This window comes from Thermobia domestica, chromosome 17 (assembly GCF_964235325.1).
Source record: "Thermobia domestica chromosome 17, izTheDome1.hap1.1, whole genome shotgun sequence".
NCBI classification, from domain to species: domain Eukaryota; kingdom Metazoa; phylum Arthropoda; class Insecta; order Zygentoma; family Lepismatidae; genus Thermobia; species Thermobia domestica.
The window spans coordinates 77,923,857-78,068,035 of record NC_137470.1 but is presented as its reverse complement, the minus strand read 5'-3'; the positions used below and the strand labels follow the sequence as shown (position 1 = coordinate 78,068,035).

The following is a 144,179-nucleotide window of genomic DNA, read 5'->3' as shown; positions in this document are numbered from 1 at the left end:
ATTCGGGCTTTATTTCTAAGAAATGACCCATTCGTACACCTCACATCCTATACTTTTCTACTATCTATTTTTACTATTTTACTATGTAATACGCTTTTATTACTTTATTATAAGCTTAATTCACTTAATAACTGGCAACGATGTTTCATGCTTGGGGCATTAAATTGTAAAGAAGAAGAGGAAAAAGAAATGAAGTTTTTATTCGTAACACTGTATATAAATCAACAAATAAGAGTTAGTACAAAGGAAAACTGCAATTATAAAAGGAGCTTGATAGAAATCATGTCTCTTCCATCATTAATTAATATTTATCTGAAAAAAATGTGAAGAAGAATCTACATAAGAAAAACGATATCTCTATAGCAGGTAGATCGATTAAGAATGTACAATTTGCAAATTATATACGTTCGTTGTGGAATCTAATTAGAAAATTAGTATGAGAAATAACAAAAGAAAACTCTGAAAAGAATATTGGAGAAAAGTAAACTTTAAAAAGACAAAATTAGTTACTATTGGAACGAAAACATACCAGGTAAATACCTTGTATAAACATCGGTAGTATTATTAATGTAGACAAGAATTAAATACGTTGAGTCAAAGCAATTATATCAATGAAGAAGAAGCAATGTCGATTTTGTGTAGTGCTGTAACAAATCTCCTCGGGGCCGGTTTAGAAGAGTATTTGTGGAGCCCCAGTTAAAAGATTATTTTGAAAATATGAAGCTTGACAGAAGTAATAAGAATGGGTCACATTAAAGTGATTCACACACTAATATGTATAGTACTTCGGTTGGTTGTAGAGACCTTTTCTCCTTGCACTCCTTGCTGCAATAATACATATTCCTTTCCTTCTATTAACACTATTAAATTAAATAATTTTACTAATCTTCCGATTTCAAGACATGTTACACAAACATTTTTGATACTGATGATCGGGTAGCTGGCGCAGCCTACCTGCAAGAGTAGGGTTGCCAGACGTCCTGGTTTTCCGGGACAGTCCCGGTTTTCAATGAAGGATTTAACTGTCCCGAAAAAGGCTTTCGGGACGTCTGTTTGTCCCGGTTTTCGTTCCTCAGGTTGAAATAGCATGTCTCTCCGAAAACCTGAAGGTTTTCAGATTTGTGTAGCCAAATGATTTTACCATTTGAAAAATAATTAAAAAATAAAAGAAATATAATTTGAAAATCACATCCATTCTTTCGTCCTATGGTTTTTTTTTAGCTTCCAGAGGGAAAAAAACGATTTAAAAAGAAAAATACAGTAATAGGGGGGTCTATCACTTGAATATCACTTTAAATAGAAAAGAACGTATTTTTCCCGTTGATGGGTTTTAAATACTATAGTTATTTTATACTTGAATCGGTAGCGCAGAGCTGCTCCATTGCAGGCCCGTAGAAAGCACAAAAATGTAGGGGAGTCCGGTAGAAGTTAGGGAGGCCTGATCATTTGCAAGCCTAGAGCCTTTCTATTTGATCTGTGTCCCTTCTGGCGCTGCAGTCGATGTGTGCTTTTCCGTACCTTCCTCAAAAGAGGAGGGGGAAGTTGTTGGGGCCGAGATCTTTCAATTGTTAGATGCGCAAGCGTAGCCAAAATGAATTGTTTCACAGACTTCGCTGTCCTCTATCTTGTTAGTCATTCTAAGTAGTCTACGATCTTCACTCGTCAAGACCAAACGATCGAATGACAAATTGGCAACACAGCTGAGGTCATTCACTTCTTTTCCCTAAGCAAAGGGAGAATTTCTCCGTCAGAGGATGGCGGGGGTGGGGCCGAAGTATAGTTCGAATACTTTCCGAGGGCATAGATGAGATAGACAGGCTCTAGCGTTAAAATTTTAGAGGGCCGCTCCCCGTGCTTCTTCCGTGGATACGGGTCTGCTTCATTGTTGGAAGTTTAATCAACAATAACGATGCTGCTCTCAGTCAATGCATGTTAACCGCATTTAAACTATTCCGTCCTGTCTGCTGTCTTTTGAGGTACAATTTTACAATCAAGCGTTTCATCCATTGCAAGTGAAGTACATATCGTTGCAAGTGAAGTAAAGTGAATTGAATTTATTTATTGGCGTTTTCACATTGCTCTAGCCTGGTGTGTAAAGTGTTTACATCATGTTCAAGATCAAGCGTTCTTTTCAGGAGAAATATTCAGTGGAATGGTCATTTATAAAACGAGAAAGAAATGACCATGAATTGAAAAGTAAAATGTGTTACATTAATATAGTGCATGGGGAAAGAGTGGATATCAAAAACCACATAGCGTGCGAAAAACAAACATGCATTCTGCTAGCACTTCAAAGAGCGATTTGTCCTCTTTATTTGACAAAAATGTCAATAATTTTCAGGTTTATACCTTAACAACTTCATCTAGTGCAAGGAATGGCAGTTAAACACATAAAGGTATATGTCTTGTTTTCTGATGCTACATTTTTTTTCCTGTGAAAGTTTTGAAGAGCCTATGTAAGTCTTTAGAGAGATTTACTATTTGTTTATCGTTCTGAATTTAGCGTAAATGTACTTTCTCTTGCTAAATGCTAAATTTGTTATTCTTTTACAGCAGTGGTTCTCAAACTTTCCGATAACACGGATCCCCTATTCATTCGGCAAGCGATTTGTGGATCCCTTTGCAATGCTATGAAAAAGATGAAGAAAAATAATGTAATAAGTAATTTATTCTAAAGATACATAATTGTTTTCTAGTGAACGAAATTTCAATTGAAAATACCGTAACTTTCGAGACTACAAAAATTTTTTTAAAGAAAATTAACTTACACAATATTCTCAAATGTTGGGTCACTAATGTAAGGAATGAAATTCTTTGTTTTTCCATAATTGCATTGAAATCTGGAATAATTTTTGTCCCATCAATCTTAGGTCCAATTCTACATAAAGACGATTTCGTTTTAAGGTTTTAATACTGCCAACTTGTAAGAGCAGGAACGGTCTGCTCTCATAACTAAGTAGTAAGGAAAGGCATCAAATGTTGCAATGCTTTTTTAGACAACTCTTCGTACTTACAGCTCACATGCAAACCAATTTGAGTCAAGATCTAGGAACATAGGCGGATCTAGAAACACATTTTGGGAGGGTCTCTCACCTTTTTTTTTTTTTTTAGATAATTCCAGAATTGGGGGGAGGCTTGATGTTCATAAGCACAGGAATGACTATCATTTACTTTAAAAAATCTGGAATTGGTGGTAGTGATGGAGGGCGGCGGTAATTTTGTCACCGGAAGTTTCGTCACAGTAATTTCGTCACCGGTAATTTCGTCACCAAAATATTAGCATGTAGGTAATTTCGTCACGGGAAATTTTGTCACGATAATTTCATCACCAATATCTTTTAGAATATAATACAAGTACAATGACTGAACTCGAAAAAGTTTTTGAAATTGTTTACTTTAATCTTCAACTGAAACAAAATTATGCAGCATAATCGAAATATATTATTATTAGTAGTAGTATTTAAAATAAAGAGTTACATATTTTAGATATCGTATTTGAGATAAGAGATAAAAGTTTCCAGTAATTCTGTCACAGAAATATTATGATATAAGAAATTTAGTCACGGTAATTTTTTCACCTTTCTTGAAATAAATAGAGGCAAATAAATGACTGAAACAGCTTACGTTATTTTAATCAAACTAGAAAAACAATTCAGTTGATGCTGAACTCTACAAAATTGAAGTTTCGGGTACCGTACTCAACGTAGGAGCAAGCAAAATAATGCCGGCTTCAGCAAATGTTAAAAGCACAGGCAACATGGGGAACTAATGGGTTTATGTATCACTATTTACAAATATTAAGTTTCGCCAATATCAAAATTTTAGAACAGAAAATAGCAAACAAATTTAGGAAGAGATGCCAATCCGTTCCCGCAAACTCGACGAAAATTTGCATCGTACTTGTACCGTTCTCTGAGCCCAAACTCTTGGACCTTCCTCCACGTTAACTGAGTCATGTGAAAAGAGTGAACGTTTTTAGGAGCTATTGAAAGGAGAATATTATATTTCAACTTTGAGTAAACATTGGCAATTTGTTATTGCATATATGTGAAGAAAACAAATTTAAAGGAAGAAAAACGTATAAATATGTCTGGAAGTTTCCTTTAAATAGCCTTATGAAGTTATTGAGAAGTGAAACATGGATGGTAGACGAAAACTTTTCAGTGGCACAAAAAAAAAAAAAAAAAAAAAGTAGCCCTACATGTTACGGTATTTGTGCAGTACGGTAAGCCCTAATGCAGAGCAAGACACAAAATTCATATGAAGAACTGTTTCGTGCGGTGATGCATCAGTGCAGTGAATTTAGTGAATATCCGGACCCTGTAACTGTGGTTATGGATTTCGAGATAACGGAAATGCAGGCTGTAAAAGCAACTTTTGGAAACACAAATCGTGTACAGCGTTGCTTTTTTTCACCTGACTCGCTCAACGTGGAGGAAGGTCTAAGAGCTTGGATTCACAGAACGGCACAAGAGCAATGAAAATTTTCGTCAATTTTGCGAGAAAATGAACGGATTTGCATTTCTTCCCGTAGCAGATGTGCATCAGTAATACAAGAGGTTTCGGAGGAAAAGCTGGATCTTCTAAACTATTTTGATAGTACTTAACGGTTGAAGCAACGGTTTCAACTGCGCTATATCAAGATAGAACCAACAAAGAAAACTAGAAGAGTGTTTCAGATTTTGTAGAAACGGTTCCAGTCTTTGCGCATAATGTATAACACTCGAACTAAACGTTTCAAAAAATGTTTGCTTGTTGTTTCCTATAATGTTATGAATAGTGGAAAATGAACATGTAAAACACTTATTGCGTTATAACAAGTTATATTTTGTTTTCTATTTTCTGATCTGAAATTTTGATATTGGCAAAACTTAATATTTGTAAATAGTGATATATAAATCCATTAGCGGTCCATTTTGCCTCTGCTTTTAACATTTGCTGAAGCTGACATTATGTTCTTTTACTGCTGTTTGTTCTTACGTCTAGTATCCGAAACTTCGATTTTCCCGAGTCGAGCACCAACTGAATTGTTTTCCAAGTTTAAGATAAGGTTAGCTGTTTTGGTCGTTCACTTTGTCCCTACTTAGTTCAACAAACGTCAAAAAATGACCATGACAAAATTTCCTATATCCTAATATTTTGGTGACAAATTATAGGTGACGAAATTACTATGTCAAAATTTCCGGTGACGAAATAACCTACATGCTAATATTTTGGTGACGAAATTACCGGTGACGAAAATACCGTGACGAAAATTCCGGTGGCGAAATTTCTGGTGACGAAATTACCTAAGTTCAGTGATGGAAGCTTTCCGCCACTCGAAGATGAAATGCATGAAATTATGAGGCGTCGTAGAGTTAATGTACAACTGTTTTTGAAAAAGTGTCCTAACAAAGAAGAAATTTCTCTCACTTGAAGTATTCTTATATAACAGTTGACCAATTTCAGGGCAGAAATTTAGTAAAGTAGGAAAATATTTAAATTTACAAACGTAGGTATGATTTCTAATTGCTTTATTTTTAGTAACTGATAAAATAGTTCTTCCGTAACAGCTGTGAGTTCCATTTTATTACAACAATCTCACTTTTTAAGCGCCGCTGACACCCTGGCTAGGTCCCATGGACCCCACTTTGAGAATTACTGTTTTAGAGTAATGTTTCTGATTCAGATGTTGACGCAACAAGAAAAGAAAAAATATACCTTCAATCATAAATGCGTGGATGTGTTGTACACCTGTGTACACCTGTTAAACACAAAAAGTCTGAATTCGGAATATGGGACGCCAGGCAGCTCTCCTTATGTTACCTTTTCACATTCTTTATACATCCCTTGTACATCACTTGTGGGACTTCATTTGTGTTAACTGTGTATAGAAAAAAACTGGAAAATTGTGAGTAGTAACCTGCAAAAGATAGGTAATTAATTGATTTTGACTAAATGAGGGGTACCGTATCCTGACTCTATAGCCTGAGATTGGAGTTCCGGTTTTCTGTGTTCAGAATCTGGCACCTCTGTGCTAGATACGTGTATTATATTGTGTGATGTGTTTTAATATTCAAATATTTTTCACTTTTGGATCACTCCTTGCATTTAACAAGAAGAAGATTAAAACAAGTTCTACTAATTTTAAATCTTATAATGTACACATTTTACATGCACATAATGAATAGCGTTACATTTAGTAATAAGTAATAAGTGCTTGAAACTTCGTTGCGATAAGAACTGTTGTGCGAAAGATACTAACCAACTTGTGTTAGGTGGCCAATATAAAGCACAAACCTTATCTAACCGAGTAAGTGCAGGAGCGAAGCAGGGGACCGAAGCGATTGTGAGGGGGTGTTCGTATGGATCAGGCGCGTGTGCGACGGTGAATATGCGCGTGTATGAAATGTATTTCCAATGTTAATTTCTACATGCATGGAAATTTCATATCCTTGTATTATGTGTATTCTTGATTCCTTATTATTGGAAGGGGTTAATTTGGTACATTGTTGATTGCCAACATCTCATGTTTCCATTTTTCATAATAAGTTACCGATAGTGCATTTCAAACAACGATACGGAATCCCCACGTATGCTCGAATAGCAACACCAGCGTTGTTAAGTATTACTTCCCTCTATACCACGGATGTGATGTGTCGCGCCCACAAACGGTCTCAAGGGGAACTAGACCTTCAAGGTCGACTGGTAGGATTTTCAGTGTTTGGAATTTGTAAGAACATCGCTTCTATCATTTGCATTCAAAGAATAGCGAATAGTTTATTCACGCTCCCAAGTAAGCCTTGGTAGAATCCAAAAATATTGATTTAACATACACGAGCGCTTAACTAATTTATGGCGAACTAACAGGGTGTGAAGACACCGACAGCGAATGATAGCCAAGAGCAACAAGTATTTATATACCGCCAGATCACAAATATCGCACAACAAGAACAATGCACAACGATCTACCACTAGAGAGTCATATGTTAAATCAGGGCCCATCGGGCGCAATCGCATGAGAATGAGCAGTCTCGGGTGACTGTCGGTCACCAAAATTATATGCAGCGGTAAAGGAAAGGGTTGAATCTTACCGCTTGCCACCACTTTTATGTCGGTGGTAGGGTTATTATCAACACAGTAATAGTACTAAAGAGCAAGAGGTAGCCTTGAAAAAGACTGTTTATATTGGGACTTTAAATTAGTCCGTATCAAAGACGAGCTATGCAGCTCGGGTGGTACGCGATTTATTAGCATACAACTTCAACAGCAATCGGGTCAGGACGCAAAGGCGCGGATGTCCATTTCAAGCAAGTAGGCTATCGAATGACCACTCGTCAAGGTGACAATACAGGAGTCCCGCAGTATTACATATAACTATAGTGAGGCGCTCTCGTCAGAATGAGGACAAGTGGAGTTAGTACGCAAGAGAATGAATGATTATGAGTAGTATAAATTAACGTTTAAACAATAAGTCCAATTAGATCTCAAAACACAGTTAATATTAGTGTGTGGGCTTCAGCGAGTTGGAATACCACTGCTCTCAGCCAGTTTAGAATACTTAAGAACTATCACATCAAAATACAGTATCTCGCTACAATTAAACAAGGATGTTATCGCTCGGATTAAAAGAGATCTTCGTAATCAAATGTAATTAACAATTCGCCAAAAAAGAGGAGCGGTTAGGATTCGCTCTGTCAACATTCACATAAGCGATATCAAAGCAATTAAAAGGTTTGAAAGTAATTTTGAAACTACTTGGGAGGTGATCCCCTTTACAGTTAAGCGACTTGATGGAAAAAGAAATGCAAATGATAGGAACATGAAAATATTAAAGGAACAGTGGTAACCCACATGAGGTCCGTGGTCCTACCTCCAGGCACTCCAAGTCGAGATGGGAAGACTCTGGGTTACCTCGCCGTTGTTATAGCCATTTCGTACACACCAGGTAACACAATCACTTAAAACACTCAAGAACACTATTGTTATAATTTACTCACTTGTACTTCGAGCGGCTGAAATACAAGAGCAGGATAGACGGACGATGGTCAGGAGTTCGTGTAAGACGATGTCGCCACTGAGCTTCGTACAGGACTAGAAGTCTTCAGCAAGTTAGAACTTCGCACAGGCTGGTCTTCTCCTGGATCGATGATGGAATAGAGGTGATACGAATGGTAGAATTCAGCTCCCAAATAGAATTATATCCAACGGGATTTCATTCCATAAGTCGTTTGCTTTCTCCAGTAGACTACAACATTGGCATGTCGATGTATGAGGCGTTAATAGAGATCTCAAGAAAGGATGGGATTTTCGAAAAGAAAGTATTGAGAATTTTTAAATGACGTAAACGACACAAGTTCGAGATAGAAAGAGTTTTATTTGTTGGCTCGAGAAAGTCCGTGGACTTGATACAACACAAATGACTTCCTACATGAGGTCTTCTAAAGTTGTGTAAATCAGCATTAGCACAGGCTAACTATTATTGCACTAGGAAGCGTTCTGGAACGCAAGCAGTCAAAGTTAACGAGGGATCTTTAAGAGATCCGTGCAGAGCCAGTTCTCAGATTTGATAGACGGAATCTGATTAGTAGTAAATAAGTTTTAGATTAACTGCATACCCACAATTAGACAAGTGGTACTGTCCAGTTTAAGTGAGCACTAATGAATGGATTGGCGATAACACACGCACTGCTCGTTTAAGATTCAGAGATGGTAAGTCTTAATGAAGCTACCGTGGTTGAAGAGTACTGTTTCATACGCCGTATGATGGAATTAACTGTCATTACCGACACAACAAAGTAGCACAGGTCGGTGAAGGATGGAAGTAACGGGAGATGCACGATATCCTTCGGAGTAGGAATTCAAACGACTCTCTGAGAGACGTCGGTGCTGTGATGGACAATGAATCCCAGTCAACAACTTAAAAGTTTCTCCCGACAGAAGAACGTACTTGAAGTCGGTGTGTCAACGTTCCGGCGTAAGTTCTCCGTTAGACTGCGGACAGTATGTCCACGTCTTGAAGTTCGATGGAGTTCCCCGGAGGGGGCAACGAGCACGGAGCTCGTGCCTCTTCGACAACTAGATGGTAATCCCCATTCTCTTCCCTTCTAAGTAAACAAAGAGAGGATGTCTCCGGGTTTTGTTTACCCATATCAATTTCGCACGGCACGATTGTAGGGACGTGTGAATACAAGGGTCAGCCAGGGTGTTACCTGATTGGATTTTAGTTATCTGTAAAACGAATTTGAGGTTTTGATTCTGCGTCAGGCGAGAGGGGGCGTTTCCCAAAAGCTTCCTTTACATGAGATATTTTTTTATACAGAACCTGATAACTTTTAGGAAGTTGACATTCGACCTCATGGGTACAAAGAGTCACGTCTGGTTACAGAAAGTACAATTTAGTAAGACAGTTTTAATTACACCATTACTCGGCAGACACATTATGATTCTAATAAAATGTTAGAAAGTTTAAAAGTTCAAACTTTACAATGCGCTGTAAAAATAATAACTTAAGAACTATGACAATTTGTATTATGAAAATGTCAAAAACAGAGTGAAAATCAAATTTATAATAGAACATTTGTGGTTGTGTTGCGAGGAAACGGGACTTTGTGTCAGTGTTATAGAATATATTGCTGGCTAGTAAAAATAACCTTTTAACCTTTGAGTAAACTAAATGAAATTCAGAGTATTCCAGTCTCTTCTATTTATTTAAAGTTGTGATAACCAAAGTGAGAGTCTGCTACTTTTCTGCTAAAAAGAAAAATGAAAATGTTATATTCTCAGACGAGCCCCGACTAGCTCACAGAAAAATAGCAACAACGGAATATTTTAGTTTTAAATGGGTCTAAAGGGGGCATGCAGAAATTGCCATCTTATTTAAAAGGTGCTTTCTTGGGATACAAAGGAATAGTTGAAATAGTAAAAGAAACTTTGAAATTCGGTAGATTTGTGTGCTTGAGAGGTGCGATGAGGAGTCTGGGAGAAAAGCCCCAGTTAACTAAATTGAGGAAGTCTTAAGAGCAAATGTACGAAATTTACTGTTGATGCAAATTGCTGATACATAAGAGTCGTAGACCAGCAAATTCAAGCGAGCAATGCAAGGAAATCAAGAATAACAAGCAACTATTCAAAAATAAGGAAAAGAAAAAAAGAAAAAAAACTTGAACTTGCCGACAAAATTGACCCTCTCCCACGGTGATGTATCTAGATTTTGTATCGATGTAAATTCTTAAGGAAAATTGTTCGCCAAAGGACGGTGAACTTGTTCCACATTCTTGGTGCAAACGTAGAGTAAAGTAAAGTAAAGTGAAAAGTAAAGTTGGCCCCAATAGACAGTACTTAAATATAAAATGCTTTTATTTCCCACTGTCAGGACGCCAAGGAGCACCAATTTCATCATGTTTCGTTACCCCACCAAAATGTTACCCGAATTCAACCCACCCTAATATATATATATATATATATATATATATATATATATATATATGTGTGTGTGTGTGTGTGTGTGTGTGTGTGTGTATGTATGTATGTATATACAGGATGGTCGTGCATCAATGACGGAAAATTTGGGAGGTGAATCTACAGGTAAAAACAAGCAAAAAATGTCATATGAACATTGAGTGAATGCGGCTTCGTTTCGACGCTAGAGGCATCTGAAATGTCACCTTCCGAGGCGGCAATTTGCAATATCGCAAGAACGGAGAGAAATACGAATGTCGGGTCAAAAGATATCAAAGACAGCCCTATCCGAAGAATCCAATTATTCATAAATGGTGGCGAAACAATGGCAGCGCAAGGGGGCACAAAAAGTGAATGGAACCCGGAACAAAAAAGTTCTAACACAGGTGTTGTTCTCGCATGAGGCATTCATACGGGATAGCATCACAAATGTCCACAATGACCATCGATGGACACCCAACAAGCCGCATGCAATTGTAGAGACGAAGCATCATTAGCGTTTCCAATTGCATGTGTGGGCTGGTATTATTGATGACTATATTGTGGGACAACACTTCTTGCCACAGCGATTAAACGCAAGCAATATCGTATCTCCAGTTTCTGACCCAGAGCCTACCTATTCTGCTAGAAGACGTGACACTGAGGACTTCAACAGTGTATGTGGTTTATGCATGATGTCGTCCCTTCTCATGCATGCCACACTATTCATGAATATCTGAATGAAACATTTCCACGCAGGTGAATAGATCGTGGTAGCAGACGAGCATAACCCCCACGTTCACCCGACCGAATACCTTAGATTTTTTCCTGTGGGGTTACTTGAAGAGTCTCGTGTACACACGGCCCGTGCATGACATTGAAGATCTTCGCCAGCGTGTATGAGCTACATTTGTTACACTATGGCAAACGCCAGCGTTATTGCCACCATTCAGAGAATCCTTACGCCATCGCATAACTGTCTCGAAGAAGAAGGAGGACATATTGAACATCTTCTGTAGGACGGCATTGTGTTGACTACGGTAAGCACAATACCTCTTGTTTCCACAGTACACTGGGTTTCATCTTCCATAGGTGTTTTGTACGATCTGCACGTTTCATCACTAAGAATGTTTAACAGTTCCTTTGTAGCTCCCATGCGCTGCCACTGTTCTTCAGTACGTGTGCATATCTGGACTCTTCGGGTGGGATTTCCTTTGATATCTTTTGACCCGACATTCGTATTTCTCTCCGTTCTTGCGTTCTCCACCCCTCATTGTCGAAAATACTGCATATTAAAACCTAAATTAGGTCAAGGTACACTGATGTAACAAAGATAATTTAAATCGGCGCAGTTAGAAGATCGTGGGCTAGTATCCATACATTAATTTTATATAAATATTAAAGAAGAAACACTGGGCACGAATCCCATTATTTTAAATGAACATTGTATGTACAAAGTTTCATCTTCCTAAGTTCAGAGTATGGTGACATCACCAATTTTTTGCATAAATTTGAACCCCCATTCCCCACTTAGGATACGCATTTTAACAAAAGTCAAGTGCCAACAATCATCAAAATCAATCCATCGGTCTAAGTCGGGATGAACTTGAACCTGAACCCACAAAGTGGGGGAAATGTATATGTTTCCTTAAAGCTTGTTATTTCCAAAAAGCTTGGGTCAAGGTAAGATCAAAACCAGTTACCTAAATTGGGGAAGTCTCATGCATTCCGCTTGGGGGCAACGCTTTACTCATTTTTATTAAAATCTCTAAGCGAGTCCATAAAATCCGTTGCAACCCCGAAAAATCTGAAACGGTGAGACAGATATGAAAACGGAAAAATATATCTTTCATAATTTCAAAGATACAACGTATAAAAGTAAAATACATTGTTCCAGGGTCCTTCGCAGGGCCCAAGACATGTCCAACTCAAAATTTTAAATGGAAATTGGGGGTCAACTTGCATATCACATGAAAGTTGGTGTTACATGAAAGAAGATAAATCAAGTCTCGTCTTCTTACGATAAGTCTGTGCAAAATAGCGGTGGGTAAAAATATCAACACAATCTTCATTACAAAGTCTATGGCCACTCGTATGAATCTGAAACGGTGGAATAGGTGTAAAAACAAAAACACGGATATCTCATTATTACAAAAGTATAATGATTCAAAGTAAAACATATTTCAGGGTCCCTCGCAAGTTTCCAGATGAAGCCCAACTCAAAATGTTGAAATAGGAAAGTGGTTCAAGTTCAGTATCGTTTGAGAGCTGATGTTAAGTGAAAGAAGATAAAACAAGTCTCGATTCTTGATGATTCTTGATTGTGTGCAAAATGCGATGGGTCAAAATGTCAACACAAGTTAACTCACACTAAATAGTGTACACTTCGTCAAATTGGCTTATAATCTGCACTTCGTTACAGCGCCTCATTGTGGTGGAATATGGAACATTTTCGCGTACTAGAAAAAATAAACATGCTTTTTTTTTTTTAGATCAATGACTTTCCAGGTATATTAAAGATAAATATATCCTGCAGATTGACAATATGGGATAACCATAAAATGCCTTAAGAGTTTATTTCATGTATGCCAACAGTTTCAGCTTACCATATATATATATATATATATATATATATATATATATATATATATATATATATATATATATATATATATATATATATATATATATGTGTGTGTGTGTGTGTGTGTGTGTGTGTGTGTGTGTTGTTTTATGTGCACAATAAACTCGTAACAGCATAATAACCACTAAACTATTGGCGATGTTCTATTTTATTAGGCATGCTTGAGCGAGAGAATATTGGTGGTTAGGGCACTGTAAAAAGAGTAAAATTGGTGGTTAGGTCACTGACGACACTGTTGCGAAGTAGCTCAGATATTTTGTTGCAAGTAAACGTAGGCAACTTGCAAGAACGTTATGACACCAAAGGTACCGGAGGAATCGCTGTTTACAACAATGTGGCTCAAAACTACTTTGGGAGTTCATATTTGGTACATTTTTTTCTGTACGGTAGATACAAAACAATGACACTATAGTTGTTGTAGTTCTCCTGTATTGCTTCATATTTTCCATAAGTAGAAGCTTTGCTTTGTATATACTTAAACACAAACAAACTATTTGCTGAGTAAAACAATATATTCACATACAAAACTACATACGTGTTACAGTTTCGCCAATTAACACTTAGGCTTCATCAGACACTATGAGATACATGAGAAATGTGCGATACATGTGTAACGTAATTATTTATTTTAATTATTTCTTAGATTAGATTAGTTGTGCTAAGATTGTCCTTTTTATGTGTGTGTGTAATTTACAACAGACAAAAAGCCTCGGTATAGGAAAATATAAATCAGGACACTTGAAGGGGATTGGCTGTTGCCAAGAGCCAATCGAAAGCAAGATGTCTCAGCTCTTGTTTGTATATAAGACTGCACATTTCTCATAGTGTCTGATGAAGCCAAAGTGTTAGTTGGCGAAACTGTAACACGTATGTAGTTTTGTATGTGAGTATATTGTTTTGCTCAGCAAATAGTTTGTTTGTGTTTATCTATTGCTTCAGTTACAGGCATACTGATTGGACTATATCTACCATATTGCGCTAATATTGAAGTTCCTTAGATGTTACTCTTCATTTATGAATCTATAGATTTTACCCGTAAATCATCGAAACACTTACAAGGACAAGGAAAGAAGTGGTGGAGTTGAACAACATGAGGACGAAAATTTACAGGAAAAAGTTATTATGTCACTATGAAATACCAATTTATAAGGATTACATATACTCAAGGTGGATAACCCTAATTAAAGTAATATGGTAAAAATAAAAAAAATGTATGATTACTATCCTATAAGCCGGCTTAAATGGAGTTCTGTAAACTTACTTCCGCTTGAATGTTGTTCTGTACACAGCCTGCTTAAATACATTCCAATATTCGCGTGCACTTAACTACGCTTTCTGCGCCCTACATCTCTCTTGTAATACACCCGCTGTCTATCCTACATGGTTCCCACTGCGAAAATGGTTACTCAGTAACGAAACAAATCCGCTTGTTCAAGTAAAACATTACTACTAATATAATAAGAATTTTATGAAAATTAAAAGACGGTTTTATGAAAAAATACACTATGTAATGTAATGGCTCCCACTGTCCAACTATACGAAAGGAATTATTTATTCATAATCGTTCATAGTGGGTACAGTAACGGGATTATATGAATTAAGAGGAAGTCAAGTCTTTACTTTGCCCATTTCATTCAATGAATCTTTCAATAAACCGATTCGTAACGAAGACAGGAAAGAATGGCCCTGCACAGGGGTGTAGCCAGAAGGTTCGTGTTGGGGGGCCCGTCGTTTTTGAGGGGGGGGCCAGCTACAATGTACAATGTGTTGCTGCTAGTGTTTTTGAGGCCTGAATGAAAGGAAAATTTTGGTTTCCTACTGGAAAACTAAAAACACTATTTTAGCTTCTTCTTCTTCTTCTTCTTCTTCTTATTATTATTATTATTATTATTATTATTATTATTATTATTATTTTCTCCATAAATTATATTCAAGATAGTTTTTATTATGCTTAACCAAGAACTACTGTCCGGGACCAAACGCTATACTTTTGTGCATAACTTTAAAGGTAACCAAGAAAGTTCTGTCCCTTTTCGTGGAGGTCTGTGTTCAATTGGACCTCACACCGTGAGTTGAATGCGAGTGGAGATAAGACAAAGGTCAGTTGTTGGTGTGGGTATATCCAACATACTATCTGGTTGTGGCAATTCAGATACACCGTGAACTTACATAAAGACAGAGGGAACATGGGACATCCACAGAGCGTCATAAGAGCATGTATGCTGAACGAGTTCAAATGGAGGTCAAACACCGCTGTAGCGGGACAGAAGATATGCAGGGCCTTTGGTGAGGGTGTCGTGACGACGCGGACAGTGCAGCGATGGTTTAACAAGTTTATGGACGATGACGAAATACCCGAAAACACCACGTGCCGGAAGACCAACACATTTACAAAGAGGAACTGGCGCTACAATTCAGTGTGTGGAGAAACCATTCGGCAGCACATCCATCAACTTGGGAAGCACTACAAGTTGGGTCGATGGGTCTCACATGGTTTGACTCCGGGCCAGAAGGCAACGCGACAGTCGCCTGTGTTTATTTACTATTTCGGAGCGATTTCTGGACAGGGTGTTGACATGTGATAAAAAGTGGGTCCCATACGAAGCTCCACGGCGCCGTCATCATTGTTTAGCATCCCATGAAGCGATTTCAAAACACCCGAAACCAGCACAGTACCAGAAGAAGGTCCTTCTTTGTGTTTGGTGCATCATGCATCGGGAACTGCTACCAGCTGGTCAGAGTATCAATGCAACTGTGTAGTGTCAGCAGTTAAGCTGTGCTCAACAAAAACTCAAAACTCTGGAGCCATCACTTCTGATTGCAAATGGGTCCTCCTTTACGGAACAACGCTAAGTCCCACGTGGCTAGGATGACTTAGGACACCATTCTCCGCCTTGGATGGGAAACAATATTGCAACCACTATATTCCCCGGGTATTGAACCGTCCGATTATCACCTGTTTCATTCTTTGGACAATCACCTTAGAGGACGCCAGTTCAAATCCCTAGTAAAAGTCCAAAATGCACCTGATACCTTCTTGGTTTCACGGCCCACCAAGTTCTACCGCGATGGATTCCATGGCCTCCTAGAACGTTTTCAGAAGGTCGTCGATGCTGATGGGGACTATTTTTGATCTTCCAGGTTAGGTGACATATCGATGTTCGAAGGTGGTGGGTGAAAAGCAACAAAAGTTTTCTTGGTTACCTTTATATTTAAATTTAAGACCTTGTATATAGAACCTATCTACACAAGATTGATTTTCTTTGAAATTTCACTTAATGTCTTTACGGTTTCCTGACAAAAATATTTATTTATCATTCGTGACTAAATGAAAAACATAATTATTTTATTACATTGAGCAGAAATAAAAGAGAGAGCGAATGAAATCCAAATTGAATAAAAACATTGTTTCTCACCAAATTTTCCATCCTCTATGTCTTTTAAAACACTTGTTAAAGCATATAAAAATATACCGTACTTACAAATCAGTTTAGTACCTTTGTTTTATGGCTGTATTTATAGTATCTTGTTAAAATGTTTGTCTTCAAACTGTCAAATATAAATCGCAGTAAATTGTGTAATCTGCTGTCACAAAAAAAGTATCCTATTTTTCGATCGGTATAAGGAAGAGATACCATACTATTTTTCGATCGGTATGGAAAAACAATATTTCTCCATACTATTTTACCGTAAATTATTAATTGTCAATAAACTTTGTTACTTTTAAATGAATGAAGCGAGTTAATTTTACTATGATGTTTTAAAAGCTGGTCATTTGGGGGGGCCAGGAAACCATTTGGGGGGGCCCGGCCCCGATGGGCCCCCCCTTGGCTACACCCCAGGACTCTAATTCGCCTTTACTCGCTGACGCTAGCTCGGCAACATTATGTGAATTAAATAGTAAACTTAGGTACAGAAAGAAACTAACCTAACTCTGTTCGGCCGAAGCTCTAAACTGCGATAAACAAAACCACGTGAAACTAAATCTCGCTGATTTGCTGTTGGTCTACCGACGCTTGTACTCCTCCGCAGAATAGTTCATATGATTTGATTATTACTTTTACTATGAAGCTCCGTATAAAACTTCTACATTATTATAAATGGCAAAAATATAATACGAATTATCTAATAATGCTGAAATTGAGTATGGCTAGTGAAACAATATAAATAAACACTAAGCATACGCAGTAATTATGGCGCCAATTCAACTGTAGACGCGTGTTCTGCTTTCAAGCCTGAAAGACGGCTGGCATGAATGCCGGTTCCGCGAGTGTTGTGGTGGAACACCAACAAGGTAAATCTTTACTCACTAAGCAACAATTGTTTACCAGCGAAATTCAAATATATATATATTTTAATCTTTCGAGTTTTCCCCCTTCTTTTCTTCTGCTGCTGTAAGTAACTGGACAACACGAGACAGTATTATAAAAAGCACTTGTAAAATTAGCTCCTCCCCGTGGGGAGTGGAAGTGGCGATACATCACTATCCAATCGTATTTATGACAAGCGGAGGGATACAAATATTTTGTTTAAGGGAGTTTAGAGGTTACGCTGAACAGGGAATAGCTACTAAATTATTTACATTGGCTAACAGGCAAATTCTCAAAACCGGAACCGAAAGATCAAACAACTGAATCGAAGAATAAAAATGAATGAAGTGGCCAAATTAAAGACTTACTAAGAGGAATTTGTGAAATCTTTGATAAATGTGGAGAAAGGAATTTTTGAACTGTATTTTTACTTTTGGGCAGCTGTCAAAAATGCAAAATGTACCGTAAATGGCATATTACAGTCTCTCTCAAGTGCAAGAAAATATGCTAGCTTTGAAATGAATTTGTTTAGAATCGAAACTAGAAAATTAGGCCCATCTACTTAATTATTTCAATTAAGCTTTATAAACCATGTAATATTTAAGCACAAATGTCTTTATAGCATTATTAAAGAAACTATTTGGTTGCTCTCCCTACACTATTTTAAATTTCATTTCATACTCAAAGAATATAACGTAAATAAATTTGTTATTTGCGTAACATTTTTATGTTGCACTTGTAAAATCACTAACTTGTATATTTATCAAGCAGATTATTATTAGATCAGTCCGCAAATATATTCATCTCAACAAAAATATTAAGAGTATGCCTTTTAAAATTTTATTAGGTCATTTGATGAGAAACCACCATATTAAGCACACAAGTATACTAATGTAGTATACATCCTCGCACACTACGCAGTATGCACTCGCAGACTTGTGCACTCTGACCTTTTGCCGCACACTGGGTGGCGTCAGTTCGGGAAGTAAGCGTACTTCGAATGTGCACTTGTATCTTTTGGACACGGCCTATGACCATGCCTATAATCTGAAACGCTGAGACAAGTGTAAAAAAAAAAAAAAAAAAAAAGTGGAATGTATCAAAGTAAAAAAGAATTGTCCCAGGGTCACCCGCAGGATCCCAGACTGGGTCCAAGTGAAAAGGGGGGCAAAAAACACATCATGTGAAAGCTCTTGTTAAATGATACATAACTGGACATTGGATAGGTCTCGACTGTCGATGAGCATTGCAAAATGGCAGCGGGTGAAAATATATTCATCGAAACCACGTCTATAGCCACCCCTTTAAATCTGAAACGGTGAGAGAGACGTGAAAACAGCAAACACGTGTTCCATTATCTCATAACTACAACACAATGATAGATTTTGTTTTGTCAGAGACCCAAATGAGATCCATTTCAAAATGTGTAAGTAGGAAGGGGCTTTATCTGGCATATCGTTTAAGATGCGTTACACAAGAGAAGAAAACAATAGACTTTTCAATGACGCTTGTATTAACATTTTGATCCACCGCCATTTTGCAGAGGCTTATTATCAAGAGTCGAGACTTGTTTCATCTTTCACTTAACATCAGTTTTCATACGGTACTCAACTTGAACTAGTTTTCCATTTCAACATTTTGAGTTGGACCCCGTCTGGGAACTGTGAGGGACCCTGAAACACTTTTTTTTTATTTGAATCATTATACTTTTGAAATAATGAGATATACGTGTTTTTGTTTTAACACCTATCCCACCGTTTCAGATTCATACGAGTGGCCATAGACTTTGTAATGAAGATTGTGTTGATATTTTTACCCACCGTTATTTTGCACAGGCTTATCGTAGAAAGGAGACATGATTTATCTTCTTTCATGTAACACCAACTCTAATACCATATGCAAGTTGACCCCCAATTTCCATTTAAAATTTTGAGTTGGACACGTCTTGGACCCTGGGACAATTTATTTTGTTTTGATACGTTGCACTTTTGAAATTATGAAAGACATGTTTTTCTGTTTTCATATTTGGCGAGGTTGCAATGGACTTTATGGATACGCATGTGGATTTTAATAAAAATGAGTAAAGTGTTGTCCCCAAGCTAAATGCATGAGACCTCCCCAATTTAAGTAACTGGTTTTGATCTTAACTTGACCCAATCTTTCAGGAAATATATACGTAATCCCCACTTTGTGGGTTCAGATTCCAGTACATCCTGGTTTTCTATATACTGTATAGATATTACTGATTTAGTACTTATCCAAGTTTTTAATCAGTGCAACTTCGGTGTACGTGGTCCTTATTTTATTTTGATGGGGACATTAATATCATATGTTGTTGCTTTAGCATATTGAGGAAATTGATAACCTAAATGAATTAGCAAGTAGCGACTCTGGGCCTGTAAATGAGAAATAATAGGGAATAGAAGTGTGGGCACTGTTGATAATGCACCATCCAGCTGGCCATAATCCTTCTTGGGTTGCGGCGACAGGGTATTTTGCTTAACATTTCCCTCTATAGCCTAACTTTATTAGCACTTCAATATTGTATAAGCAAGGAGAACAGAGTAGAATGTAATTCCTTGTATGATTTGTCTTTCCGGCAATTCATCTGGATGTTCAAATGAAATACTAATCTTCGTGATGAAAGAGCTTATGAAGAACTCTGAACGACTACATGGTGTCCATTTATACGGTAAAGCATCGGCTTATGTATCCATGCTTATTTAATATATATACAGCGTGATCCAAAATGATGTGAGCGATTACAACTCTTTATAACTTTTTTTTTATTAATCATCCAAATAGCTTCAAATCTTACAGTTAAATGCTAAAACTCTCCAAGTTTTTATGCTAAAAAAATGAAAATAGTAAATCACAAATGTTCTATGTGGGCCCCTTTTCTTACCCTGCATACATCCATTCGGTATTCCAATTCCGCTCAGACCCGTTTCAACATGTTAGCATCAACAGTTTGCACTGCAGCAATGATGCGCTCTTTCAGTTCATTCACATCTTGGGATAGAGGGGGTTTGTAGACAATGTCTTTTAGATGTCCCCATAGAAAAAATCGCAGGGAGTTAAGTCGGGTGATCTCGGTGGCCAACGTAGGAGCTGATGATCATTTTTACCTGCCCGCCCAATCCAGCGGGGTGGCAGTCTGTTGTTGAGGAAATTTCTGGCATTGTGATAAAAGTGACACGGAGCTCCATCCAATTGATAGATGAAGTTTGCACTGCCATGTTCGATCTGTGGCATAAGCCACGTAGTAAGCATTTGTAGAAATGCTTCTCCAGTCACAGTTCCTTCATTAAAAAAGTACGGAGCATAAACTTTTGAAGATGAAATTGCGGAAAACGCATTCGTCTTCGGTGAATCACGCACAATTTCACAGATTTGGTGAGGCTTCTCAGTTCCCCAAATTCACATTTTGTTTATTCACTCTTCCTGTCACATACAACGTAGCCTCATCACTGAGTTTTCTCACAAAGTTTGCCCCAAAAATCGTCATAAACATAGCACAACTCTTGAAATGACTCACAAAAGGTCTTGCGACACGTGTGATCGTTAAGTGTTAAGTGTTGTAACAACTGCACTCGATACGAATACATCTTTAAATGTTTACGCACTACACGCCAAACAGTTGTTTGAGGCACTTGAAGCTATTTGCCAACTCTCCTTGTTGACTTTTGTGAGCTGCGTTGAAAACTGGTTCGAGCCCATTTCGACATCTGTCTCAGAAGTGGATGGCCTACCGGGCGATTTTTCTTTACAAATGCATCCCGTTCTGTTGAATTTGTCATACCACTTACGTATGGAGTTCTTTGGTGGTGGATCTTTATGAAATTTTGTGTGGAGTTCTTGTTGGACACTAACAACAGACCGATAAACGTGAAACTGTAAAGTGCAAAATGCTCTCTGCAACACAGGCAGCCATCTTGGAACTAATCACTATGTCACCTAGCGGATAAATTTTAAACTACTACGCTCGTTCTAAACAAAACTTGAGGATATTATTGAAAGTATTTCCATAGAGATTTCATTGTTGATAGAGTATTATCACTTACGGAACGTTTTCTTATCGTTCAAATCATTTTGAATCGCTCTCTCTCTCTCTCTCTCTCTCTCTCTCTCTCTATATATATATATATATATATATATATATATAAAGTCCTTGTGTCCATCTTAAACACAAATTAAACATAACTTTCTTACAAGGCTGCCTATATTCTTTATTCGTTATTCACATTTCTCGTTAATTTATAATAAAGAATATAGACAGCCTTGTAAGAAAATTATGTTTAATTTGTATATATATATATATATATATATATATATATATATATATATATATATATATATATATATGTGTGTGTGTGTGTGTGTGTGTGTGTGTGTTAGGGAGAGAGAGAGAGAGAGGGCCCTCGTAGAATACGACACCTCGTGTCTCGAAGACGCCCGACAATTTTCTTTTTCTGTGTTAGCCTTGTCGCGGGGTAATGAATTCCCATTTATTACAATGGATCTGGGGCGGGACCTTTGCACACTACGTGAAAAGCGTGACACTGTCGCAGGCTTGTCGCGGAAACCTGCTACCTGACACAAGCTAAAACCTTCGCATACTATGCGACTTCGTGTGTCGAAGACGCGCCACAATTTATTTTTTCAGCAACTAGATACTCATTCTGAAAGATGAGCTCAATGGGCTTTCAATACCGATGGTTTTATTGCAAAAATTCAGGCACAACCTTGTATACGGAACTCCAGCAGTGGTTCCTATAGCAACAGAACTGAAAAGACGAAAGCATTGTAAAAAGTGTGTTGTGCATTCATGGATTTGCTATCGAAAGATAAGAATCGTATCGGGAAGTACAATGGATATTGCCATTTTGTTCTTCCTTACGTTTTCCAAAATTTGGGTGGGGGCCGCGGTGGCTCAGTGGTAGAGCGTTCACCTCTGGTGCTTGGGGTCCAGGGTTCGATCCCAGCCCCCGCCACGTGAACTTTGTGGTGGACAAACACCGTGTGCGTGGGTTTTCTCGGGGTTCTCCCGTTTCCTTTCACTTTCTTCATTCCACCATTTCATTCATTACTCATCATCACCGTCTCCCTTAGCCTAACCGGCATAACCGTGGGACGTAAAACTCAAAGATTTCATTTCATTTTTTTCCAAAATTTGGTACTAAGCCAATGAACTGTTTGGTGGAATTTGCAACATAAAGCTACATTGTTTACCACTTCACTTTACTATTTCAAAATAGACTTTAAAAAATAGCAGAAATGACCAGATATTTCGAACTATATTTTATGCATTCACAAACTGCCATCACCAGACCAATATGTAATTTTATAACATTTCGTTATTTTTATATGTTCTGTGTATTTAATATGTATACTGTATACGAAAATATGAAAAATAATGCTTATAAGCACTTAGGCATAACGCTGATGCCTCGTCGTACTCCATAATGAAATTTATAAAGAGAGGCCGCGAGATATAAAGGTAATACCTCATGTAGTAAGTGGCGGATTTAGTAATATACTGACTAGTCCCCGGATTTAGTCCGCGTCTCCTGGGGGACTCCAGGCTACACATGTACTCCTATGGATGTGCTTACACTTTCTCGTTAAAGAATACAACAGATTGTTTAGTATTACGGCAATTTAAAAATTGCATATTTCAAACTATATAAAGTGCATTCTCCCCTTGTTCTGGCTAAAATAGTGCCACATTTCCGCGATTCGTGAAGTAATATCTAGCGTCTGTCCCATCACGGATGTGTGTCGAATATCAGTGACGTGACGACAGCCTATCGCGCGTCTTCAACACAGGAACTGTCGTAGTCTGCGATGGGCCATATAGTGATTCATGACAGTTGACTCGTACTTATAGTAAGATTCAGTGAGGCAGAAGAATAAAGAACCCTAAGTGGTGTAACTGTCGGGGATACTTACATAATGCATTGTTATGATGTGTATCCTGCTGAAAATGTGCATAAGATAAAATATGCCAAACAAGCGTACCTAAATAAAAGTAAAGTTTAGGATTGTCTTGAATAAAAAATCATAGTATGAAAGAAAGAAAGCTATGTTAAACATTGAACTTCGAGTGTAACATAAAATGAACTGCATATTAGCAAATTAGCTTAATATCATAATACTGACTTTAGAGTAAAAATATTGTATTGTTTACAAGTGATATACATATTCAACTTGGATGTTTCAACGAAAATAACAATGGAATGGGTTCAACAAGTCAAAACATACATTTCATCAAAAATATAAACAACTACAGTATTTTCACACTCTTTTCAATACAAAGGTTTGTTTAGAATGCAAGACTGTTGTTGATAAAAGCTCAGTTACCACATAGAAGATACGTGTCATTTAACGTGATTTTCAGATCGCGTTGAGCTACAAGTAGTGATGAATTTCATGTATTGTTTGTTAATATTTGCTCTTGCATTTCTAGCACATGTAAGTAAAATTAATTAATTAATATAATGTACTAGTTCATTACTTCAATATTTAGAGTTACTTGAACTTCCATATTGATATCGGAAATTAAAGCAAAACGTAGACGGAAACAGGTGCTATAAACATCCTGACTATCATCAAGAACGCATATGTTCCATCAATTCAAAGTATTTAAATATAGAAGAATAGTATTTATTAGTTAGATAATACATATGAAAATGAAGGACATAAATTTACTTGAAGAAAAGTTCGTAAGGGTACGAACATGCCGAAGAGACCTCGCGATCAAGGTCGAGGTTTAAGTCGCGGTCGCTACCTCGAAGTCTAGGTCGCGGTGGATGAAGGGCGCACATAGCGAGGAGGTCACACCTTCGCTGTAAGTTCTCAATTTGAGGAGAAACATTATTGCGACGCGTGTGAAATTATTCCGTCAGTGCATAAAAATTACTGCGAAATCACATTTTGAAATTGAAAGGACCAAACAGTTTATAAATAGAGATGGATGCGAGACGAGATATGAGAAATGCTAATGTCTCGTCTCTTGTTTCGAAAAAAATATTCGAGTCTCATCTCTTGTCCATCCCTATCAATAAATCAAAGACTTTTACATTTTTTTCAATTTTCTGTGAAGAATTGCACTCTTTCAGCACTCAGACGAGAATTCATTCCCAGTAAAATTACAAATAAAAAAGTATGTCTTCAGGTTTCGAAGTGGAGGGGTTTTAACTTCAGCAAATGAAGTTTCGTTACTGCACTTCCATTATTCGATATTCCCTCCCTATGGATACGTGTCTGTCTTTACAAGTATTTCTTTACCTTATACCAGGAACGAATTTAGAAGAAACCCTTCTTATCTTAATCTCGGAATTGGGGGGTGCGTAGAGTTTTTAAGCATAGATATGATTAACAGTAGCTTCTTTGTTTCTTTAGAAATCCCACAATTTACGGACTCAGCCCGAAAGTCCTCTCTCTGTAACCGCCACTGCCTTATATAAGCTACAATATAATTCTCAAATAAATATGAATAACTTATCTGACATTCGCATTTCACTATTTTCATCTATTCTCTATTTAAAATGTATCTATTATGATGTTGTTTGTGTTTTTTGTATCCCATATTGCTGGAAAATTCATCACTAATTCTATTAATATGTCTTTCATAATAAAATTTAATTGTGTAGGAAAACCTCTTGAGCATAGACACACACAATCCCCTGCAGACGAAATTCGAATCAAATGAAGACTTTATTCCGTGCAGTGCTTCAGGAATTACCAATGAGAACACGAGCCACAGCGATGCTTCCGCTGAACATCGTTGTAAAAACAAACTCGGTTATTTGTCATCGTGACCACTAATTCACCCTTGCGGTCGACCTCTAGGTCGCGATGTAGCGTACATCTTCGGCATGCGGTTACTCATTTGAATCAATGGGTTCGTGCAAGTATCGAGGGTGCGACCGCGACTTAAACCTCGACCTCGATCGCGAGATCTCTTCGGCATGTTCGTACCCTAAGAAAGAAATATGTTAAATTACTGTTATTTGCTCAATTCGCATAACTTCGACTAGACTTAATCATCCACATCTGTTTAAGGTCTCCTATCCCAATATTGTTAAAAGTTATAGCTTTATTCAGCTAGCAAGAGGAAAAAAATGAAATGAAATCTTTGAGTTTTACGTCCCATGCTTATGCCGATTAGGCTAAAGGAGACGGTGATGATGAATAGTGAATGAAATGGTGGAATGAAGAAAGTAGGAGGAAACGGGAGAACCCTGAGGAAACCCACGCACACGGTGTTTGTCCACCACAAAGTTTACATGGCCGGGGCTGGGATCGAACCCGGGACCCCAAGCACCAGAGGTGAACGCTCTACCACTGAGCCATCGCGACCCCAAGGTAGCAAGAGGGCTAGACACTATTTTAGAAGAGTGAGTTGAGAGGAGCATTATGGGAATAATAAGGTATTTTTGGTTCGGTATGAGTTATTTACTTATTTACTTATTAAACTGGATTATTTACTTATTAAACTTGGTTAATTAACATATCAGTGGAAAGGATATTATGATTTTTACGATCATAAACATACTTGTGGTCGAACTGGACCATAAATCGTATAGAGACGTGAGCACAAAATACTACATGCAGTAGCGTACGTAGGAATTTATTTTGGGAGGGGTCCAAAGTGAATATGAGGGTATTTTATATTAAATTTTCTGACATTTCGCCTAAAATTGGGCTAAATTTACACAAAAGTCGAAATTTCGGAGGGGGTCCGGACCCTCAGGACCCACCCCTTGCGTACGTCCTTGACTACATGATATATAACATAGAAAGAAGGGCAAAGAACATATAACATACAATATAAGAAGTGTGAGTAATCAGACAACAAAACGTATAGATAAGCAGAAATCGTGAGTCATGATGAAAATAGGAGATTATTTGAAGTGCACCTGACGCACAACACGACGGAAGAATTGCTAGAAAGACGAATGTGGTTATTTTCTGTCTATGGGCTGCTCTAAACCAATGGAAACGTTGTGAAGCGTATGATGGAATGGGATAGGATGGGAAGATATGCGGAAGATTGATATGCAAACGATAGTCTTGGAGAGTCTCTAGATCGAGATGGTCTGAAGGGACTGTGTAGCAATATAATGTAAAGAGAAGGTGAAGTGGAGTATAAGAATGCTAGTTGTAAACATGGCATTCATAAATCGTCTGTTTGATACGTTACGCATGAATGTTTATAACAAATATTGCTAGTTAGGATAAAATAAAGAGTATTTCAAACAACTGGTATGTTCATGTTTTAAACAAAAATACTGTACATAAAGTAAAATTAACCTTTTTCGATAACAGTAAATTTCTATTTCATTTTAAATTACTCCCTTTCATTCAGGCCCGTACTGGCTCCAAAATTGTAATCGGTCAAATTGCATTCAAGGGTGCGTACCACCAGAAAGATATTTAGAATGACATAATTTTCGGCAACAACGAATGTGTTGAGAGCATCGTCTGACTTCAACTAACTTTAATTATCCTCTCTTTTCATTATTCCTTAAAAAAATCATCAAATTCCAAAAAATATTTATCAGATATTTCAAAAAAATACACATTACGTAACATTAAAAACTTTTAGCAAACAATGTATGGATTCAGAAAAAAAACTTATAGATATTATTATAGCAAAATCTTATATATTTTCATTCTTATAGAGTAGAATATGGCAAAAACCTCAGAAATCATAGTTTCTACATTATCACATAACAAATAGGCAATACACATCTGATACAGAACTAATACAAACTTGTACAGAACTGGTATTTTTATACGGTTTATTACATATTAGATTATAACTAAAATAAATGACAAAACTGATATATTTCTGCATTTGCAATTACCTGGTAGAATACAAAATGACAAGCAAAAGGCAGCAGGCTTCTAAATATTTTTCTTCCTAACAGAGGAAATAGTCACGGATCTCTTTACTTGTAGAACACAAATAGTCTATCACCTTCTCTGGTTCGATTTTATTGGTGAACTCTCTCTCGAAACTCATTAGTAACAGCGTTTCCAAATAGACCTGTATCAATGAACTACTCAAACGGTTCTCTATTATTTTCAGTTTCGAAACGCACTTCTGCATCAAACCTGTGTGATAGGAATGGTTAAAATGAATTTGTACATTCTGAACAAATTGCCAAATTGTGCATCAAACTGTCCATACTTTAAGAGAACAAGAAAAGCTCAATAAATGCATTTGGTACAGAATTTCTTTTGTCACATGTTTGATCTCTTTGAACTTTCCCTTGTTCTGAATATCTTACCCCAGAACCCCTCAAAGAGATCATCAATCACATCATACTCATCATCTTGAAGTTCTTGATTGCCTTTATATGCGTAAGTTACAACGTCCAACAGACTTGTACTTAAGTGTTCCCACTGGTTGGAAAACTTAAGAGTTGCTCTCGTACTGTAATGACATTCGTTTGGTAAAGTTCAGTGACTTTATACAGTACTCCATCTGATAATCCCTTGGGAAGGTCTTCAAAATTGGCTGGATCTATATAGGACAAGTCAGCATAAAGTTCTTTGTGTGCTGCGAAACGGGTCTCAATATTCGTACTGGCAGTATCCATGATTGTTTTGAACACATTTATTCTCTAGCGGTCGGTCGCAGTTCCAATTTGTGTTGATTTGTCTCTTGTCTTTTTACCAGGTAAAATTTTCACAATTCAAACTTATTTGTCTATAAATTCACTGTTTACTTTCATGTTTACGTTCTACGTTTGCATGTACCTGTGTGATACTTCATTGTAGGTAACCCAATTCATTTGAATTTCTCCCAATTCATTTGTATTTCTTCTTTCCCGCCATCTGTCTTTCTACAGAAAATTAGCTCTGGATTAAGTGTTCCTTTCACATCCGATTTCTGCTTTCGTTGAATTGGATAATTTTTCATAAATGTGTCTGCTACCTAATTGTTACCACTAAACCAAATCACATGTTCATTTGTCATTTTATTTAATGATTTTTCTAGCACACTTTTAAGTGCTCCAGATACAGCTGATGTTACAGATACCCCGGCATTTGCTTTGACATTACGAGTTACAATACTAGTATAAGCAGCTGAGTTGCGGCTTATAATCTGAGCTGCTCATGTTAATTCAACCCAATCAATTGTACACGTTACACCTTTGTCTGATGATGGTAAAACAGGACCTGATTTTTCGGTTGAGAAATAGTGTGATATTTTGTGCACCTCTTTGAACTCTCTCCTAATTCATTTCGCCTTTTTTTCTTTCGATACTGAGATCCGATTTTTCGTTTCCTTTTGGTTGGAGGTGACAGCTACTCAGTAGACGTACTCTAAAATATAACACAAAAATACGAAATTTATAGGCTATATATTTCTTTTTCGTGGATAGGGGGAGGACAAGGTGCGGCCAAAAGTTAGCGGTGGGTACGAGATAGGTATACTTTTTTTTTTAATAAGGACCATGTGCATGCTCTAAAAATAACAAATTGAAATATTTTCATGAATTCAAGCTTAAAACATTGTATTCAAGAACGTTTTCTTAAAAACACCCACAGATTTTCTAACAAAACAGATCACTCAACACCCTTCTCCCTCCAGCACAATTACATTTTCTCTAAACACCCGGGAACACTGTTATTTAGATTTAATACCACAAGTTTCAATTTAAATTCCTTATCCAGTGTGCGAATTGACTGGATCGCATATCTTAAGTAAGGTAAAAAAGACGCTTCCAAACAAGAGTCAGTTTTCTACGCCTTTTGCAAGCCGAGAAATCATCTTTAAAGAAACGTACAAACAATAACATCGTGGCTGCCAAGAAATTCAACCGCTTTAACATTGCCTCAAAATTATTGTGAAAGCATCTTATTTCATAAACACAAGAAACAACTTAAACTAAAGTCGACAGTTTTTGATAAGATAAAGGCTTTTTTAAAAATCGGAGAAAACTAGCCTACTTGTCCCTAGGCGTTAATTATTGCACTATCAACCCAACTACGCTGTTCAGAGTGCGCCCAATAACACACTTCTATCCTCTTCTTCAGAGTCCAGTTCTCTCGTTTGAAGCCAAATATATATATATATATATATATATATATATGCACCAAACCTTTAAATAAGATAGACCGACCAATGGTGCTGATGTCGTGACCAAAGGAAAATACTGTACCTACGCCACTATCAGGGTATTTCTAGAATTCTCCATATAAGCACGGAAAACAACATTTGATATTTTGAAAGCATATTTGAATTTTGTGGAATTTTGTGGGTGTAGAAAATCTCACCCGAAGCCTGGTTCGCCCATCCTCTTTTGAGCAGATTATGCGACCAATGGGTGTACGAGGTATCTTACCACCTGCTCTTTCATATTTTCTTTTCTCCTCTTGTTCTTTCCTTTTCTCTTTGTTTTGGTGGGGGCACACCGGGCATCTGCCCAGTTGCCCGATAGGCCAGTACGGGCTTGCTTTCATGGTGAATAAATGTTATCTTTCTAGCCTTTGATGTGAGCAATGATGGTATATCTACTGATTGTAGTATTTGTAATTTCGATTCAGGATATAACTTGCATCGGTGCTTTAAATAGATATTAAATTTCAAATAAGCCATCATTTCATATTTACCTACGTAAATAATTATTTGCTAACTGAATGTTTTTCTCTTATTTTTGTATATTCATTTTTTTGAACATCGTACAAATACTGATAGATTTTATCTTTTGTTAATACATCTAATTTATTTTTGCTACATTTATTTTCAAATTTGTTGGGCTGAACTTTAGGAACATTTTCAATACTAAGATTATATCAGACGTGGTCCTTCAATATAACGTGGGTATCGAATCGCTTCCTCAAGGACTCAATCCTGAATCCCACGTTCCAAATAAGTGTACACTAAACTTATAGCCACCAGGGAGTTCATCTCAATTTCTAAATATAATAGACTAACCAATCCAAGTCAAATAACTGCAGATTTTTCCCTCTACAAATTAGAGCAATAGCACATATACTTACAATTTAACCGGATTTTATGTTAAATAAGTTAATACATTTTCTAATTATATTTGTTTAATTGCATATATATGTACTAATACTGTTGCATCAGCCGAAATAAAGGGAAAATATATTAAAAAAAACTAATTATAATAATAATAATACATAACAAACATCAGTAAATCATAAAGTACATCCGTGTGTGTGGGTTTTCTCGGGGTTCTCCAGTTTCCTCACACTTTCTTCATTCCACCATTTAATTCATCTCTTATAACAGTCTTCTTTAGCCTAACCGACATAACCGTGGGACGTAAAACTAAAAAATTTCATTTCATTTTCATTAAGTGCATGTGGCAAATTGAAGTTGTCGAGTTGTGCTTTCGCGCCTTTTTTATTTTCTATATGAATTACATTTGATGGGGTGTAAGTCTCTCATTTAATTTAAAGAGAGTCACCTATATCTGTTGCTAATACTTAAGTTTATAATTCTTTGGTCTTCTTTCCTCGCTCCAACTACGTACCTAAAGTAAACAAAACAAATCATTACCATATTAATACAGTTTTGTAAATAAAGTAAGAAAACATAAGAATTTCAAATTTCTTTACGGAATGTGCAACTTTGATGAACTATATATCTATATACTCTATGTCTGTTTAATTGAGTTTCGCATCAAAGTTCTACTACACTGTATATACTGTACATATCTACTCTTTTGTCGTAATAATTTGTATAAGTTTATCATTCTTTCATTTCATTTTTGGGCATAGTCATGTAAAAAAGAAATCATTATTAATCGTACCACAAAATATGCGTCAATAGCATATATATATATATATATATATATATATATATATATATATATATATATATATATATATATATATATATAGGGTAAACCTGAAAAATGTGCACAAACTCTGGAAGGTGATTCGCGACATCGAAAGAAGACAAAAAATCCTCTTACATGTTCTCGAATTGCGCATCGTGTACGTGTGACAGGGGTGTCAACTTGGAATCGAAACTCGAACCCTGACAATTGGAATGGAACAGAAAGATGTGCACAACCTACACGACGCGGAATTCTACAATATGCAAGAGGAGTTTTTGTCTTATTTCGATGTCACGAATCACTTCAGTGAATGCTTACGTTACAGTAACTTCTTGTTCATAAGTTGAAAACAATTTCTGTGATCCGATTGTCATCTGGTTTGCTTTCAGGCTGATAAGTACAAACCATTCTTACCAGTATTAAAGCGATACGCTGAGCAATGCAAGAAGCAACATCCTATTGATGAAGGTAAGATAGGTTAAGAAAAATTCAGAGTATATATGAAATGTTTCGTTGTAAGTGACAGAAAATTAAGATATCAAGACACTTGTACCGTCAAGGTTTAGCGTCAACAATATACTATATATGTTGTAGTGTATTATGTAACGTTATTCAGAGGAATACACTGAGAAAAAAAATTGTAGGTGGCATACTTAAAAAGATAGGTTACATGCGTAATTCCTGTAGTTTTTGGACTTAACGTACACCAGACGTATAACTGAAAACGCATGTTTTATAATACTTTCTGTATAAGTGTTCCATCTATACGTACTTTCTGTATGAAACAATGTAGGCGGTCAGGATCTCACATACAAATGGACGTATATAGCATATAGCTGACGAAGGTAACATAAGTATATACATGTGATATACGGAAAACTGTTAGATGTCATACATCCTGCAACGGCATGATGTAACATCAAACGGCAGTGCCTATGTATCATACGGATAACGTATGCTCCGTATTGATTTCTATAGTAAGCAAGAGGATACCGTATATTTGTACAATATACCGCTGTCCGGAGAACGGATTTTTCTCAGTGTAATTATTAATGTGGAGCGAAAGAGTAAAAGTAGTCCAATGACATCGCCTTAGGTGTCGAAAGTTATATATTAACTAGTTGTAACACAACTTATTTTTATCATGTTTTCCAAGTTTCATGTTCATTCCTCAAGAAGTTTAAAGTTTGCATTTTTATGACAAATTTGAAAATTAATAGCAAACACTGACCATTTTCAAAGACTATTCTTTTGACAAATGAAATCAGACCACGTGCTAGAAGTTATGTATTGACTTGTAAGACATCCGTGAATTCTATCTTTAATAATTTTTGCACTTGATATTTATTCCTTGCATTTTCAAAAAGGAACGCTGCCATCTCCATTTCTTTGTTAAGTTGGCACTTAATGGTTTCTGAATGAATGAGCTGAACTCTTCCGGGTTAAGAAAGAAGGTTTATGCATACGGAAAGTTTTTAGATAGAAATCACAGTGTAAAGTTAGTCGTCTCCATATAAAGCAAGTGTATTGACCTCATTTAGTGACTTATACTGTAAAGTTAGGAATATTTCATCCCAAAGACTAATAAACCGTTAGAGATCAATTCAAAAATAAATAAATACATAAATAATAAAATGAATAATAAGAAATGGAAATTAGTGCTGTCGTTTTTTGGGATATTTTTTGTTTTCGGTTTTTGAAAAAATGGTTTCTGAAAACCGAAAACCGAAAATACGGTTTTCGAAACCGAAACCGGAAAAACGGCTTCAAAAACCGAAACCGCAAATGCTGTTTTCGAAACCGAACTTGCAAAAGTGGATTTCTAAACGGAAACTGGAAAAGTTCTTTTCGAAAGCGAAAGCCGCCCAAAACCGTGTTTGTGGTTTTATAAGCGAAGCAATGTTTGTCCTTTTCAAAGCAGAAACAATGTTTCCTGTTTTTAATTACACCTTTTAACAATTGTGTAAGCATCTATCAATCGATATAATTGTATTGATTTATTATATGTGTTTTAACTTTTTTTTATTTGCTCCAAGACTATTATGGTAATATGTGCAGGAGTTTGCGAAAGGGATAGTTCGTTGGTTGTACAATTAGAGCTAAATAGAAAATAAGGTATATCCCTATTTAAGATCACTACACATGCAACTCATGAAATTCAATTTGACTGATTTGACTGATTTGACTGACTTAGACTGAGATCTTTTATATTTGTATCACTACCTGTATGAATCAGCGTCTTATAAACTTGTTGTTGGCATCTCAACGAAGAAATGATACCAAATGACTTAGTTGACGGTTATACCTGTACCAATGTCCATGTGAGGCACTGAACAGAATGAGGCTCCCGTGATAAATCTAGTTTACGACGGTAGCAGTGCCAGCGGGCTGCAGTCTGCAAATTCGACAAATCTGTTAATATACAATTCACGTTCAATCGCGTGCCTGACTTTCTAGCCTTTTTTGGTTCATTAGCCTTTGTGAAACGTTTGTGTTAAAATGAAACTTAATGTTTAATTCTGGAAAATACATCTTAGACTTCGTCCATGTTCTATGCTCTATGTTCTACTTTTCTCTGAATGTCAAGTTAACCCTACATTTGCTCGGCAGAAATAAAATATATGTTAGATTGTGTAGAGAAGCAGCAGACTGTATATTGCACTGCAAAGCATTGTGATGATTACATCTGACACAAGTTTTTCAATCACAAAGAACAATATCCTGTTACTAAAGTGTAAGGCTAATCATTATATCTCCGGAATGGTTTAAAATATCAAATCTCTGTAAACGGCATTATGATCCTCACGAATTTTGAAAATAATCTATGTGATTAGATGTTATACTTATCTCAACACTTTTTCGAAAGAAAGACCTTTGAAAAAAGTCAATTTTTTACATCCCTGTAACTTTGTTTTGTTTATTAGAAATACGTCATATCTTAATCGTAATATTTTACACTAACGTACTACCGATGTGTATTGCCCCATCCGTTTCACATGCGTAGTTACTGTTGTAGAGGCTTCCAAAATTGCTATTTTTTGGATATTTGTGATGCTGTAGCATCCTTAGTTTGTAACACTGAACAATAAATGCGGTATTGTTTGTTTTCGTTTTGTGTGTTGATTTGAAATGTGTAGTAACCTGACATAGTGCTATTTGAAAAAAATATAACTTTATTCTGGGTTGGCAACACTGTTAGTCTGGTGGTATTAGCTAGTATATACAGCTATGTACCCCTTCTGATATTAAAAGGGTGCTAAATTTCAGTTTTTTGTCTATTAAAGTTGGAAGAGCGTAACAAGATAAATGGACCATTCTGTATATTAGGGCGCGGTGGCTCAGTGGTAGAGCGTTAACCTCCGGTCCTTGGAGTCCCTGGTTCGATCCCAGCTCGCGCCGTGTGGACTTTGTGGTGGACAAACACCGTGCTCATGGGTTTTCCCGCGGTTCTCCCATTTCCTCCTACTTTCTTCATTCTACCATTTCATTCATTTCTCATCATCACCGTCTCCTTTAGCCTAACCGCCATAAAGGTGGGACGTAAAACTGAGAGATTTAATTTTTAAAAAATATTTCATTTCCTTAAGCTTTCTTTCTTACGAGATTACTCTGTATAAAGACACAAAAATCATTCAATAAACTGAAGCTCCTAATGATACCAGTCAACCCCCAACTCACAATTTGCTGTTGAAGAGAGAAAATACTTTCATTTCTTTGGATGAGGCGCTGTCATCTGTCCTCTAATTTGGAAAGAATGCGAGGTTAAGAAGGGTGATGGGTTCAAATTTCTGTATTTTCTTCTGTCATTCCAGATGAATCCTGGAATTGCACCTTGAATGAAGGCAACGGACGCATTCTTCCATTTCACTGTACAGTTCATTTCTTCCGGATTTATCCTTTCGTTTTTCTCTACATGGTTAACCTAACGGTATAAATACGCGATGTAATTAAAACACAAGCAATGTTCAGAATCGTCTTTTCTCTCTCTCTACCATTTAAAACAAAACTCATTAATGCATGCAGAGGAATCTACATACGTTTTATAATTCGTGTTTTAAAACACGGAAAAGTCTTGACATAAATCGCGTTACCAGACGTTTTCGCAAGGTATTGTATGTTCAGTTGACTATCGATAATAATTTCCTCCACCTTACATATCACCTGTGCAAGTGACCATTTGTTTGCAATTTTCGTCTTGTAAATACAATTTTTAGGATGTTCTTGAAAAATTAGACGAATAAGGCATTTTAAAAAAAATCGATAGTAAATGAAGACTAAAATGCAACTTTGAAATGCAAAAACACCTCTTAATAGCTAAACAGCAAACACACTCTGAAAACCGAACGCGGCAAAGCATGTTCGAAGATCATAATGTGGTTTTGAAGTACGAAAACCCAATAGCTGTTTTCCAAACCGACGCAAAATCGGTTTCTGACCAAACAGCAAAAGCAATCTTGCGGATTTGGGAAACCGAAGTAGCAGAAGTTGAAAACGAAACCGCGAAAGCTCTTTTGCGGTGTTTGAAAACAGAAACCGCAAAAGCAGTTTTCGAAACCGAAACCGCAAAAGCGGTTTTTGAAAACCGAAACCGTAAAAGTAGTTTTCAAAACCGAAACCACAAAAGCGGTTTTCGGTTTTAAACCGACATTTCAGTTTTATGAAATTTCACTTTTTCCAAAAACCGGTTTCCGATTCTTTTAAAACCGATTTCGACAGCACTATTAGAAAAAAGGTCCTCACAGATTCGTTTTTCGCTGATGACTAAGGACGGCAGTACTACGAATTACAATGTGAAATAGTAATAATGTTTGGCCTTGGTATTTAGTGATAAAGGTTTTTTTCTTCTTCTGCAAAAAAAAAAAAAAAAAAAAAATCTCTTTACATAAATATGGGTTTCAGACATAACTGATAAGTAAACAGTTTGCTCATTGTTCTGTAAGTTTACTTCCTTCCACTTAATTCAGTATTTTTCGTTATTGCTTTTTGAAATTGTATTAATGAAAATGAAACTCACGAACACGTTAAATTTTGATCCGTGATTGTTCTTTCAAGTTCGCCATTCCTTTTGAAAATGTAAATACTACGAACTTTGTCGTATGTTTCTGTACGGAGTTTTTTTTTTTTTTTTTTTGTGAAAGATTAATATTTTTAACCTATCAGAGATTTACCAAGCTAATAGTTTTGGCATTATTCGTATTAAACTCCAATGTAAAAATGCATTTTTCAAACGTTAAACTGTTCAACAGGAAGAAAGCACTACGAAATATCTCCAGACATCAATAAAGAAATACTTTGCATGCAGATATGACATTTAGTAGAGAAAAGTCATTTCATCTAGAAATAACTATTCACATATTTGCATTATATATATTACAGGGTGTATTTTAAGGTCGTTTATGTGGGTCGCAGTGGCTCAGTGGTAGAGCGTTCACCTCTGGTGCATGGGGTCCCGGGTTCGATCCCAGCTCCCGCCAAGTGAAATTTGTGGTGGACAAACACCGTGTGTGTGGGTTTTCTCGGGGTTCTCCCGTTTCCTCCCACTTTCCTCATTCCACCATTTCATTCATTGCTTATCATCACCGTCTCCTTTAGCCTAACTGGCATAAACGTGGATCGTAAAACTCAAAGATTTCATTTCATTTTTTTAAGGTCGTTTATGTGTCTATCACAGAGTTTTTTTTTTCAACTACAGTAAATGTTTCCACGGAATCATTTAGCATTAGGGTTACTGGCTGCCGAAAGTGTAGAAAAATAATTTTAGAGGTGAATATCGTCAAAACTATTAGCCGTTGAGTTTGATTCAGAATGTCTTAGAGTTATAATGCAGTCTATCTAAAAAATTCATGATTCATGTTTTACCGGTGACGCATGTGATTCTCCAAGAGTATGCTAGCAGGGAATTTCCGCATATTGCACATTAAGAAATGGGGATCCAACTCATGACGTTGGAATAACGTCCAAGCAGCTAACACATATTTGTTGATAGATCACCAATATATTGGAGAGATTCAAGACGAAAAAGGATTGTTAGTGTGTTTTGCATAGTTTAATAACTACAACAGCGAATGAGTGGAATGGAAAAAGTAAATTAAATCAGATATTTAGTTTATTTATTCACAATAATGTCCTTTTGCTAAATGAGACAGGTGGTTATTATCATTATTAAATATTCTGCATCTTGGCAGGTCTTAGGACTAACCAGTTTTTTCTTTCTTTTCTTCTTAATTTTCAGTTTGTGCCTGGAAATGTTTCTTCCACGTTTCTCGATTTTCAGCTTCTTTTAACTCCCAATTATGTTCTATTTTTCAAGTCATCGATCATTTGTGTTCTTCTCCCCACTCCTCGCTTTCCTTCCATCTTTGTTCTATGGCAGTATCAAGAAGACAATTCCTTTTGTTCTATGGCAGTATCAAGAAGACGATTTCTTCGCAAGATGTGTTTAATCCAATTGGCCTTTCTACGAAGGATGGTGACTAGAAGCGTCCTCTTCTCTCCTATCCGTTTAACACTTCTTCGTTTGTTACTCTTTTTGTCCATTTTATCTTCTACATCTTCCTCCAACACCACATTTCGAAACTCTCTGAATATTTCTTCTCTAACTTCCGTAATATCCAAGTCTCTGAACCACAAAATTCAATGCTACATATATAGCACTTCATCAATTTCTTCCTTAGTCCAATATTAAGGCTGCTAGTTAAGAGTGACATTTTCATGTTGAATGCTTCTTTCGCTATGACAATTCTCGATCTTATTTCTGTGGTCCAGTACACGTATTTCGTCAAAATACTTCCCAGATACTTGAAATGTTCGACCTCTTCAAGCACTCTTTGTTCTACTCTGATCCGTAATGGCGCAGTCCCACGGGATATTCTCATGAATTTCGATATTTCGATGTTGATTTCCATTCCATATAGCTTCCCAGTGTCAACTATTTTGTCAATCATCTCCTGTAGTCCTTCTTCGCTTCTGTCCGTGCCATCTGCTTACCTGATCTTGTTAATGATCTGCCCTCCAATCTTGAAATCTCCAATTCCCATTAATGGTTCCTTCATTAGCATTCACTGTAAGTGTTGAATAATTGGGACGACATACTACATACTTGCCTAACTCGTCCCTCCAATCTCCACACTGTTGGTTTCCCCCTCATTCAAGCGCATCTTGACTCGTTGTAATATGTATAGGTTGCGAATGAGCCATTGATCTCTCGAGTGTATCCCAATTTCTTTAAGTATTTGCAAAAGTTTTGTCCAATTGACCCTATCGAAAGCGTTTAGCCAGTCTATGAAGCACAAACACAACTCATCCTTTACGTCCAGGACTCGTTCTGATATAATTCTCATCAACTCAATGGCATCTCCGGTACCTTTTCCTTTCCGGAATCCGAATTGGTCTTCTTCCAGCATGTCTTCTATCTTATTTTCCAGTCATCTGTTCACCATGCGCGCAATTATCTTTCCATTGTGGGAAACAAGGCTAATGGTTATGTGATCGCTGCACTTCTTTGCTTCCTTTTACTTCGGTAATGCAATCATTGTAACATCAAGAAAGCCCTTTGTCCATTATCCATTCAGGTACATCTTGTTAATAGGTGAAGTCAGTATTTTCACTGCATTGTCTCCTAATTCCTTGAGCAAATCTGCTGGTATGTCGTCGCCTCCAGTGGCCTTCCTCCTTCGCATGTCCTTGATGGTTTGTACTATTTCACTTTTCAATATACTGAGTCCTTTTTCTTCATCATCTACGATCTGCTTCGATCGTAGTATCTTTGGAGCGGTTCTTCTGTCCATATAGAACTTCTATGTATTCCTCCCAAGCTCTAAGGATTCTTTGATCGTCAGTGACAATATGACCTTGTTAATCATAGTTTCCAAATGTGCGTATGCATTTGTTAGCTTTCTCTCCTAATTCTTGTGCTTCTGATACATCAGATCATATCTGCCGCGCCGTTGAAGTCCCATTCTTTCTTCACATATCTGTTCCATTTATTTTTCTTTGGCTTTTTCCGTCTCTCTTCTCAATTCATTATTCAGCCTTCTGTATTCTTTGATGTCCGTGCTTTTTGTCCCCCTGCGTTCTTCCATCTTCTTAAGCATCGCTTCACTTACCCATGGTTTTCTCGATGCTCTTTCCATTTTGGCAATGTTATTATGGAGTGTGTCAAGTAGAATCTTTTTAACTTTTCCCCAACTATTTTCTACATTGTCTACCATATCGCCAATAACAGAATTTTTCTTCAATCTCTTCTTTTGCATCACTGTCCATACTTCTTAGTGGCTCTCAGTTTCATTTTCGATTTGTCCTTCCATCTTTCTTGATTGCCTTCGCCAGGTTTGCACTTCCGCCCAAGAAGGTAATGATCAGAATCGATATCCGCTCCAGGTGGTGTCTTCACGTCTCGTATACTATTCCTGAAACGCTGCTTCACAAGAATGTAATCGATTTGGTAGCGTTTCTTATCTCCTGGACTTTTCCATGTGTACGGCTTAGTTGTTCTTTTCTTAAACCACGTGTTCTTCACCACCAAATCATTTTGCCTACAGAAGTCGATAAGCATTTGGCCGCGTTCGTATTTCCCTCTACCTAGTCCAAATGGTAGCATCATTTTATTTGCAGCTCCTTCTCCTACTACACTGCTTAAGTCTCCCATTACTATGGTATTGACCTTGTCTCTTCCTTCTGATGCAATATGTCGCTAATCTCATCATACAGTACTTCTACTTCATTGCCATTATGATCGCTTGTTGGCATACATACCTGTATTACAACAATATCCACTGGTTTTGCACTTAGTTTTACGAACATCATACGATCGCTGCAGCGTTTCACTTTGGTTACACTTCTTGCTACTTCGTTCTTCATTGCTATCGCGACACCATTCTCAGCCTTAACGCCAACCGAATAGAATATTGTGAAATTTCCCGATATTATCCGACCTTTTCCTGGCCATCTCACATCACTTAAGCCCATTATGTTCAATTTACAATTGTCCATTTCCACTTTTAAATTTTCAAATCTCTCCAATTGTCGTAAAGTCCTACGTTGCACGTTCCTATGCTGAAATGAAAGTTATTATTGTTTTATCCTCTAATGATTACTACCGGAATAGTCCCCACCCGAAGATCCAAACGGGGGGACTATTTTACCTCCAGAATGTTTTACCTCAGGAAGAACCATCATTATATTTGTTCTCCTTCGTTCCTCCTAGGAGAAAGATAGTGTGGTAGTATTCCTATTTCCTTTCAGCATCTCCATGCCTTTGACCATCTGATGGTTCATCTGCCTTTCAGGACAGCTTCCCCTCCTAAGCGAAAGAAGTTTCCCTGACCTCCACCCCTAATCCGCCTTAGGAAAAGGCCTTCGACACTTGGTAGAGACTGGCTCCTTATCCCGGGATTCAGTCGGTCCCCACCTACGTAACCCGGCTATTACACTTAATGATTTGAAACACTTTGTTTTCAGAAGATAGAGGATAAAAAGGAGTACTCCTGCAAAGGAAATTCAGAAAAGAAGAACAATAACCTAAAGCAATGACAGAACCTTTTCGAGCAAAGTCCACTGGGACTGTGATCGAAAGTAGAACACCATACATTAGAGGTGAATGTTCTATCATTAAATCACCATGTGGAGCTTCCTCTTCCTTCCACCGTAGCCGACAAAATAGTGCTGATGACGAATAGTGGATGGTACATGGAAGCACCGAAAGTGGTTATGTAAAAAAATGTTGAAATAATTGTGTTAAGGGTAAATGGTTAAATAAACCCATTTAGCATACAGATAATAGCAAAAATGGCAATACTACAGAAGTGTGGTGACGTGGGTCCCAAATGAAGGTATCATGGACTGTTCAAATATGCAAACATAATATGTGTAAATAAAATGAGTCCACCCTTGGGATACATTAAAGGCTGGGAGATCCCTCTTTTTACGTATCTGATTTGTATTATGGAATTAAAAGAATTGATTGAATAAGAGCGTAAGAGACAAAGAAGAACTCCAAGAAAACCCATGGACACGATCTTTCCACCACAAACCACCAGAAATCTGAAATTGGCTACATTTGTTATATGGGGATATGGAAGTAGGCACTACACTGCTAACAATTGTAAACATCGAACGTGCAGGACAATGTTAAGAATTTATTAAAGAGAATGTATGAATATCCAAAGGAAATTAATTATTTACAGCATTCGTGTTAACCTCTTATTGTGAAAATGCCATAAGGAGTAGAGGAAAAATTACTATTGCTTTCGCTTTCCCGCTATACTTATGACAGTCGAGGTACATATATTGCATATTCCATCCTCTAGGACAGATTGTTCATTGTAAGTTGCTATTAGCAGCAAAAGACACTTAAGTGTGACTAGGTTTTTCCGTTCGAAGGTCGTGTTTTCCCAGAAAATGTTTCTTGCAGTGGTGTTGTTTAATTGCATCGAAGGTCCTTAACAAGTTACAGTGGGAACTCGGTAAAGTCATTTTGAAAAAAAAAAGCATTGGCCAGAGATTTCCCGTTAATTGTGGAAATGTCGCGCACTTCTGGATCTCCTGTTAATCAGAATACTGGATTACTCTACATCTGAAGTGGTAGAAATGCACCCCATTAATGAAGAGTCGAGATGTAATAGGCGGGAAGCAGAATACCTGTATAGTGAATGATTTTCGAATCGGGGGTTACTGTCACACGTAAATTTTCAATAACTTGATGGTTGCCATCTTGAAAGAAGATCTGGTTTAACATCCACACAAAATAATTATCGAACGTATGGTTGAGTTTGACTGAACGTACTTGTTACGAAATCAAGATGCCCTAGTACCTACACATGCACTAAATGTCAGAAGTTGGAAAATTGTCGTGACGATATGTGGAAGATCCTCAACGAGGAAGAAAAGCACCCTTACGTTGTATATGGTGCAGTATTTATTACAGGAGCACTTTCAATGCCATCTGGCATTTTGTCAATGGTTTTAGCAGCAATTTAATGCTACCTAATTTTCCAACTGTGTTTTTGTAGATTTTCGAGGCAACATTTACAAGAACAGATATGTTCAGCAGCCACAAAAGTTATGTGCGGAATACTACAAATTAGTATGCTTCTCTTTTGCAACACTATAACCTCAGGTTTTCATTTAATTTTTGTGCAATGCAAGGCCCTTATTTGGACCCAATCCGTTTTTGGGTGCGTGTTGTTGTTCTTTATAGTTGATATCAGCCCGAAACTTACAAAAAAAATGTGTCATTAGCAATTAGGTAGGGAATATGATTCCAACATGACACACCTATATATTCTTATTTGGATGTCAAAAACTTCCGGGACAAAATATTCAGTCTTGGATTAGCTGTGGTGATCCTGCGCTAGACCACCTCGCTTGCCTGGCATGAGTCTGTTGGATTTATTTAATTTGTCTGTGTCATTTGCATAACAAAATGAATGGTGCACAGGTCCAACACTGTCACTGAGGCATTCCTCATTTTGCCTCTATTGTACAGGTAAGGAATTTTATAGTATGGTTCATGATCTTACAAGGAGAGATATCCAAAGGGGATCGAAGATTGCGTAGAGGGATGCCTAACTTTTGCGTAGTATAATGTTGTACGTATGTTCCTATTATATTTGAAGAGTCTGTAATATTTTTTTTTTCTTTGTGGGCAGACTACATTGTCATCATTTTTCATTATTAATCCGAAGGTTTTTAAATTGCCTCCCTCCTCTACACAGCCCTTCCCTGCTTTTTCCTACGTAACCAGTTCTGTTTCTATTGTGTGTCATCTACTCTAATGCGTTATCAACAAAAATCTGGCTGATATGGTGGATGCGGTTAAAGAGTGCATGATGACTCAATGTTAGAGCACTCTCACTTTCGATCCCAGACGAAGTAATTTGTGCTGGATAACATAGTGTCATTGTTTTTTCTTGTTTGTTTTTCTGCGGGTATACTGTCATTTGCTTCCACGTCTTCACTGCAGCAATTCTTCCAAAATCATTAACTGACACTCACCACCTTTAGCCCAAAGAGCGTTATTGTTGGTCATTAAACTGAAATTTCAATCGCCATCCTTGGCCATCTTGATTATATTCAATATATTAGGGTCAAGTTGGGTAATGGCGCTCACTTAAGGAAAATTCCGTCTTATGAATAAACTGAGTTTATTTAATACCTCATTTTAATAAATGAAATATGGCACGTAATTTGAGAAAATAACAAAGTTTCAAATTACAAGAATCACAGGAAGTTATTCAAATACTAGAAAAATGAAAACAATATGTTGAGCGGTATTACCCGAAAGGGTAGGATAATAATACTCAAAGAGAATTATGTTAACTGTAGCCTACAGACGAAAAAATATTTTGACCATTTACCCATAGACCATTACAAAAGAATAAGAAAACTATTTCACTTCTTGCAGTGATCACAAAGATACGTTTCTGAGAATTATGCACCACTACATAGATTATGGACTGGCTGGAAACCATGCACCGAACCCATAATTTATAATCTCGTCCAGATTCTACACAGACCAAACAAATTACTTTTTGTAAAATTTCTCCTGAAGGTACCATATCTAAATCTAAGAAATCGTCTGTATAAAGTAACACATCAATTTCTTCTTCATCTTCTGAGCTGTTATCAAAATTGGTACTAACCTTCCTTGCTACTTCAGGTTTCTTCAAGTACGTGTTAGCTGAACGCAGAAAAAATTTACGCTTGTTCTCTCAGCATTTCTCTGATCTTCTAACTTCTCCTGTACCTGTTAAAATCTCTTCTTTTTGTCCTCGAGAGTTTCTTTGATTTTTCGTTCTTTGCTGGGAAGGATCTGGTATGGGAGGAATTTCTGTGAGAAAGGAAGATTGCTGTGCTTGTAATTGTTGATTGAAGGGTTCTTCATCTGTGGTCCCTCTCTGTGACGTCTCTCTTACACCATCGGTAGTCCTTGTTTGGTGTTCATATGTAGACCTTTTGTTACTGCCTTCATCTAGTGCAAAATTCCCCTGATCTTGCACCCCAGGGTTTCGTGGCTGAAGATTACCTGAAGCTAAAAAATCTTCATCGGAGAAATTGTCTGGATTTAGTGGCCAGATTCCTGTTGTTTGAAACCTTTTTTTTTTTTTAGGTTTTTCTATAGTTTCCACTCGTCTGTATGCTTTGTTGAACAGTTCAGGAAGGTCGTAGGGTGTAACTTTTTCCGAACCATGACACTTTTTATAAAAGTTTTGCACTCTTCATTGAAACCTGCTTTCAATGGAGAGAAGAATTTCACATCCACAGGTTGAAGCTTGTGTAACGTGTGTGGGGGTAACGATACGATATGAATTTCCTTTTCTTTACAGAAAAGATACGACTGTAGGCATGTATGGGTTGAATGGTTATCCATTATTAACAAAATAGGATTTTCCATCGAGGCACTTGGGATGGCAGCAAACCTTCCAACCAAATACAGAACAACTCAACATGAGCTCCATTATCTGCCTTCGATATTTTGGACTTAAAATGCTATATTCAGGCACGTAGCGAAGGAGGGATCCGGAGGTCCAGACCCCTTCCCTTCGAGACCAGAAATGAAAAAAAAAATAAGGAAAGATGAAACAAAATTAAATGAGAGAAAGTAGGATCAGCGTTAAAAATAAAAAGTTACAGCAACCTTTCAGTTACACTTTCTTATGAGGAGAATTGTAATACTTGCAATACATGGTGGCAAGGTGAGCGAAATATCCTGGAAAGTCAAGGAATTTAAAATTTCTAGAAAAGTTACGGGATTTTCAGAATTTCTGCTACTAATCAGGGAGATTTCAAGCTTCCGAAAGCGCAGTGCTGTTGTGTACCAGCGTGGACATATTTATCGTAATTTTTTGTCATCGCATCCTTGCAGTATCAAACACGTTATTCAAAAAAAAAAAAAAAAACTATTCTCTGCTACTCGTTTAACCTGTCACTTGGAACAGACAGTAGTTGATGGAATAATGAAAACCAAAACTTATGTGGAGAGAAAGTTCTGTTTAACATTTGATTCAGCAGAGAAAGGAACGCACATGTTGTAAAATATTTTACAAGACATTATTCAGTAGGTACTTTTCATAATAGTGAATATGTACTTTTTATAATAGTTGAGGTCATAATGAAAGAAAAATTGTTAAATTTGAATGAACGTAGGAAGGACGTAAATATTGTAAAATCGTTTTCAATATGATTTTTTTTTATTATTTTACTCGAGCTTTATTCATAGTTTGTTATTAAAATACTTACTAAGATATCCTCATTTTATTGTCCTAACAAACCAATACCGTATATGTAAATAGTATAGTTCAGATTGATCGAGCTCCTCAACCTTCAGAATTTCATGTCATGTCTCCCCCCCTCCCCGTTACGGAATCCTGGCTAAACGAACCAATATATGTTCCACTAAAATAGTTTAGAATGATCGAGTCCCTGGTGTGATGACCACAATATTTCAAGTCACGGACCACCACCCCTTCACGAAATCCTGGGTACGTGCCTGGCTGTATTCCTTTCCGATTTTAACATAATCTCATTGTTGCTTCACGGAATAAACAGGAAGAAACCTTCAAATTTGTGCATTAAAATTAAAAAATGTTTACCAAAAATACTGCTACAACTTACCTCGCACAAGGAGTAACAATTCCTATAAGAAAATTATTGATAAAACTGTTTTCTGCTACCTCTTCTTAATCAAAAACGCTGTCACTATCGTTGACCGTAAAGTTGTTTCCAGAGTTCAAAGGTAGGTTTCAGAACTGCTTTAGTCAGTCTGTGGACAATGGTTTTTCAGATATAAGGGTGGCCGCCATTTACTGCCCGAGCGCCAATATCCGATTTGCCCATAATGATCTTTCAACGAGTATTCCCTAGTTTCTGAGACGTTGTTTCATACGTCATAAATTGGACCCGTCTTTCCTAACAGAATATCCAAAAGTCACTTACGTAGTGTGGGAATCCCTTCCGGCGTCAACAAAACTTCTTAGTAATGTATTTTTTCATAGAGTAAATTATTAGTCAAAGACGAAATCATGCCCCCTTAGCTCATTGACTAATAGTTTTATAGATATTCACTTCCAGAGTTCTTTTACTCACAACTTTAGCAGCCTGTAAAAGTAAAACTAAGCTATCACGAGGAATCGTTTACTCCATTTGTATCTTGTTTCCAAGAGTAGATTCACGTACGGAGCATTGTGAACGATCTTATGACACATTGTGTGTACAGGGTGTTCATTTGTCTTCAAACGCCATTAAAACTTTTAAATTATTAAAACAAAACTGTTAAAATTTTGCAGGACCTAATTATCGACTGTGGGACATTATTGGACGTGTTACGTAATACTTCCAGATCAACAACTCAGCAAAAGTTAAAGTTACAAGTCATTTTTAAATGGTGCTGCGTCAGATTATTACACACTTCAAATTTTTATGAAAAACGAAAACATACAACATCAAGCTTATGATCCAATATTAAGGATGCTAGAGCATGATAAACATCCCTAAGCATCAAGTTACATCTAGAACAACAAAAGCGCAATTGAGACGGATGGGGAAATGTATACAAAGTACCTTAGTGTAGAATGAAATTATCATAGTACGTATTAAAAATTTACATTTAAAAGAAAATAGAAACAAATTAGAGAGTATTTGAAAGACGAGGTTTTACAGCACGTTTTATTTCAAGGAAATCCTGATTATCTTTGAAATTGATCGCATTGATTTACATGGAAAGTTTTCCATATAACTAAAAATAATAATAATAATAATAATAATAATAATAATAATAATGCTTATAACATTTTGATATCTAAGACGCTTCCTGAGATACGATGAGCATTGTGGAATTCGCAGTACTGCTTAGAGTAACGTATCAGGATAACTGATTGTAATTAAAATAATAATAGAATACAAACTATTGCTATAAACTTTATAATGTTATAGTAACCAACGAAAACCAGCATTTTAAATAGTTTCTACAAATACGATATTTTAAACAGTATAGCAACATATGTCCATGTTCGTAATACTTCCGAAACGATTATAAATATATCGAAATAATATATTTTGATGAAAGTATAAAATTCAATATCTTATCACTTTGACCTTCCTTGTTAGAAATAAAATGCTATCATTGTCATAGCATTTGATATTAAGGTATTTTAAATGTACATTGTCTCATTGTCTTTATTTGCGTTGTTACTGTTCTACAAGTACCCTAAGCGTTCCTAGTTTGTAACACTAAATAATACCTATAGGATTATAAGTTTCCCTTTAACATGTATATTTGATTTTTTTTTTTATAATCTGAGGTAGTGATATTTTAAGAAATACTACTTTATGATTAATAGAGAACCTGCTAGCCTCCCTGGTGACATTGCAGAATATGTCAAACAACTTTCCCATATTTTTATCCTGCAAATTTGCAACATTTTCTAGGTATTTTTATGAGATACAAAGGCATAAAACTATTCCCAATTGGTGAATATATATAAGAAAAGGGTCGTATGATTCAAAATAGAACAATGAAAAGAATATGATGTATTACGAATGAATGTTTTGATGTATTTACTGTGTAAAAATTTTCTATGTTTCCTCTTGTAAATTATCATTAGAGCCGAACCCTTTCTACGTACGCTTTAAACGATATTAGTTCACTCGATACAAAAAGTATTACAATTTATCCAGATATTTCAGTAAGGAATACATTTTTCTCTTAACGTTCATTTTTGTAGTTGTCATATTCTAAATAAAAAGTTCGCTGATTTTTTGGCAAAAAATGGGTAATAAGATCGAGAACCCAAAATGGTTATAACAACCGAAATTAAAGATATATAGGATGATTCAGGAGGAAAGTCAGATAATTTGTGAAGTGATTTTACGTGTGGAAGTAAAGTGAAAATGTCCTATGAATATGTGTCCGATTTTCGATCGTTACGGAACTGGAGAGGGTTGAAGACTACACACATCCATTAATGATTATGAAGGCAAGAATTAATATTACTTACCGAAATGCAGTGTACGCGCAGTGGTGGACAGAATAATGGTGAGACAGATGATTGATCTATCCTACAAGATGTGTTCAAACAGTCCCCCACCCATCACAATGCCCTTGTCAACGCGTTGGAGAGTATGTTGTGTTGCACTCTGAACACCAACTCGATGGCCTTTAATGCGGGCAACAGCGTCAGTGATGCGAGCGAGAAATTTTTCACGTGTATCCCCTTTCGTAGCATACACATCACCCATTAACCAGCCTAACAAACTTAAGTCTAATAGGGTTAGATCAGGATATCTGGAAGGACAGGTAATATATCCGCTCCAGTCAATTCAACATTGAGGAAATTTATAATCAAATACCAGGATACTTTTCTGGTACTGTGAATCGGTGCTCCATCATGTTTTAGGTACATTTGCTGTCGTTGCTCTAATGCCACGTGTTCTGAAACTGCAGTTAGGTCTTTTATCAGGAAATGTGCATATGCTGCGGCTGTCTTGCGATTTGGCAGGAACACAGGCCTATCACTAGGCCATCAAACCCCCACACCTCTTGTAGGATGGACGAGTCATCTGTCCCGCTATTATTCTGTCCACCACAGCGCCTACACAACATTTCGGCCAGTAATATTCACACTTGTCTTCATAATCATTCGTGGACGTAGGTAGTCCTCAACCCGCTCCAGTTTCGTAACGATTAAAAATCGGACTCGCTCATAGGATATTTTCAGTTCATTTTCACATGTAGAATCACCTCAAAAATTATATGACATCCCTCCTGAATCACCCTGTATTTACAACTGAGATGTGGCCCATTGTAAAAGATTTAACGGATTCATAAAAATGAAAAACAAAATTACAGCGTTTGAATATAATGCTTTCAAGGAAGGAAAAAGATCAAATCTGAATATTGGAGAATAAACATATCCCAATTAATAACTAGAATTGAAAAAGGAAAATGATTACATGTTTCGTGATATTAGAATGTACAAACTAAATGGTCTCACTTTAAAACATAGCAAATTTTCCCTACTTTCGCGATACAACACCAGTCTGCCAAATTTTTACCAGTACTACTTTATATTATGAACAACATTTCAATAATTACGTACCACAAATTTTTTTCTGCAAGATATCCTGTATAAGGAGCGTTCTCTCTCTTTTTTTCATAACTAGATAAAAGGCATTGGCGTAACTATCTCAGAAAATGTGTTTTCAAAGTATCGTATTAAAACATTAGATGTATAAGTATGAAAATTATGCTATTTGAACACTAATGTGATTATCTGTTTGAAGGTTGAAAATTTGGGTATCATTTTCAATAACACTGTAATCGCCTGGTTGCTGTTCGTGGCTCTGTTCTCCGTTGTCCTACCAGTGAGTATTTTCCGTAGACCTGGATTTACCTGGGTAAGACGTTGAAGGACATCTCCAAAAAGGGATTACAGAATTGTTCCCAAATTGGTGAGATGAGAATTAGGCACCGAAACGTTCGAAGGTATCGTCTCGAAAACCTCACGGACGATCAGACGGTCATCCATACCATAACGCATACAAACATCACTCAGACACAGAGCGAAAAAACACTGGGTTATATGACACTATACTTATTTATTAGAATACTATTAAAAAGCAAAATAACGAAGAGAAACGATCACGACACTTAACACTGCACATGTATAATTATTTCCAGTAATATAATTATTTGCTTTGTTAAAATCACACTTTACTTTTCACTATACTGTTGCTCTTATCACTTTGACATATATATATATATATATATATATATATATATATATATATAAGATTATAATTTAGATTTCACTATAAAAGTTTTTCTCACACCATTGACGCACTTGGGGGATTAGCACTGGGGGAAGTGTCGCAGGGATAATCCCACGCAGTAATCTAGTTGCTGCTCCAAACAGTCCTGAAGGGTCGACATGAGTCTTCAGCAAAATTAGTCTTCAAAGTGGAATGCTAATGTTGGAGGGAGCGTTTATAACTTTTTAGCGCACTAGGTATATGAAGCTGGAACTTATTGATTGGGGCTAGTCGTAAGAAAACGTCCTTTCCGTCTAATAGCTTATGCTCTTTAGCCCTTACTTGAAGCTCGACGCGACGTGCGTGGTTGCTACCTCGAAAGTGGAGTAACACTTTCCGAGCCAAGAGATTCCAGATATGAACTGCAATGGTCCATTAACCAATGTTGGCAGTTCATTATTAAAAACACTCAGGTTAAATCATCTGTAGATACATTCAAATTAAATACGGAGAAGAATTGATGTTAATTTTAGTCCACTGGCCACGACGCACGAGACATTGCGATAATTCGGGCGTGTGAAATACAGATAACGAACTGGTAAAGCGATGTGGCTGGCGACGATCTGACGCTTGAACACCTGGTCTACTCTGATCTGCTCTATTCTACTGCAATGTTTCCATAAACGATTAAAGAAAGCATTTAGTTCAATTCCAAATAACCGTAGAATATATACTGTGCATATTAATAAGTCAGGGAGGAACAGTGAGAAGCTTCGTCGCTTACTGAAATGCTCTTACCACAAAGATATGTTTTAAATCTATATATGAGAAACAATGAAAGACTTCTTTGTTCAATTGCATGGGAAACAAGCAATTCCCACCGAAGAAAGAACTTATTTGCGTCGCAGAATAAAGTATAAATCGAAAAAAATAATCAGTGTCTTTAAAAAAATATACAGAGCATCCACAAAAAATACTTTTATAGCCTGGTGGCGGTTATAGATTGGCGTCTGGATTGCGTCTGCGGACCTGTCAAGTGTATTCGTAGAGAGGTTGAGAACTCCTGTCCGTTTAATGAGATTTGAAGAAAATTAGGTTTCTGATCAAAATTTTAAAATCAGTTAGTTGGCAACAGTGCGATATTGTGTGAGACTTAATTGCGTAAACGTTCAATGGGTTTTTCACCTGTAAAAGGGGTATTTTAAATAGTTAGATAACTTGTTGTTCACTGTAAGAAAATATGCTGAGTTTCCTGCGTGAGCAATATCCAATCTAAGTGTTCCTTGAAGTATAAGATCCTCTTGAACGATTGGTGCCATTGAGTTTCCTTATCTCCTGTCTCCTCGTATATAGAAGTCTATGTTGTCTTCCTATGACTAACGTTCCACGTTGTATTCCGACGTTGAGTTGATTGGAGAAGGGAAGACTTTTTTAATAAACTGATGTGAAAAATGAGGTATGGGTTAAACACGTATATGATAACTTCGCTGAAAATGCGGAGAAAGCGTTCATAGAGCTATTTAAATTGCTGTTTACCTTTTTCTTAAACATTTATAAATGCTTTTCGTAAAATGTTTTTAAGTGTTCCGTTTCGATCACTTTATATTATATAATAGGAAGTAAAATACACACACAATAACTATTCATGAAAATATATACTCCAATAAGTATCAAACATCTCAATAAAAGTTAGTAAATGTCTCCTTTAGATTATACTTATACCTGTATTTAAAACATTAAAATATGAATGGATATGCAAATAGCAAACATGTTAAACGTATTAAAGTATTAAAATTATTGTCGAAGTTTCAATATTAATGTAATATATTTGAAAAAAAAATATGAAGATCGTTGAAAAAGTAAAATGAATAAAAATGTAAACACATTATAAACTGACAATATAGAAACAAAATAAGGTTTTCACCTGTATGTTCCTACCTTTTTTAGTAGTACCTTGTGTTGTTTAAAGAAAAGGAACGAAAAATCGTTTTTCCAAAAATAAAAAAATAATAAACTAGTGTCAAAACTGACGTTCATAGTAATTCCAACAAATAAGCATGACTTTTAGTATCAAGAAAAAGATTGTGATTTCGTTGACATGTATGAAGAATGTTCGGTACGCCATAAGATCAAAGTGACATCTGCTCGCCATGTGAAAATCTAGACCTTAGTTCCATAATGCTTAATATAACAAATGATTTTATTCTGAAACAAAGTTATTATTAGCTTATGCCTAGAATAATAGTTGTTATTCACTTCCAAAAGACGTAAATATTGTAGGGTTACATGAACATGTGGGTATTATCTGCAAAAAATATTAATAAAGCGTTGAAAACTATACAGTGTTGATCCAAATTTACAAGGGTCTGAATCAAGGAAGTTGACTCACTAGTCCAAATATTCCTGAAAATAAACGGTCATTACGTCATGAATTGACCAAACCCATAGGTGGGAAAAAATATGTAATACCATACATACTTACACACAAAATACGCGATCGTATCCTACGATGCAAAACTAGAAACGTGAAAAAGCCTGCAACCATAGGCACTTAGAAAAATATTTCTATACATAACTGAAATATCAACACCTTAATATTCAGTAAAATGCATGTATGTTCCCTGGAACATAAGGTACGTCTTCCACCTAGAAAAATATGTTTAAACACACAAAATACAAATGCTCTCGTAGCATCGTAAAGATATATCTCTGCAGTACAAGATACATGAGACCTATTAAAAGAAAGACATGGGATGCAAACGCGAAAATATAATCAACGACATTAGAACTTTCTGGTCCGCCTGAAACATCAAAATTAAATTCCGTACAAAATAGTTATGTCATTCTACGATAGTTAAAATTTCTTAGGCACCTTCGCTACAAAATATTCAAAACGGTCTTATTAACACATTAAAATTCAATCATCGAAATAATTGAAATAATATAATATAATATGAAATAATTCACAGAAAGTAATTGTCATAAATCGTTATGGGTTCATGCTGTAGGAAAGAAAGAAAACAAGTCTATTTTTCGGGATCTATATCGATATCTCTTAGATGGCTGAAACCTCATAAATAATTAATGGGACTTGTCGACTTTTTGAAAAAATTCATCCGTGACTGATGGTATGGCTGAAACCTAAAAATTTGTATTCCAAATCTTTGGCCATGTTGATTTCTGAAAGAAATCCTCCATAGCATTTGCTATGGCTGAAACCTAAAGATTTGTATTCAAAATTTTTGGCCATGTTGATTTCTAAAAATCCTCCTTAGTGTTAGCAATTTTGCTAATAAATTTCAAATAGTTTTGGGACATACTGTAACTAAAATACAATTTTCTCGAAATTAATATGAAAAGCATTACAACGTATTATCACATAAGTGCAGATAAAGTGCAGCTAATATAATTACAGCTCATAAACACTAAAATATTCACTGGCGTATTGCTAGACGATAAAATATACTGAAAAATAATCTAAGAATACACATGCTTAGTTACGGGTTACTATAAAGGAAGAATAAAAAGAAAAACTATATTTTGAGATTGATGGCAGAAATACAGTTAGCTACGGAATATCCAATGGATTAGCCAAGTCCATTTTGCAATTGAACTGCAATTCCAGGAAATATTGCCTCCCTGAAAAAATATATTTGTCCCTATGAAATATCCCACCCGAAGAAGTTTCCCTACGGTCGTTCAGTGGTCTACAGAAGACAAGAAGAACGTTAATTAGAAATTAAAAGAAAATATACAAGTTAAACATATTTCCACATACATATTAATATGGTTGAAAAACCACCGTTCACCATCATGATACTTTTCCGTTAGTTTCTTCTAAAATAAAAAGATTACTGCTTTCGTTCAGGAGATATAATATACGTAAAACATTCCTGCACATACTACAAACCAACAAGGAAATCCACTTATTTAAGGCTTAGCCTACTTTCCTTTCTAAGCTTTTCTCTTCGAACGGAATGTATCATGTCATCCTGGAACTTCAAGTAAATCAAAATCGGGTAAATGACGTAATTGAGATTCAACAAAATTGTGATAAATACTTCAAAATGAAAACCAAAATCTAAGATTAACATTAAATAAGAAATTTAAAATTAATTATAATTGTAAAATTTCATATACTACGTATGAGATTACATACTAGATTTCAATTACAGACAGAAAATATATATAATAAACAATTAAAAATTTTCTTATCCTGAGAATCTTGATACATTTTTTAAAGGATTCTAAAAAGAAAATCAAACAAATTGTGAATCATATGTAACAAATATTTAAGAATTTGGAAAGTGGGAAGGGATTCAAAAAATTAAATTTAAAACACTTAATAAAATATATTATAAGGCCAAAATATCTTCCCACAAGCCAGAGATATGGAGCTGCGCTACTAGCTCAAATTGCTTTTCGATAAATGCAATTTCCCTACGTATGTAAGAAACGTTATTTTTTCTAAAAATCCTAAATTCAAACATCTGAAATGAAAAATCAATGACATTAAACTAAAAGTAAGTTATTAATAGGGCTTGCAAAACTAATATTCATCTCTATGAGGTGCAACACTGAGTAAAGCAAATGGAAGAAGAAGAGGATCGATCAGCTGTGCTATGTAAGGTATGGACACAGGTGGTTCTGAAGTCTGTCTACTACCTTATCAAAACAAAAAACGTAATAGCTGCTCTTCACGGAACAGTTACAAGCTAAAAGCAAGAAAAAAGAAAAATAAATACATGTTTATCACAATAACATTTTAAAACATTTTTCTGACCAGAACAAAATGAATTATTTAATAACTATACGAGTTTTGTTACAGTTTCAAGGACCTAACGTCCTCTTCATCAGACATTGAGAAAAGACAGATGACAGCAAATCTTATAACTTCCTCAGCCGGTAGTTATAATTGTGTGTGTTGTGGAGGAAGATATAAAATTTGCTGTCATCTGTCTTTTCTCAATGTCTGATGAAGAGGACGTTAGGTCCTTGAAACTGTAACAAAATTCGTATAGTTATTAAATAATTCATTTTGTTCTGGTCAGAAAAATGTTTTAAAATGTTATTGTGATTATCCAGAACTATGGAGTATATATATTATGTTTATCACCTAACAGTTGAAAGAAATATTAAAAGAAATGCGTAGTTTGCTTTTTTTTCGTTGGTGGCTGGAAACAAATGAAAGTTGCCTATTGTTTGTTTTCTTTTCTCCTGTGGTTACGATTTCTGTTTTGATTATTACGGTTATTGTTCTTCCGTTCAGTGATTACAAGGGTCGATTCCTGCTGTTTCTACTATTTTCATGTCGCGTACGATCTTGGTTCTGATTCCTGTCAATTGTCATATTGTTTATACGCTGATCCTGGTACCTGTGGTTATTACTCTTATTATACGAAAAATTTCGTTGGTTACCTTGGAAATTGGAATATTGATTACCATTGTAATTATTACCCTGATTGTATCTTTCCTCTCTACGAAGTTGTTGAGCATGTGTAGTTTCTAAATTTTGAAAAAAATGAAATGAAATCTTTGAGTTCTACGTCTCACGGTTATGCCGGTTAGGCTAAAGGAGACGGTGATTATGAGAAATGAATGAAATGGTGGAATGAAGAAAGTGGGAGGAAACGGGAAAACCCCGAGAAAACCCACGCACACTGTGTTTGGCCACCACAAAGTTCACTTGGCGGAAGCAGGTTTTGAACCCGGGACCCTATGCACCAGAGGTAAACGCTCTACCACTGAGCCAACGCGGCCCCACTTTCTAACTTTTGTATTGCGGTCAAAAGTTCCCTGATATTGTTACATGAATGTAATAAAAGTTCAGTTTTGATTCTATTAGGCAAAATTTGTATCACGTCTGTAAGTATGAGAAATTCAGGCAACTGCGGTGTCAATTCACGAAGTTTATTGAATTGATCTAGCGAAAAATCATGTACGGAACTATATACCTTCGGATCGAACCTAGTACTCTTACAGGTTAATAGCCGGTGTTATACTGTAGCTTTTCCAGCAAAAACTTCAATAAGTGCTTGTTTAATTTGCTCATAAATAGTAAATTGGTCTTTCCTAATGTTATACCAGCTCAATTGAATTCCTTGCAACAAAAGTGGAATGAGCTTAAACAGAGATTTATCAGAAAGGTTAGCTAACTGAGCACTAGCCTTTGTAAATAATTGTGAATTGATTCACTGGAAGGATCACCACGAAACTTAGGAAAACACTGAATTTCCTTAACCATGACGTCATCTTTTGATTTCGCACTCTTTCTTTGATGATTTGTGAAAGTAACGTTTTTACTACGCTTACGCCTTGTTTCGTAAACAACCTTGATTTCTGAATCATCACTAGCACTGTCACTACTACTGGTGTTTTTACATTCCGAATAAGCAGAATCACTTTAGTTCCTATTTATAAATTGTCTAAAAATATCTGTCTCTACATGGGGTTCAGATTCCTGCGCCCTATTTTCGGTACTTTCTATTCTCTGAGCGAGCTCTACCATATCGTGCCTAATTTCTTTTATATTCTTATCTATTGCCCGTATTTCAGCACGATATTCTGCATTAGACTCAGTTTTTACTTTCATATTATAATCTATTAGTTTCGCTTTTTCGTATACCATTTTAATGTCTTTTCCTTGCCTTTCTACTCGTTCGAAAATTTCTTCGATACGGTCGTGCATCTTATCTAATTTATCAAATGTGTCTATATGTAAACTAATGCAGCATTCCTTATTAGCCTGGCATACATCTCGAGCGGATTCCAACTGACCTTGGAGGGATTGTGTGCATTCGTACAAACCTCCTAAATGGTTCTGAATTTTACAACCTTTTGTCTCTATATGTTCTACGAGATGACATGTTTTTTAAGTTTGTTGCCTGACTTCGTCGATGGTCTGTGTGGCGAGGTCGATTGCCTGTTTCGTACTATGACTAACTTCGTGAAGTTTGTCATGAATCCTATGTGTTAGGCCGTCATATTTCTGTTCAAGCATTTCGTTCTTACATTTACTCTCGGATTCTACAGTCCTAATACTTTGTTCTAGTCTTTAGTTATTTTCGCGACATTCTTTTTGTACAAGGTCTAACCTCTGACCTAACTCACTCTTTAACTCTTTTCTTTAATCTATCAATATTATCTTTATTTCCTTGTTTTAATCTATCGGATGTCTCTTCGCTTTTATCTACTTATTGCTCTTACGTGGCAAAATTCTCTCTAAACACAGCGTAGCTCTCTTTATTTTTTAATCTTCAATATTCTCTTTTAAAATTAAACTTATCCTAGTAACCATATCTACTTCCTGCTGTGCCATCTTGGACAAAAATAAACTTAAAGCGTACGATTAGAAAAAATAAACTATCACAAAAGCATATGATTAGAATCACCTGAAAGAGATTTTTTTTCAGATTATTGGCTCTAAGCTGGAAAAGAAGTGATGTATTAAAATATTGATCTTATAAGTATTCGACCACCAACGGTCTCGATTCGGGTCGGTAGTTCGGGCGTCATTTATTTGTAATCGTCAAGTCGTGTCGCTGTTCGGGCTGGCATTAATTTCTAATCGTCTGGTTGCTTTTCGTGGCACTGTCCTCCGTTGCCCTACCAGTGAGTATTTTCCGTAAACCTGGACTTACCTGGGTAAGACGTTGAAGGACATCTCTAAAGAGGGATTGCAGAATTGTTCTCAAATTGCTCGTCGGTCTCAATGATGAGATGAACATTAGGCACCGAGACGTTAGGATGTCTCGTCTCGAAATTCTCACGGACGATCAGACGGTCATCCAGACCATAACGCACACAAACATCACTCATACACACAACAAAAACACGCTGTGTTAAATGACACTATACTTATTTATTAGAATACTATTAAAAAGAAAAATAAAGAAGAGAAAGGATCATAACACTTAACACTGCACATGTATAATTCCGTTAATAAAATCCGTTAATAGAATCACACTTTACTTTCTCACCGTATTATAGCCCTTGGTCAATTTGTATATTAGAATTGAAGATTATGATAATAATTTCACTAAATATGCTTTTCTCACACCATTAATACACTTGGAGAATTAGCACTGGGGAATTAGCACTGGATAATCCCACGAAGTAAGATACTTGCTGCTCCAAACAATCCTGAAGAGTCGACACGAGTCTTCAGCAAAATTACGTAGTGTTCAAAGTGGAATGATAATGTTGGAGGGCGCGTTATAACTGGTACGCACAAGGTGTGTGAACCTGGGATTTACAGATTGGAGCTAGCAATGCGAAGAGTTCCTTTACCGGCTAATAGCTTGTGCCCCTTAGCACAACATCGTACTTGATTCCCGACGCGACGTGCGTAGTTGCTTCTCACAATTCCGGAGCAAGACTCCTCGAACTTAGAGGTTCGGGATACGAGCTTCATTGGTAGAAGAATCAATGTTGGTAGTTCACTCTCAAAAGCACTCAGGTTAAATCACCTGTATGTACATGCAAATCGAATATGGAAAAGAATTAATGTTTAGTTCACTGGCCACGAAGCGAAGTAGCTGGCGTCGTTCAGGCTGTGGAACATCTGCTTAACTAGTATTTCCATAAATGATTGAAAGATTCACTTAATTAAGTTCCAAATAGCCATAGAATATATACTGTGCGTATTAATAAGTCAGGTAGAAACACTGAGAAGGTTCGTCGCTCACTGAAACGTTCTATATATGAAAAAAAAGATAACACTTCTTTGTTCAATTGCGTGGGAAGAAAACAACTCCCACCGAAGAAAGAACTTATTTCTGTCGCAGAATAAAGAATAAATCGAAAAATAATTACTGTCTTTCCACAAGATACAGAGCGTCCACAAAACATACTTCTATAGCCTGGTGACGGTTATAACACTACGTTACAAAAATTATATTTGTGGGATAAAAATCAGCAATCCTAAAAGATTGCATACTGATCTCACATACAGTACAGTACAGGCTACATACAAATCTGAGAACAGTCACAGTTTTTCTGCGTTTTTCAGTTATTACAGTAATTATGTTGTAATTTGAATATGTAGATGAAAAATGAAATAAAATATTGAAGTTAACGTCCCACGATTATCTCTGTTAGACTAAGGGAGATGGATGATTAAGACAGCAGAATAATGACGGACAAGTTGTTGAAATCAGAATGTGTGAGGAAACGGGAGTACAGCGAAGAAATCCAAGGAAACGATGTTTTCTACCGCATATTTACTTGGCAGGGGAACGAACCGGGTACACCACGCAACTGAGCTAAATGCTTTACGACTAGGTTGCAGTCTCCCTAAACATATAGGTAATACAAATTGATATAATGAATTCACAGGGACGAATTCAAATCTGAAATAAACACTTCTCTCTCGGGTATAGTTTTCCAGCAATTTCCAGTGTTTTTCAAAAGCTCCAGTAACCCAGCAATTATAGTTTAAAGATAAGAATCGCCTGAATGGATAATAAGTCATTTACAGTAGTAAATTCAAATTTGATATTTAAATTTGATCATGGAGCATAAGTCTTCAAAAACATTCCAGTAACTCAAGTAACTTATAATTTCAACGTATTGATAATAATAATTCTCAGTGATATTCGATGTATAAGAATAGTCGGCAATATTAATTCTGCATTTCTGATTTTTTCTTAGTTGTTGATGTTACTGTTCATGTAGTATTGGATGTTAACGGTACAATGAGAAATCATCGATCTGCAGGAACTTAAAATTGGGTTATTTGGATTCTTAGGAGATGCAATGTCAGCGTAAATTTATATCTATAATAATTCAATGAATTCTTCTTTCCGTGTTTTATTTCTACTATGTTTGTAACTAAATGGCATCAGTAAAGTAGTTTATAAATGCAGCGGATCAATCAGATTTTCCGTGAAAATATACTTTTTCTATACTTCAAAGGGAACTCATTCAAATTAAGTAACATTTGTAAAGGTTATCAGTCTTACTGCCAGAGGGCTTGTATTTCCTTCTGATAAAATTCCTCGTCCATCACAATATAAAATTAAAGATAGTATATTTTTGGCTCATGGATTATTCGACAACTTCGATAGTATCAATGGTTTAAAGCGAAACTAACAGACAAGAAAAAGTAAGCATTCGAATGAGGGGAAGTCAAAAAGTAAAAGGACTTGCAATTTCTCGCACTAGGGTTTGGTAACACTGCTAATATCCAGCGCTGAACTAGTGTCATCTGCAATACTTCTATGCAACGTGTCACTCTTATTCCCATTGGTAACACTGCTAATATCCAGTGCTGAACTAGTGTCGTCTGCAATACTTCTATGCAACGTGTCACTCTTATTCCCACCTTAGTCGTTGTGGTGTAACAGACAGTTAAGCATGGCGGGCCTCATGCACAGTCGTTCTGACGCGTGATTAATGTCATACTAAAGATTACGACTAACATATGTTTCCTGCAGTAATCAGGCTTTTAGTACTACACTAATCATACGTCAAAACGACTCTGCAAACTCCATTGTCGATCTGCATCAAAGAGGAAATGAGAGCAATGAATCGTTTCTTGTTTGCGTCAGGGGTTAAACCTGCGGAAATTATACGTCGAATGCAAGCGCAGTTTGGTGACAGCTATTTATCTTACATTGAGATAACCGCTCAGAAAAAGAAGATTTGGATCCGATGCAAAAGTCACTGATGCGGTGCAAAATTGCAACAGGTGCAGCAGGTGCAACCGAAAAACTTTTTTTTTTTCGATGGAATCAAAGAGCCTGTGAAACGTTGGGGAAAGTGCGTTGAAGTACAGGGAGATTATGCCTATGTAGAAAAATAATGTATGCTTCAGTTTTCTATCATTATAATAAATGTATCTTTTCTGTAAGTCCCTTTACTTTTTGACTTCCCCTTGTATGTTGCAATAAAGTATCACAGATCTTCTTTATAAGTAGAATAGATGCTAAGTACAAGGAATTTGCAAGTCCGCGTTCGAAGCTTACCAAGATTGCTGCTGCATTTCGGTGATTCGATTCTTGATTTCTATCCAAGAACTTGCAGTGATGTGTTGGACGATTACGGGGTGAAGTATTAATTTTCATATAGATACGTTTACCATGAAGAAAATCTGTGAACGGAAACTGATGACCATATTATTACTAGAGTATTACTACAGTTGTCTCTGTAAAAGCCTTGTTATCCATTGATATGTTAAATATGCCTAAATTATAATTGCTAGAGTTAATGAAATTACTAAGAATCGCTGGAAAACTATACTTGAGAAGAAAATTGTGATTGCAGATTCGAAATACTGCTCAAAATTTCTTATTATCTATTTGGACATTGATAGAGTCTATATGTCCAAATTACAGTATCATTACTGAAATTACTAGAAAATTCTCAATGATACAGAAAACTAAACTTATATGTGAATTCAGCTCCGAAATTCTATAAAAATAGAAACTTTTTTTTTCAGAACTACAAAATAAACTTCTTGTGTTTGTGACAATGAAATTAAGGCTAAAACCGGTTTTATCCTCTTCCTCTTCTTTATTCTTTTGAAAAGGCGATTATCGAGTTTTGGAAAAGAAGAGCCCTTTTATATAATTATCAATAAAATCTAAAAAAAAAAAAAAAAAAAAAAAACTAAAACATTTGCAAAAGTGTGAAAATCATACCTGGTATGGTGTGGGACCTCCTTTTGCGTCCGAAACAGCTTTTTTTTTTTCGACGTGGATTGGATGTATACAGCTCCTGAATCGTGGTGTGAGGAATTTTGTACCATTGTTCCTCCAAACCATGCTCCAGTTCCTTTAGGGATGCTGGTGGGGGGTAATGAGACCGAACACGCCTTTCTAACTCAGACCACAATGGCTCAATGATGTTCAGATCTGGTGATTGTGGGACCCAAGGGAGGTGTGATAGCTCCTGGTCATGCTCCGCAAACCATGATTTCACCGTTTTTGCAGCGTGACAGGGTGCCAAATCATCTTGGTAGATGCCATTACCATCAGAGAACAAGATTTGTGGCATGGTTGAACATGGTCCCCCAAAATGCCTTACCATTCATCATTCCATGCAGGGCTATGATGGAACCTGCAGAAAACCACGATATCACTGCCCATACTGTAACAGAACCATCCCCATGCTTTACAGTTGAGAGCAGACAGTCTGTATCTGCGACGGTGTTCTTCATATGTAAACACGACCGGTTGTTGGAAACAAGGTGAAGGTCGATTCATCGGACCACATTACCTGTTTCCACTGCTTATGAGTCCACGCCTTGTGGTCCTTGCAGCACTGGATACGCCTCTTCGAATTTACTGCTGTGACCATGGGTTTGACGATAGCAGCCCTGCCATGAATTTTCATATTATGAAGTTCTCGCCGCACTATTTTCGATGAAACCGGGTTCTGTAGGCCGGAATTGAGTTCAGACGTAATTTTCATTGCAGTGGTCTTGTTTTTATCTGCTACAATTCGTTTTAATACCCTCCGGTCCCTATCTGACAGGATTGTGTTTCGACCACTTTTGTGCTTTGCAGACGCCGTTTGCCCATGAATTGTGTATGTCCTCGTGACATTGGACACACTGCCTTTTGATACCCCCACAATGTTCGCCACTGTTGCCACTGAAGCTCCAACCAGACGGGCACCAACGATCATGCCTCTTTGGAAGTCTGTCAGGTTGCCCATTTTACCGCACCACTTTCACACCACGACACTCACAGGTGAACTGGTTACTGCTGACGGAAGAGGAAGGTCCACATGATACAGTGAAAAAACGATCGGCAACGGGAACACGTGTTGTACAGTGGAGGGCCAAACTTACGTGTCCTGTATGAAGTGATTTTAGATTTTATTGTCTATCCCCTGTATAATGCCTAATGAATAAAATTATACCATACATATTACCTTCACTACTTTTAGAAATGGGTGTTTAGTTCTCATATTTACTACAGCTGTGGCCATCCTTACATTTTATGTGTGACTAATTTTCATCATCAGATTAAAACATTGTTTTATTTAATTTCAGAGCTCAAGCAAGAATACTTGGAATCGAGAACTAAATCAGATAAGAAATTTCAGGAAATAAGAGTAAGTTAGTTCCTATAACAGTATTTTTTAATTTTCCCGCTGAAATGTTTATTACTTGTTTGATGAAGTTTCTAATAAATGTACATTAATTTTGTAAATCCTAAAATTCTTCGACTTTTTCATAATAAACTAATTTTTAAAGAAATAAGTTTTGTTTCACAGCTGTAAAGCTAAAATTGGAGTCAACATTTCAATAATATAATGTAGAAACAAGTTTTCAGGCTGCTATAGAAACAGTCTTCGGGCTTTAGAACGAGAACAAGTCTTTCGCGCTTACTTCTTAGTAGAGAAATACTAAAGATTCCCTTCTTTCTTAAGACTTCAAAATGGTTCTAAAATTCATTTGTCGTTGTTTCTTACAGTTTTTATTCTATGACGATCAACGTTAAAACCACAAGCGCTTTATACCTACAACTTCCGGTTTAAATAGAGAGTTACCAGAGGAGATTGAACCTATTTTGAATGGGTGGCAAAGCACTTGTTACCATACGCTACCGTTTTACTTGTCTTGGCGATTAACGTTAAAAGAGAACACGGTTTATTTCTATCATCTCTGGTATAATCAATGGGTTAACGCACAATATGAAACGTACTCTTGCGACGCTGAATTGATTGTAGAAAAAAAAAAAGAAATTGAAAGAATATCTTATCGTTTTTGCTCTAGGTAAATCAAACTTGAGACTGTAAGCACTGGTAAATTTTCACCACCTTTCTACTTAGTAAAAGTATACAGGAAACGCTTTCTTAAGAAGCTAACTCGATCCAAGAAACCCACTTGTCGTTACCAATTACCCTTTTCGATCTACGGCAATCCACGTTAACATAGAAAAAGGTTAATTTCTCAGAACTTTCTCTTTTAATAGAGGGTTAACGTAGAATATGGAATTTATTCTTGGGACGCTGAATCGATTGCAAAAGAGAAATAAAAAGCTTCTAGATATATGTTACAGGTTTTGCTCTGATGATTATGTCTGGTTTGCCACGGTGTTGTTTGTTACAATTCAATCTTTGTATTGTTTGACTCTGCATTGTTATTATTGACTTATTTTATCTCGTGATAATGAAGATTGAATCAAAATCGACGCTTAAACTAGGCGTTGTTACATGACTATGGTACAATAATCAAATTCATAAACCCATTTCAGTCGGCGAAAAGCACGCTATCAGATCCCTGTGCTATCGGTTGTTAACACCAAAGTCAAATTTATTTAATTCAGTTCAACATTAAATGAAAAAAAATGAAATGAAATCTTTGAGTTTTACGTCCCACGGTTATGCCGGTTAGGCTAAAGGAGACGGTGATTATGAGAAATGAATGAAATGGTGAAATGAAGAAAGTGGGAGGAAACGGAAGAACCCCGAGAAAACCCACGCACACGGTGTTTGTCCACCACAAAGTGCACTTGGCAGGGTCTGAGATCGAACCCGGAACCCCAAACACCAGAGGTGAACGCTCTACCACTGAGCCACCGCGGCCCCCTCAACATTAAATGTAATCCATTGTGTACTTAGAATTCCGTAAAATGCAGTCTCAAATTAATATGACACAAAGTTTATGTGTGTTTCAATGTGTATCGATGTGAATGTTGAGCCTAGGTATATAATCATGACTACTCATAAGCGGCCTACACCATTTTAAAGGAGGTGTGAAAAAAAATTATCTTTTCTTTTAATTTTTTATAACTTTTCTAGAAATTAAATTAAACAAAATTAGAGTTACATTGTAAGATTTACCAATCATTTAATCAATATTTCGCAAAAAGAATAAAGAAGAGTGACTTTTGTATTGTAACTTGGCTATTTTAATGTCTACATAGCATATTAAAACACACTGGTGGGTGACCCCTTCATAGCCCTTCTGAAACAAGATATATGCACGAATTAAGGCAGTGAACCTTATGGCACAAAACAATATCACAACTAATGAAAGCTTTAACAAATACTCAAAGCCAATACAGTTTGTCTTGTGATAGCAGAAGTAAATGGGCTGACCATTGTAATCTGCACCGTAGAGGCATCTAATTATAAATAAATGTATAACGTTTAACTGCCGTTTTCGAAGAAAATATTACCATAGAAATGACATAATTTTCCCCTAAATGCAAACTGAGTTGCTCTTTGACCAGAAAACGGAATTTTAGCCATGATATATTACATCTCTAAAATAGAGATAAGTTTTACACCAAGGATTACAACTACGCTTATAAAACACCATTTTTGAGCGTACTGAGAGTCTGTTTTCTCCAAAAGATGAAATTTATGTAATGATTTTGTATTAGTATAAGTATTCTTAATCTGCACCGTAAAGACATCTAGTTTGAGAGATACGCATAACGTTGCATGAGTTTGATCAAAGAATATAATTAATTCATGTTTTAAAGCAGGCAGTATTGAGTAAAATGCAAATAAAAGCTCTCATTTCTCTTTGTTGTAAATCATGTATAAAAACCGATCGTGTCTAAACCGATCGTGTCTAAATTAATTATGTTTCAAAGTATTGATTTTCATGAATGTTTGCTGGAAATTATCCCTTTCCCTATCTCGGTCTGTTCTTCAATTGTTAAAAACTAAACCGAAGTACAAAAGTGTATATGAGGAAGCAAACGGTGCAATTTTCTAAAATAGTGACGACTCGGAAATAGCTGTGTTGAGTGATTTTAGTAGGAACTGTCGGCAGTAAATAATAACATTCACGCCGTATACTAATTTGCAGGCATTCCGTATGCTAATGATTTTAGGGGAATATGGGGGATATTATAGGGCTGCAGCGTGAGTAAACGCTGAGAATGGCAAAGCTATTTCTTACAATCTGCGGAAATTAGCAACACGATTGCGGCAGACAGGAAATGTTCGTCAAAGCTATGGTGTCTGGAGAGGAGTCATAGAAAATGAAAACATCGTCGTTGATGTACTTGCAACTGCTGCAGTAAATGCACATATACAAATTATCTCCACGAGAAATCGCACGAGGACGTGGTATCGGACAAGATAGTGTATTGTGTATTCTGTGAAAATACAATTTTCGTCCGTACAATCTTTCTCTGTATCATAAACTAAGTGATGCTGACTGCAATTTACGGCTTCTATTATGCAGCTAGGTAGTCAACAAATTGTGAAAAAATCCGAATTTTGCAGTGTTCACTATATGGACTAACGAAGCACACTCTGCAGTGATCACAACGTGAATCTCTACAATGCACATTATTGGTCAGCAAAGAATCTGCACCTGATGTGAGAAGTCAATCGACTACGATGATGGAGCATTAATGTGTTGGGTGCAATTCTAGGGACTCAGGTTATTGTGCTATTGTTTTTTGAGGTCATTTAAGAGGTGCAATGTTTCTTGATTTCTTGCGGGACCATCTATTGCTGCTATTAGAAAACGTACTTGTCCATATACGTCAGACTATATGCTTTCAACACATGACTATCCAATACATAATGTTGGCATCTGTAAGGAAGAGTTAAATGTTCTATCTCCGCAACGCTGGATCGGGAGAGGTTCCAATTCACAATTTTCTCCAAAGTCTCCCGATCTGCTTGTATAGACTATTTTTTCTGAGGCCGAATTAAGGACCTTGTTTATGTGAATAAGACAACTACAATTCGCAGCACTAAACAGCACTTCACAACCACATTCCGTCACATCAACGAGGCCAAACTCCATCGTTCATCGAAAATAATTTCTAAATTAAATCAAAACCTGTACAGGGTATAACTACCTGACACTTCGAACTAGAATCCAAGATATTTAAGACGATCGCATAAAAAATTTTTTTTATTAATAGAGAAAAAGGGAGAAATAAAATAAGGTAGTTACTACTAGTATATACTGAATGTGACTTCTCGTTCACTACTTGACACATTCATGATTATATTTCATTATCAACAATTTACAAATTCATCATTTTCTTTTTAGAGGAAAAATAATATCACCTTAGATCTGTATACACCAGCATTCATTGTTCTGCTTACTCTCTTCACTGGATTACATGAAACTGAACTTATTTTCAAACAATTAACACTTTCGATCGCAAAATTTAAACCCATTATAAATCATTAAAACATTGTATTTTTTCCCTTTTCACATACACCTAGACTTTAGAGCTATAAAATTAAAGAAAAGAATCTTGCTTTGCTTACGAACGATTAAAACAGATTTTCAGTGCTTAAAATGACGTCAATCAGATTAGATGACGGGATGGAACAAATATGACAACTTTGAGCAGTAATTTTGCCAGAACTCTAAAGAGCATCTCTACTCCTGACATTCTTGCACCATTTTTTGCGTGAAAAATCTAAAGAAAGAGAAAGAGAGTGAGAAAGGGATAGTGAGGACTAATATGCAAATGTTTTACTCCCCCACTATTATCAGCCTAACAGAAATAATATTTATAAAATAGTATTCAATGCATATTGTTTTCCGTTGTATTCCATTCAACTATATGGACATTTTAAATATTGTTAATCATCACAATATTCAGTAAATAATTACCAGTACATAACACAAATCCAGTGAACAGAAAAATATTTTGTGCAGCCGATTCACTGTTGTTGAACCAGCCTATAGACTTCTGCCGTCAAACTATTTGTTGAGCAATAGTGATTACAAAGTGGTGGAAAAAGCAGAGGCAGTACGCTTTCTTCAGATTTTGCTTAAGCATATCGGCAATCTAAATGTGGAAGAACACGGATGGTACGTTTACTTAAACCTCGCATTTACAATAACATAGTGATCCAATGCGGCCTTTAAGTGGATATGCCCATATTCTTTTTCGTCTCGTTTTCCAGGCTTTGTAGACACTCTCGTCTCGTCTCTGGTATCTAGTATTCAATGATTCTTTAGAATCTCGCTTCCATTTTCAAAAGCTTCCTCTGGTTTCGTATCGTTTCGCAGTCAACACAAATTTTCCTATAATTTGTCAACACAGAAGTCCAGACAATGAAAATAATTATTTTTATTTTATTTTATTTTATTTTTTTTCTTTTTAAGAAAAGAGTCCTGTCAATTCCAAGGGCGGATTCCAGGTTAAACGTTTTAGGCGGGTGGTACACTATTAGAATTCTTTTGAGGGGATGGAATTGCTCGCTAAATGTTGAAATAAAACAAGAGCACAAATTCTACCACTGAATAGGATGATAGAGAACTGTTATTTACATTCGAAGCAGCAGCAACGAAATTTTTGACAGTATAAACATATTTGTTGACTCAATACTTATTTTTGTGTAAAATATCAGTTTTTTTTTCTACACGCAAATTACAATTTAAATCAGATATTTTTACCAATATGCCATACCGGCCGATTTTTTAACTTTCGGTTGCATAACCGACTCATTTTAGGCACTGCAGATTTTCCAGGAAAAGAATGGCCAATTTAAACAATATAACTTATTTAAAGAATTGCAAAAAATAATCCGAACGTACAGGGTTCTCATATTGAAAAAGATTTATATTTCTTTAATCAATGTTGTCGATCATATTTGGTGACCTTTGATCCAACCAGCTCCAACTTAGATAATATCGTTCAGATACCAGTGATACAAAACAAAAATTACCATCTTTTAAATAAAATACACAACAGCGGATTTCCCACCAGGACGGCATACCTCAAAATGACATGCCATACTGCTTTGATACTTGTCCACCTGCGGACAGACAGACAGATGGACATAGCTGTTCCATAAAACTTCCGATACTTACACACAGGGTAGTTTAAAAATCTAATTATATATTATCACCAGATTTTATAAGATTCTTTCCATCTCTGCAACGCATAAGCAGACCATATAAACGGTGTGACACAATATACTAATTTTAATTGAACAAAATGTTTGTACAAAGCAATTAATCAAGTGTTTCTTTCATTTTCAGTGCAGAATTTTATGCATGTTAGAAAACCTTGGATTCGTAAGTTACTGTTAATTATAAATTTAATAGTATCAAAAATTATGAAAGGTTATGTAAAGTTTACGTTAATAAACAAGAACGGAAAACGTTAAAAGCAAGCAAAAAGAGAAGAGAAGAGATTAAAAGAGAAAAGAAAAATTGACCTGAATGAAATTATACTACACATAGGAGAGACTAATGTTGTTTATGTTTTCGTTGGGTTAGGTGAAATTAGTAGCTTGTTTTTTTGTTTTCGGATTGATGCTAAAGGAATGTCAATATGAAACCACAAATTTAAATTTCTTACAAATATGTATAAGAATAGTAAACTGTAACAAAAATAATTTATATTGGTTTGTATTTATATTTTTAAAAAAATTCCAATCAGTTATAAATGGACAGCTTGAATGCTAATTACTGTAACTCTAGAAGGGAAGTTATTCTGGATAGACCTCTGAAGTTCAGTATCTCATAGTAAGTTATTATTTCTGTTGTGGTTGCAACCAAAACCATAATTATGAAAATTATTTCTTAGTACTGATAGAAATAACACTCTTTTGATGTCATTTACATAAAACCTTGAGTTTATACTTCTCTTCCGGAAAATTTCAGTTTTGAAATTACATCACTTGGCATTCAAGCGGTCCAATTTTTTATCGTAATCACTTAATATACTTTAGATTATCTACTATTCAAATTTTGTGTATGTTTAAAATGTGTATACATTTAAAGTTTATACGCCTGTAGTAAAGTGCATTTACCTTTTGCATAGAATAAAATATTTTCTTCATTTTAGGCTGAAAAAAGTGGAGAGACTAATCATAGGGTCATGCATAACTTTGTTTCGAAATATATATTGAACAAAAGGAACAAGATGTTGGCGAGGAAGGCTATTGACTCATGTGTTAAGGAAAGTGAGTTAAGTAAATTTTACGTGTTATCATCATGATTAAGTTTATGTAATTGAACAATGTATGAGATATTCCGAACTTTAATTAAGCAGTTACATAATCATAATTGATTTCCTGAATATAAGATGTACAGATACAGACAAGTTATTTACAGGACCCCTTAAAATGTTCTTATAAACAGGGCATATATAAATGTCCATATAAAAGTATCTAATCATTTCTGGGAAGGAGCACTTGAATTCAAATGAAATGTTTATAGTATCAAACAAGATACCACAAGTCAAAGAAATCACAGCAGCACGACGTGACCGCCCTTCATGTCAAAGTACAATTACCATCTCTCCGCGGTGCAGCTGAACACATGCTTCAACATTGCTATGGCAATTGTACGCACCGATGCTACAATGCGTTCAGGCAGGTGATCCAAATCCCTAAACTTCACCCTATACATTTGACTCTTGATGTGACTTCATTCAAAGAAGTCAAATGTCGTTAGATCAGGTGAGAGTGTTGCTCAGGACAGTGGCAATCCTCGTCCCAGCGTCTTGGTAACTTCTCGGTGAGGTAATCACACACAATGTGCATGGAGAAAATGAGGTGGAGTAATGTCTTGTTAAACCACCACCGAATCCTCAATGTTGTTGGCAAACAATTGGGGCTGCAGGAATTTCTGAAGCATGTTCAAGTACAACATTGCCGTGATTGTTGTTTCAGTGAAAAAGAATAAAACGTAAATCAGCTGATGGGCGATGCCTAACCGCATGTTCACCTTGGAAGTATTACGTTCCAATTTCTATGACAATGTTTGGTCGTTCTTCAGTCCCTACTCTTGTGTTGTGGCTATTGACGATACCACGGATGTTATAAGCAGTTTCATCACTGAACAGGCAGTGTGCCAACAAAGTTTCATTGTTGACTGCCTCAATTAAGTCATGACTCATGGCCATAGTCCTCAGGTTCAAGATCTGGATGTGATAAGCATTTTTCCTCAGTACGAACGAAGGTTTGTCAAACACTGGACTTTGGTATGCCGTGTGGGAGCTTTCAAACTTTACTCAGTCGCCTGTAGTGTGTCTTCACAGTTTCCTGTGACTCGATGGCAACCCAGAACGTTTCTCGTTACGACAATTCCCACTTTGCTTTCACATCTTTTAGATTATCTGCAATAAAGAAACATTAGTCTATTGATTCACCATCTTACGACGTCTATTCGTTGTGTTTGGGTTGAAATTTTACAGATTATCTGTAGTAAAGATACAAAAATTAGCGTTTCTCAGATACGTATGTGTAGGGACTTTTCAGGCATCCTTTATTTATGAAAACCAATGGTACTTATGCCATGATTCTTATTGGTATTGTCTATAATGTTTGAAAAACGTAATGTTCATGAATAACAGTTTATACTATTTGTTTTCTGCTTGTCAATATTGAAACTAAAAAAAAAAATGCCTCGCTGTTTGTCTTCGGATTAGATATGCTAATATGGTTGGTCGTTTCTGAAGTATCTGTCGTGATATCGGACGGTGACATGTAGCCTCAACCACACATGCTCGGTCTCGGGTCGTCGGTTGAAGGGAAAAATCAACATTGTGCGAGATTTAACACTTATTATTGTGCATTATTGTATAATTACTATATAATAATATTTAATAATTAATGAGATAAATATTGGATTTTTTTTTTTGCTTTTTACAATGATGAAAAGTAAGTGATGTGATAGCTATAATAATTTAAAATATTTATAATATAACTTCGTTTTCTTTTCTTTTTTCCTTATATGAAATTTTTTGACGGGTAGCCCTATATCTATGCCCAGTTGGGATTTTTTGCTGCTTTTTCTAGGTATATCTATATGTTTGTTTAAAGCTCATTACCTACATTTTTAAGAATTGCGTTTGGCAAAAGTTTAGTTTTAAGAATTTTAACCATATATATAAAGGCTAAATAAAACGATTTATGGAGTTTTATTGTTATACTTCTAACAATGGACCTTCTTCTGGTGTCACATGAAATGTGGAACGAGACTATGGTCAATCAATTTGTGTTAGTGAACAAGAAAATCCATAGGCGGGAAAAACCCTCGATCGCAATCGTTCCGTAGGGGGGAGTAGGGGCACTGGCAACAAAACACGTTGTGGATAGTGAAACGAAATATGGTGCGAGTTCGATGAAAATATGCATAGAAGCGCAGTTAAACATATACTACAGTATGCGGCAAAACAAACAGTACTGAAATCATATCGTTGACATTTATTTATTTATTTATTGTATAACGTAATGAAACATAAGAAATGTCAAAAGGATGTCAACTAATTGTTACTGAACATAAATTGTAAATTTAAGAGGAATCGAGCCTGTACATCACGTGTTCAAAATGTTGACCATTACGTCTAACAATTCTTCATAGCCGTTCTGTAGATCGATGAACATGTTAGTGAACACGGCTTGCTGGAAAAAAAATTCGGATCTTCTCTCTTATATTCAGTACAGTGGTAGGGTATTATCTATTCGGAAAATTGCTTCCTTTAGTAAACCCCACATGGTGGCATCTCCACTCATCTCCTGCAGTGAGATGCTAGCACACACCGTATGAGCGGAAATAGTATTCTAAAATAAACACATTCTCTTCTGTTGTGAGTAACATTATCTTCGCTCCAAGTGCATACTCCACAAGCCACACACAGCTAAGTATACCATGTGGCGCTCACAGCTCATACCACATTGCGCCCGCGCGCCATTTGTACGCGAATTTCAGTACTGTTTATTTTGCCGCATACTGTATAATGTGACATTACATTCGACAATACTCTGATAAGTGAGGGCAGAGATAGTACGGAACGACAGAGGAGGGGCGGGTAACTGCAAATAAAAATGGTCATATAATTGAGGAAAACGAAGAAACAAGACGTCAGGGGAATGGTATAGTAATAATACATGGTCAAGTAATCAATCACAAACTATAGACAGCTTGTAGACGTAAACATAAAGCAGAAATTGAAGAAAGAGAGCTATAGAGGGGATTGTTCGTAGGGTCCGGACCACCTCCTCTCGTAAAGTCCGATGGGTATAGACTGTTGTATACATGTAGCATCCATTTTCATATGTTTGTCGTACTTGATACTGTTTGTGTATCTCCCCAACATTACTATTATCCTCCCTCGCCCCCTCCTAAAGCCCTGGATGACATATACGTTGAATAAGAATGATCGAGAAGTATGACTAAAAATATAGGGTACAAAGAAATATAGTGCAACTTAATGGACTGCCGACGATAGATGGGTCTGGAGAAGTACTGGATCCAGCAGTGGATCGACAATGATTGATTGTTATTATGATGATGATGATGAAGATCCATAAAAGTAAGACAACAATATACGCCCCTGTGTGAATGCGCTGCAAAGCACGAAAGAAGTATAATATACTACAGACAAATAACAACCGTGCACATGTACATAGTTGTGATAACGTCTAATAAAAGAGTATCGTCTCTAGGCTGACTGTCGTTTGTGATTTATTATATTGCTATGACTTAATTGATTAGTGCTCGTGATTTGATGATACAGTGTCAGGGACGACGGACCGTATTTCAATGCTGACAACAGAAGGGGGGACACGCAGAGAAAGATAAATGCACCACTATACATTCAAAGATCAGTTCAAGAAGGCGGGGGCCGTTGCCCCCTTGACTTTCTGCTTTCTACCCATGTACTTGACCATGTCCAAGATATATTACTATGCTATTCGCCTCAAGTTTGACTCGTATGTGTTCATACCGTCTATGGAACTTTTCCCCTACGCTATTCCTCACGCTTATCAGCCTTCCTCCTCTGTCGTTACGTTCTACGCCTCTGGCCTCATTTGTCAGAGTATTGTCGAATGTAATATCACATTGTAGTATATATGTTTAACTGCGTTTCTATTTTCATCGAACTCGCTCCATATTCGAACTCCCTCCAAATTTTCAATTATCCACAACGCGTTGTGTTGCCAGTGCACCTACTCCCCCCGTAAGTACGGAACGGTTGCGATTGAGGGTTTTTCCCGCCTATGGATTTTCTGGTTCACTAACATAAATCGATTCCAAACTTCGTGTGACACTCGGACAAGGTGCCTTGTAAGTAGATGTTTTGCAGGACAATAGAAAGCATGGCGTTCCATGACAAATGACACAATCACATAAATCAGTTCTCAGAAAACAGAAACTTAGATGTAACAAAATTCTTTCTGAATGAAACTTTCCTTTTAAGTACTTTTTTGTCAAGCAGGGATTCGTAGGTATGTGTAGGTATGTAATGATTTTGTATCTTAAGACATTCGGCCTCCCTTGATAAGGTGTCGCAAATATCGATTTGGCAACACAGACGTTAGAATGCTTGACTAATCATAAGTAACTCAGACAGATTGCCTGATAAAATAGGCTCGCTGCTCAACAAGTGAAATTCTGATAATGTCTGCAATGGAGAATTGAAGAATATTATTATCAAGTGTTGTGGGATGATCTACCTTTTCTCGGCACAAAAATTTTTATATTGGACCTTATGGGGAGAACATGGCTACCGAATTTCCTCAGTTTCTAAGGAACTAGGTATCTCTAATGGGAAAGAAAAAATTTGCAGCATTCTACAGAAGTTTATTAACGGGTTGAAATACTTAAATTGTATATTTGTCTGCTAGTTTAGCAGAAATAAATTATTAAAAAATAAATAAATTAGTGTCTTTTTATACAAAATAAAATATGTATAACTTTGGAACCAATTATGGTAGAAAGATCAACTTTTTTTTTGTTTTATTCCTTGAGAAGAAACGACTCTAACAGTTTTAATCACAACCATATCTGATACGCCAATTAAAAAATAGTATTTTAATATAAGTATTAAAGTCCACCTGTCAAGAAGTTTGACGAGGGTAAGGCATCCGCGCCCATCCTTTTCTTTTGTTTTCGTCCCGAGAGATATGAAGGGAAGGGTCTTCACAAATCTCTTTCATCTATGTACACAGACCGTTTTCACAGCAGGTGTCAATGCGAATGTAAACATCCTGTCCTCACGTTCAATAGCCCAAGTTCGGCCACTTTCTCTCTCTCTCTCTTTTTTTTCTCTCTCTTCCGAGGAGGTGTTTCTACCCTGTAAGAAAATTATAGATATGTAGAGAAAATGGTGATCATTTATTTCTGATAGCCAGATGATAGACAAGCATTCTAAAATGCCTTCGAATTCCAAAAATGTATCGACCATAACTTTACCATCTGGTTATTTTCAGGAGGCAAAAGTTATTTATTATTATTATTATTATTATTATTATTATTATTATTATTATTATTATTATTATTATTATTATTATTATTATTATTATTTGGAGTTAGAGTGCAAAGCCACGAAGATACAAATGGCTCCTTTGGCTAAACATACACATAGCTGCCCCCATTCAGAACATCCCTTTGTGCGTTAGAAAACATGCTATAACAATGCGCCCCTCGCAAAAATCAAATTCAACTCTTATTGACCTCAGTAGCGCTTACTAATAGCGTAAATGCTATAAATCAGGCATTTGCAAGTAGGAACAGGGATTGGCCGAATCACAGAAATCTTACTGTTGTTACGGGCTGTAAAAGGTAATATATGATATTTTCACAAGAAATAATTATCGGACCTACCGTAGTCGGGTCAAGACTCCACTTAGGAACTAACAGGTGCGCTATCCAAAAACACATGTTTCAGAATCCTAAGGTACTCACGTAACAATTTTTTTATAGAGGGGCTTTAGCTACGGGCATATAATTTGAAGTAGTCACCAACTACCTCTATAAAAATCATTGCGGGAGTATATCGCAGGATTCTGAAATTTCGAGTTGGTCTATACTTTTTGTCACGACTAGCTATATACCGTATATATGCTTGTCAGTGGCGGATCCAGGAGTCCCTTGTTTGATTCCCGATGGAGACACGAGTGGTTCGGATCCTACGTTAAGCTGTAGGTCCCACCCATAGGACGTCATCATTCTGAAAGTATGTTCTTTTCTGCGTATCCTGCTTCTTGTTTCAACTCTTTAGGATAAATCGAGACTAACTGACAGTGCGTAGTCTTAGCGGGGTAAGCGCGGAAAACGAAAAAGTCAAAGAAAACAGGGCTTTGCTCCCTTGTCCCCATATAACAATGCACAATATGGGCACCGTTCCAAATGGGTCTTATAGGAGCTATCATGGCAACATTTTTGTATAAGACAATTGGTGTGTGTCGTCTGCATGGTTGTCTGGGGACAAAAAAAGGGCAAACATGTTTTTCAATAAATAAATAAATAAATAAATAAATAAAAGAAAAGTGCATTTTTCAATTCCCATACCCTCGTCCTAAAAAGGCGCTTAGCGCAACGAGCCTAAACTTTAAATGCTTTGAAAGTTTGTTCATTTTTGCGTATCCTGCTTCTTGTTTCAACTCCCTAGGACAGTGATGATTTCAGGGTTGATTCTGGAGGGAAATTCTCCCAAGAGCTACGAAAGTCACCCTCGGGTGCTTGAGATCTTCGCAGAAATTTCTGTGGAGTACGCAATTTTTAGTCGCTTTCCCCCTCTGTGCGTGGTGCCTCCGGAGGAAATGATCTGAAATTAACACTGCTATAGGATAATTAGGGATTGGCTTACAGTGCTTAGTCTTAGCGAAGTAAGCACGAGAAACCAGAAATATCACAAAAACAAGGCTTTTGCTCCGCTGTTCACCCGTAAAAATGCACGGTGTACACACAATACAGATTTGATCTAACAGGGCTAGTTAGAGAACGTCTTATAGAGCATGTGGTGTGCAGTGTTGTCTGCGGACAAGGAGGCAAAACCGTGTTTTTCATTAAAAAATGGAGTATTTTAAATTTCCCTCGCCCCCTCAGGAGACGCTTCTTCAATGAGACCGTATACTGCCTCTTTCTCCCATTCTCTAGGCTCTAGGCCAATTAGGACTGACAGGCATTTGAATAAGTCCATTACTTGGTTTCCTAGTAATTAGCCATCATATTGGCTGCCATATTGCATTTAGACAAATGTTCTCTCATGTTACCATGTAAAATATGTCTTGTAGTGATGAAAGCTACCAGAAAAAGAAGGTTTCGCTTAGTCCTCAGGAAGTACGCTACATCCTAGAGTAATGCGTGCATATACGCATTTGTAACTTTGTACAGTTAATCGTTAGACAACAGTGTTGCCAGGTTGTAAGGTTTCTAAGTGGCAATAAACAATGCCATATTTAAATTCATCGGCCTCAAAAACCTATACTTTGACACCAAAATTATCTTTCTAAGTGCCTTGGTTCACGATCTCTCTCTTCATATATATATATATATATATATATATATATATATATATATATATATATATATATATATATATATATATACAGAGAGAGAGAGAGATTTACGTAGGGCGGCGGCCATATTGGAAAATGACGGCTACCAGGAAAACACCTCAAATTTGAAATATATTCCCAAGACATTATAAAAAAACTTAGGGGACATTTTTTTTACGGACACCTATATATGGGAGCCAGGACTTTACATTGTCGGAATCCTGTGGGGGAACCCCTCTGCCCCCCTTCCCTTCGCCACTACTGTATGCTATAATATTTGTCCGGAAGGGGGAAAAATCCCTAAATAACAGCGTTTTCTGATATATACTGTTCTTCCCGCGCCCTCTAGAATGCATCTTGATGAACTTCCAGAGGTAACGGGGAAAAGAGGATACTTCACACCACATCGTCCAGTCTCTTAGTATGGAACCATTGAGGGAGACAAACTATAAAGCTAACAGTATTTGGCAGCTGAAAGGTAATCTCAGAAACTGGTCGAGAACCTGTTTCATTCAGACATCCACCCCCTTCCCTCTCCATTTCACCAACCCCTACCCTTTCCGCGGCCAAGCTTAGACTGGGGCGTGACTTACCCTCGTCAAACTTTGACAGGTGGACTTTAATACTTATATTAAAATACTATTTTTTAATTGGCGTTTTAGATATGGTTGTGATTAAAACTATTAGAGTCGTTTCTTCTCAAGGAATAAAACAAAAAAAAAGTTGATCTTTCTACCATAATTGGTTCCAAAGTTAGACATATTATAATTTGTATAAAGAGAAACTAATTTATTTATTTTTTAATAATTTATTTCTGCTAAACTAGCAGACAAATATACAATTTAAGTATTTCAACCCGTTCATAAACTTCTGTAGAATGCTGCAAAATTTTTCTTTCCCATTAGAGATACCTAGTTCCTTAGAAACTGAGGAAATTCGGTAGCCATGGTCTCCCCATAAGGTCCAATATAAAAATTTTTGTGCCGAGAAAAGGTAGATCATCCCGTTAAACCTCACAGACTATTTATCCATGCAATAGTACTCTTCGCCAATATCGTTTTGCATTACGTTTTACGTGCCGTAAATACCTTGAATACTATTTCTCTGGGACACACAACAAACTGTCCACTTTAGCGCTGACACCTACTAGACGAGCAGCCACAATTAAGACCCTTTAAAACTGAAAAACTTCTTCAATTTTCCATTACCACACCAAGACTGCTTCGGTACACAGCTTCATTTTATACTGCCGGACGTATATAGACCGCCACCTATCATATCAAAAGCAACTCTGAAGCACTGTCCACAAATGATCAGTGGTATCACATAGAAATATTATGTCTTGCAATCTACAAGAGTTTTCATTACTTTAATAACGATCTACATTTATAAATAATATCTTGTTGTTAACTTTAGTGAAAGTACTCTTACATGATTAAGTTTTGTATATATATTTCAGAATTTCCGACTGACCCGTGCCAAAAATCCCATATGATGGTGATGTGTTTGCGTCAAAAATCCGAGCTGGTATTTACTCATATTAAATCATTTTAATTATTTTATTGGGGTAGTTAATGCTTAGTTAATATAAATATTAAAATAATAACATTAATTAAATTTTCTTAAAATATGAAGAAATTAAAACAAAGTATATTTACTAGCAAAATGCATAAGAGAACTATTTTATAATTTGCAAGCAACTAAATTGTAAGCAATATAATTTTTATAGTGAATTTATATTATAATATGTATAAATACTGTCAGCCATTGCAGTGACCTACTCAAGATCAAACATTTACCTGTAACTATACATCCAATGTACATACGAGGGAAGTCCCAAAGTAACCGATCTAACAAATAACAGAAAAAACAAAATTTAAAGAAGTATATTTATTTCTCAACATAGTCTTCCTTAACACGAAAAATGTTTTCCCAGCTATGTTCAACAGTTTCGATACCCTGTTTTAAGTGAGAACCGTTGAGCTACTGAAGATAGCTATTAATAGAAGACTCCACCACGAGCCATTTTTTTTTTTTTTTTAGTTTTGAAAGATAAAATAATCAGAGGGGATAAATCTAGCGAATAGGGTGTGTAAGATAACAAATTGAACTGTAACTAATTGGTTTTGACCATCACAATAACTGACGTATGAACTGGTGCATCATCTTTATCAAACACCACCTTTTTCGCCAAATGAAACCATTTCTTTTTCTTGATTCCACCAACCAAATGCTGCAATACATTTGCATAGTACTTGCCGTAAATTGTTTTTCCTTTTCGATCATATTCAATGAAAATGATTCCACTCGCAAACTTAAAAGTTGACTCCATGACCTTACAAGCAGATGAATTGTTTTTGCTTACTTTGGAGCCGCTTCGTCCCTTTTAGTATATTGTTTTGACTGTTCTTTTGTGTGAGATGTGAAGTGATGAACCCATGTTTCATCTATGGTTATGAATCGACCCAGAAACTCGGCTTTATTCCTTTGAAACATTGCAGCACGCTCGATTGAAACATCCTCACGTTCCATTGTTATAAAGCAAGTACCAATGTTGCACACAGCTTTCTCATATTCAAATTTTTTGTCAATATGAGATATTGAATACTTTTTGAAGTGACTACCATGTCTACTAGCTCGAATATTTTCAGTCAATGGTCCTCCAATAACATTTTGTGGATTCTTCATCATAATTGATGTAGTCGCCTTATTTGGCCGATCACTACGGTGTTTGTCTTTGTACCTCGTCAGCCTTTTTAAAACCAGGCACTTAATATGTTACTGTTATAAACGAAGGAACAGACTCCTCCATACTACAAACTCCTCATACATCTAGCTCGGCTTTTATATTGGTCGGACTGAAACCTTTCAAATGAAAATATTCTATCACATAACGATGATAATTGTTTCCATGTTTACAAATTCAATGAGAGCGTTCACTATCAATGACTGCCAAACAAATACTAAACAACGCAGTCTTCAAGTTTCAAACTTAAACTTTACAAGGTTGGTACTTTCGACCATAGTAATGTTTTTCAAACAAAAGCCGCCATCTATATGTCAGGCAGTGTACTTCTGGGATTACCCTCATATATATATATATATATATATATATATATATATATATATATATAGAGAGAGAGAGAGAGAGAGAGAGAGTAACAAAAGGTACAACAAAATTTCAAGGGTGGATTCCTTATGGGTAGATAAGCAAAAAAGTTCATATGACCATATGTCGGGAAATGCATCTTTAAAGAGTTACGGTCATTGACCCCCTGATGGTGTGAAATAGTCACATTCTGGTCGCTCCTTAATGTGACTTAATTTAAACCACAGTAACTCAGACTCTAATTGAGCTAGGAAGATAGTTTTGGTATCTATGTATTCCTGAAGGACGACGCCTTCCGCCGATATGTATTTTATGTATGTAGGGGGTACCACGGCGGACAGGGAAGTGTAAGTACGTGCTTTTTGTTGTTTTGCATCAGAATTTTGGGGATGTCATTCCTTCTCCCTTGAGGGTACACTCATAAAATGCATATCAGCGGAAAGCTTCATAATTTATGAACACATTGCTAATAAAGTTATCTTCCTAGCTTAATTAGGGTCTGAGTTGTTGAGCTTTAAATTAAGTCACATTAAGGAGCGACCAGAATGTAACCAGAATATATATAATTTAGGATTGCTTCTAGCGAGTTTATTTACAACCAATTCATTTTACAGTTCTACGATCTGACTGCAATAGAGAAGGTATTACCATCTGCAGAAGCTCTAAAGGTGAATTTATTCTACATTAATATATTACTTGTATGTGTACTTAAATGCATGCATGCTTATATGTATACTTACTTCTATGTTTTGAGACACTCAGCATATTTCGTAGAGTAAAAGAGATGATACAGAACTGATATTTTGAAAACAATTGCTGATAGCACAAGGCTAAACTTGAATGTTCCTAGTCTAGATTTTACTTGAGTTTCATATGATACAAGAAACAAATGACACAGACTAAATAAGAAAAACATGTGTGATTAACATATATTCAAGAAACCTTTGTTTCAATGTGGAGTAAAAATAAAGTAAAAGGCATGGGCCGCCTCACTCAAGCAAATCACTCCAACGCAGGGCCGGCGCTAGCAGTTTTGCCGCCCTGGGCGGTACTTTCTCATGCCGCCCCTTTAATCCGCAAACCTATTTTGACACAAGACGTTCAAGTGTCACGAAAAAGTAAGATGCGCTATTTAAAAACATGTATGAAATGGAAAAGTAAACAAAAAATTGAACTACCTCTCTCGAATGTTTTTTCTACGTAATATTTAAACGACTCTATATGTGACACAATATTCAGTATGCTCGATTTCGCTGTATATATGCAGTCTTGGTATATATGTGATACAGCAGCGCATACAGAAAATAAAATTTTAAAAATATGCTTTAGTCACGACAAAGAATTTTAATTTTTATGCTTATTTTATATCAAAAAGTGTTTCCAATACAGTATGGAGCATAAATATAATATAGTGAATCAAATATTACGGCAAAATTAAGTGATTAGCCTAAGCCTTATGTACTAAAACACGATAGAGATATACAAATTTAACATATTTTAATTGAGAGAAAGTTTTCTTGCTTCGATGTGAGCAAATTCCTTTATCACATTCGCGTAGTTCAATGTTTCAGCCAATTCACGTTCTATTGATATCCTAGTTAGACCATTCAAGCGTTAGACCGTAGATAGTTTTATATAACTTCCGTCTCCACTTATCACTGTTACCTGTAAGGTTAACAAAATCCTAAGTGCAGCACTGACATTGGGAACAAAGTCATATTCCTCAATTAATTTTAAAGCTTATTCTGGTGAACTTTTAGGCTTAATTATAGCGGATAACATGGGGTTAGTATCTTTCGATTCGTCGTGTTAAAATGCTGGCAAGTTTACTACACTTTTCAGACAACAGTTCAGGTGGCATATCTTTAAGATTACTTATATCGTAAAGAAAATCGAGATACTCGCTGTAATGTTTAAGTTGCTCAACCCTTTCTCTTGAAGCTAACATAATCAGGTCTAGAACTTTGTAATAAAATCGATCTTGTATCTTGTTTGTGGATTTTCAATAGCTTCATCATCTGCCTCGTACTGAAATTGTCTCTTCTTACGACTTCGAGCTTGCACTGTATTACTTATCCGTGGATCGTCCATATCTAATACTGATGGCAACTCATCGTATCAACTAAGATTGAAACTTTGTATCATTTCTGCTGCTCTCAAAGTACTCAGATATATTTTAAAGAAACCAGACTGCACCCAACATATGAGAATCAATGCTATGGACACTTTTGCTTACTATGTTTGTATGGAGTAAAAAGTCATACCAGATAACAAGTGAGCAAAAGAAAGTAGTCACGCAGCTGGTTTGCTATACACAAAGCATCGCGGCCGACCATTCTATCCAGTCGTTCTTTCAGAAAAAATATTCCGGGGGTCACACTTAGTATTCCGGCGGGGAACTGCTGGTACTATTCTATTTATTATTATATTATAGGCGTATTATTTTGGTCTCTTTCGGGCGGCACTCTCAGAGCTCCGAGGGGGCAGTGCCCCCCAAAATCATGTCTGGAAGAAACACTGATTCTATCTGTTCTATTATCGTTACTTATTTGAAGTAAGACATCATAAACCTCACGTATACTACAATATTTTGCAACTCTCAACAAAGACAGTATTTTATTTTTAATTTATTCACTAAGAATTTGAATAATTTCATTTTGGACATCTTTTCCTAACTAATGGTGGTATTTAATTGTCCTCCCATGGTTCTTTTCATGTGTTCGGCCATGAGGCTGTCAAACTTTGCAAAAAGTTCTACCAGTTTCAGAAAATTACCATTATTACTCCTATAACGTTTGTTAGATGTTCTACGTAACGGTAGACATTGTTCACCTAAAAACTGTATTATTGCAACTAGTCGTTCCATTACGTTCTTCCAATGTTGTGCTTCGGCATTTAACATTTTCTGGTGTTCTGCGTCAATTGTAAGACCACTCTTCAGTCTTATCGATAGCTCCATCCACCTTCTTTGCGACTCAAGGTGAATAGGAGACCTATCATGACTAGCCAAAGCTTCAGAAATGTGACGCCAATTGTTGTTATCAACTGTGAGATATTTTACTTATGGATCTTGGTCTATAACGACATCACTATGTGTGATATTTGTGCTCGCTTTTGTGGTGAGATCTTCATTCATTGTATCTATATAAAAATGTGAAGACGAAGGTGTATCACTAACAGAGAGCATTCACTGAATTATATCTCCTGACTGACAATTCTTCATTTAAATCTTTTTTTTTTTTTTTGACTCATTTTCATTTTGAGGAACGTTAAGAATTTATACACCCTGCTGATAATCTTATCTACGTCGCTGCAAGAGAAATATTGAACGGGATACATGTGGCTAGTAGTTTGATAATTGAAAATGATAAGTGCTCTGAGTTTCCTAAATGAGTATTTTCCTAAATGTGAGTAAGTTTAATTACATTCTCAGGTGAACACCATGTGGACTTAATATGAAGCATTATATTTTGATAATATTCTTTTCTTCAAATTTTGCCGCCCGTTAGACTTGCCGCCCTGGGCGGTGGCACGGCCCGACCCCCCGTCGCGCCGGCCCTGCTCCAACGTATTAAACTAAATAGCGTTGTAATCGAGTTATTAATGACATATTATACTTGGTCGGGGAGACCTGGATTCGACTACCGGCGGGAGCTTGTGGAGTTCGAATTCCATGTTAAGCAGTAGGTTCACGTCTCATATAGCCAATCTGCTAAAAGGAACACTAAACTCAAATCAAATCAAACATTTTACTCTGAAATACCAATAACATTTCAATTCATTTTCGAGAAATGTCACCTAAAAATAATTCACCTTAAAGTAAAATATCTGTTATGGATTGTTTTATAGGAAATGGCTTAAGCCATACATTAAGTTTATTAATGAAATATTGGTTTATAAATTAGAATCAATCTTGCACGAGTCGTGTTTGATTGAGAAAATTATTTGAAATAAAAGACTAAACTACTCCTTGTTGATATTTTCTTATCCAATATTATCGCATTATTCATGGGACTTTTCTTTTCTTTTTTTTTTTTTTTTTTTTTGAAGTATTCAAAATGTAGCCTGAGTTGCTCTTAAAATAACTCGCTTTGATAAAAATACACTGTCAAGACTAAACCACCTCTTGTAGTATAATCTACATTAAAACAACGATCCTCGTGCTCAACCACAACAAAAACACCCTGCAGATGACGAACATAACCTTTCAACATGTGGCGTACTCATCATCACCAACCAGGATGTATGAGAATTCATGAGAATAGGATACATGAAAGACACCATAGCACCTTCGAAGGTATCAGTTTTGCAATATTGATCACTCCTGTCCACCTCTTGCCTTCAGAAATATCTTACTCTCTCTTGGCTGTGTTAGGGCTCTGACAGCTCCTTATCACAATCATTTGGCTGCCTCTAGACCCTGAGATTTCCTACCACTCTTTTGACTGCGTCTGGGTACTGAAAAAACCCAATCCTTTTCTCTTGGCTCGTCTGGGTAAAGAGGTTCTCGCGAACTTGTCCCTCGGCTGCGACTTGGCCTTGGGACAACTTTGATCGTCTACCACCAAACTAAACAACTCTGTTAGTCCTGGGGCAAGGTTTAAAAGTGTACTGTACTGTGTCACAGGAAAGTTTGATAATAAAATGGTTGGGGAAGAAAGCAAAATCTCGTATATCATCTCTAACAACCTGCTTTCCGCACATGTTTACAATATTTTCGTTAAAACTAGTTTACGCAATACTATAGAGTTATCAATAAAATGCTTATTTATCAAATATGAACAAAGTCATCTGACAAGTAAACCTTACGTTTGGGTGAATCGAGTTGCTGACTGAGACACATATGAGAAAGTAGTACTAAATGTGGTCAGTATTTCAGTGAAGTTATAGGTGCGAAGCTCCAGATACAGCTACCAGAACATCACATGGAAGTACAGAATAATCTTCATACAGTTGGAGGTAAAAGCTCTGTAAGACCTCTTGTAACGACAAAAGGTGAATAACAAATATATGGGTGCATATTAGGACTAGGGGAAAGTCATATAGTAAGGGTATACCTGACGGCGGCCATTTTGAATTAAGGTTAAGTTTTTAAAATAGGAATAGGGTCATGTGATACATGATTTAAGGCGAAAATTTAATCAGAAGAACAATGGTGACGTTAATTTTGATTTACGCGCAATTGGTAAAAAGTTACAGGGAAATTAAATATTGTAGCAGCATATGTATTAATCCTTTACTCCACCTTGTAAATTTTGTGTTAATGATAATAATTAAATAAAAAGCAGGTGGATAAATATTAGGTCTATGGTAAGAGTTGCCTTGATGGCGGCCATGTTCAAATCCGCCATTTTGAATCGGACAAAAACTTTAAACAAAACGCATAACATTGACACCTTATTAATAGCAAATTTTTCCATAAATCCAACGATATAACCATTTTTCCTTTATCATTAACCAGCAATTTGTTATCGCATAAACAAGTTGCTAATTTAAGGAAAAATGACCAAAGTGGAATTGAGTCATAATTGAACTTGGGTCTTTCTTCCAGAAAAGTCCTCAATTAGTACAATCAATATGTAGTTCAGAAAAGAGTGCGTGACTTGCACAAATGCTCTGCTCACAGTGAGCATACCTGACAAAGGCAATCGAGTTACACTTGACACATTTGTCGTTAACAATTCCGTCAAAGCGGTAGTCGTAAGGAGCGATCCAACGTCCAGGTTCTTCATTCAAATATCCAGCCTGATTGAAAGCGAATCGAATCATATTGCGAAAACGAGGTGCACTGAACTGGTAAATTGTAAACGACTGAAGTTGTATGAACCTATCACGATGCCATATGTTCACGTCACTTTCTGTTACTGCTGTATCAGTAATGAAACGAACAAATGCTTTGTACGGGCGAAAGAAGTGAACATCTTGAGGCTGAATGCCAGTACAACCACTAGGTATTGTCTGTTCACTCTAGGATGGAAGATTGTTTACAAACAACAATTGTAGTGCGAGCCTCAACACCTTGCTTCTCACCCCTACATGGTTAATTCATGATTGCCAGGCACGTGAATCGCCGAACCGAATGTACCTACTTCTGCACAGTCATAGAACAATTATTATTACTACATAAATTGCTGCTTTTGAGATGATAGATATTAACGTTATCACAAATCGAGTTAGTTATTATGTAATACAATCTTACATATAATGCACACTCAATTTTGTACAAGTGTTCTTGTTCGAAAGTGTGCGGAAACTTTGTACGCCTGGCAATATTGGAAGCATATAGTTTGTATTGTAAACAATAAACAGAGAGCGAAGACCGTTAGGTTCGCTGGACAGCATTGTTTTCATGATAAGGCGACAGAAACATATTGTACTGATTGTAAACAGGGGCTGGGAATTTCGATGCGAGTATAGGTGGAAATATTCTTGCCACATTATTGCCTGTTGGTGAAGGTTTGCAATGTTGCAAACTGCCAAGTCTAGAATTTCATACTAATTGAACGAGCTTTGAGAAGGATTAGTATGATGCAATAATTATAAATACTAACAACCATAGAGTTAAGTATTAGGAAATAAAGCATGCTGCTGTAAGAAGAATATAATACACATTGTATTACGTGTTCAAAGTACAGTATAAAGCGAATTTTAACATGTAAACATTTTAAAGCAGTACGCATTTACCCTGTTTGAGTGCCCTTACCAGACACTGTCCAACACAAAAAAAAAAGCATTAAAATAGGTAGATCGAGCGTGGGCATGAACCCAGCTCTGGCTGATATTCCTTATTAAGGTTTTCCTCAGTCCCACGAGGTGAATGCCTAAACGATAGCTTCTGTAAGGCAGAGGCGGATCCAGGACGGACTTCTGGGGGGCGGTGGGTTTTAATACTGCTACTTAGAGCTACTTTTAAGAGTTTCAAACTCCGGGATGTGTTTTATTTAAATATATAAAATAAGAAAGTTTTCTCCGGGGGGGGGGGGCAATCTCCCCGATCGCCCCCTGGATCCGCCACTGCTGTAAGGCCAGAATTGGATAGAACACTGAGGCCCCAGAATTGGCGGGAAATATATTACGCCAGAATATTATGTTGCCAAAATTTCCACAAATATTATGGTGGTGGGTTCCGATATCCCTTTTTCGTTTATATGTGTTTAAATTCATTATGAAGTAAAAGTAGAAGTGTTTCTTTCATTCTCTATCTTTCTTCTTATCTTTCTCATCCTCGCTCTCTTTTCCCCACCTTCTTAAAATTTGAATACATCCTCCTGTAAGTTCGTTTCTCTCCACAGACCAAGGTTTAAAGAGACCAACCTGATATAGTTAACTATTAGCAGAACTATACCAATAAATTCACATTAGAGACAGCGCCGTAACTTAGATTTTTTCTGGGGGGCAAGTATTAATACGTGTATTTGGGCCTCCTAGAAAAAGTTTTTTTTCCCATTCTTGGGCCCTCCTCTTTCTATCTTTCCCTTACTATTTATGTCCCCCCGGAGCCTGTGTGCCCTCCGTTACGGCAAGGTCTGCGGGTCCGTTACTTACACCCCTTGGCCCCTTCCATACATAACAAATTAATTCAGGGGACAATATTGACAAATCTCAAAACTATACGAATAAATGTTATTTCTAGGGCTCCTAATAGTAGACGTTTTTTTACTGAAGTGGGCCCACGACTCACTTTTGTTTTATTTACCTTCTGTGCGCTGCTTTATGTAATGTAGTGAAACTGTTTGATGCTTCATTTATAATTTCATGTTCGTATCGTATATGGATTAAGAAAATTTTGCCTCAAAATGGGCCCCTTCGAACGGCGGGGAACCTCCCTGAGGGGCAGTTGCCCCTCCACTGCCCCACACAAGTTACGGGCCCTGATTAGAGAAGAAGTAAACTGTTTCGAAATTTACGCAACTTGCAAATACCAAACCCTACTAATGCTAAAGTTGATGAGTTAGTGCCACTGTTTCCACTGCGATAAGGGTAAAGAAGGGGTGGGACTGTTAAGATTCGCTAGCCAGGTTTTGTGTCAAAACACAGCGCCAAGCTACAGTAAACGGACAATATCAGTCGCTTGATCAGAGTAACTCCTTCGGGCACACATTGTGACGAAAGAATGTCGTCTTTGTTTGCACTCCACAAATCAAGTAATAGCAAGATTGTCTTTCTATCACGTGGAATGCCTTTCCACATGACTTCCATATAGAAATTCTTAAGATCCTGTTTTGTCATGTTCGCTGTTTTACCAGTAAATGAGATTATATTAGCCGGATCGGTCGGCTTTGATGCAGGGAAACTGCCTTTTGGTTCAGCCACCAGCACATACATGGGACAAAATTTCTTCTGCCATTGACACAATAGGCATTATCATATAGGAATGAGATATTGCACTTACAGATCCAACTGCTTTTTATTTAATTATTATCATTAACACAAAATTTACAAGGTGGGGTAAAGGACTAATACATATGCTGCAACAATATTTAATTTCCCTGTAACTTTTTACCAATTGCGCGTAAATCAAAATTAACGTCACCATTGTTCTTCTGATTAAATTTTCGCCTTAAATCATGTATCACATGACCCTATTCCTATTTTAAAAACTTAACCTTAATTCAAAATGGCGGATTTCAAGATGGCCGCCGTCAGGTACCCTTACTATATGACTTCCCCTTAGTCCTAATATGTACCCGTATATTTGTTATTCACCTTTTGTCGTTACAAGAGGTCTTACAGGGCTTTTACCTCCAACTGTATGAAGACTATTCTGTACTTCCATGTGATGTTCTGGTAGCTGTATCTCCTAAACCCCTGGAGCTTCGCACCTACAACTTCACTGAAATACTGACCACATTTAGTACTACTTTCTCATATGTGTCTCAGTCAGCAACTCGATTCACCCAAACGTAAGGTTTACTTGTGAGTCATTTTTTGATAAAATGGCCCGAAAAGCTCACCTGAATAACAAACTACTCCTCATAGATTGTTTTATGGCCAACGAGTTCCGTTCTATTCAGTGGCGTAACTAAGGGCTTTGGGGGCCACTCCGCAGAAAACGTGGAATGGGGCCCCATCTCTACGTCCTACATCATGATTTGGGGGCCCAGTGATGGCTTGGGGCCCTCCCGCAATGCGGGTTCTGCAGGGCCCTTATTTACGCCCCTAGTCATATTGTCAATTTATTAATAAAATGGACTTGCGAAATATAAACTAAATTTCTGCGATTGTTTCTTTATTTTCTTCAGAAAACTAATTTTTTAAAGAAAAATCGTCGTTCACTAAAGCATCCTTCATTAAATTAAAGCATCATGCTTTTTAATTTATTCTCTTCTTGATAGAAATAAAATAAGAACCCTCAGTAAAAAATTTTATGGAAAATCTAAGTTTGAAATTTGGTGCGGTTACGTTAAACGGTATAACGGCTATCCGAATGACAGTTATTGGCGAGTTTATTGCTAGCCGAGTCATCAAAAATTGAGAGGTACGATGGTTTGTGCCAACGTACCCCTACCAAGGGAAAAAGTTTTGGAGAAGTAACTTATTTTAGGGAAGGAAAATCGTGGTTAGATTTTGGCAGGAGGAGGCTAGTCCATGATAATGGTCCCTTACTATGCTCTCTAACTTTTGGCATTTGACCAACTTTCGCTCCTGATGAATATAATATTGACAAAACTAGAAATTTGGGAGATATTTCTATTTGTGGAAAGTTCGAGGGTGGGCCAAAACGTAATGGTTGAATTCTTGTTGGTAGCTCTTGTTTCTGGAGTATACTGGATATGAACCAGGTGAGTAGTTGCCTAAAAACGTATATAGTGTGTATTATTCCTCCCTGGCAGGATATATTGACACCCTGAGAAGAGGAAGTGGGTACAGAACATTGGTATTATCTCGTAAATATTCGCAACGGTTGATATAATTTTATTTCATGGGTTAAAAGGATATTGGAAACTCTTTAAAAACTTATTTTTGTGGTAATTTACAGTCAGTATAAAACAAACGCCAGTCCTTTTATTTCTTCTTAGATGAATCAACTGCTAGGATTTACTATCGTGGTACATGCAGTTATTCTGTTTAATACAGTCGTGTACGTCACATTACATGTTGGTTTCCCTTTTCAGCTTCATTTATTTGGATTTTCATTTTCAGTTACTAAGCTATATACTATTTATTTATTTTCCTCACGTGTTGCTCTGATACTTTGTGTGAGAATATTAAATCCAATATTACGTACTGTAGATAGTAAATACAAACAGACCCACTGTCTCGTAAAACATTGAAGACCAGGAGCAGCTTCCCAAATATCAGAGGGTGTCAGCTATGTAAGTGCATAGTGGGCATTACGACTTACAGGGTAGTAAGCAAATGTCATATAGATGGGTTTCGACGGTCACAATTGTCATCAGAAACGTACTTGTAGAGGTATGGAGATAGTAACAATCTCACCCTCACAACACTCTAAGCCCGTATTTATGTCTGTAACTGATCTCATCTTAACCAAGATAAACACAGTATAAAATTCATCGCAACACACACCTTGCACAGATGAGAAAAGAAGTTCACAAATCACTAAAGTTATCAGTATCGTTATGGAGATATCGCATGATAACCTCTATTGCAAATTGATACGGGTTTTAGAGATCTTTTTACTGTCGCTCTGATATGATAAGTTTGGGTTTCGATGGTCATGAGGGTACAAGAAAGAGTGGAAGTCCAACTGAATCATCTATTCTCATCAGATTTGACACAATAAATCAGTCAAAAGCGTTCAAGCCAATATATAATGCATTATTACTATTTTGACAATGGAAGCTTTAGTTCCCTTTCTAATTAAGTGTAATATATCTCAGACCGGGCAGTAATACAAAGAACAATGAAGTTGTATGAGACCAATAACATACATCTTTCTAACTATATGAGGATATTAATAGTTTGTTCATGCATTGGAAATAATTGAACTATTTATGGTAACATTCGCTTCGAATTCCCCATTTTTACCATGTAACTATTAAGTCTTGTTATGTTTCAACATAATTTATTGCTAAATTATCTTACCATTTATAACTTATCTGTTTTACAGTTGCAAAATCTGACTGTAGTAGAGAACGTTTTGACACCTATTAAAACCATTAAGGTGAGCGTATATTTATTCTATCAGTACGTTATTTGTGTATATACTTGTAATTATATGAATATTCGTTTTCTGTACATTGTCTAAACACTAATCATATTGAAAAATATAACAATGTTATTACTAAAGTTTTTTATTGTATATTTAAAAGGATTACATCCCAGTGTTGGTAGCTCAGATTTCAATTAACCTAGAGACAGGAGACAAGACGAAAAATATGCAAAATGAAACGTAAAATATTAAAATTAGTTACAAATGTATATTCAGCAAAACTTCGCCTCAAGAGAACGGAAAAGCAATAATTTACTTTTTTTCTTTTTTCTTTTTTTGAGATTGGAAATGTTAATTAGCACGAAGTTCTCTACAGAGTATAATAAGGATCACGCAATGGAACTTCACATAAAAATATTACTCCTAACTTTGCGGTACATTTCTGGTCACTAAAACTGGGACTGCCTTTCAAAAACTAAGTCCAAAAAGTTGAGGTTAGATCCTTAGATTCCTCGGATCTCTTTATAAGAAAAATCTATTTTCCCTCCATTCTGTTACATAAAAACGTGCATATTCTCCAATAGAAGCAGACTGGTAGTATATTGACTCCAAAAAAGTAAAATCTGGCCTATTATACGAGGGCAAGTCAAAAATTATCTACACTTTTCATTCTACAGTTTATTTACATGAAGCTAAGGTTATACTATCCACATCATTTTCCTACATAATCTCCCTCCTTATCAATGCACTTGGCCCAACGGTCAAAGAGTTTACGTATTCCTTCCAAATAAAAGGTTTTCGGTTGGTCGTGAAGCCACTTTTGCACCGCATTTTGCACGTTTAAATCTGAGGCAAATCGGCGACCGAGCTCGTCGCGGAGAATTTGATGGGCAGAGCCATGACTGATGTTCAAAGCAGCTGCCACCTCATCGATAGTGATTCGCCTATTCGCCATCTCTCGAGCTTGCTGTATGTTGCCATCTGTAGTGAAAATTGATGGCCGTCCTGCTCCGACTTCATGCGTTGCACTTGTTTGACCACTTTTAAACTTCTCGAGCCACAAAAACACACTTTTACGTAATAGTACACTTCTCCCATATTGCGATGATAGTCTGCGATGAATGTCTGACCCTTTGACAACCTCCGACCAGAGGAACCGAATCACTGCTTGTTATTCCTCTTTGGGGCAAACTTCTAATGGAGCAGCCATGATATATCTGCAACAGAAGGAAGAAAAATGGAGGAATTAAGGTCACACTTTCACAGCATTACCACAACAGTATAACAATAAAGTATGCGAGGACAGAAGACAAAGTACGCAATGTAAGAAAAGTTATGACAAAACACTAGATAATTTTTGACTCGCCCTCGTATGATAGGAAATTAAAGACTGTGGAAAGTGTAAAAATAAACGGAAAAGATTGATACTCAAGCAATCTTGGCCTAGTCTATAATAAAAGTTTCACATGCTAATGTTTATTTTTGACATGAGGTCGATTCCTAGCTATGGAAGCTTTTTGGTAAATAATAATTTGCATAATATAACAAAGAGCATTCATGTTCGAATGCAAGAAATTTTTAAATATAAATCATATCTGTTTAATATAGTACATTAGAACATATATATTATAAAATCCCAACTCCATCTCTCCTTGGCTCTATCGTTTACCGTGACGTAGGACATCATGTTCGATTCCTGGCGGGAGCTCATGCGGTTCTGATTTCACGTTAAATAGGAACACTAAACAACATGCAGAAGGGTCAAATGTTTACTCTTGAACAGAAACCAATATGAAAAGACGTTCATCCTAGAAAATAATTCGTTAATAATTTGTGCAAGCAAGGGCGTCATTTCTGGAGGGCAGCCCGGACGTTGCCCCTCTCCTATCACCAACTGAGTGTGATATGAATATAGTACATTTTAGTCAGTAGTACGATAATATACTAATAAAGCACGCAAAACTATGTACATCGTAGAGTCTTGTCCCTTCAACCATTCAAAACCTGAAATTAGTACTGCGGCCAAGGGGAATCATTCTGCAAGAAAATAAGTAGTCACTAATTTGTTTCAATACTAACAGTCTCATTTCTGCATATAGGAAGATGCAATAAAGTAAAAAAAAAAAAAAAAGACGGAAATTTGAATATTGTAAAGATTGTCCTCCTTTTCCACTTCAAATATGGATATTTTAAAATGCTGAAACACTTATTTTTAATGAATAGATTGTATACCGAAGAGCATGCCTCCAGCTTAAGGAAATCCCAATATTGCACGCTTTCGGAATAAAGAAAGTGAAATTTTAATATTTTATAAATTTCGTCTTTTCTTCCATAGACAGGCATTTTCGAAAGATATTCCTTTCTTTTAAATTAAAATATTAACATATTGCCTGCCGGACATGAATCCCCAAGATTATGTACAAGGTCGAGTCCTTTTTTAGGTATACAAAACTGTATGGAATAAGTTTACGTGTATCGATTTTATGCATGGCCTTCCAGGGAAGTCACCTTGTGTATCAATTTGATACACATGGCAGCCAATGTGTTAGCTGTGTGAAGTTAGCCCACAAAATCTAGATAAAATTTAGAACTCTATATAGAACGATTGCCCATCGTTTGCCCATGTTTGCCCACCCAAAATGTTTGTTTGCCCACAAATAGAACCTAAGTTATACGTAAAAAACAATTTTAGGGCCAACTTCACACTGGCACAACAAAGTGTGAAAATAAAATATTGCAACATGCAAATCGATTGCCCACGTTTGCCCAACAAAAATTTTTGTTTGCCCACAAACAAACAAAAAGTTATAAACAAAAACTTTTTTACGCCTAATAAAATTTACAAGCAAAATAAAAGATTTGTAAATATTTATATTCTTTCTACATAAAATATTAATTGTTCATATTTCTCTATCAAAACCAACCATTTTGCGCTACATAAACGGAAAATTATGGAGCGGACTATGCATCCAATAATAACAATGACACAATCATATTACTGCATTTGTAGTATGCAAATTGTAAAATTGCGGAATCTAAAATTTTTCTATATGTGTAAATAAAAGAACTATCATTAAACAAACAAAAACATTTGCTGGGTAAACAAAACCATTTGCCGGACAAACTAAAGCAATCGTTGGGCAAGTCAAACAAGGGCATACATAGGGCAATCACAATTTGTGATTAGAAACATAGCCCGCTTGAATTATCACTTGTACTCTCAAAACGTACGAAATTAGGTTCCAGCTTCTTTTCTATCGTTGCGGAAACAAAAACTAATCCTGGGCACACGAAATCAAGTACTGGGCAAACAAGGGCAAACATAAGGCAATCAATATTTGTGATTAGAAACATAGACCGCTTAAATTTTCACATGTAGTCTCGAAAACGTACGATTTAAGGCTTTTCTATCGCTGGGCAAACAAAAGTAATGCTGGGCAAACGAAATCAAGTGCTGGGCAAACAAGGACAAATATAGGGCAATCGATATTTGTGATTAGAAACATAGCCCGCTTAAGTCTAAGAAACGTACGAAATTAGATTCCAGCTTATTTTCTATCGTTGGGCAAACAAAAACCATTGCTGGGCAAACGAAATCAAGTGCTGGGCAAACAAGGGCAAACATAGGGCAATCAATATTTGTGATTAGACACATAGCCCGCTTAAGTCTCAAAAACGTACGAAATTAGGTTCCAGCCTCTTTCCTATCGTTGGGCAAACAAAAACTAATGCTGGGCAAACGAAATCAAGTGCTAGGCAAACAAGGGCAAATATAGGGCAATCGATATTTGTGATTAGAAACATAGCCCGCTTAAATTTTCACATGTAATCTCGAAAACGTACGATTTAATGCTTTTCTATCGCTGGGCAAACAAAAACTAATGCTGAGCAAACGAAATCAAGTGCTGGGCAAACAAGGGCAAACATAGGACAATAAATATTTTTGATTAGAAACATAGACCGCTTAAATCTAAGAAACGTACGAAATTAGATTCCAGCTTATTTTCTATCGTTGGGCAAACAAAAACCATTGCTGGGCAAACGAAATCAAGTGCTGGGGAAACAAGGGCAAACATAGGGCAACCAATATTTGTGATTAGAAACATAGCCAGTTTAAGTCTCAGAAACGTACGAAATTAGGTTCCAGCCTCTTCTCTATCGTTGGGCAAACAAAAACTAATGCTGGGCAAACGAAATCAAGTGCTAGGCAAACAAGGGCAAATATAGGGCAATCAGTATTTGTGATTAGAAACATAGCCCGCTTAAATTTTCACATGTAGTCTCGAAAATGTACGATTTAAGGCTTTTCTATCGCTGGGCAAACAAAAAGTAATGCTGGTCAAACGAAATCAAGTGCTGGGCGAACAAGGGCAAACATAGGGCAATCAATATTTGTGATTAGAAACATAGCCCGCTTAAATTTTCTCATGTCCACCTGTGTACGTTTACGAGTACTTGCTATACATTTTTCTCCGTGCGGTTGTTTCTAATCACAAATATTGATTGCTCTATGTTTGCCCTTGTTTGCCCAGCACTTGACTTCGTTTGCCCAGCATCAGTTTTTGCTTGCTCAGCGATAGAAAAGAAGCTGGAACCTAATTTCGTACGTTTTTGAGACTACATGTGATAATTCAAGCGGGCAATGTTTCTAATCATAAATTGTGATTGCCCTATGTTTGCCCTTGTTTGACTTGCCGAACGATTGCCTTAGTTTGTCCAGCAAATGATTTTTTTTACCCAGCAAATGTTTTTGTTTGTTTAACGATAGTTCTTGTATTTACACATATAGAAAAAAGTTAGATTCCGCAATATTACAATTTGCATACTACAAATTCAGTAATATGATTGTGTCTTTGTTACTATTTGATGCATAGTCTGTTCTATAATTTTTCGTTTATGTAGCGCAAAATGGTTGGTTTTGATAGAGAAATATGAGCAATTAATATTTTATGTAGAAAGAATATAAATATTTACAAATCTTTTATTTTGCTTGTAAAGTCTATTAGACGTAAAAAAGTTTTTGTTTATAACTTTTTGTTTGTTTGTGGGCAAACAAAAATTTTTGTTGGGCAAACGATGGGCAATCGACTTGTATGTTGCAGTATTTTATTTTCACACTTTGTTGTGCCAGTGTGAAGTTGGCCCTAAAATTGTTTTTTACGTATAACTTAGGTTCTATTTGTGGGCAAACAAAAATTTTGGGTGGGCAAACATGGTCAAACGATGTAGCAATCGTTCTATATGGAGTTTTAAATTTTATCTCGATTTTGCGGGCCAACTTCCAACACCTCAATGTGTTAGATATACCGAATTTTACACCTCCAGCTTGATTATGCTTAGATTGATCTTTTTCTGAAGAAAAGAAATGAAATTTAGATGTTACAGAAATGACTTTTTTCCAACCTTAGAAACAGAATTTCTTGAAACACTGAAACAAATATTTCCATACTTTAAATTTTAAAGTATTTACCGAATTTTATACCTTTATGTTAAACGAATCCTTACATTCGTCACTTTCAAAATAAAGGAAACAAAGGAAAATCTGGATATGGAAATTTGGAAAAGAAATGAGATATTCAATGCACAAGGGATTCAACTTCAATTATGGTCATTTTGGAAATACTTCATCTTTAAGATCTCTATCGGAAGCCCTCTTCATTGCCAAAAATATTTATGTCAAGATGCTGAAAAAAAAACTCTTATAATGTAAAAGACAGTGTACACTTTAGCATGTATTTAAACGGAGAGTATGGACTGTTGTTCCTTGCTCACAACTGTAAGTGATTGAACTTAATACCTTGTGCTCTGAACTCCCAAAATCGTACATGACATGCATGTTGTAATCAGTCACAAATTAGTCAGGTTAAGAGTTAACTAACGTAGTTGCAGAATTCTTCCTCAGTTAACTACCGATTGATGTTAGTCAACTATACTTCTCTCCCGTTAGGTAATTATTGTATTGTTAAGACATTTTCCGTCTAAACAAGAGTATCTTCTATACATCAATTTTAAATCGACAGTACTAGATTCTTGACTTCAAAGGAAGTTACTTATTGTTGCAAGAACATCAAATAAGTATACGGAACTAAAGTACTTTATCATTAATGCTTTTGTTTGTACTCTTTTACCTTCCACGTCAAATATAATACCGATTAGAGAATTCATCTTTAGTATAAATTTTCAAGTTCTTACTAACTTTAGGCCACCTGTGTATGTAACATTTTTTTCTTAATATCGATCCATAACCTCTTATCTTCCTTAGTGATATGATTTTTTAAAACAACTTTGCTTTTGAACAAAATAATTGCCTCATGGCTGCGAAATAAAATAATAGGCAATAGAGTTTAGAGATCAAATCATTGAATTTATTAAATTTAACTTGAAAACAAACTTTGACAGTCTGTAACTCAAATTACTACATGATTTATAATTTCTATATTTTTTAGTTGCCAAATATGACTGCAGTAGAGAACGTGGCGCCATCTGTTAAAACTGTGAAGGTAAGTACATCTTATTTATATTAATGTGTTTCGACACGGTCTATATACTAAGGTCTAACGCCATTGATCTATGGTCTAACGCCATGGTATATCGTTTCGTAACATACAGCTTTCATAATATTGTACTAGAATATTCGGAGTTCAGACTCTAATTTATCACTGCAAATAAAACAAGAAACAAGGAACAACGTTGAATGACACTGAAGATGGTCTACTTTATGAGTAGAAATGATTACATCAATATTCGCTACTGTGTCAGTAAAATTAAAATTTTAAACTTTAAATATCGAAAATGGGAATTACCCCTGTCCTAAAAAGTATTAGATTGGTGCGAATATGATGCAAAAGAAAAAAAAAGTTGAAATTAAAATGCTTGATTTATCAATAGGTAGCATCTGCAGCCATATATATAGTGCAAGAGGTATGGTTTCATGCTGCAGCTCAAGGGAAGTGTGCAACGTCCTTTGAGCAACACTTGTGCGTGCTTGTTCTTTTGGGGGATAAAGTGCGGTGAAGTTCATGGAGTTCATTTGTATAATGTTCTACAGTGATGCTATCGGCTCGACTGAGAAATACATCGTATATCAAGCGGATCTTAGATCATCATACCAACAACATCTTATATGGGCTTACAAAACCGTTCTGAATTTTGATCAAGTTCCAACCACTATTCTGATCGCTTATAATAGTCGCATCACATTCACTTTTTATTTGATGTAACAATCCGATATACGATACTCTCTCGATTATTAATTACTCTCAGAAAATTGTACATCACAGGAAGGCGATTCTTGTTGGGTGGTTTTAACTCATGTAGCACTTATGAATTCTGCTTTCTCGCCTTAACAACAGCATGGGCATGGTTAACGACACTAATGTGTTTTATGCGTAAGTAGTACGCAATGGTACGATTTAAAGGTATCCGTTTCCTTTTTTTTTTTTTTTTTTTTTTTTGAAACGCAATTGAACATAATGTTGTAGCGCACACTGGGCTCATTTTGCAGTGATTTAACACCGAGATGAATTGTAACAAAGAAATGTGGTTATCTTTGCAGAATACCTCAGCTTGAATGCATAAATATAAATCGCCTTCAATTACGTGCTCTCCATGATGCATTCTCGCACTACCAGCATATTACCTCCTTACTGTCTGGGTACCCCATCCTGTTTCCTGGAGTTTGTTTTACACGGAGTTTTCGATGTTACACGCGTGAACCTAGTCCATCCTTATGTTGTGTAGCTGAGATGAGTTGATATCAGGAGTCATAGCGAATATTAAGTTCATACTATTCTTAGATGTGGAAAACACAAACGAATGTACATTAAAATGTATATATGAATCAAATTTTCTTTTTGATAATGTTCACCCAAGTTTTAATTGTCCTATGCTCATACGACCTAGCTTTGAACTTAAACACCATATGTAACAATCTGGAGTTTTCTTTTTACATACCCTGTAGTATACAGTGTAAACTAGTATCTAATTATACAAAAGGTAAGCGTCTCAACCAAAATATAACAATTTAGTTTTCTTTGTAACTTCACCGTAAAGGGTTCATCGTTACTGGTTGTACCCAAGTCTAAAAAGGACTTGGAGCATTGCACCTTTAACATGTCATCGAAAACAAATTGCGGAAGTATACCGTTGATGTCGTTCGAGACATAAGCACCGCATGCCTTTACAACTGGAAAAGTTACTTTACCATGATACTCTTTCTGAATAAGTCGAAGATTTGTTTGACTGTTTACTTCGTACTCATTAGGTCACTATTGTTGGAGTTCGAAATAAATAGGCTGAATTAACGTGTATTATTTGCACTCTGTGGTCAGTTAAAATCACCAAGACAATAGCTTTTCATTGGCTATCAGGTAAATTTCTCTCAGTTAACAACAAATGGATATTAATCAGTACACATGTGTCCCGTTTCTCCTCCCTTAGAGTATTGTCAAGTCATAATTCATTAAAACATGCTTCTGTCAATAACAAATCTTTCCACTGAAATTGATGAAGACACTGTTATTTCCCTTGGATTCACGTCTCGCACAATTACACATTAACTTTGCAAGATCATGAAATGAGACTTCAGAAAGCAAAATGGTATTTCATAACTGATATCAGAACATTGTCACTTGTGTGGATACCGAAAGCAGTAAATCATACGCAGTGACAATACTAATCCGTCACTCCCTGTCCTTACCCAGTTCACCTTCATGCCATGTGTATCAAAACTATCGCACAGTTAGTATATTAATACCAAACCCCTTGTTTCCTTTTCATGATGTACTACTTGAAAGCAATGTTGTCATTGAAAATCATTGCTACTTGGGCTGTTAAATATATTTAAATATCAGCTTATTAGTTTGCTGAAGTACGAAACTTACGGTTTAAATGAAATTTCTAGTTTGTGACCCATTGTTATGATCCATACGTTAAAGGAAATGGAAATAAAATAAAATTAAATGATTATAAACTCATTAGTGGAATGAGAATATGGGAGAAAACGGCAGAATCCCGATGAGAACGCACAAACACGATGTTGTCCACCACAAACTTCTGTGTACTGAATCAGGAAAATCTCGCTCCAAATAGAGGTGCTGTATCGCTAAGCACCATGCCCTAATAAAAATCCTATATTCCACAGCTTGTCGTAATTGTCGACTTGTTTGGATAAGTACTTGTCCTTGTTCTCAAAGGTACTGTTCTTTATTATTATTATTTATATTTATCACCTGACATGGTATATCAAGAGAAATATTTCTGGAGATTTCAATTACCAATAGTAATAATTGATTCTTGCAGTCTTGTTCCGTGTGTATTGCTGGCCACACTGAGTTCATTGTTTCTTGCATTGCTATGTCTCACATGGGATTTATGCTAATTGCTTTGCTATGTATTGCATACCTATTGATTTCAGTCAACAAGTTCGAGAATATCTTTTGTGAGAGTATTAAAGGAAATAATTCTAGAATAACCTAATTTTGTCTATATACCACGTACTTGAATCTTTCTGTTCGGAGAATGACTTTCGGTTTGTAGATTCTCATACGTGGGAGGTAAAAGATTATTGTAGAGTGTAGAAGATTCATTAAAGCTACTGGATGATAGAAGGAAAGTGTGTAGTTGAACCTGGTGTAGCATCATCCTCATCTGAACCATCAGTATGAACATATTGTCAATTACTTCTTCATCACAATCAGAGTTGATACCACATCTGTGCTTCTGAAGTGTCTCTAATTGCATTCTAACAGATATCATCAAAATACGGAAACTCAAAACTCAAATTGTCAAGATCACCATTGACAAAGATTCACAACACTCCCATTCGGTGTTTGTACTGTCTTTCTGTCATGAGATATGCAACTCTCTGTGCTGCAATCAAAGAAGATATCCTATACACACGATAAAGTAAAAGTTTAGGATTGCCATGAACAGAGGATCCATCTCTAAGATAGTATATAAAACCAGTTCATGTCACTACTCTTTTTCTTCAGTCTTGCTTCTTTTTTGCTTCCCTTGTCTCTCATCAACAGTCAATCCCACTCAGTATCCTACAACAGAAAATACGAGCTGCACTCCAAAAGTACGTGTCGTTTCGTTCTAATTTCCAAAAATAAGGACATGCAGCCAACTAACCTGTGTCTAGTTCTTTTTTTTTTTTTTTTTTAAAAAAAAAAAAGAACTCCCTCTTTATTGATACACAGTTGTCATCGCCCCGTCCATTTTGTGTACCATATTTCATAGTCACCTTTGAGGATATGTTTCAGATACTGAAAAATACTGTAGCATTTCCCAGGAGCAATCTGCTAGTAAAATGGCGTCCACCAAGAAAATCCTTGAGGATTATAATCAACCAAAAGACTCTGGAATAACTCGGTGAATAGAGTGGCTGTGGCAGTTCAACACTTTGATCAGCTAAGAATGAGGTTACAACATTCATACGACATGTCAGTGCAGTGTCCATGTGCAAGATGAAATTACCAGTTGTATTTTGTGGTCATTTCTAAATCAATTTTCGCAAATATCATGTATTCAAAAGTGTACGAAAATACTCACCTGTAATTGTGTGACCTTACGGTGCAGGGTGGGACAATATCATACCCTTGAAATTCCAGAAGATAGTGTACAGTACCTTCCCTTTGGATGCCACCTGATGGCATTTTTGGGATGGAGTTAATCTGTGTTTTTCCACTGGATCGGCCGTCCTTTTGCTTGTGGCTTGAATAATGAAATCTCTGAATCATACATTGTCACAACACTTCGAAGAAATTGCGTCCCTCTCTTCTGAAGCATTTCAAATTTACAAAACTTGATCGAATCCTTGACTCTTTTTGATCATCTTTAACCATTCGTAAAATCCAGCGAGAAGATATTTTCCTTGGGCCTAGCTCGTTTGTAATTATTGAGTCAACTGCTCCCATCGTTAGCGCCGGTATATCACAAATTTTCTGCTTACTGACATGCCTATCTTCCATGATGAAATTTTCAACACGGGCAATATTAGTGTCAGCTGATACTGTTTCCGGACGTCCAGACATGTGCTCCCCTTTCACACTCGTTCGCCATGCTTTAAACTCACACACCCACTTCCTAGCAGTGTTTTCTGCAAGAACATTATCACAACAGATACCCTGAAATTGATTGTGAATATCGGCTTCACAACGTCCAACTGCAGTGAGTAATTTCACAATTACCCGTTGCCCTTTAACCAAAAATTTCATCTTCCTTGTGGTATGAGAAACACTTCTTACTAGTTCAGAAGACGTGTATGAGAAACACGTATACTCATCTGCTGCCACCAACCAAACAACTGCTTTGAGACGAAAGATGGAAGTCTCCTACGCCGCAGTTGTTTCCCTGAACTTACTAAAAATGTGACCTTTAGAAGAAAAGAGCTTTCGGTGTGCACCGCGTAGATTATGTTATTTTATAGTTTATCGTTTCTATATAAACAATGTTTTCAACCAAACACACAGAAATGAGAAGAAGAAAAATAATAGCTTTCACACTCAGAAAATAATCCTGTACGCAAGGTTGAATTTTAAAAAATAAAATAGATTAATTTTGTTCTTATAGTTAGGTAATATCCTTTACCACACTCTTCAAAAGTATGAAGTGTAAGAAGCATGTACGCTCATATCCAAAATTATTGTCGCATGTCTATAAATATGTTTTTATAAGAATATAATTTGATAACGAATTCGCCCGGTATTGCTTATAATGTTAGTATGTGTATCATCGGCAAAGACATGTATGTGGCAAATTTCATGTCAAAAGACCAATAAATAAGAACAATAAAACGAAAATAAAACTTCCTTGTCCATTTACCAACATTTTCTTTCACTCATTCTAATTTTGGTGTTTATAATTCTTTCCCTATGAAATTTACCACAAATATAAATTTTCAGATTATACACATAGTATCAGTATTAAAAGTACCTGCAAAATCATTATCAAATTATATTCTTACAAGAAGACAGTTATAGATATGCGACAATCATTTTGGACATGAGTGTACTAACAACAGGAATGTACTTTCATACTAAGAAAATGGATAACAATAATATATTCATGCATTAAGTCGGAGGTAATTGCTAAACCAAGAGAAGGATTTTTTTATTGAACACAATGTTTTACTTAAACTTATAACTTTACATTTAACTGTTAAGTACTTTTTGTCTTTTCGAAGATTTATCTTTATCCATGAAATTTTATATAATTTACGATCCATGTGTTTACAGATTCACAATGTAACTACAACAGAGAGCGTGTTGCTATAGGTTAAGGCTGTTAAGGCAAATATGTGTTAATTTCATGTGTATGTTTCTTCTAAGAATAATTGTGTGTATTATTTCACCTATACATCTTTCTGTTCTCGATTTTATGCATATATAAAATTAAATAGGTATTACTTTAATTAACATAACAATTTTTATTTGTCTTCTCGTACAGGATCCTGCAGAACTGAAAGAAAATTGACAGTCGACAGACTGTATGAGTCAGAACTTGTAAACATCTTTAATAATCTATACTAATGTTTGTTTTCCGTATTTTATTTAGCGAAGATTTAAGATATAGAATAAATTATGTTACTACAATTTGTATTGGTGAACACACACCTTCAAATAAATGAATCATTTCATTTTGCTGTTCCATTTTATTTTAATTGGTGAATGAACCTAAAATATAAGCCTGGAGATGTTTACGTAGTTTAAAATAATTATAGGATGTGCTAAAAATAATTTATGGTTTACCTCAAAAGCATACCATAATGTAACTAATATACTGTATTACGAATGAGGATCAAAAACTAAGATTACAAGGCCGATATTTCTGGAGTTTCGCCTGCTATAGAGGAACGACGAGTGTGTGGTAATTTTAATACATGAAGTTGGCAACTGTGCAGAATTTCAGCCACCCGCCACCTACAGCGCTAGTTAGAGGTAAACACAAATGACGACTCGTTCCAAAAACTGCTCTCGCGAAGAAGTACATCCAGTTATTCGATTTCTGTGGGGGAAACATATAACCACGGCTGAAATTTGCCGACAACTGGTAGAGGTTTACGCAGAGACTGTAGTAGCTTGTCAGAGTGTCTCAGAATTTTCTCGAAAGTTTGCGACTTGTAGAGAAAACGTCACTGAAGAGGAGCCCAGAAGACTACCACGCTGCTGAAGCAGTTTTTCTAGGACCAGAGATGGCGTGGGTCAATGAAAACTTGACCCACGACCCACTGACACGCCACTCATCATGACCCACCCAACTCATTCTGACCCACGACCCACCATGCCTCACTATCCACCGTGATGCACTCAGACCCACCACCCAGCGTGACCCACCACCCACTATGACCCACTCCGACCCACCACCCACCATGAACCACTGACCCACCAAAACGCATCGTCATCAACTCTGACACCTGATCCACGGTCTCTTCTCTACTGACTAAAGAGTTTACACTTGTAACAAAACCAGGTTGTGAAATTGTAGCTAATCGATCAATCGCTCCGCTCTGTTACAATAACGGTGGATCTGACCTTTACGATATAAAATGGTAAAGTGTTTGTCGTGAGTGAAAAATAGAGAGAATTCATGAGTTTACAGCAAGGGAAATTTGGGACAAGAGATTAAAGATGATATTCCTGCAAGCTCATGTATCACGATTGTTTCATTCAATAGACATAGGACACTTTTCTATGATGGCTTTTCTACATGTTTTCTCACAAAGGGGATTTTTTTTGCAATCTATATGACCGCTAGCAGCTTCAATCTTGGCCTTACCCGCCAGCGTTTGCATTTTCGAGACACGAGACAAGACGAGACATTTCACGAGAAGTCCCGTCTCGTCTTGTTCCGAGACGAGACAAGTAGTCTGTCTCGTCTCGTGCCTCGTTTAAAAGGATTCTGCCTCGTCTCGTTTACGTTTATGAGACGAGACATGTTATGCTGCAACACTACATGTTATGCTGCAGTTACTTCTAAAACGTTCATTTTTAAATGAAATATATAAGTTTAATGTCCCACGTTTAAGCCCTTTAGTCTAAGGGGACGGATGATTAAAGCAAGTGAATGATGATGGAATAATTGGTGGCATGATCATGTGGGATTGAACGGAAGTACCCCGATAAAACTCACGCTCACAGTGTTGTCCACCACAACTTACTTGCCCAGGAATTGCACCAGAGACTCCACGCAACAGACATGAGGTCTCTCTACTACTGAGTCACCGTGCCCTCTGAATCACTTATTTGTGAAACAGGAAAAAAAAAACAGAAGTATTTTCCGGAAACCCCGTCCGTAGGAAAATAAATTGTTTCGGCCCTATATCAGGGTTGTTGATGAAATATGAATACAATCATATAGGTCATATTTTAAAAAATGTGTTGAAAAGAAAAAAAGGCTTTTAAAAAACTCATTCACAAGAGTAAACTACCCCTTGTTGATATTTTAAGGACAAATGAATTATGGCATATTATCAAGCTATTTTAGAAACAATTGTTTCTAAAAATATTTTTTAAAAATTGACGCAAGTAGCTTTTTAGAAAATTGTCCGAAAACAGCTCACCACCAGGATCAAACTATCCCTTTAGGATTTTTCAAGAGAAACGACTTGTATCATAATATAGGGCTGTTAATGAAATATTATTGATGTATGGAGTATAAAGAAAATCGTAAGAGCCGTTTCCGAGAAAGTAGCAACTTAGCAATGTTTGATTTTCGTCTTCAATAATCCTTATTTAAATGGGTAGAAAGAAAATTCGAAACCTTCTAGATTCATATAAAATTTTTAGTTCAAAATTTGTTGCAGATACATCGAATGGTATGGCTTCTAGGCAAATGTACAGTACATTCACTGGAAGTAATGAACGTACGTACGAACGGACAGAAATTCAAAAATTCTTTTTCGGCATGTAGAGGTCATGAAACATGTAAATCCGTTGAAATCTCGAATGCGATTTTTTCACGATTACCATACTTCCTCTTCTCCTATCGTCACTCGAAAGTAAAAGGAAAACAAATCTTTATGGAATGGATTTCTTGAAATCATTCAGTGGCCTACACAAGAGAAGTTACAGGAGTTAACCTTCTCTCTTTGTTGTGCAAAATATTATGGAAAAATAAATATTTACTATATTAATATATACACAAAAATTACACGTGTCCTGAAATGGTATGATATTGAACGATTAAACCTCCTTCTTAATGAAATTCTGCGTACGATACTGCTTTGCATTAAAATATGCTTCAAAATCACACGTAAAACTTCATCATTTAAACCGATATCTACTTTGTGTTAAGGGCTCCACTTAGTTTAGTTCCATTGTTTTAACCAATATGAACTTAAACTTACGTGCATATCAATTTAGAAATGAGAACGCTTTTTTAAGAATCTTATACCTCCAATGAAAGACTATGTTGCATGATAGAACGTCCGATACTATTCGATGATTTAAAGTTTTTCTTGAAACACTTTTTTACTCTATGTAATAAGTTTCGGAAATGTATATAAGAAAAATAAACTTGAAAAATACGTAAATTCAGAACCATTATCATTAATTGTAAAATACTCTCCCGATTTTGAATAAGGAATAGATTGAAATTTTTAAAGCACATTTTCTTACAAGAGAAAACAAATAAAAACAGGATCCGACATAGCAAGCATTTGTTATTAACCATCTGTGTTACAGTTTCAGAAATAGTATATCATTTCGTTCACCAGTAAATCTCTGATGAAGGCAATAATATATTGCAGAAAATAACACACATTAGTGGTAGTGTTTGGTTTGGTCAGATTTTATTTTTACTTAAGTTGTAGTTAGTTCCAAAGCAACAATAAGCAGCATGCAACACCAGGTTAGAAATTACCAATACATCTAGAAAAAATTACTAATTTAAACACAGTACTATTCTGTGTAAGTTACTAAACCATCTATTATATTTGACCTATATTTTTAGTACTTTTCTAGTAAAATATATCTAAGAGAGCATCCTATTCTCTACTTCACACATCGTTCCTTTCTTTTAGCTCTAAATTTCTCGTTTAAAAACATTTAGAATGCATATTATATTTATATGTTATGTGCTACATGGAGAGGAGAAAATAAGCAAATATTAAAATAATAAAAATAAAACAATATCAATGTCCTAAATTCTTGTTTAAGGCTTTTTTTTTTACTCCTTTTCCTTTCTAACTTGATCAGAATCAACAATAATTGGATATAAACAGTAACTAATAATTGTTTTACGGAAAAACATGCGAAAGACAGAAATTCTACAAACTACTGAGGAAGTGATGAGGAATGCCTCGAAACCTTTTACTGATTAAGTCTTTTAGATGTTTGTAGATACTCTTCCCATCGTATGAATCAGTAATTAATTATAGCATTTGTTTGGCAGAGGATGTTGTTCTACTGTTTCTTCACAGAGCCATATTGGCAATGTTACCAAATGCGAGTATTTTAGAAATTAAATTTGCTTAATTATGCAAACGTTTCTTATTTTTTTTTTATTTTCTAGTTAAATGGAATTATCGTATGCGTTCTGCCATCGTCTGAAGGTCCTTAACCTCAAATGAAGAAGCTTCTGTGCACTATGGTCCTCAGCAAAACTTCTTCCTCTGACCATAAAAATTATAAGTTTTAATACTACTTATTAATTGAAACTTTATCTTCATTCCTCTTTTTCTTTCAGCATGCCTTTCTACAACTTCTCTCTTACAACTTAGAACTCATATTCACCAGCATACAACATGTTTCCATACATTATCCTAACATGTACCTTTAACCTTTGTTTGGTAAAATACAACGAAGAAAAGTCAAATGCAACGTGGAAATGAAGCAGACAGTACAGTTCCCAAAGTGACGAAGTAAACTCTAGTCTTATTTATTCATATGCTTTCAGAAGCCACCAGAAACCTTAGACGTGTACTCAAATCATTAGTCCATATTTCTAGAATATAAAATAAAAGAAAGTCAGGACACCCTGTGCTAATACGTCAGCAGCGTAAATAATTTGTTAATTATATACTAGGTTGAATGACTGACTGTGAGTAGATAATGCCAAACAGTAATGTATTCCTGAGATACAGTGGAAGTTTAATTTCTTTTTAGATCACCAAAATGATATTATGTTACGTTTTAGAATGAAACCGGAACATTTGTGACCAAGAACAATTATAATTTGGAACAGGGAGACAGATCATGTAAACTCGTGAGTGTCCCAGCTAAACCGGGACAGCGCGAAGCCCTATCTTTAATGCGAGCCTAAAATTACTTTGTATGTTAAAAAAAAAAAAAAAAAAAAAACTTGCATACATTATACGCATTACCTTCAATCTTTTATCCGCATTGGACCCACAACCTAACGATGATATTCCAACCGCATTAGCTCCTACCGGAAATTGAACCGACTCTCGTGTATTAATGGTAAAACTATAGTCACCAGGAATCTTCCATAACTAAGTGATTCCAGTTAATACAATGTACTAGAAAATATTCAAAACCCTTTATATTTCTGTGACAAAAAACTAAAATTCTTTAGCCTGTAACTGAAACTATTAAAATTCAGTATATTTAGCCAGTAAACATGAAATTCAATACCATACAGGAAACATTAACAGCACAAACCTTGCTATTCAAACCTTCAGTAATTGAGTCACTTACTGGTACTTATGCTTTCATTCTTTTCTTTTTTCCCTTTTTTTTTAATTTAGATTTCTTTTCGGTTTCAAACGAAGTATGGTGTACTACATACTAATCAGACTTTAGTTAGAAATAGTCTAATTTAATTAATTGGTTTCTCATACATAATTGTGAGAAAGAAAGGGGTTGATTTTTTACGCAGTTGGTCCTTGTGCCAATGTGTTATTTACAACGTATGTGACACGCATGGTTCACTTTGCGTTCAAAAATAATTTCAAGAAAATACTACAACAATTTTACAAATGATATATCATAAAATTTTATTCATTCCGAGGATATACCATGATGCTGTGAACGACTTCTTAATAGCAACATGTTAAAATTTTATCAAATATTGTGCTATCAGTTGTTACTTGACAGCAAAGGTTGGTATTGTGCTCTCGTAAAACTCTAGACCACCATACTATTCCTACTTGTGGCATACGCAAGCAGGATAGTGATTTACATGCTAATTCTACTTACGTTATGCCATTTTTTGTATTAAGATTTGTTGTTTATTTTTCTTTGTTTGCATTACTTGTAAAGTGCTAGTGAAACTTTACTTCTTACACACTTACCTTGTTTCTGAAATATTGAGGTTTCATCTGTGTAATTTCAAATTTGTGACCTTGAAATTCTCAAGCCGCACCATTGGTTTGCTGACTTTCTCTGATGAGTTAAGTGCTTTCGTGACTTCCGCTTTCAAGCTAAGTTCAATCATCTAAAATTCACATCTTCGGTTCCAACCAATACGTCTGCTAAGCAAAGAAAGCATAGGCCAGTGATGTTTTACTTTATTTTTATTTTCATGTGAATACATTTCACTCCCTTACTTACTGTTGATCTATTTCATTTTAAATTTTCATTATCAGGATGTCAAACAAATATTTCAATTCTTTTTTCGTTGTGTACGTCGATGCAAAATAACCATTGTAAGTTCCGTGTGCAGCACATGACTTTGGAACTCAGCTGAAACAAATGTACAACAAATACTGACGGAAATGCGTAATGCTTAGCATGCCCATTCTTGTTTAGAGTCGTCACTGAAAACATATTCAACTTTGGACAAATTAATCAATTTGTACACAATTTAGAGGAGAATAAAAATAATTTGAATAAGTCTTCAGGGGCTATCAGCCAGGTGAAGATATAGACATCCGTCGTTTTGAACGCAGACATCTCGCATTCATCTTCCGGGATTGTAATGAACGGAAGATCCCGGAAGAGAATTACAATCGCGGATGATGAATGCAATGTTTGCATCCGAAACGCCCCATGCCAATATCTTCACCTGGCTGGTAGCCCCAGAAGATTCATTAAAATCACGTCGCCAGGAAAAATTCCAGTCTTTCTTCAAAAATAATTTGATTAGTAACGGTCAAATAGGAGCATTTTATCTGCAGTTACGATTGCAGATAAACGTCAAAGTATACAGTTCTTCTACCAAATGTACAAAGGATTCTTACTACTCACGTGTTTGTGTGCAAATATTAAAGACAAAGTGAGCGCATTTGACAGGTAAGAACGCATTTGCTTTTATTCTACTGTAAACTGTGCAGTAATTTATTCCTTCATTCTAAGGAGAGAAAAAAGTAGTTGAATGCATTTTCTGTGGTGACTGTGCAAAAAGATCCCATGCATATATATAGATCACAACACATTAGAGAAAATGAACTAATCAGTGGTTCAGCTAAAGAATAATCAAACTCCAAAGTAAATTAAAGCGACTTCATCGCTGAAACTTAGGTGCTCTAACTCTCAATGTTGGTTGCCTGCCTCCATTTTCTGTTGTTCCATTTGACTCCAACACTCCGGAACGGGTTCACGGAGAGATTTCTTATCCGATCGTACAAATGAAATGAATGAAATATGTGAGTTTTACGCCCCACAATTATGCCGGCCAAGCTAAAGGAGACGGTGATTATGAAAAATGAATGAAATGGTGGAATGAAAAAAGTGTGAGAAAACGGGAGAACTCCGAGGAAACCCACGCACACGGTATATGTCCACCACAAAGTTCACTTCACGGAAGCAGGGTTTGAACCCGAGACCCCATGCACCACAGGTGAGTGCTTTACTACTGAGCCACCGCGACCCCATTCGATCGTACAATTCAGAAGTGTATTGCTGCTACTACTTTCCAGCGTTGTATTGTTATTTGTTTCATATACTTTACCTTGAGTTAATCCTCTTTCATTTCCGTCGTTTACTCGTAACTGTTAATCACAAATAATTCTCGTTTTCATGCTTTCATTGCTCTTGAATAGATAGTATTCATCTGCATTGTATTATTGCGGAAAATTACTACTAGCCAACTTTTAAGTGTAGCAAATTACGCACTACTCAGAAGTAACGAAAATAATGAATCCTTACCTTTTCATGTTTCCAGCCAGCACTATAAACAACATCCTATTACAATATTATGTAAATAAACTTTTAGACGGGTGACTGGGGGCTAAGGTCCCTATCAAATACAAGTCCTTGGGACATCAGAAATAAAACGTACGAAAATACTTCTTTCTGTACTAGATTGACTTATGAACTTCTCTTAGCAGGATTTTCACTCTGACTGCCTTAGAAAGGGTTTCTTAAGGGAGACGTTGCATTAATGGGTGCAGATTGACATTAGGAGGGCTAAGAATAACTATAATGCAAATAAACTAATGCACATATGTCATAAAACTTACTGTGCATAAAAATGAATTGTCAAAAAAAAAAAAAAAAAAACAATTTTTTCCGGGTGCCTATTAGAAATCATGAATACTATCCAAAAGCGTCAGGACAGGAACACAGCAGGGGGAAATGAAATGAAATCTTGAAGTTTTACCTCCTACAGTAATGCAGGCTAGGCTAAAGGAGACGATGATGGTGAGAAATGAATGAAATGGTAGAATAAAAATGTGGGAAGAAACGGGAGAACCCCGCGAAAATCAACGCACACTGTGATGGTTCACTACAAAGCTCATTTGGCGCGAGTTTGAATCGAACCAAGGACCCTATGCACCAGAGATGAACGCTCTACCCCTGAGCCACCGCGATCCCGCGCAGCAGGGCTTCGACCGGTAGCGAGGGAATGCATCCATAGGACGCAGGCTCGTCAGCGACGGTGGCTGTAAGCATAAAAGAGAATAGTTAAAAAAAAATAGAGTTTATATGGCATAAAGCACATGACTTATGTATAGCAGAGCTTTGCGATACTTCTATGATCACTTGTACACTGCCTTCGCATAGTACTTCAATTTATGATGTTTTCTTATTGAGTACTATGTGGTACAATGCACACTTTGCATTTCGTATTTTTACTTTGTTTCATATGTAAGAGGAAAGATCCCGATATATTTTGATTACTTATACATTGCTAAACCAACTAATATATATCTGCCGTGTATTTTACAATTTATTGCTGCATAAAATGAGATACGGTAGCACTCAAAATTTTGTCCCATTTTACCACATTTGGTTCAGATGCAACTTCCCTCTTATTAATTATCAGCACTACACTTTTCCATTTACCTTCACTATTACAACATATAGTTACGTCCTAGATTAGTTAATATGACAATGGGCATGAAACACTGCCACTTTATACGCTCTTCCCAGTTTACCTAATAACGCATCTATTCGCGAAAACATATACAGTAATCTAGAATTTAACTTCTTTTTTCTCCCTAAATAATCACCACACATTATCTTCATTACCTTTTTTCTTACTCTCATGCTGGCATTTCCTCTGATTCTGTTCATTTCTCCGTAAATTTTGTATTTCGGGGATGCCGTTTACGACAGTTAACTCAAAAAATGTATAATATAGGAAGTATTGACATGTAAATCACCATAGTGGAGAAACGTCATATTGTACAACGTATCCGAAAGTACTATAAATAATAGCGACTGCAAAAAATAACGCCCATCACTTGCAACTTTGGTGGTGCAAGTCTTTGTGTTGTTCGCTTGCCTCCACTTTCAGTTGCTTCATTTGACTCCAACACTCCGCATTTATAGCGGGAGTGAAAAATGGTAAATTTGGGGAGATTGCAATCAAGTACTTGTAGGAGGAGCACCTCTAGTACACTTGTTAATCAAATAACATTTCAAAGTTAAATGAATTGAAAAAAAAAACCGTTGTATAAACTGTTGTCCAATGCATGTTATGAGAGTTTTTCGTAACTCACAGGTACAAAAGTTACTATGTAAGAAATCAGCCTCTATGTTTTATCAGAATGGTGTGTTTGTAAGGATTAAGTGGTGTATCGCCGGAACAATTTTAGGAAATTTACCGACTGAATTGCAAAATTTATTTTCCTTTCTGAGGAAGAGTGCGTGAAAGTCAGGTGAGAGAAACAGTTGAAGTTAAGATAGTGGTTGTTATTGTTGGTTGTTTTGAAGGAACTATTTGGCGGAGAGGTACACTTGTTATTATTTACTGGCTGGAAAGACAGTGTGAAAATGACGCGTATATATCAAGCTTGTGACATATCGTGTTTAACCTATCCAATCTAACCTGCTAGATGGCCACTACGGTGGTGTATTTCTGCAAGGTGTACAGAAGCTGTATTTTATATTTACAAATGGAGCGTTACTAGTTTGAAACTATGGCAAGTGCTATTGAAATCGTATCATTGTAAAAAAAAAAAAAAAAAAAAAAAAAAAAAAAAAAAAAAAAAAAAAAGTTTTCATTACACTCGCTTACGCGCGTACATACCGTCGCTGGCGCACCTTCTCCCTTCGGACATATCCATGCGCTATTGCGCGAGCAAATCAGCTTCGCCCTCCCCTGATTCGGTTAAATAGTTAGTTGGCTTTTTAGGACCAACCCAGCACAGGTTAGTTCGTGATTTTTGTACTGTAGTTTTCATGCCATACATCTGGACACCGTATTTATACGCAAATAATAATAGGCCTATTCTATTCCAAATTGTAAATGACTCTGCTCTGAAGGTGGCTGACTTGTAACTGTACCTAACCTAACCTATTGTAACGTAACCTCACGTAACGTGATCTAATTTAACCAGGTGAAACCAAATATAGTACATTTTGCTACTTTTTCCAATTTTCATGTGCTCCTACGATACAGTACAAATAAAGATCGTAATTCATTATTAGTTATATTAGACTACTAGTAGTTAAAGTGTGCTTAATGACTCGTATAACATACTTCGTTTAAAACAGAACACTTTTATTTTCGTAAACAGAAAACTAAACAACATATTAACAAACACAGCCATCGAAATATTCTGAGGAAACAAAGATGTTGATTTCTTATATACTTGCCCTTGTACCAATATCACTTTGTACAACGGTACAACAATAAGAAGCTTTGCTTATTTTGAACTGAGAAAAATAAACATATAGGAAAAGGTATGCTATTTTTACAACTCACATAAATTAGGAATGTTAATTACTCAAATAATGTTTAATAACAATATTAATAGCTTCATTTTAACCGCATTAGAATTATGTCAAATGTTCTGCTGCCTATTGTTGCACAAATTAATTTGGGTATTGTGCACATCGTAAAAATCTAGGCCACCACATTATGGCTTCAAATAATAGCATTTCCTGACTTTAATGCACTGAATACTCATTTAAGGGGTTTTACTCTTTTCCATCCTTCACCGTACAGAGTCAAAATAGGCCAAAATGTAGGCTATAAATAGAATAGTAAATACTCCAACCAAATTAATATGTATAAATATGTAATGTTTCCTTACGAAAAGAACTCCGAAATGAACTTTCAACCTTTGACTAGAAAAAAAAATATTGTTCATATTACAATCCACAATGCAACACAGTTGTATTTACTTAAACTTACCATATTTAATTAGGAAAGTCAAATTTCTTACTCACTAAGAGTACCTACGTTCCTATTAGATCAGCATTTGTTACAATTAAATTAATAATTACTCAATAGAGTAGCGCTAAAAATAATATTCATTTCAAATTATCAGTAAATTAGTTGCACTAGTAAACTAATTGTACAGTGTTTCGTTCCGTGGCGTACAGAGAGTGGGTTTTCGTGTTTTAATCTATCTCTTTAAGAATAAATTATGAAAAAAAAAATAATAAACTACCAGGCTCGCCTCTTGAGTCTAGCCTAGCAGTGCTGGGACAATTGAAACAAAACTTGCAGGATCCATAGCTCTTCAACCTATAATTATATTAGAAACCCAATAAAAACATCAATTCCTATTTTTACATACACAAGGGAACAGTCTGTACCCTTTAAACAATTTTCCGAATGAGGTAAAGTTTGCAAAATTTAATCTCAGTAAAGTCCTGAGAAATTTAATATATATATATATATATATATATTTTAAAATTTTCTTCACCGTATTTTGCAGGAGCAGAAGAGGGGCATATTCCGAGAGAAAGTCCAGAGGTAGATCTCTCCCGGGGCCGGGGGGCCTAGCCCCTCATTTATTTGAGTGACAAAAATAATTGAAACTATTATTCATATGTATTTGAAACTTCATAGTAAACTCATGATATACCTATCATAGTCTGGGTTCTGGTTGCCCTCAGTTTTTCCTTCTAGACCCACCTCTGATAAACCCTTAAAATGCTATGGTATGAGACCTGGATCCAGATAAGTACTGGAACGAAACTTACAGGATCTATAACTTTTGTCCTACGATTAAAAATGAAATGAACTACTTTTTTATATTTACATATTCAAATGGAGATAGGGAGCACGCCCCTCAAAAATTTTCTGAGTCCAACATAATTTGCGAAATTTAATCTCTTTGACCTTAGGAGAAAAGAAATTTCCCTCTACTTATTCGGCGGAAACAGATAATACATATTCTTGCATAAAATACTATTGTTCGGCTCTTGCGTCTATCCTATCAAGACTGAGATTATTTGGACAAAAATTGCTGCTCGCCAAACAATTAAAAACAAAAAAAAAATGTAACATCTATTTACACATACAAGGGGAGACAGAGGGGTACTCAATAAAATTTTCTGAATGAGACGAAAGTTGAATAAGTTAATCTCTCTGAGATCCTGAGAATAAAAAATATGATTTCTAAACTTATCCTTCTTAGTTTGGCGGAAACGGAGACGGAATATTGTTCCTTGTAAAACGACCAGCTCGAAAATCTACTCTGTCCCAGTGTCAATATCCAGAATATCAAGGGCCATTACAACAGTTGTAAGCCAACTTATTTCAGAAGAGAATAAAACAGATAATGATACCTATCGCAACCTATAAATGTAGTGTATGCATGCAAGCAGAACTGGATGCAACGTTCTACTGACAAGTCAACAGAAATGAACTCTGGCGGTTTTCTAGCTGTCACTAATTATTACAAGAGAAGTTACAGGAGTTAACCTTCTCTCTTTGTTGTGCAAAATATTATGGAAAAATAAATATTTACTATATTAATATATACACAAAAATCACACGTGTCCTGAAATGGTATGATATTGAACGATTAAACCTCCTTCTTAATGAAATTCTGCGTACGATACTGCTTTGCGTTAAAATGTGCTTCAAAATCACACGTAAAACTTCATCATTTAAACCGATATCTACTTTGTGTTAAGGGCTCCACTTAGTTTAGTTCCATTGTTTTAACCAATATGAACTTAAACTTACGTGCATATCAATTTAGAAATGAGAACGCTTTTTTAAGAATCTTATACCTCCAATGAAAGACTATGTTGCATGATAGAACGTCCGATACTATTCGATGATTTAAAGTTTTTCTTGAAACACTTTTTTACTCTATGTAATAAGTTTCGGAAATGTATATAAGAAAAAGAAACTTGAAAAATACGTAAATTCAGAACCATTATCATTAATTGTAAAATACTCTCCCGATTTTGAGTAAGGAATAGATTGAAATTTTTAAAGCCAGTGGTGCCCATCCCCCCTCAATTGTCTATCCGCAGGTGCTCTTCCATGAAAAAAAAATCTTTTCGATTAATTTTTACACACCTTCAAACATATTTATATAGATTTTTAACCCCCCCCCCAAATATTTCAATGACGCAGTTTGCGTCATAGCCCCCCTTGTGGGCACCCCTGTTAAAGCACATTTTCTTACAAGAGAAAACAAATAAAAACAGGATCCGACATAGCAAGCATTTGTTATTAACCATCTGTGTTACAGTTTCAGAAATAGTATATCATTTCGTTCACCAGTAAATCTCTCATGAAGGCAATAATATATTGCAGAAAATAACACACATTAGTGATAGTGTTTGGTTTGGTCAGATTTTATTTTTACTTAAGTTGTAGTTAGTTCCAAAGCAACAATAAGCAGCATGCAACACCAGGTTAGAAATTACCAATACATCTAGAAAAAATTACTAATTTAAACACAGTACTATTCTGTGTAAGTTACTAAGCCATCTATTATATTTGACCTATATTTTTAGTACTTTTCTAGTAAAATATATCTAAGAGAGCATCCTATTCTGTACTTCACACATCGTTCCTTTCTTTTAGCTCTAAATTTCTCGTTTAAAAACATTTAGAATGCATATTATATTTATATGTTATGTGCTACATGGAGAGGAGAAAATAAGCAAATATTAAAATAATAAAAATAAAACAATATCAATGTCCTAAATTCTTGTTTAAGGCTTTTTTTTTTTTACTCCTTTTCCTTTCTAACTTGATCAGAATCAACAATAATTGGATATAAACAGTAACTAATAATTGTTTTACGGAAAAACATGCGAAAGACAGAAATTCTACAAACTACTGAGGAAGTGATGAGGAATGCCTCGAAACCTTTTACTGATTAAGTCTTTTAGATGTTTGTAGATACTCTTCCCATCGTATGAATCAGTAATTAATTATAGCATTTGTTTGGCAGAGGATGTTGTTCTACTGTTTCTTCACAGAGCCATATTGGCAATGTTACCAAATGCGAGTATTTTAGAAATTAAATTTGCTTAATTATGCAAACGTTTCTTATTTTTTTTTTATTTTCTAGTTAAATGGAATTATCGTATGCGTTCTGCCATCGTCTGAAGGTCCTTAACCTCAAATGAAGAAGCTTCTGTGCACTATGGTCCTCAGCAAAACTTCTTCCTCTGACCATAAAAATTATAAGTTTTAATACTACTTATTAATTGAAACTTTATCTTCATTCCTCTTTTTCTTTCAGCATGCCTTTCTACAACTTCTCTCTTACAACTTAGAACTCATATTCACCAGCATACAACATGTTTCCATACATTATCCTAACATGTACCTTTAACCTTTGTTTGGTAAAATACAACGAAGAAAAGTCAAATGCAACGTGGAAATGAAGCAGACAGTACAGTTCCCAAAGTGACAAAGTAAACTCTAGTCTTATTTATTCATATGCTTTCAGAAGCCACCAGAAACCTTAGACGTGTACTCAAATCATTAGTCCATATTTCTACAATATAAAATAAAAGAAAGTCAGGACACCCTGTGCTAATACGTCAGCAGCGTAAATAATTTGTTAATTATATACTAGGTTGAATGACTGACTGTGAGTAGATAATGCCAAACAGTAATGTATTCCTGAGATACAGTGGAAGTTTAATTTCTTTTTAGATCACCAAAATGATATTATGTTACGTTTTAGAATGAAACCGGAACATTTGTGACCAAGAACAATTATAATTTGGAACAGGGAGACAGATCATGTAAACTCGCGAGTGTCCCAGCTAAACCGGGACAGCGCGAAGCCCTATCTTTAATGCGAGCCTAAAATTACTTTGTATGTTAAAAAAAAAAAAAAAAAAAAAAAAAAAAAAAAAAAAAAAAAAACTTGCATACATTATACGCATTACCTTCAATCTTTTATCCGCATTGGACCCACAACCTAACAATGAGATTCCAACCGCATTAGCTCCTACCGGAAATTGAACCGAGTCTCGTGTATTAATGGTAAAACTATAGTCACCAGGAATCTCCCATAACTAAGTGATTCCAGTTAACACAATGTACTAGAAAATATTCAAAACCCTTTATATTTCTGTGACAAAAAACTAAAATTCTTTAGCCTGTAACTGAAACTATTAAAATTCAGTATATTTAGCCAGTAAACATGAAATTCAATACCATACAGGAAACATTAACAGCACAAACCTTGCTATTCAAACCTTCAGTAATTGAGTCACTTACTGGTACTTATGCTTTCATTCTTTTCTTTTTTCCCTTTTTTTTTAATTTAGATTTCTTTTCGGTTTCAAACGAAGTATGGTGTACTACATACTAATCAGACTTTAGTTAGAAATAGTCTAATTTAATTAATTGGTTTCTCATACATAATTGTGAGAAAGAAAGGGGTTGATTTTTTACGCAGTTGGTCCTTGTGCCAATGTGTTATTTACAACGTATGTGACACGCATGGTTCACTTTGCGTTCAAAAATAATTTCAAGAAAATACTACAACAATTTTACAAATGATATATCATAAAATTTTATTCATTCCGAGGATATACCATGATGCTGTGAACGACTTCTTAATAGCAACATGTTAAAATTTTATCAAATATTGTGCTATCAGTTGTTACTTGACAGCAAAGGTTGGTATTGTGCTCTCGTAAAACTCTAGACCACCATACTATTCCTACTTGTGGCATACGCAAGCAGGATAGTGATTTACATGCTAATTCTACTTACGTTATGCCATTTTTTGTATTAAGATTTGTTGTTTATTTTTCTTTGTTTGCATTACTTGTAAAGTGCTAGTAAAACTTTACTTCTTACACACTTACCTTGTTTCTGAAATATTGAGGTTTCATCTGTGTAATTTCAAATTTGTGACCTTGAAATTCTCAAGCCGCACCATTGGTTTGCTGACTTTCTCTGATGAGTTAAGTGCTTTCGTGACTTCCGCTTTCAAGCTAAGTTCAATCATCTAAAATTCACATCTTCGGTTCCAACCAATACGTCTGCTAAGCAAAGAAAGCATAGGCCAGTGATGTTTTACTTTATTTTTATTTTCATGTGAATACATTTCACTCCCTTACTTACTGTTGATCTATTTCATTTTAAATTTTCATTATCAGGATGTCAAACAAATATTTCAATTCTTTTTTCGTTGTATACGTCGATGCAAAATAACCATTGTAAGTTCCGTGTGCAGCACATGACTTTGGAACTCAGCTGAAACAAATGTACAACAAATACTGACGGAAATGCGTAATGCTTAGCATGCCCATTCTTGTTTAGAGTCGTCACTGAAAACATATTCAACTTTGGACAAATTAATCAATTTGTACACAATTTAGAGGAGAATAAAAATAATTTGAATAAGTCTTCAGGGGCTATCAGCCAGGTGAAGATATAGACATCCGTCGTTTTGAACGCAGACATCTCGCATTCATCTTCCGGGATTGTAACGAACGGAAGATCCCGGAAGAGAATTACAATCGCGGATGATGAATGCAATGTTTGCATTCGAAACGCCCCATGCCAATATCTTCACCTGGCTGGTAGCCCCAGAAGATTCATTAAAATCACGTCGCCAGGAAAAATTCCAGTCTTTCTTCAAAAATAATTTGATTAGTAACGGTCAAATAGGAGCATTTTGTCTGCAGTTACGATTGTAAACGTCAAAGTATACAGTTCTTCTATCAAATGTACAAAGGATTCTTACTACTCACGTGTTTGTGTGCAAATATTAAAGACAAAGTGAGCGCATTTGACAGGTAAGAACGCATTTGCTTTTATTCTACTGTAAACTGTGCAGTAATTTATTCCTTCATTCTAAGGAGAGAAAAAAGTAGTTGAATGCATTTTCTGTGGTGACTGTGCAAAAAGATCCCATGCATATATATAGATCACAACACATTAGAGAAAATCAACTAATCAGTGGTTCAGCTAAAGAATAATCAAACTCCAAAGTAAATTAAAGCGACTTCATCGCTGAAACTTAGGTGCTCTAACTCTCAATGTTGGTTGCCTGCCTCCATTTTCTGTTGTTCCATTTGACTCCAACACTCCGGAACGGGTTCACGGAGAGATTTCTTATCCGATCGTACAAATGAAATGAATGAAATATGTGAGTTTTACGCCCCACAATTATGCCGGCCAAGCTAAAGGAGACGGTGATTATGAAAAATGAATGAAATGGTGGAATGAAGAAAGTGTGAGAAAACGGGAGAACTCCGAGGAAACCCACGCACACGGTGTTTGTCCACCGAAACTATGTCAACATCGGAGCATTTCTTGCAAATGTTATTTTTGGCCAGTCAACGTATAATAATAATAATAATAGTAATAATAATAATAATAATAATAATAATAATAATAATAATAATAATAATAATAATAATAATAATAAATATAATAATAACAATAATAATAATTTTCTGAACAAAGAAATGTGGTTTTCTGGAAGTTAAAATTATTGAAATTCAAAATAACATTACAAACTAAACGTATAAAGGCTTCAGCGAATCTAACAAAAGTTATCAATCTCGTGTATATATTAAAGAAAACAAACGGTACAATTCTCAATCTCACGTATATAATTGGTATTTTAAATAGTTCTCAAGATTTCTCTGACTATTTACCACAAAATAATGTTCTTGGAGAAAATCAAATCCATACAGCAGAACTGTATATTCTATAGCCTAACCGAAAAAAACAATAGTAATTACTATAAAGAAATTAGAGAAACATAAATCTTCGGGTATAGACGAAATTCCCGCAGCATTCATTTCAACTGGAGAGATAAAATTGTGGAACAAGATTAATTATTTATCCTAATCTGGAACAAGGAGGAATTGCTACACGAGTGGAAAGAATGACAATCAAATGAAGTCATTGGTAGGGAGTACTTATTCATGAGCAATCATGTCGAGAATGGCCTGAAACAAGAAGCACTGATGACATTATTATTCATTTTTTTCCCCTAGAAAATGCTACAAGGAAACTTAAATATAGCCTGGAGTTCACTCGCTATAGCCTAGTATAGCTTATGCTTATGTCAATCTGATAGGAAATGATATGTGGACGACCTTAAGAAATGCATATGTATTATTAAACTTTGCAGTGACATGAGTTTGACCATATGTCCGAAATATTGCCAAAATCAAACTCATATCAATGAAAAATTAAATGTGGACTGAAAAGAGAGAATCCATTTCTCAGTTAGTCCCAATTCTTGTACTTGCGAATTCTATCGAAGAATCTGGGCCTTAAAATATATAAAAAGATAATTATACATATTGGGCTATATGGCCGCATAACGTAATCTTTAACTTCACGGGAAGAACCCAGACTGAAAATATTTGAAAGTAAAATCCAGAAGCAAACATTTGAACTGAAATTTAACAGGGATGGGAATAGGGAATGGAGGCAACTTCATACAGAGAAAGTGCATATTATGCTGTTTATCATCACTAAGTCTAGGAGGCTCAGGTAGGCAGATCATTTAGCTAGAAAGAAACAAAGTAGACATACTAAAATGTTTTACTGGAAACCCAGTCGGAAAAAGCCATTAGAAACGTCTAGGCGTAGGTGGAAGAACAATATCAAGATGGCCCTCGCAGAAATACTAAAGAACAGGCAATAGAAACTAGATCTAGTTGGGAAGAGTGTTGAGTTCATTTTGAGTTTAACGTCCCGTTCAGCAGCGAGGTTATATGAGACGTGGACCTACTGAATAAAATGGAATCCGAACCACATGAGCTCCTGCCGGGAATCGAACCCAAGTCTCCCACGTCAAAGGCGCGCACGCTAACCGCATACTCACGAAGGAGCTCCAAGTTGGAAAAAGAATTAAGTTAATAGAGAGCTCTTGTGAAAGCACTATTGTGGAACTTCTCATTCTTAAGCCATTTAATAATAATAATAATAATAATAATAATAATAATAATAATAATAATAATAATAATAATAATAATAATAATATGTTCGTATGTTTCTGTAATGCATTTGTAGACTTACGTATTTTGAGTTATAAATTATTTTATATCTGATAGAATACTTTTGCTTTGTTTTTATTATACAAGAATAGTGGTTTCTTTCGGACAACTTGCTTTCTACACCCTTGGCAATGAATAAAGATTAAATATGTGAGCGTCTGGAGGAAAATTAATATTATATCACATTTTCTAACTTGTTAGTAAGCTGGAAAAGAAGATTAAACATTCCTATAAAATTCAATGCGATGATATACGGAACTAGCTACCCCTGCGATCTGCGGATAGCCCTACATTTCCGAAATTAAACTATCTACATACTGCTCTAGAGTGGATTGGAAAGTCAGTGGTCTGACCTACAAAATTAAAAAAATATATATTTGGATAATTTATATTTTATTTTTCCACGTCATCCCACTCGACCGAGATACATTTACGCCTCCTCTCTGGTAACGCTTCTATACCACTTTTAAAAAATGATTCTTTGAATCCTGAAAAATATCCCAGTACAGCACTTTTCACCTCTGCATCCGAAGAAAATCGCTGACTCTCAAAAACTTTTTCAGGTTTCTAAACAAGTGAAAGTCCGTGGGAACAGGTCAGGCGAATACGGCGGGTGCGGCGACAGTTCGAATCCACAGGAATGAATTTCTTCCATGAATTCAGAAAAATAAACACAATGCTGAACAAGACTGCACTTATTTAATATAAAAACACATTTACACGTGACGTTTCGATCTTCTAGCCAAGATTCTGTAGGATCTTGGCTAGAAGATCGAAACGTCACGTGTAAATGTGTTTTTATATTAAATAAGTGCAGTCTTGTTCAGCATTGTGTTTATTTTTCTGATTTTATTCGCAAGACGTTGACTATAATTGTGTGTCCATGAATTCATGGGGCGTGTGAACGTGCACACTATCCTGATGATTTTCTCTGTCACAAATTTCCCGTCACTTCCGCTGACTTAGAGCCTTATAAACTCCGCATCTTAAGCAATAGAGAAATGAAAGGTTACACAGTAACTCAAGGGCGTCATTCAGGGTCCAGGGTGAAATTCTCCCCTGAGTTTGGGCCTTTTATAGATTTTATCAATAGAATAGTAGTAAATCATTGAAAAACACGAAATTTTGTTTATATCAAGGGATCTTGTGCCCCCAAACAAAATCTGAAATGACTCTCCTGCAGTGACTACCAATGGATATAGCTATGCAGCTAATGTATACAAACAAAATAATTCCTTTCTTCCTAGTCAGACCACGAACTTTCCAATCAACCCTCGTATCAGCTTTGTAACTTGTAGTGGGCAGGGGGCAAGTGCCCCACCACGGAAGCTCCATGTCGTTTGAGGGGGTCCACTTTAAAACAAAATTTTCTTACTCCATACGCGACACCAACATGACATTATAAACGAAGCATCAAACAGGTTCACTACATTACATAAACAAAAAAGCACACAAAAGGTAAATAAAACAAAAATCAGTCGTGGGCTCATTTCAATAAAAAAAATGTTTATTATTAGAGGCCCTAAAAATAATATTTATTTGTATGACTTTAAGATTTGTCAATATTATTCCCTTAATTTATTTGTCATGTATGAAACGGGCCCAGGGTGCGGGAGAGCCCACGGGTTTCGGGACCCATAAAGAGTAAGAGACAGACGGAAAATGAAATTTTTAAGTTTAACGTCCCACGATTATGCCGGCTAGGCTAAAGGAGACGGTGATTATGAGAAATTAATGAAATGGTGGAATGAAGAAAGTGGGAGAAAACGAGAGAACCCCGAGGAAACCCACACACATGGTAATTGTCCACCACAAAGCTCACTTGGCGGGGGCTGGCATCGAACCCGGGACCCCTAGCACCAGAGGTGAACGCTCTACCACTGAGCCACCGCGTTTTTAGGGGCACACCCAGGGGTGCAGCCAGCAGGTTTGTGTAGGAGGGGCCCGTCGTTAATGAGGGGGCGCCAGCCGCAATGTACAAAGCCAAAAAAATGTGTTGCTGCTAGTGTTTTTGAGGCCTGAAAGAAAGGAAAATTTTGGTTTCCTTCTGGAAAACTAAAAATATTATTTTAGCTTCTTCTTCTTCTTCTTCTTCTTCTTCATATTATTATTATTATTATTATTATTATTATTATTATTATTATTATTATTATTATTATTATTATTATTATTATTATTATTATTTTCTCCATAAATTATATTCAAGGTTGTTTTTATTATGCTTAATCAAGAACTACTGCGCGGGACCAAACGCTATACTTTTGTGCATAACTATAAAGGTAACCAAGAAAGTTCTGTCCCTTTTCGTGGAGGTCTGTGTTCAATTGGACCTCACACCGAGAGTTGAATGCGAGTGGAGATAAGGCGAACGTCAGTTGTTGGTGTGGGTATGTCCAACATACTACCTGGTTGTGACAATTCAGATACACCGTGAACTTGCGTAAAGACAGAGGGAACATGGGACATCCACAGAGCGTCATAAGAGCATGTATGCTGAACGAGTTCAAATGGAGGTCAAACGCCGCTGTAGCGGGACAGAAGATATGCCAGGCCTTTGGTGAGGGTGTCGTGACGACGCGGACAGTGCAGCGATAGTTTAACAAGTTTAAGGACGATGACGAAACACCCGAAACATCACGTGCCGGAAGACCAACACATGTACAAAGAGGAACTGGGACTACAATTCAGTGTGAGTGGAGAAACCATTCGGCAGCACATCCATCAACTTGGGAAGCACTACAAGTTGGGTCGATGGGTCTCACATATTTTGATCTGGGCCAGAAGGCAACGCGGCAGTCGCCTGTGTTCATTTACTGTTTCGGAGCCATTTCTGGACAGGGTGTTCACATATGATAAAAAAGTGGGTCCTATACGAAGCTCCACGTCGCCATCATCATCGGTTAGCATCCCATGAACCGATTTCAAAACAGCCGAAACCAGCACTGCACCAGAAGGTCCTTCTGTGTGTTTGGTGCATCGTGCATCGGGAACTGCTACCAGCTGGTCAGAGTATCAATGCAACTGTGTAATGTCAGCAGTTAAACTGTGCTTAAGAAAAACTCAAAACTCTGGAGCCATCACTTCTGAATTGCAAATGGGTCCTCGTTTACGGGACAACGCTAAGTCCCACGTGGCTAGGGTGACTCAGGACACCATTCTCCGCCTTGGATTGGAAACAATATTGCAACCACTATATTCCCCGTGTATTGCTCCGTCCGATTATCACCTGTCTATTCTTTGGACAATCACCTTAGAAGATGCCAGTACAAATCCCTAGTAAAAGTCCAAAATGCACCTGATACCTTCTTCGTTTCACGGCCCACCAAGTTCTACCCCGATGGATTCCATGGCCTTCCAGAACGTTTTCAGAAGGTCGTCGATGCTGATGGGGACTATTTTTGATCTTCCATGTTAGGTGACATATTGATGTTCGAAGGTGGTGGGTGAAAAAGCACCAAAACTTTTCTTGGTTACCTTTATATTTAAATTAAAACCTTGTATACAGAACCTATCTACACAAGATTGATTTTTTTTAAAATTTCACTTAATTTCTTTGCGGTTTTTTGACAAAAATATTTATTTATTATTGAAGACTAAAAATACATTATTTTATTACACTGAGTAGAAATAAAAGAGAGCGAATGAAATCCAAACTGAATAAAAACATTGTTTCTCACCAAATTTTCCATCATCTATGTCTTTTAAAACACTTGTTAAAGCAGATAAAAACATACTGTACTTACAAATCAGTTTAGTACCTTTGTTTTATGGCTGTATTTATAGTACCTTGTTAAAACGCTTGTCTTCAAACTCTCAAATATAAATCGCAGTAAATTGTGTAATCTGCTGTCACAAAAAAAGTATCCTATTTTTCGATCGGTATAAGGAAGATATACCATACTATTTTTCGATCAGTATGGAAAAACAATATTTCTCCATACTGTTTTACCGTAAATTATTAATTGTCAATAAACTTTGTTACTTTTAAATGAATGAAGCGAGATAATTTTACTATGATGTTTTAAAGGTGGTCATTTGGGGAGGTCAGGCCCCGATGGGCCCCCCTTGGCTACATCCCTGGGCACACCTAACGTCGTTCACCTCCAACTTTAGCCCACTTCGTAACGCGGGTTTGAGGAGGAAAGAAAAATGGCATTTATAAAATAACCTATATCCCGGACAAATGCAGTTTTCGAGATCACTGAGATGAAAAGTAACATCCCAACGCTCCTTAAGTCCAACTTTAGAACCGATCGTCATGTAGAGTTGGGGGAAGTGAAAAAAACAAAATGTCCATTATATCCGATATTAGTATTGAATTCATAGTTTTCGGGATAACTAAGCTTATTGGTGGCAGACCCTATGAAATTTTCACCCAAGTTTAGGTAAGAAGAGACACAGAAGCTGGTGTCGGAACCAACGGAGACAACGCCAAAGGCGTTACTCTTCGCTATTTATAAATTTCACTCATTTCTTTACCTGCAAATATAATATATTACAAAATCTTCATTCTCCTTTTGCGAAGAGCGGGTATTTAGGAAATGAAATGTGTTAGTTTAAAGTCCCAAGATTATGTCCTTTAGCTTAAGGGAGACGATGATTAAAGTAAATGTATGATGATGCAAGAATTGGTGGAATGAGGTTGTGCTAGAAAACGGGAGTGTCCCGAGAAAAACGACGGACACGATGTTGCCCACCACAAACTCACTTGGCCGGGGATAGAAACCAGAGACCCCACGCACCAGAAGTAAGCGCTCTACCACTGAGCCACCGTGTCTCCTAACAGGTATTTAGGTTAGTGTGTGGTGTTACGTGTCTACCCAACATTTCACTGCACGGTTCGCCACTGGTTTAAAGACGTAACAAAAGAAGGGAAAAAATAGAAAATTCTTATATATTCTGTGTAGTGGTACTAGTAAATGTCTACCATAAAAGAACAATGGCTTCAAAAGAGAGTAAGGATTTAGTATTAAAACATAAAAAAATAACAAAATGGTTGGTGGAATTAGACAGAAAGGAGCAAGAACTGTCTAATCAACTTAAAAGTTTTGAAACCTGTGTCTCATCTTATTTGCAAATGATGCAGTATAAATCCAAAGATGATGGTGATGTTCACCGTATATGTAAAGAAATTGTTGTGCTACAGAAAAATATGCTTGAAACTCAACAGAGACTAATGCAGGTTAAAAATGAGAAAGTAAAATTGCTCAAGACAGATAACAAAATGTTGAATAGTATACTGAAACCAGAGTGATCCGTTTGTGAAATACACATTACCAAGCTAATTAAATTAGATGTAAGTATTGGATAACGTATTATTTTTTGACTGCATTGTTTTTGGTGTAGATTGAGAATAGCCCAACATGAAATGGGAACTTTACCGGTAAAATCTATTCCTTTGCAAAGAGAGAGAAACGCCTAAGAATTTTGGCAATGCAATTGGAATTTCTGTAACCGTAATAATATATTGTATGGATGACTGCCACGTAAGTCTCCACTGGAGAAGCGTTGTAACGTATTAAAACGCTGCAAGGTTGCACTTCTGGATGTTATGTTACGGCTCGTAACTTTAAATAGCGCTAGCTTTGATGTTTGCAGTGCCTAACCTTTAGCATTATATGCCTCACTTGTGTGACTTAGGCTCCCGAACTTCGAAGTGAGTTACTAAATAAATTTTTGTGCTAATCTAGCGAGTGTCCGTTAAGACATTGAGAATGTAAATGAAAATGAAAACTCAAACTTTCAGTTTAACGTCCCACGTTATTCCTTCTAGGCTGAGGAGATGATGATTAAAGGAAGTGAATGATAACAGAAGAATTGGTGGAATGGGGAAGTGGGAGGAAACGGGAGTACCCCCGAGAAAACTCACGAACATGATATTGTCCAACTCAAACTTACTTGGCTGGGGATCTAACTAGGAACCCCACGCACTAGAGGTAAGCGCTCTACCACTGAACCACCATGCCCCCTGTTAGGACATTGACAAACGAGTTTTGCAAAACTATATACAGGTTAGGTGTATATGGTCTATAACCTCTCCTAATAAGAGTTATTGGTCTTTACAATGATGAATTTAGTACATTAGTTCTGAAAGTACTGTTTCCAAAGAAGTAAGATGGAAGAGGTTAAGTACGTTTCAGAAAACAAACTTACAGCAATTTTGATAGTGTGTTTTGTAAATTTGTGCTTTGTCTATTTATTATTCAATTGTTGACGGGCCAGCAAACACTGATTGTTGACGGGCAAGGCAGATATTTATGTGAATCTTGGTAGTTTACTAGAAATCGACGTTGAAAGATATGAATGTTTAGTTAAGTTTAAATGAGGATTTTCTGCAGTCGGATTTATTACGGGAATGTTGTCATGAAATCACTCCGCCAGAGACACGTAGTATGGACCGGCACTCTGTTACGTTGAAACACATAATGCTCATGTTCTAGCTGATCTTAATGAAAGCAACAAATAAACGATAGGAATATTCTTGAACGTCCTGCCGCGACACCCTGTTGAGCCACAAGAGACAAAAATCCATTCCATTCCACAGGACCACGTTATAATAACCCACCTCCATTTTTTTTTTTTTTTTGGTAGAAACTACACAGTGGTAAATCCATGTCAAGTGGTCCAATGTATGTTGTTGGACGATTTTTTAAAATCTGATATTTGATGTGCAGTTACCTTACCATGTCGTTATTTCAAAACAACCATTATTTTAAGTTTAGTGATCTTATGTTTCGAGTGGCACCCATATCTGTTTTCGTAGATGCGCCATTTAGTGGTATTATAAAGGGTTACCGAATCTGAAGTATCTCAGCCTATAGTTTTTTCTATTGATGCGTAACAAATACCAAAACGGTCAGCAAATTGCAAGATACAAGACTATGTGTTAACCATAATTGTCCATGAAGTATAGCAGGGTGAAAAGTAGGTTTGAGAAAGTAGGTCATTGAAGTTACAATTTCCGAGTTGAGCAGACATTTTTTGCAAGAAGGCAAATGACCAGGAAGATGAGCTTTTCTCGATAAAGAGATTTGATAGATAAGTGTTCATTCACAAGTGTCAATCCTTAGATGTGTGCTCCTTTTATTATACAAATTATTAAAAATTGAAACGAGTGAAGAAAGTGCGTACTTCACAGATATATATCTCTGGTGAGGGACCTGATATAAAAAGTACACTTCCTCCACATAACAGGTCTGTATGATATTATTTATACCAAAAATTAAGGGTTTCAGATTTGACTATTAGTACCTTTATTATTAACACGAAATTATACTTACAAATTAGCATAGGCAGTAGTATGGATAAACTTATTTTACTGTATAGACATTATACATCAATAGGCGTTTAATGAATAAGCCACAGAATGGTTAAGATTCGTTGGACTTAAGATTCCGTTCACGAGGTTTCTACAAACTCATATACTTTGATCGGAGCGCCACGTGTAGTCATACTTTCACTTCATTTTGACACAGGAAACAGTAGACTAACTAAGCTATGTTTAAAAGAATAAAAATCTCTCTTACCGAATTATTAAACGTGTAATACTTAATTATCTGACCACATTGGAAGTTCATGAGAACTACAAAGTATCTTATTGTTCCCTTTTGCGATTTCTTGTTACATCCATGAACAATCCGTGCACGTTCCGAGGAAACGGTGACGTCACTGTCTAAAAAACTAAATGAAATCATCGCGAATTGTATCTGGATATATTTGATAACAATGTATTATTACAGAATCGTGGTAATCTAAGAAAAATAAAACTAGCATTTGCAAATGACTTGTTATTACTATAGATTTTGACCATCATAATATTTTAAGACTTCTAGGGGACACTTGTAGAATTTGTAAGTTATGTGCAACAGATTCCTGTTGACCAGTTTGCTTTAGTAAAGTTGACAAATTGAAACTGCTCAATTCCGAATTTTGTACTGTAAAAAAATGAAAAACAAGTATTTGTTTAAATAATTCTGAGTCAGAAGAAGATTCGTTTAAATAAGGTTAGTTTTATGAACTTTTATACTATTTTGAAAATTAACTGCTATTTGCATCCCGTTATTTCTAAAGGTACCACCCTTTCCATATGTTTATTCAAAGCATTCTCTCCAAATTTCTTAGTTTTGTTTATAATCAGATTATGCGCTTAGTAATTTTGGAACTTACTTCAAGAGAATTAGGAAATATCACTCAAATGTTGTAATTCTTGAACATAATAAAGCTTACTTGATCAAATTCATGACCCATGCTCAATATGTATATACAACACCAGTAAAAGTTAAGAAACACTGAAACTAAATTGTCTTCATGTCAGTTTTTCTCTTACCACATTTAAACTCTAGTATATTCTGCGTTAGTGACGAAAGAGTTATATAATATACTCTAAATCCTTTATAGGATACTAACATGGCTTATGTGATCTTAGATTCCGTTGTTTTCACATTTCTGGAGTAAAGTTTACAATGAAAGACCAGTTATGACTTTTCACATAAGAATCAATAAACAAATATTTTATTTCTTTTTCTGTAAGTTTGAATTTTACTACCATTATGTGAACTTAGCTTTCATTTCTTTTAAAGACAGTTCTTCCTGAATAGAAAAAAAAAAATGAAATCTAATATAGCAGGTAAAAACCACTACTTTAGGGTTTTGACACCGTAGCTGTATTTTTATGATCGTCATACGAGGAATATATCTCCATTTATTACTCATATATTACCTGTGATAATAAGCTATTAGATTAGACTAATGAAAACTTTCTCTTTTCTTTTCAGGGTCTTAGATCAACTGAATTTTTGTTAAGCGCACACTAAGAAAGTGTTGGAATAGTCTTAATAAAGACTCAAACGGATAGTTTAAACTATCTAACTGAAAAACAAAACTGTGGCTGAGACGATTTATATGAAAGAAGACGTGTTGTATAAAAATATTTGTTTTTACTTTTCACCCATCTTCGAACTGGCTTGGTAAATAGCATTGAAGTTGAATAAAGCATGATGTGGTACTGTACGTGATATTAGATACTCCGTTTATTTCTAGTTTTCCTGATGTGATTTTCACTTCTACCTGCCTGATGAAAAAGCAGCGAAAGTATTCGCAACCTTTATTTCCATTTCGTGACAATACTTTAACTTCTGGAAGGGAGGATAAATTTTATGTTATGTGGCACACTGTTTAAAATTCATACATATTATTGATAAATATAATATTCTTATATACATAGTGATAAGAAAATGTTGTTTTAGTCTTATTTTGTTAGTCTAAAGTTTATTTTGCGAAGTGTTATATCTTGTTATATATTATTTTTTCAACTAAGGCAAAATACGTAGCATGTAACTTTAACAAGGAAAAGTTAACTTTCGAATTGTATAATATTTGAATTGTAAATGACAAATCCGGGTATTATTGCAAACTTTAAGATCTCATTATGTAAATAACACAAAATTAAAATATAAAGAAATAAGTACATTTCAAAACTATAGTAGCTAAGTAGTAAAAGACAAATAGCATACATTAAAATGAAATCTCTGCTATTTATTGAGAATTACGTACGGAGTTTCATGAAATTTCTTGTGAATTAGATATGAGCATACTCGAGTTTAAAGATGTACCGTACTGCATTATTATTGATAAAAATTATTTCGACATATGTTTATTGTTTACTTTATAATAACTATTTTTCCTTTTTTAAAAGTAAGTCATGTTTTTATTAACAGTGAGTCGTTCATATAAATTATTGTGCTTAATGGCGATACTTCTTCCAAACCATTTTGTTTTGCTTGTAATAAGTGACTGCTAAATGGTTTAACATCGATTTTTTTCTTTAATGCATTATACGGACAGAAGTAAATAGTAAGAATTAATTACTTACGGAATAAGAAATTTGGAACTATTAGTTTTCGAACGGTCGAATTTACTCTACTGTATTTTCTAATAGGTTTGCAGAATTGTTCAATAAGCAATTACAAGTATTTCTGCACGAGAGCGTCCAAACTTTCTGAAGATTTTTTTTTTTTTTTTTTTTTTTTGTCATAAATATTCCTTAGCTATTTTGCAATATATTGTTTAGTTAGTTGGATTGGAATTTAGTGTCCATGCATAGAAGCTATACGAAACTGGAATCTACAGTTTGAATTCGTACCATTATAATGCATTCCTTTTTTTTTTTTTTTTTTTGTATTATTCTTCAAAGTGCAAATGTAGGATTTCAGATACATGACAGTGTATAGTGGATACTTTGACAATTGCTACGGACTCACAGTCAGATGATTTCTGCATGATAACAGTCCTATGTAAAATACTAGACTAATCATAGTGTGAAATATCGATATCATTGAAACAATATTATACCCAGTCTTTTTCAAAGCATTACTCCAACATAGCTTGGTATGTCAGTGCTTAAAGTTGATTGTAGATCATAGAGTGCACTTTGATAATGAAATAGCGATGGTGTTAACTCACACGATGTTTGTCACGTTGTACTGTACCAAATCAACGATTCACCTGAGATGTTGGAATATTTCTTTGTGTTTCGCGGTATTATGTTCAACAAAACATCTTTGTTCGGGAAACACTCTTGAAACAGGGAACGATATTTATGTTCAGACTACGAATTACACAATAACAACGACTTCCAAGATAGCATTGTGAATGTGCAGCAGACTTCAAGGGCTCTACAAATTATATTCAGTTGAATTTACTCCATTTGATAGTGAAATGTTTGAAAAGTGTGGTGCACACATGATGAAAAATACGAAATCACCATAAAATGTACTTGCAGTAAACTTACAATGTAAATGTAATATAATCATGCAAAGAAAAGTTTCTTGCAAGAAACGAGGGCACTTGTAGGATTCTTGCGACAATGAAGGCAGTAACATGCTTGCAGAGACTTACAATGATAATTGCAAGTTTGTTACAAGTGTGATGCAAAAGATGAGGTCACCATTAATTCCACTTGCAGCAAACTTGTAAGGAAGTTTGCAATGCTAGTCTCCTGCAACTACATATTTTAATATCCAGTACCACAATTTGGTAGGACCTAGTGCGCTTGTGCAATAGGAAACATATTGTAAAATATGTACTAATTATACTTATTTTAAATTAGCATAAAATTAATTCTTTACCAATGTTACCTCCTTCGAGAGCTGCCATCGTATGCAATATTCTATTAGCTGCCAGAAAACATGCTGTGTGGTGTGTTAAGAGCGATATTGTGTGTAATAAAATACGTACTTGTAGGAAATTGTACACAAGAATGAGTATATATTCTAAGTTTTCTTACCTTAGATTGCGATGAAATCTATTTGGTTTTTTTTTTTTTTTTTTTTTTTTTTTTTTTTTTTTTTACTAATGTGCCTACCTAGAAGAGTCGTCACTGTAAATGTCAAATTATCTTTGCTGTTAGTAAACTAAAAGTGGTTAATGGTAGCACCTATACTGTTAATGACATGATATTAAAATGCAAAATAACATAATGCAACACACGCATTATCGCTAACAACTAAAGGAAGAAAATTTTCTGTGACTATAATGAAATAATGATTTTTTTTTTTTTTTTTTTTTTTTTTTTTTTTTTTTTTTTACCATTGATGCAGGAACACAGGACAGAATGTAGAAAGGAGTATTTGTCACTAAGTCATGTTTGAAAACATACGTATATTTTTCTTTGTGATATCGTATATTATAATTATGGATAGAATTAAGAAATGTGAATTATCTGTTGTCGCCAAAGGCATTTCTTCGCATTGAAATTTTAAAATACCGTACGTATATTTTCGATAATAAACCATTTATGATAAACAAGTCGCTATGATTTTTTCAATAAGACTGTATAAATAGGAAATAACCCAAAAATATAACTGACAAGAACCAAAATGTTTAAACATGAAAATATTCGTTTATTTTGAGTTTTATGCAGATACACATTACATATATATATATATATATATCTTAATCTCAAATTCCAGACATTTATGCTTCCAGTTAAGGTTATTCGCTTCTGGCCAATTGCTTATTATCTCTGAAAATGAAAAGAAATAGCAAAAATCTATTTAGCAACTAGCAAATACAAAATATAATAAAACGAACAAAACTGAAGTAATATTCATCCATGTTCGTACCTGGAGCGAGTAAAGATGACAAGAGTAGCATGTTTTCAAAATGTTCTCACACACATAAACACATTGCCAATATAAGGGTAGCAATATCATTTAGTAGAGTTAATATTTTCCACAGAAGTCCTGAACTGTAATTATGGCTTAAAAGAAAGCACCTGCAATTAAAATTCATGTTTAGAAAAAATATCTTGACAGACGAACAAATGATTTGTACCAATGTTGACGAAGATTGCTTTTAACGAAATCAGGATGGAAACAATGTATTTTAGTACAATACATGAAACATCCTTTCGTATTAACTCTTCTTGGGCGGGTTGATGTTCTACGTTTACCGTATGATCCGTGGCTAAGGGACGCGATATTGATGGAAATGAACAAGTGAACAAAAAGGTGGAATGAATAAGGTAAGAGGAAATAGGAGAAATTTTAGGAAACCTATGTACACGGTGTATATCTACAACAAAAATTGAGCTCAATACGGAATATCCATTTCCTTGAATAATATTATTTACTTTAGAAAAGGGAAAATATGCCCTGGATGAAAATTTATCCATTCTAGTAATATCAGTTTAAAAAATCATCTTAGCACTCGAGGATTAAGGAAAAATAATTTTGCTGCCGACTGTACGTTGTTGCGATTTCAAATTGGTATTACACAATGAGATAAAGTTGAAAAAAAAAGCAATTCGGGAACTAGCATATCTCCTATTAATAGATAACTATACTTCGGCTTCTAGCACTCGCGGTGTGTGCACAGCTTTTTTGTTATTTCTGATCTTACCAATGATTGTTTCTGCAGGTGAGAGATTTTTGTCAAAATTAAAACTGATAAAGGACTATTTACGCAGTTCCGTTTCTCAAGAACGGTTGACCAGTCTCAGTATTTTAAGTGTTGAATGTGAAAGAACAAGAGCAATAGACATAAGCAATATAATAGAAATATTTGCAGAAAAAAAAATAGAAGATTACAGCGCTTCAAATGAACTTCCACATTCAGCATTTCGTTTGCTTTTTTTTTCTTAATTGTAATTTAATTATATTCCATGGTCAGTATGTTAATTATGATTTATGAACCATTGTCTTCTACAGGGACATAATAGAGTGGGAAGTTAATGGGCATGGGAAGGGGGCCCAAAAACAATCTCGCGGGGGGGGGGGACGAAACTTTTGCGCTACGCTACTGTGTTTCTCTTAATAATTTTTCATATCCGTGATTTTTATCCTAAAATTCAATGCAACAATTTATTCTATAGTTCTTGTATTTGATGCCCATTTGTCCAGTTCATTAATCTCTCACTTCTTTTTCTCTTAATTCTTCGCGCTTCCTTACATTATCTTATTATTGTTCTATTGTCTTTTTCTAGACCATTACACATGAAATTCATAATATAAAAGCATAGAAACTCATATCGAGTATCAATTAGAATATTTCAGAAACGACAGCAAATAACGTACATTACTATATGTATAAGACATATCGTTCAAGTATTGCCCACTTTCATTAATTGCTTTAGCATTTTCTCTTACTCCTCTGTTGTTGCGTTTAGATAGACATACTATTAGCCATCAATAACATCCAATTTGTTGAGATAATGCCCAACGTCTCATCTTCTGTAAATTTAACTATTCGAGAGTGTTTCTGTGACATGTTTTCTGCAAAACTCCGTCAAAAACGCAGTAAATATGTTATAATTCTGGCATAATCATGCAATATTAAATGACAGCATAACACTCATATCTAGAACTAAATATCTAGGTAAATGATTCTGCACAAATTTACGTTGGAGCTCCTGCGCGGCTGAGCGGTTAGCGTACGCGCTTTTGGTATGGAAGACCTGGGTTCGATGCCCAGCGGGAGCTCATGTGGTCCAGATTCCACGTTAATCAGTAGATCCCGTCTCATATAGCCTCGCTGCTGAAAAGAACGTTAAACTCAAAATCAACAAAATACAACTCAACGAATTTACACTGGACTATAATTCCATAATTATCCAAATTTACGCTGGACTAATGGGATAATTGCATAAAGGTTGTATAATAGACTACGACTTACAAAAACATTATACAACAGTGTTATCAGTTATTATCTAAATGCCTTCTGAAGTATTTTCTTTGATCTAAATACAGTTGCTTTCATAAAACTCTATTAATTGACACCGCTATAATTGTTTGATATTTTGCTTCTTGTGCCACATGTATAAAGTGCGTTGTTATTCTACGACAAAGCAGTCAGTTTTACTGCGTATTCTATCCTTCTTTAATCTACGAATTACCAGGTACGAGCTGTATGATATTACAATTTGCCATTACATCTCACTGTGCATGTAAGTCAAGTAAATATTGGCAGTCAGACTTGGCATATAACAGTAAATCAACTGATTCACTTATCAACAGATTTCCTAAACTATTAGGCAAAGGTCCTCGAGATTTTGTAAAAGTGTTCCTGTTGGGTCCTAGGCTGTTGAAAAGACGGAATTTTGCGAAACGCGATTTTAAAGAGGGGGAACGGATCTTGAATGATGTTTCGCCGCATCCAGATCTCCGAAATTATTAGACGTAGAATATTGAAATTGTATATATATTTTTTCTTTGCACTCCAGGCTATACATGACGCAGAGTTTTCAAGCTGTGTCTCTAAAGGAAGAAAATGGGATTTGAATTATTATTATTATTATTATTATTATTATTATTATTATTATTATTATTATTTTTACTTTCGCAAGATTTTTGAAAGTATTAGGCCAAAAACGTTGAAATTTTGTGCAAATGTTCTTTCATCTCAAGCTGTAGATTAGACGATATTTTTTAATGTGGCTCATAAGGGAGAATAACGAGGCTTGGGCATTATAATTGATAGGCCCAAGTGTTTATCACATGTCCACCATTAAAAAGCAAAGATGGCAGATAATAGAAACGCACTTGAGCAATTAATTGCCCCAATACTAATTTAATTTTAGTCTTAGTTCCTTTTCTTGGTTTCACGTACTAGAAAGGTATTACCTCTGTTTCAGCGCAATCTATAAAAGATTGCTTTTAATAGATTCTTACGTTTATTAATTATATTATAATTTTTAATCATTATCTTGCAATGAAATCTTTAAGTTGATTTAACTTGAAAATACTACATGATTGCAATGTGTGAGCCTAAATATTTTACTTTCTAATAAGACTTAAAACAGTTCGTTCAAAGTTTTCTTTTCCTTCAAGAAAATAATAAAATTACATATTTATTCACTCCCCTATTGTTCAGTGATAGAAAGCGCAAACATTGGTTTCGAATTGATGAAAGAACACTTGTTCCAGGAAACAGTTCCAAACTTTTCCGTTAAAGGCGTCACACAGAAGTCTCGAACCAGCACTGAACCACTATGTCACCTATTGAAGCAATGTGTATCTTACGTTGTCTGCACATATATGCAATCTAAAGGCAATTGTAATCTAAAAATTTTACAGTTAAACGATAAGATGAAGATAAAATTGTGTGTAAATATTCTATGCTGATCTATCAGATTGTCGATTTGATTTTTAATTTAACGTTCCTTTCAGGAGCGAAGCTATGTGATACGTGAACCTGCAGTGAAACGTGAGATCCGAACCACACGAGCTTAGAATAGGATCACGGGAATAGAACCATTGTCTTCCACGCCAAGACTGTTATCGAGTTTATGTTTCTAAACAAGATTTCAGAGCTTTAGTAGGTTTATATAACAGAGGTATAAACCTTGTTAGCGATCCCAAATAAATACTAGCAACAACTGCTTCTGATCTTAATTTTACATTATTGAATGAACTATTATAGATCTCAATATCTTATGGAGGTAATGTCATAAATATGACCTTTTGTGATTCATCATTATAATACATATGCACATTTTTAATGCATACAGCGACTTTAATAATATTTCTTTCTAAATTATTATTTATACAATTATTATGGACATGTCTCTTTTTGAGCTCCCTCGTGGCTAAGCGGTTAGCATACGCGCCTTTAAAGTGAGAGACCCGGGTCCGATTGCCGGCGGGAGTTTATGTGGTTTGTATTTCACGTTAAGCTTTAGGTCCACGTCTCAAAGGCTTGCTGCTAGAAGGGACGGTAAATTGAAAATCAAATCGAATGTTCCTTTTTGCACTCCAAAGGAAATTTAATTCACAATCGTATCTTTGTAACGGTTTACTTTCACGCAATTCTGTTCAACAGCACACTACTTCCCGACAGACTGGGGCATCCAAGCCTGTTTGCTGAACATGTACAAAGTGTGTCGTACGCGCAGTCTTGGTCCATACATTGGTTGTCTTAGCAAATGAGGTTCTCCATCGCACCTAAAATCGAATATTTCATTAGCATCAATTCAGTATACAGTATATTTTTATTAGTAGTATTTTTATAGGTGTAGTAAATAGTCATTATTTTAAAGATAATGGATAGAAATAACTATGCCAAGTCTCTTTACAAGAAAGAAAGTAGAAAGCAGTCCGGAGATGATATAATTATTTTTTTCGTGTCATTTTAGGACATAAAAATTTTCATGTTCCAACGGAGGACAACAAATAATGCTACTTAGCAACAATCGTTCTTAATAGTTCTTTATCTCTCCTTTCACTTTTGACTTAAGAAAAGAATTCTTTCAGTTTGGAGTATGATATGTTCTGAAAAGAGACAGTTAATAATGAATACTCTCATGCTCAGTATTGCTGAAACTGAGATCGACGATTGGAGAACTCTTTTCAGCGCATGTAACTACCATAATTTTCAGATACAATTTTCCTGTATTATGACCGTATTCAGAAAACGCGAAAATTGTATATGAACTATTAAATTAGAATTTTATTTAGAAGTAAACTCTCACTTACAATTTCGAAGGCATTCTTTGTTGATAGTAATTAACATTCGAACGTGGAAGTGGGTTTTGAAAGTCAAAGGGGAAAATGCAAAATCTTGTTGCATTTGATGATATCTCCAAGAATAAGTGAGGAATAATGTGAAAAAATGGCAGACTACACAGTTATTTTTAGTTTTTTTTCTGGTCTTTCATTATCCATTTTTCTTCCTACTTCCTTCTCTCCTATATAGTCGGGTAAATATAAGTCAAATTTTGACCGAACCGCAAACAAATTGCAACAGAAAGTCTGACAGCTGTTTCTTATTGACAAAAATGTGATAAAAACGATAAAGTTTTCCAACGCCATTGTCGTCATAAGGCCACCATATGGGAAAATGGCCGCCATAATGAAATTTAGCAGTTTTGTGAAAGTTTGTGCATTTTCAGACCAACAGATGACCTGTGAAGAAGTTTTTCTTCATAGCTGTTGTTAAGGTAATTAAATTGTATGTAATGTATATAATTTATACAAATTGCAGCCAATTCTAAGGTAACTATCTAGGGTAATCACAGGCCCGAACACACACCTTTGTTACATGCACCTTATGAGTTAAGGTTGCTGGAATGAATTTTGAAATTCTAATGAAAACCTATTTTTAAATATAATTTTCAAAAATATTTTTTTAGTTTCTGATTTAGCAGAAGCTAAAATTCAGCAATGTTACTTAATTTTTGGACGCACAGCGTCATACAGAGTGAGACGAAGATACACTTTCGCAGTTACAGTACAATTGTAAAGAAAATAATAATACAGGATCGTGAATGTAATATTGTAATCAAAATTGTCTATTAATTCGAACTGAACACTTTTACTGAACGCATTAGCACTATTTCACTTTCAGAATTCAGTTTAAATGGGAAAATCAGTTGTCAGAATTATCATCATTTACTACCACATGGGAGTAGTCAGAACTAAAACAACTGTCACCACGAATGTTTGTGCAAGCTGTAGTGCAACACAGCGATTCTTGCAACTACACTGCAGAGTTGCACATTGAATAGTTCAACAGCTGCATTTAATAAATCGAAGAAGCAAAGAAATAAATCGAAGGGATTAGAGTTTGAGATGAGTTTACTAGTACCAGCAGTGGCGGCGATTGGACGTTAAAAGTGGGGGGGCAAGATATTATCTGAATATTTGTATATCAATGTTAGTTTTTCTGGTTGTTTCTAACACTTTGTTTGACTAAAGGTTGTATAACTAATAGGATACTACATTTTTCAGTTAAAATACCTGATATCGTGTTTCATATTTAATTAAGTAAATTGACAAAAGCAATGCACATTAAGTACTAACCCTTGATTCCTTGCTCGTGAACATCTTAAAATTCTGTCTGGAAAATTGTGTGATCAGATTATTTAATAACATATTTGGAAAACAAATAAATAGAAAGGATATTATTAATCATACTAATGAATAATGAGGCTTGTTTTGTAGAAGTTATATTGAAACTGGGGATTAATAAACAACTTACATTTTTAATTCCACACTTGCCATTAAATGTATGTTATTATTCTTAGAAAATGAAAGACAGTAAATACTACGAGTATATGCTACGACGCAATTTAATATTAATTCCTTTGAATTGCAATTCCTGTAGCTGTCTTAACTCCATGAGAAGAAAAATAACCAATACCCACTTACGCAACGATAAATATTATATGCTAACATTTTTTTCTATGAACCAGTAATATATGCAAAAACTTTACATTTCCAAATGAAACTATATACATTAACCATTTTAAATTATGGCTTTTCAAAGGTAAATTATTGAATTTCAGTCAATCAACTATAGCATCATCCCTATTTATCCTAGGATCATGGTTAATACCTCATTATCTTCAGAATATAACAAACTTTCAAACGGTTCCATTTACGTTTTCCTATCATGTCCCTAAGGCGGGAAATTTTGAGGGAAATCTGGATTTTATCTTATTTTTTTCAAACTTTTATCCCCTCTGGACTCCCTACGTTAACGCACAGATCTCAAAATCAACTGAAAAATATGAAGGGGTGTATACTAAATGTGCATAAAAAAATCAAGCTTCTATCTTGAAAATTAAGTGCGGGAAAATGTTTACCAATGAGCTAAGAACATTCCCACAATGCCCCAGATGTAATATAAAATTTTCCTAAGACATCCCTATTTATCCTATGATCATTGTTCGTACATCATTCCCTTCAGAATAGAACATACTTTCAAACGGTACCACTCACACGTCTCCATCCTGTACCTGAGGTGGGAAAATCATGAAAAAATGGATTATTTGTTTAAAAAATATTCTTCTTTGTACTTTTTTGCCCCTCTGTATCCCCCTGTTTTAACGCAGAGATGTGAAACAAATCTGAAAAATACTAAGGGCAGTACTAAATGTGTGTGCAAAATTTCAATCTTCTAAGTGCAAAAGTAAGCCCGCCAAAAATAATATCTCTACAATACTCCAGATTCCCGTATAAAAAGGATCTCAGGTAAAAATTCCCTGAGACATCCCTATTTATACTAGGATCATGGTTCGTACATAATTCTTTTTAGAACAGAACAGCCTTTCAAACGGTACCATTCACATGTCTCCATTATGTATTTGAGGGGGGGGAAATCGCGAAAAAAAGGATCTTTGTTAAAAATATTTTTTTTTTTTTTTTTTACCTTTTTGCCCCTCTGGACCTCCCTGTTTTATCACAGAAATCAGAAAAGAATCTGGAAAATATTAAGAGGTGCACTGAATGTGTGTGCAGAATTTAAATCTTCTAGGTGCAAAAGTAAGTCCTGCAAAAAGTAATAAAAAAGTCATATTAAAATATATTTTTTTAGTTATGACGTCATCACACTCTACGTCTCGACTCAGAAAGGCACGAAAGCATATGTAACGTGTTCTACAATGCCTTCTAGGCTTGAGAAAAAAACAGAAGTAAAAAGCTTTTAGGGTACTTTTTTCAATCGAATAATGAAGATTCTAACCTATCACCGAAAAATAGATGATATAATTTAAAAGAGTTACGTGGTCACTTCAAAAAAGTGGGGGGGGGCAACTGCCCCCTCTTGCCCCCCCCCCTAATCGCCGCCCATGAGTACCAGCAATTTCTCTTTTATTTGCCATCCTCACTGCAGTGGGTTTAGATCATTTCCTAGCCAAGATCGGACCTGATGATACCCTCTTTTACAGTGAAAGGCACATGCATCACGAGTTGGGGTAGAGACTCTGGTTTCACTTGAGTTAATGATTTTGTTACTTTCTAAGTAAAAATTTGAAAGCGAACATCATTCGAACTTTTTTTGTTTACATATATCGTGGCTATTGCTGTCACAGCAGCTGTGATTAATTCTTGTTCTGAACTAGTGGAATTCAAAAATACAGAAGCAAGTTTCCTGAAGTATCTTTTAGCAATATAATCACTTCACATTTACCAACTGATAACAGCCTTGAAGTTGTGTCACAGTCAAGCAGTGCATAGGCAAACAGTATGTGTATTACAATGTTTTGATCCAATTGTTCTCTAATGCATTTTATGTCATAGTCAAAAGTTTTCTTTGAGTTCCTCTTAGCATCTGAACGCATAAAAATTTTGTAAGCTATGTTCACAGCACAGTGAATAAGCAGAACAACCAAATCAGTATCATCACCAATTACAGCTGTGGTCGTCTTTTCTGCTGATGCAATGGCTGTTTTCACAATTGTCAGCGTCACCCTGTGCCTGAATGGCATCACACCTGATACACATTAACCTTTCTGCGAGGTACTGTTTTTTTTTTTCTTTTTTTTTGTTTGTTTGTTTGTTTAATTTGAATATTAGCTAGGAATACATTTTTTCTGCAACACAACTTTTGTTTCTGGTGACAATACTACAGGAGGTCCAACTACAGGTCTTAGTCGACGTTGATGGGTTTGGGACTTTCTGTTCGGTTCCTCACGATTATAACCACCTAAAACAACATTTGCATTCTTGTATTTCTTCTCAACATAGCTATTAATCACATCACTGAACAATGTCTCTCGTGTCAAGGAAATGCGATGTAAAAGTGAACCGCCGTCAAGAACGCAATGCACTTTGCCAACAGAGAGGGATTCACAATGTGAATATTTCCGTAAAAGATGCGCTAGTTGGGATTTGGATGCCTCACACATAAGGTCTTCCTTGTCAAAAAGTGATGCTGGAAAAGTACACAATTCATATGAACAATTTCCGCAATTGTTAGACTGCGCACATAGCAACAGGAGTTGAATCAAAAGTTGGTGCTCAATGTGAACAGTATCATTTCCTTCATAT

At 35.8% G+C, this 144,179-nt stretch overlaps 1 protein-coding gene across 2 annotated transcripts; it reads left to right on the top strand.

Moving 5' to 3' along the window:
• Positions 1–23,690: 23,690 nt before the first annotated feature.
• Positions 23,691–104,017, top strand: LOC145674555 (uncharacterized). 2 transcript variants are annotated; one of them, XM_081744729.1, is made up of 10 exons: positions 23,691–23,847; positions 31,595–31,673; positions 62,953–63,014; positions 68,887–68,922; positions 69,698–69,815; positions 78,601–78,668; positions 80,865–80,918; positions 91,325–91,378; positions 97,813–97,866; positions 103,817–104,017. In XM_081744729.1, exons 1-10 carry the CDS (start codon positions 23,797–23,799, stop codon positions 103,841–103,843), a joined length of 603 nt encoding a protein of 200 aa, XP_081600855.1. In that variant the 5' UTR covers positions 23,691–23,796; the 3' UTR covers positions 103,844–104,017. The 2 variants fall into 2 exon arrangements, with proteins under 2 accessions (XP_081600855.1, XP_081600853.1); XM_081744727.1 differs by lacking the exon at positions 103,817–104,017 and adding an exon at positions 103,606–103,758.
• Positions 104,018–144,179: the final 40,162 nt, after the last annotated feature.

Excerpts from the sequence above, each read along its gene's own strand:
- LOC145674555 (XM_081744727.1), top strand. The coding sequence starts at position 23,797 with ATGAATTTCATGTATTGTTTGTTAATATTTGCTCTTGCATTTCTAGCA. Across the intron at positions 68,923-69,697 it reads TGTTAGAAAACCTTGGATTC|GCTGAAAAAAGTGGAGAGAC; the intron begins GTAAGTTACTGT and ends TCTTCATTTTAG. Across the intron at positions 78,669-80,864 it reads TGCGTCAAAAATCCGAGCTG|TTCTACGATCTGACTGCAAT; the intron begins GTATTTACTCAT and ends TTCATTTTACAG.